General features: G+C 46.3%; 1 protein-coding gene across 1 annotated transcript; it reads right to left on the bottom strand.

Moving 5' to 3' along the window:
- Positions 1-29,766: 29,766 nt before the first annotated feature.
- Positions 29,767-128,673, bottom strand: MARCHF4 (membrane associated ring-CH-type finger 4; the record flags this gene model as incomplete). The annotated part of the gene is made up of 4 exons (XM_079709800.1): positions 128,123-128,673; positions 54,175-54,330; positions 48,578-48,770; positions 29,767-30,134 (listed from the first exon to the last, which is right to left on the bottom strand). The coding sequence occupies exons 1-4, from the start codon at positions 128,624-128,626 to the stop codon at positions 29,767-29,769; spliced, it is 1,221 nt and encodes a 406-aa protein (XP_079565926.1). The 5' UTR covers positions 128,627-128,673.
- Between the last annotated feature and the right edge of the window lie 686 nt (positions 128,674-129,359).

Here is a 129,359-nt window from a genome sequence, read left to right as displayed (position 1 = left end):
GTCCCATTTCCCTGAAATGAGATGTGCAGATCCGTAGAACTTCTATATGTTGTGCCTGCCGTGGCCCCAGAGAGCAGCATGCAAGATGTCATCATCAGTCAGCCGCAGGCTAGTCCCCGGAAGGCCACTAGTCCCACAGATGGTAGGCTTGTGTGGGAACTGGAAGTTGCTATCGGGCCTGGCACCTTTGGACCTCTGTGTCACCAACATTCACTGACTTGCAGAGGTGGTAGAGATAAAGGAGGGGACTTGCCCCCCCAGTCACCACCCAAATGTGCTGCCCCCCATTAAAAGCCACTGTCTCAAATGTTGGAGTTTGGTCCTTTGCCAATTAATATATGTATAAAATTTAGAATCTTGAAAAATTCCTTGGAAAGCCATGTTGGGGATAGGCAGTGTTTTACCTAGTCCAGCTTGGGTTTTGAAAGTAAATGAACACATATATCCTTCTATTTTGAATATGCACAGTGCTAATGACTGGGTTTGCAGCTCATTTTGATTCAGACAACACTATAATGCAGTCCACTGTCTCCCACTGGCCTCACTGTATTGTTCTCCCAGGTATTCTAGGTTCAGAACACAAGCTGGTAGCTCAGTCCAGAGTAGAGGCCGTGAGGGGACGTGGTGTGGGTGAGGAAAGGACACTAGGCTCACCCGCATCCTGGATTCGTGTTCTCCCTCTGCAGCTCACTCTGTGGCCTTTTCAAGATGCTGAACATATTACCTGCCTTCCAGGCTTATTAAGGAAGAGCATGCTCGTGAAAGCACTTTGTAAACTATAAAATACTTTACATGAATAAAATATTATGGTATTATGAAAACTCAAAGTAGAAGTCATGGGCCGAACTTTTTAATAGGCCTGCCTTCCGTCTTTATTTCCATCTTACTTCTTGCAGAACCTTGAGTGTTCCAGTCTCTGTGTGATCAAGGTAGGGTGTTAGGACCCAGGGTAGGTTTTTTGTTTTTGGTTTTGGTTTTGGGTTTTTTTTTTTTTTGCGGTACGCGGGCCTCTCACTGCCGTGGCCTCTCCCATTGCGGAGCACAGGCTCCAGACGCGCAGTCCCAGCAGCCATGGCTCACGGGCCCAGCCGCTCCGCGGCATGTGGGATCTTCCCGGACGGGGGCACGAACCCGTGTCCCCTGCATCGGCAGGCGGACTCTCAACCACTGCGCCACCAGGGAAGCCCAGGTTTTTAATAGTTTCAATAAGGTGACCACGCATCCCAGTTTACTTAGGAGTTGTTGTCCGGGCATAATTAACAGTGTCCGCTTTCACTCTCAGAAGTGTCCTCCTAATATGGATTATGGATTATATGGTCCCCCTGGGTTTTGATCATATTAAATTAGTACCAAAACCAGGGCCCAAGCAATGGGCATACTCTGCCCTGCGAACCACCCCTCTCCTGTTAGTGCCCTGCTGGAGCTAAATACACAGGGAGCAAACAGCAAGATGGAAATCAGGGGCAGCTGGGTTGTAGCTCATGGCTTAGGTTTGTAGCCTGCCTCCTGCATCCAGATCTTGCCACCAACTGGCTGCCAAGCCTGGGGCAGAGTAAGAGCATCCTGTTGGGCCTACTCAGAAAGAGTAGGGCCAGACTGGCAGCCTGGAGGAGAGAAGAAATGCGTATGAAGTTTAATGTACTTAGAATCTATCAGGGGTTTTAATGACCCCTAATAAATAAAGTCGAGTCACCAATCACATCGGTAAGTCTTCCTCCCAGCAGGCAGCAGGCAGGATGGCCTGGGAGAAGGCAAGACCTTCTCACTCAAAGGGGGTTCACAGCTGGCTTTGTAGGAGCTGCTTGAATAAGGGGAACCGGTACTGCCCGGGGTGTAGAGAAAACAGCCCCAGACACATGCCCCTCTCCCAGCCTCACGTGTACACTCCCCAGGCCCATGGCCTTTGCCCTGCAGCATGTGGGGTGGGTGAGGACACGGACGGGGGCGCTGACACACCTGGGAGGAGTCCTCGACTATCACGTCTTAGCTTGGGTGAGTCTCTGAAGTTCTCTAAGCCCCTCACAGAGTGATTGTTAGGATTAGTGAGCACATAGCGTGACGGCAGGATGGGGAGGGGTTGTAGGAGGAAGATGACATCACGGGGAAGCTTGAGGAACAACAAAAGTGGTGGTAGGGTGTTCTGGGTAATTAGCAGCCTCCCTTTGGATAAACGTGTTGTAAATGAGGGCGGAGTTTTAGAGATGGAGGAGGGTGAGGAGAAAAGAGTGGTCCGCCAGCTGGCAGGGAGGGGAAATTTGGAAGTAGGGAAGCACAGGCATCTGTGGGGCATGTTATTCTTAGTTTTTTCCTGTGTGGGGTGCGAGTCTTCACATCCCCACTAAATATTCGGTGAAATCTCTATTTCTCACTAGTGTGTTTACAGTTGGTTATTTTAGAGGATGCATATAACTGTGATGAACTCTGACCTGCATCAAGGAGGGCAAGGGTGAAACAGGCTGCCCACGGAGAGTCCAGTCATCTCTGAATTACGTGGGTACCTTACTGCTGAGACCTGAAATCAGTCAAATGTGAGCAACAGTGAACTCTACTGCTTAGGTCACAATATAGGCCCCCGTGCCTCCAAGCTGTGATTTCATGGCCAAAACCAAACATCTGTGTAACAATTCCCCTTCCAGAAGTAAGAAGGAAAATGAACTCTGTTCTTTTTTTTTTTTTTTTGAGGTACACGGGCCTCTCACCATTGCGGCCTCTCCCGTTGTGGAGCACAGGCTCCAGACGCGCAGGCTCAGCGGCCACGGCTCACGGGCCCAGCCACTCCGCGGCATGTGGGATCTTCCCGGACCAGGGCACGGACCCGTGTTCCCCGCATCGGCAGGCGGACTCTCAACCACTGCACCACCAGGGAAACCCAAGGCTGCTTTTTAATTTCTACCAAATATCATGAATAAGAGCCCAACCTAGGATCAGATGGCCTACATTTCCGATCCTGCCTCAATCATTGCCTAGCTGTGTGACCATGGCCCACTTAACCAGTCTTAGCCTGTTGATGCAGCTGTCAGACAAGGCTTACATCCACCATGCCTGGCTTCCAGGGTTGTCAGGATGAATGAGGACCAGCCACAAAATGCTTGGCACGCAGTAAGTGCACAGGAATACTTCCCATTACTATCGGCCCCTCCACTTCTGTATTTCTTCCTTCTCCCCACCAGCATCTGTCTGGCTTTAAAATGCCCTGCTCTGCCTGCTTCTAACGGACACCCGTAACCCTCTGTGGATTAGCTGACAGGAGCAACGCTCGGAGGGACAGCCCCATCTCCGCCCTTAACTTGCTCTGTGTCCCGGGTTGTGTCACTCCAACAGGCCATCTGTTTTCTCCTGCAAAATGGACACCTGCCTCTGAGGGATGCTGGAGCAGAAAATGAAGAATGGGAAGCTCTCTAAGAGAAAAGGACTTGAGGGCATTTTGAGCTCTGGCTGGGCGGAGACGTGTGTGCACGTGCATAGGCACGTTTCCGAGTCTTGGAACCTCAGCAGGTAGGTCAAATCGCAAGACGTCACTTCACCTGGCTCCTTTGTTTAAAGCCTTCCCTCCAAAAAATCTACAAACAATAAATGCTGGAGAGGGTGTGGAGAAAAGGGAACCCTCTTACACTGTTGGTGGGAATGTAAATTGATACAGCCACTATGGAGAACAGTATGGAAGTTTCCTAAAAAACTAAAAATAGAATTACCATATGATCCAGCAATCCCACTACTGGGCATATAGCCTGAGAAAACCATAATTCAAAAAGACACATGCACCCCAATGTTCATTGCAGCACTATTTACAATCGCCAGGACATGGAAGCAACCTAAATGTCCATCGACAGATGAATGGATAAAGAAGATATGGCACATATATACAATGGACTATTACTCAGCCATAAAGAGAAACGAAATTGAGCTATTTGTAGTGAGGTGGATGGACCTAGAATCTGCCATACAGAGTGAAGTAAGTCAGAAAGAGAAAAACAAATACCGTATGCTAACACATGTATATGGAATCTAAAAAAAATGGTTCTGATGAACCTAGGGGCAGGACAGGAATAAAGATGTAGACGTAGAGAATGGACTTGAGGACATAGGGTGCGGGGAAGGGTAAGCTGGGACGAAGTGAGAGAGTGGCATGGACATATATACACTCCCAAATGTAAAATAGATAGCTAGTGGCAAGCAGCGGCATAGCTCAGGGAGATCAGCTCAGTGCTTTGTGACCACCTAGAGGGGTGGGATAAGGAGGGTGGGAGGGAGACGCAAGAGGGAGGGGGTATGGGGATATGTGTATATGCATAGCTGACTCACTTTGTTATACAGCAGAAACTAACACAACATTGTAAAGCAATTATACTCCAATAAAGATATTAAAAAAAAAAAAGCTTTCCCTCCCCTTTTTCCAACTCCCTGAGCCCTGATCCTCCAACAGCGCCAGGGTTAGATGCCTTTTATGGGCTATGATGATCAGTAGAGATGAAACCTAATAGAGGTTTAATCACCACTCATAAACTGCCGTGCACCCACCGACAAAGGGACGCAGGGGAGTGCATGATAGCCGAGAGGACTCAGGAAGGTTCAGGGCTGAAGGCTATAGTGTGTGTGGTGTGTGTGTGTGTGTGTGTGTGTGTGTGTGTGCGTGTGTGTGTGTGTGTGTGTGTGATGGTAGAGAGGCAAAAATCATCCCTTGACTTTACATGCATAATATATGTGTGCACACAGATTCAAACCCTCTAGCACATACCTACACACGTATACTCACATGTTACACACGCAGGGCATAATCCTTTACCCAGTGTGCACCCAGACATGCACACATTCCCTTGCTGGGCCACCATATTCACTTCTGAGGACAGCGTCTCATAAAGAACCAGTTGTAATGGGTTAGGAGCCCACCTTACCCAGTAGGACCTCATCTGAAGTAATTACATCAGCAACAACCGTATTTCCAAAGGAGGTCACGTTCTGGGGGTGAAGACTTCAACATAGCTTTCATGGGGACACAATTCAACCAATAGCGGCCACTGAGATTATTATGTCTGCAGAGAGTAAACGTGTAGAGTTAGAAGAGATGTGGGACAGAGAGGAGGTGGGTTGAGTTGGACACACACACACACACACACACACGTGAGCAGGCCTCTGGGGAGTGTGCTTTTATATCTTCAGGTGCCTAGAGCAGCACCAGAAATATAGAAGGGATGCAATAATTTTAGTCCCCTTCTTTCTATAAATGTAAAAAAGAGAGTGTGTGTGTGTGTGTGTGTGTGTGTGTGTGTGTGTGTGGTGTCTTCACTCGAAGAGGTGATGAACATTTGTCCATCTTGTGTGAGTGTAAAGGGTCAGAGTGAACAGTGAAGAGAGAGTCTGTGTGTCTGTATTTATTGATAATATAAATGTGAAACAAACTGCAAAGTGTTCCCTAGGTGTTAGCTGTTGTTATTGATAAGTATGTGTCTTTGTGACCTTTTATTCCTGAAGTCTTCTTTGTTATGAGGACAGAGACCACGTGGTCAGTGTCTTATTTGGCCCAGGCATGTGACCCTACCACACGCTTGCCCTTATGGGCGTATGTGGGACACGGGGCTCTTATCCAACTCCAAGGCTGGTGGGAAGGGGTTCCTCTTTCCAGCTACCCCACAAGGAGGTCCCACTGCCCACCCATTCCCTGACATGTGCCCTGGGTTCCCTGTTTACAAAATTCAATTTAATAAGCATACATTGAGTGCCAGCTGTACCCAAAACACTGCTGGGCACTCCAGAAGATTAGAATGGGAGAACACATTGCTGGTCCTCCAGAAGTTCACAGATAGCCAGAATCCACAAGGTGAGAAAGGCTATTAAAGGGACCAAAAAAGGGCTTCAGATACTGAAGGAGAGATTGATTTCAGTCTTGGTAAGTGGGGACACTTTCTTGGTGGCATTTCAGATGGACCATGAATGGAACAGGAATCGAATGGGAGAGAGACAGGATGCTCAAATAGAGGACACAGCAGAGTTCAGGCCAGGCCCCGAAAAGTGTAAGTAGTTTGGCTTGGCTGGAGGGTGAGACGTATTATGGAAAATGGCGAGCAGTCAGACTGCAAAGATAGGTCAGGGCAGTTATTGTGAGAAGAACCGTATTTTTCAAAGGAAAAATACAATCAGATGGGCACTTCAAGGTTATTCTGGCAGAGAGAATGGAGAGGATTCAGGGACAGCCATTGGGAGGTTGGTGGAATAGCGCTTGAAAGAGAATGAGGATCGAAACCAGGGCATTCCCCAAGGGAGGGGAGAGGAGGGATGGCCCAGAGCCTAACCCCACTGACAGCCATTGAGTGGTGGGAATCTGTCTCCCCTCCCGCTGGGGTCCTGAGATTCCTGGAAAATCGGACCCCACTGTCAAGGGCATGTGTCTCTCTGCCCATTTCGGCCCACTTGTCAAGCTGAGTTAGCTCATGCCCCAGCCTCTTCCCTCTCCTCCTCTCAGAGCAAGCCACCAGCTGCTCACTGCCCCACCTTGACACACCTGTCCTTCTCCCTCCTGCCTCAGCCTTGTCCCTCTCTGACCTTTTCTCCCTTTTCAGAAAAGTGCTTCCAACTTGGCACCTCCTGTTTTCTGCAGCCTCTTGCAAAGCTCTTGTCTGTGTCACCTTGCCTGTGCCCCATGGAGCAGGAAACCCTGTGGAACAGAATAACTATAGGCTACAGGTATGCCAGCAGGTATGCAGGTATGCAGGCATGCCAGCAGGTATGCAGGTATGCAGGTATGCCCCTGCACCTCTGTCCTGTCTGGCTCCAGGCTCCTGTCCCCGGGGACCCCCCTTTGTGAGAAGTGAGGTAAGAATCACAGGCGCTGCTCATTGGGAAGCTTCAGGCAGGGCTACCCACCCCTGTCCCTGGTGCAGTGCTTCCGAACTTTGCTCTACCTTAGAATCACCAGAAGAGCTTTAAAAACTCCTGCCACCCAGGCCCCAGGCCCTGCCGATTGAATCACAATGCAGGCACCAGGCATCGCTAGTGTTTAAAGATCCCTCGCTGATTCCACATGTGGCCAAGTTTGGGCACCATCTCCTGGTGTCTCCCTCTTCCTCTTGGCAGTATTTCGCTCTAGAAATGGGCTAGGGACACTGGCAGAAAGGCTGTCTGGTCACTCCTTCCCGTGTGGCTTGGAGGCATTTGGTCTCCATGCATCTCAGTTCTACCAGGGACAAAGTAGGGATTCTTCTTTGTCTCTTTCCCTCCTCACCTCTCCCCTTTCTCTTTTCTGCCTTTCTCCTACCAGATCAAATCCTAGTCAGTGAGCAAGAGTATCCTCCCTACTGCACAGAATGAAACAATAATCCCCCAAAGAAGCACAGGGAAGAATGTTCACGTCTCGTCCCTGCCTCTTCTATTCTGACTTCTTTAGGGTCATACGATAAAAGGAAGCTGAATCTCCCCCAGAACCAGCCTCTGCCTCAGTTAATACTCCCTTCTTCCATTCCCCCAACAATGGTTTTTATTTGCTTATTTGTTTTTTAAACATTAGAACCCTTTCCTCAAATGAAAGCCTGTACAGAAGCTTAACATGTATGACAGACAAACGTAGGGCTGGTCTGGTTGAGAAGACTTGGGGGGTGGCCTGGCGGGGTAGCTCAGACCCATCCCCAGGTGGTCTGGTAGCCTCGGAGTGGCGGGGAGAGCACTGGGCTGGAAGGGGGGCCCCTGGGCTGGGGCTGGCTCCACATGTCCGTAGTTTCCTTATTTGTAAATTCAGAGTGTGGGCAGATGAGGGCTTCCCGGCTCTGTTCATACACACTTGAACCAGAGCAGCTCCTTCTCTGTTTTCTTTTTTTTTTTTTTTTAATTATTATTATTATTTTTTATTAGTTTCTGCTTTATAACAAAGTGAATCAGTCATACATATACATCTGTTCCCATATCCCTTCCCTCTTGTGTCTCCCTCCCTCCCACCCTCCCTATCCCACACCTCTAGGTGGTCACAAAGCACCGAGCTGATCTCCCTGTGCTCTGCGGCTGCTTCCCACTATCTATCTACCTTACGTTTGGTACTGTATATATGTCCATGCCACTCTTTCACTTTGTCACAGCTTACCCTTCCCCCTCCCCATATCCTCAAGTCCATTCTCAAGTAGGTCTGTGTCTTTATTCCTGTTTTACCCCTAAGTTCCTCATGACATTTTTTTTTCTTAAATTCCATATATATGTGTTAGCATACGGTATTTGTCTTTCTCTTTCTGACTTACTTCACTCTGTGTGACAGACTCTAGGTCTATCCACCTCATTACAGATAGTTCAGTTTCGTTTCTTTTTATGGCTGAGTAATATTCCATTGTATGTATGTGCCACATCTTCTTTATCCATTCATCCGATGATGGACACTTAGGTTGTTTCCATCTCCGGGTTATTGTGAATAGAGCTGCAATGAACATTTTGGTGCATGTCTCTTTTTGAATTATGGTTTTCTCAGGGTATATGCCTAGTAGTGGGATTGCTGGGTCATATGGTAGTTCTATTTGTAGTTTTTTAAGGAACCTCCATACTGTTCTCCATAGTGGCTGTGCCAATTCACATTCCCACCAGCAGTGCAAGAGTGTTCCCTTTTCTCCACTCTCTCTGTTTTCTTTATTGGGAGTCCCTGTAAGATACTGTTTCATCAGAGGGTTCCATGACTTTAAAAAGTTCAAAAACACTGGACTACGTGAAGGCTTGAAGGACACTTCTTAGTCTATTTTCACTCATATTTTCCACGAGCATTTATGGAGTACTTACCGTGTGCCAGGCACTGTTCTAGACACGTCAATAAACAGACATCCAAGACAGCCTGTCCACGTGCTCAGGGAGCAGGCACTGGGGCTTTGAGACAAGGTAATAGAAGCTCCCCTGTTGAAGCTCAAATCTTTTATCACAGGAAATTTTCCTGATTGTCATCACACTTCCATACAATAAGTCAAGAAAGAATCTCCAAATGGGCATGTAAAAGAAACAGATGCAGAGAGGTGGGGACTTTTCCTTACAGTCCCACGGTGAATGTGTGGGGAAAGCAGAAATTGAACTCTTAAGCCAACTGAGTCAGTGTCCCACAAGGTGACCCCAATTTCCTGCCCGTCCTCTCTCTTAGCCATACTTGTTAGGTACTCAGCCTGACACCCACCCCCAACTCGTCTCCCAGCCATCTCGACATCAGTACCAGAATCACAAACACCTACTAGAAGCAACCAAGTATACACATGGGTTAATTCAAGGTCATACCTGAATCCAGGACATCTGTGTCTTCATTCTTCATTCTTCTTTCCTGAGAGTATGCGAGTCTCACATGACAAGCTGTCCAGAGGAGGAAGAGCTCTGCTTGGGCCTGAGGCCTTTCCTAGCAGCCTCGCTTCATACACAGCTGGCAGGACAAAGATGAAACCGTCTCCACGTGGAGATGGAAGTGGAAGGAGTTCACTGTGCCTGAGCACAGGGGTCAAGAAAAGAGAGGGGGAAACTCTCTCAAAACCCAACACTCCCTGCTCCTGGGAGGAGTAGAAAAACCCTTCTGTAAGGAAATCTGACTTAGGGGATAACCCCACTTGGGGTATTTGAGGATCTGGTTCATCATTCTTCCTCTGCTTAATTAGAGTGGACTTCACAGGGAAGGAGACTCTGCAGGAAACACAGAGGAGAGGAAGGCAAAGGGACCACCCCACGAAGACCCTGCTCTCTGTCTCTGGCGTCGGTCTCTCTAGGATCCATCAGAAATGATGGGCTGGAAGGTGCTCCAATTAATTGCTTTCCGGCCCCGAGATGGCACCTCCATTGCCAGTCAAAGTTTTAATTAATCATGCCAGCAGATGGGCTGTCATGGACCCCAGCAGCCAGGGTAATGAACTCATTTATTATCAGGCTCCATCAGTGGGAGGCCATCCAGGCTTCTGGGAAAAGAATAGACACTCCTGACACCAAAGCCCAGGATACATTCAGTTTGGGGAAAGTCTCTGGAAATGCTTTGGTTTCAGACCATTCACTAGCCCTTAACAAGAGGGGGAAGGTGTAACATGGAAGGGACCTTGATAGCATGGTGCTTCAGATGATGCCGGAGGCTGGCCTGGTCCTCTGGTACCCCCTGCACCTGACTCGTGAAATGAGGGTGACACCATGGCAGGTATCCTTAAGCAGGGACACATCAGGATGCTTTGACACAGCAGTGTTCAGAGGTCCAGGCTCATTTTACGTCCTGGGCTGGCTCGTTCATTCTCCCCAGTACCCACACCATGACCAGTGTTTAATATGTTGTTGAGTTAAAGGAAAAATGGATAAATGAATACATAAATGTGGGGTGCCCAGCATGGAAGCTACCACTATTTTTTAAAAAAAGGTTTATTGAGCCCAGTGAGGTCTGAGGTTCTAAGCAGCACCTGACATAGGAGCCTGGATCTTATCATAGACACGGTTCTTGCTTTGGGGGGTCACAGTATACTGCCGTCAGGACTGGGACAGACAGAACACATAACAAGTGTGGCCAGAGAGTGGTCAGACAGTGTCACAGCCAGAAGGGACAGTAAGAATGCCTGGTCCGTCCCCTCCTTGGCTGAGGAGGCTGAGGACCAGCAGAGGGGACTCGACTAAGGTCACTCGCCTAGTTGGCGGCACAGCGGGGCCTGGAACCCAAGTCTCCTGAGTCCTACCCCTATTCTCTCAGTGTCTCCAGGCCACCTGAAATTCCTTCTACAACCTGCTCGCCGGGGTCACTCACAGCGGCCTGCCCTGTGTCCAGCTGACCCTGGCCCCCTGCTGTGCTTATCCTGCCCTTTGGGTTGGCATTTGTGTTTTCTTCTGCAGAATCCCTCCTTTCTCTCTCTGTAGTTTGTATGGGGGGTGGGGGACAACACTTTGCCCAGTACCCACACCTCCAGCTGTATCCCGAACTCAGAAGGAGTGATTAGGCTGGAGCCAGGCCACCCATCTTCATGTGTGTCCACACTTGGGAACAGGCCTGGGCCTCCCCACCTGCAAAAAGGGTCAGGGTGTCTGCTGTGCCCCGTGGTACATATCCCCCTCTTTGCTGAGCGGTGAACAGAGTAAACAGGGCTGTTCTATTGGGCCTGTATCCTTGGGGCATATCATCATGATTGTTTCCTGGTGTAGAAAAAAGATGAAGTGCACTTAGTCCCTGTTGTGAAATCAGAAACTCTAAAAGAAGTTAAGTCTCTCCCAGAGTTGGCACTCTGTGGCCATGGTCCTAAGAGAGGAAACAGTAACAGTTTTCCTCTGCCTACTATGCGCCAGTCAGATTTAATGGTGCAGTGGGTGACCTGCTGAGAACTTACCTGGTTTGTGTTTTGTCAGAATAACAGCAGTCACTTCCATGGCACTAGCTGTGCCAGGTGCTGAGACAAGCACCCTCCATATGTCAGTACATATTCCCATTTGGGAAGGTGAGGCCTAGGGAGACCAAGTAACATTTCCAAGTTCACAGAAGTAGTGCGTGGTGAAAGCCAGATTTAGATTGAGGTAGTCTGGCTCCCAGATCTGGGCTGTTAGTCACTTTACTACATGCTCTCCTGAGAAAGACAACCCAGTGAGCCGTAGTTGATGTTTCCCCAGCTCCTAGCAAAAGAGAGATGGACAGCTGAGGTTTTCAATTCAGCCTGCTCAGAAGCATGTTCACATGTTCAAACCCTACTGTTGGGAAAACAAAATGAATGCTTAGTGTTTCAAAGGCTTTTCAGAACTGGAAAGAAGCTTAGAGCTTGCAGGTTCTACAGGGCCGGATGCCTGACTCTGCCCCAGTGCAGTGCTTCCAGAGAAGAGAAGGGAACGGCTGTGTGTAGGGCTGAAGGAGGGACCCTGAGAGCTGGGCAGGTGTTGCAAGGTGCCAGGCGAGGAAGAGTTAAGCTTCTGCCCTTAGACAACATGCAGCCTGTCTGTGTGCGGTCTGTCTCGTAGAGACATGAGCACAGAGAGATCATTGTCTCCACAGTTAAAAACAACGGCAGGGGCTTCCCTGGTGGCGCAGTGGTTGAGAGTCCGCCTGCCAATGCAGGGGACACGGGTTCGTGCCCCAGTCTGGGAAGATCCCATGTGCCATGGAGCGACTGGGCCCGTGAGCCATGGCCGCTGAGCCTGCGCGTCGGGAGCCTGTGCTCCGCAACGGGAGAGGCCACAACAGTGAGAGACCCGTGTACCGCAAAAAAAACAATGGCAAACGTGTGATGATAAATGAAAATTTTAATCTTCTTTTGTGCCAGGGACAATAGGGAATGGTGAGGACCGTTGGCAACGGTAGCAAATGCCTCCTCTAAAGGAACCCACCCAGAAGTAACCATGTGGGTATATGGACTGAGGGTCATCATACTTGGGTTTTGTGGGGTTTTTTGAGAGAAGCTCTATATTTTTCTGTGAAATATCCTGATTTTTTAATGTGGGCTCCAAAGTCTGAGATTTTAGGTCCACTTGCTACCCCTGGGTTGTGGCTTGAGGAATGCACTGTGGAGGGTGGAGTCCTGTGGTGTTACCTCAGGTCAACTTCATCGTGAACCAACAGCTCTAGTTGGGAGAGGCCCAGCACTCTACATGGCCCTGCGTGGTGCATGGGACAGTGGCAGGTGGCTGCAGAGCCCCTTTGAGGACTCTGTAAGTCCCAGGGACAGGGAGGATCCCAAAAGCGTGACACTGAATTCCTACTGATTAGCTTAATGGGTGGCTTTTATCTAAACTGGAGGAATCTAAAGGATGTGACCTTTCTTGGTGTCCTGGGTGAGGCACAGCAAGCAGTTCATACAGGTCACAACAGCTTCATTGCATCCCTCACCACAGCCCTGAGAACTAAGAAGTAACCGCATGGTGTTAACAGATTCACACGGGCCAACTGCCCCAAAGGGACACAGTAAATGGGATTGTACATGCACGCCTAAGTACGCGGAGTCGGACAGACCGTGTTCCTTGGCTCACCACTCAGCAGCCGTGTGGTTTGGATCAACTTATAGTTTCTGGGCCTCCATTTCCTCATCTCTGTGAAGTAAGTGTAAAGCAATATCTATCAGTTGTGCCACGGGACAGACTTATTTAATGTACGAAAATGCTTAGCACGATGCCTCTCTCCTAAGGAGAACCCAATAAACGTTAGCTGTCACTGCTGTTCCCAAGCCCACGTCTCCAGGTGTCGCAGCCTCCGTAGCCAGTACGTGAGATGTACCAGAAGAGTAACACACACAGGGCTTCAAAGTCTCAGGATAAAAACAAAAACATACAATATCTCATTAGTGCTTTATATACTGATCTCATGTTGTAATGGTAATACCTTGGATATGTTGGGCTGACTAAAACGCATCAGAAAAATTAATTTCACTTATTTCCTCATTTTAATGTGGCTACTAGAAAGTTTAAAATCCCATGTATGGCTTATGTTAAATTTCTGTTGGACCGCATTGGAACCTAGAATAATGCCTGACCCAGAGCAGGCCTTCAAGAAATGTACGTTGGTGACAAAGTGAGAGAGTGGCATGGACATATATACACTACCAAACGTAACATAGATAGCTAGTGGGAAGCAGCCTCATAGCACAGGGAGATCGGCTCGGTGCTTTGTGACCACCTAGAGGGGTGGGATAGGGAAGGTGGGAGGGAGGGAGACGCAAGAGGGAAGAGATATGGGAACATACGTGTATGTATAACTGATTCACTTTGTTATACAGCAGAAACTAACACACCATTGTAAAGCAATTATACTCCAATAAAGATGTTAAAAAAAAAAAAGAAATGTATGTTGAATGAATGAATGGATGGAACAATGAATGAATGATTTCCATAGATTTCTCAGACCTTTGTCTTCTCGCCTGAGCCATATACCCTCTCTCTGGATCCCCTCCCCCTACACTGAATGCCCACCACATACTCTCAGCTAACAATCATCATTAGACAACCCTCCAGCCCCTGCACCCCACGTAACAGGGGATGACGACCCCAGGAGAGGAGGGCCTTGTGAAGGACAAACACCCAGTAAATGACAGAGCAAAGAGTGGAACCGAAATGTCTGTGCCTGTGTCTGTGCTTAAACACTACCTTGTTTTGCCAGTGAAACCCTAGATTTTTATAAACATATCTTCTTTTAAGACATGTTTAGGCAAGTGGAAATTCTCAGGGTAACGCAGAGTAAGTGGTCACATGGATAACTAGTGAAAAATGAGCTCTCAGGAGACCATGCCATCCCTCCCACTGAAACCTTAACCGCAAAATTAAGGTCAAGCTTAGCTCCAAGCACCCACCCCTCTAGTTAACATTGAGGTTGCAGCCCCTGAAGACAGTACTCAGCATTACTCTCATTTGGGGCATTGTGCCGTGTCTTTAAGTAAAAGGGCCTTGGGGTGTCCTTGTAATAGTGATAATAGTATTGAAAAAAGCCAAAAGAGTTGGCAATAGCTCTTTGGAAGTCTCTGAAATCATTAATATTATTGATCCAGAGAGGCTGCCAGTTGGCACTTGCTGAGTTGTTTCTCAGTTACACACACACACACACACACACCACTCCCACCACCACCAAAGTGCAGAGTCGGGGCCCAGGGAACCATGTGTTTGTCAGTAAAAGATTGTGGACAATACACTTAGAGTCAGTTAAATCCAAACGTGAGGTAGTTACGTAATGTCATCAATACCTGCAGGGAGGAAGGCCAAAGGCAAGTGGCGGAGCCAGATAAGAAGGACCAGCGTATACGAGAGTGATGAAAATATAAGACAAACGTAACACTGGATGTTTTTTCCAGTGTTGATCACTTCCTGATAATGGCTGTGAGTCTCTCTGTCCTATTTCTTCCTAGGACCTCAGAGTACTTTACAGGTTACACTCATTGTCCCCAGGCCCTGATAAGGCTTACAGGTGAGCCGAAGCCAGTCTTTCCACTGAGTGGAGGTGCTGGCCTAAGGACTCACCACACAGCTAGAGCAGAACTGGAAGCCGGGCCTTGCAAGTCACATACACTGACATTGCTCAACTGCACGATGACAACAAGCCATTGCCCAGATGCTTGGAGGCCCCAAAGGAGGAACAAGGCTTCATTCTCACTCTTGAGGACCTGAGAAGGTGAAGAAGATAGAAAAGAAACACCTAATGTTCAAGGGGACTCAGACCAAAGCAAGTCAACAGTTAGCCACAACTGGACAAGGCTGCAGGCATAAGGAACAGAGATTGCTGGAAACATGGCTTCTAGCAGAAAGTAAAACTGAATTTTAAAGGTGAAAGAGGATGTTGTCTGACTGGAAAGGAAGGATGGAGCCTTTTGATTTGGGGGTAGACCCTGAGGCCAGGAGGCGTGGCGTGAGCAGGTGGACGAGCTGACTGTCCTTGCTGGTTTCCCTGCAGAACACCTGGATGGGGACCATCTGGAAGTTGCTTTTTAGACTTAGTCCTTATGCAAGATGGTAACAGAGAGCTTGGGAAGACGGAAGTAGATTGGACCAGAAATCATCCTTTGGGTCATGGCTGTCGTTGATGGCCTTGCCTTCTTGCTTAACAAGATGTGGTTTTCAATAAAACGGAGTTTACTGTTCTCAGGGCTCCCACCGCGATGTTTTCGCAGAGCCGGAGTCGGGTGGGGGTAGGCGCTGGGCTGTAGGAACTGGGTTTGGCCGGAGCCCTGGAAACGTCCACCTGCTGAGAGCTCCAGGTGTCTCCCTGCCAGCATGATGAACATGACACAGGACGCAAAAGTGGGGCAAGTGGGAGAATGAATTGAAGTCAAGGAAAGGAAGCAACTTGTGAAAACCCAGCAAACAAGATGCCATCAGCAGTGAAAGTCAATGAGGCGAACACCATCTGGCCCCGAAGATGAATGGAGTGAAAAAGGACAGCCTGGCCTCCCAGGGATCCAGGCTCCAACTGGGCACAGAGTCGCATTCATGCCTGCCTGAGACGAGCCTGGGCTGGGGGGCAAGCGATAGTGCATTTCTGCAGAGCAGGACCTTGGAGAGAGACTTGTCCCTTGATAATGAATCAGGGCATATTTCCACCTAATGGAAATGCTTCAGCAGGAAAGAGTTACAATAGCTGCTTTATTTCTATCTGCACACAGAGCAGAATTCGGGGCTTTGGATACAATGAGCTGTCCTTGAGAGAGCACAGCTGGTTTGCATCTGACCACCTGCATTCACTCACTTGTTTCTGCGTTCATCCATCCTTCCATTCATTCATCTCTCTCTTCCTCTCCTTTTCTATCTCTGCTGCTTTAGTCCATCCTCAGTGTGTTGCTTCCCAGTGCTTGCTAGGGTCTCCTGTCTGGCCCACCTCCCTCTGAGCCCTCCTCTGTGTGACCACCAGAACCTCTTTCCAAGCCCAAATCTGCTCTAAAAGCCCTCCAATCTTCCACAGCTCCCTGCTGCTCACATGTAATACCCCCCAGGATGGGGCCACTGCAACCAGTCCGCCTCATCTCTTGCTGCATCATGCCTCCCCACACCCTAGCCTACACTCCATTCATGCCCAACTATTACAGGCCACCAATGAGCCCCGTTGTTTCATGCTTTGGTGTCTTTGCTTATGCACGTTCCTCATCCTGGAACATCTTCCCTTTTGTCTTCTCCCACATTCCCTCACCTACATGCCTGCTGATACTTACTTAAGCATAAAGACCAAGAAACTGTGCCCTCATATCTCCTGCTGCAGGCAGCATAATTGATGATGCCCCCAGCTGCTGTCCTGCTGGAGGCGCCACCACGTTCCTGCTGAGGCCATGATTCTTGTGGGCTGCTCCCAGACAGCAACTGGGCACAATGGGTCACTAAGGCAGCCCCATCCAACAAGATCTGAGATTCCTGCAATGGCAGCTTTGACTCAAGGACTCGCCATTGGTCTGGCAAAACGCTTCTTGTAACTGCCCTGCAGTCTGAGCCTCTTCCTACCCTTCCCTCCTTTCCCGCAGGTGTCAGGCCACACTGTGGTCTGAGGGCTCTTCTCCCTCCACCAACAAATCTCCTGCATGTCTAGTCTTCCCTTTACGTGGACCTGAACTAATATACCAAGTTAGCATCACCTCTTTCGTGAAGACTTTCCTAACCTCCCTCAGGTAGAATTGAACACTCTCTCCTTCATATCCTTCCCTCTGCCTTGGATGCACTTTTCATGATGGCACCAATGACTGCTCACTGTAATGATCTGTCTGTACGGCTACCTGTGCCCCCCAGACTGTAAACTCCATGAAGACAATGGGTTCACTGTCTTATTTGTTTTGTCAACATCTCTGCCTAGTACAGTACCTGTTATATTCAGATGCACCGTAATGTTTATGAAATGAATGAATGATTGATCTAGTTATTCATTTATTAGTTCCCATCATCCTAGATCACGCGTTAGGTCCTGAGGATAGAAAGGTTAACAAATCAGAATCCCCGCCTTTAAAGCACTCTCAGGCTGGTTGGTGGAATTAGCATGCATATAACTATTTTAGAGGGGAGAATGGAATAGCTGCTGTCAACATGGTGCAAGAAAAGGACATAAGAACCCAGAAGAAGGCATGATTGCTTCCCACTAGGGGTGGAGGAGGGGGCGTCAGGGAAGGCATCTGAGAGAACGTAGCATCTGGACTGGGCCCTGTAGGATCTGGACCGGGCCCTGTAGGATCTGGACTGGGCCCTGTAAGATCTGGACTGGGCCCTGTAAGATCTGGACCGGGCCCTGTAGGATCTGGACCGGGCCCTGTAGGATCTGGACCGGGCCCTGTAGGATCTGGACTGGGCCCTGTAAGATCTGGACCGGGCCCTGTAGGATCTGGACCGGGCCCTGTAAGATCTGGACTGGGCCCTGTAGCATCTGGACCGGGCCCTGTAAGATCTGGACCGGGCCCTGTAGCATCGGGACCGGGCCCTGTAGCATCTGGACCGGGCCCTGTAAGATCTGGACCGGGCCCTGTAGGATCTGGACCGGGCCCTGTAGGATCTGGACCGGGACCTGTAAGATCTGGACTGGGACCTGTAAGATCTGGACCGGGCCCTGTAGGATCTGGACCGGGCCCTGTAGCATCTGGACCGGGCCCTGTAAGATCTGGACCGGGCCCTGTAGGATCTGGACCGGGCCCTGTAAGATCTGGACCGGGCCCTGTAAGATCTGGACTGGGCCCTGTAGCATCTGGACCGGGCCCTGTAAGATCTGGACCGGGCCCTGTAGGATCTGGACCGGGCCCTGTAAGATCTGGACCGGGCCCTGTAAGATCTGGACTGGGCCCTGTAAGATCTGTACTGGGCCCTGTAGCATCTGGACTGGGCCCTGTAGGATCTGGACTGGGCCCTGTAGGATCTGTAAGATTTATGCGTGGAGCGTGACAGGAGGAAACTTCCAGGCCAGAGACACTGCATAAACAAGGGCACAGAAGGGTGATGTGATGAGGGCTATTTTGTTAATTTTATCATGAAAATATCCAAATACACACCAAGAAGAAAGTATCTCGCTCGTTTTACTTTCTCTTTTGTTGGTGTCATTGCCACTGAAGAAAGCTTTGTTTATCTGATGTTTGTTTGTTTACTCTGCCTGATTCCCCAGGGTCTCCATCTGCCTCAGAGCCCAGAAGGCAGCCCTCACCTTGTTTGTTTTCAGATTCTCCACGTTGTCAATCTCCTTGACTGACTTTCCCCAGTCACATCTGGCAGGCTCCAAGGCCAGGACTGGCGCTCGGGAGGCTTCAGGCATTTGGCTGGACAAACAGGAGCCTGCAGTGACTATCCCAGCTGATGCATCCCTGGACAGAGGACTGACTGGCTCCTCTTATCAGAGCTCAGTGGCTCCTGATGGCTGCAGCCCGAGTGGGCATGAGGAGGGGTGCGCTGGCATCATACATCCCGTCCACCATCGTCTGCTGTTGGAAGACATCATCTGGCTGCTGCTTGAAAACCCTCTCCTAGGGAGGACTTGGAAGGTGGGAAAAGAGGAGTATGGGAGAGAAGGGGAAAGAACCAGCTGCCTGCAACCTGGATGATGCTGGCTCTGTGCTGGCCAGCTTTGCCTGCAGCCTCTTCTGGCACATGCAGAGCTGGACCAGCAGGAGGCCCTCGGTGCCTCTCAGCCAGGCTTCTCTTGAGTGTGTGCTGGCAGCAAAAACTCATGATCTCTGGGAGATCATGAGTTTTCCCTAGAAAACCTCTGGTCTGAAGGCCCATGGCCAAAATGAACTTGGGGGAGGCCACTCCTAGAATCCAACTTGAGATCCTCCTTCCTGCCGTTGCCCTCCCTAGAACAGCAAGTGAACTCTCAACTGCAAAGTTCTTGGCTCTCAAACTGTCTTTATCATAGAAACACAGAACCTTGGAAGCCCCAGGAATCTTCCACTCCACACCCCTTCAGGGCAGCCCCTCCTTCAAAGCAAAGTTCTCAGGAAAGATGAGGTAGGGCTTCCTCCAACTGCAAGGTACCTATTTTCTAAAAAGATTTTAATCATTGTTTTCAATAGTCACTTAAATGTTCCACTCTATATAGGTACCGTATTTTTTAAACTACACAAATATAACATCAGTTTATTCTTCTTATTAAAATGAAAACAACATAAACAGAGAGAAATTTCCTCTTCACATTTCCCAACTTCACCCTCTCCCAGAGAGAAAGAGCTCTGATTAGTTTGGTGGTATCCATCCATATTCCTTTGGAGTATGGCGTTTTAAAATTGAAATGTGGGTGGGGTTCTTTTTTGGTTCTTCTACACATACACGATCATTGTGCATATTGCCCTATAGATGATGTGTTTTAGTTGACAACATGACTTTGAGATCCGTCCCTGTAGGTCCTTCCAGGTCTATGACATTCTCTCTGATGCCGGTGGTATCCCACGGTTTCTGTATCTCACATGTCATCACTCCCATGTTGACAGACATTTAGGGTTTTTTTTCCAATTTGCTTCATTATTACAGTGATGCCACTCTGATCCTCATTTCCCAAGCTCTTTAAGAAGGCAACATCTGCCACTGTCTCTCTAGAAGAGTTCCAGAGAAATAGAACCCCTGGGTTGAAAGATATGTGCACTTTACACTTAATAGAATACTACGAAATGGCCCTCCAAAATAGCACAGTAATTTATCTGCCTATACACAGGGTGGGGCAGGGGCCCCTTGCTGGCTTAACCGGCATCCCTTCTCATCTCCTTTTCCCTTGGTGCATTCCACAGGAGGCACTGAGAAGATAAATAATCACTTTCCCAGCCCCTCCAGCAGCTAAGGGTGGCTCTGTGACACATTTCTGGCAAAAAAAAAAAAGAAAAAAAAAACACATGGAAGCATCTAGGTATAGAAGTGTTCTGGGAAAGCTTTTGTTTTTCCCGAAATAAAGGAAGGATGTGACAGGGTCACCCCTTCTTTCTTTCCTGCTTTGAACTATTATAGTCCACGTGAGACTCTGAGGTCACAGCCACAGTTGACAAGTCAACAGACTAAGGATGCCTGAGCAGAAAGACAGAAAGAGCCTGGGTCACCGGTGGCATTATTGAGCAGCTGTATTGATGCCAACAGCCACTTATTCTGGATGTCTCATTGCAGAAGAAAAATAAAGCCTCAGTTGTTTCAGCTTCTCCTAGTTGGGTATCTGTTACTTGCAGCTGAATGAAAACCAGACAAGACAGAGTATTGGTGCCAGGTACCCAGTTTTGCTTTCACTTAACCTTGCTTTTTATATGCTATGGTAATGGTATAACTTTCTTATTACTCTGTTGAGCAATAAAATGATAATAGAAGTAATTTATTCACTGCCTACTTTATGTGCATTACTTCTGATATTACAAAGATCCTGAGAGGAAAACTGATTATCCAGAGACCAGAAAAGCAAGTGACTTGCCCCCAGAGGAGCTGTGGCTGCTTCCATAGGTCCCCATACATAAAGTCAGGAACCCAGGGTGGTTTATTTAATCCAATAAGAACAGTAACAGTAGCAGTAAGGTGGCACATGTGTATGGGGCCATGCCATTTACATGGTCAGTGCTAGGGAGAATGGGAAACCCTTTGGCTGTGGCTGGTGGGTCAAGGTCTTGTTCTCAGCTTTGCCTCTTACCTTCTGCTCTGAATCTTGGTATCCTGGCTTCTGTTCTGGGATCTCATAACTGGATCCTGCCCATTCCAATAACTTTAAATCAGAGTTCTGATTAAGGTCTGTCTACTTGTCATTTTAGGTCCTGTCACTGTCACCCCTGATGCAATCTTAAGAAAAAAATTGAGGGGCTTCCCTGGTGGCACAGTGGTTGAGAGTCCACCTGCTGATGCAGGGGACATGGGTTCATGCCCCGGTCCGGGAAGATCCCACATGCTGCAGAGTGGCTAGGCCTGTGAGCCATGGCCACTGAGCCCGCGCGTCCGGAGCCTGTGCTCCGCATCGGGAGAGGCCACAACAGTGAGAGGCCCACATACCGCACAAAAAAAAAAGGAAAGAATTGAAAAGATATTGTTTAAAAGGACACTCTTCTCCTGTAGGCTGTGCATATTACCTTCCTGTTTAATCATTGATAACCTTGAACAGATTCATGAAAATAGTTAGGGGAGAATAATAGGTGCAAATGCTTGCACTGTGCCAACTTGGGCCCCAAACCAACAGGAAACGGGGGCAACCCATCCCAGTGCTTTTGGTCCCAAACCAATGCACCATGGATTTCACCCAAAGTTCTGTCATGGGGTGTATAGAAATCTTTGTATTCATGATGGATATTTTTGGTTGCAAGAAACATATATCCAGCTTAGACTAATGCAAGCAAAAATAGAATGTATTGGCAAATGTCCTGGGATATCTAGCCGAGAAACTGGCTCAATCATGGATCTGGGAGAGAATCAGCACCATCTCTCTCCTGCTTTTTTGCTTTGCATGTCTCTACCTTATTCTGATAGATAGATGCTTTCTACATGGCAGAAAGTGAGGTCTTTCATTTTTGCTGACTCCCAGCTAGGAACCATGGTGGAAGGAAACAGCGTTTCCCACTAGCTCTGATAGGAAAATCCCAAGGAGGACTTGGATGGGTTTTGGTCACATGTCCATTTCTGAACCAATCCCTGTGGACAGAGACGTAAGATACTTTGGCCATCCAGCCTGGGTCACAGTACCACCCCTAGTGGGAGTGGTTTTAGGGATTCAACCCTACCAAAACCACATGGTATGTGTTCCCCATGGGAAAGAGTGTCTCTGTGTACTAGATAGACAAAAGCACCAAGTGTGCACCAAAATGATTTGAGGAGTTGTGGATGGCATGAGATGATGCTTCAGCCTTGATTGAGGCTTTTGCAAGGGGGACTAGGGCTTACAACAGTGTCACCATGATTCACTAGGCAGCTGTGGGCTTAGCATGCTCAGGGTGGTGGCAACTCCAGAATTTCTACATCCCTTCTTTGAAGAGACACAGTGGCCTGTGTTGGAGGGTGTGGAGGGTCCCCTTCTCAACAAGGCACCCCTTGGAATGGCCACTGGCTGGGGCAGAAAAGGTGATATCCCATATCCAACCTCTAGACAAAGAGGCTGCTCAAACCAAGTGACATGACAGAGCCCAGGGGGCCTGAGAGAGATGAACATTTTCCTGCCTCTCACCACCTGTTACCTGGGTGTCTTCATTCTCCTGAGGAAATCCAAAGAGCTGCTCAGTCAAGAGACCTGGACTCAGTGTCACTTTTTAGGAAATGCATGTGTCATTCACTCTATTTCTGTGTATGTGTCTGTGTGTCAAATGCACATACACAGTTGTGATCTTTTTGGCTAAAGGAACTCAAGACAGCCCTGTACCTGTTTGATGATGATTAAAATTCCTCCCCTTACAGGGTTACTCCTCTTGCTTAGAAATAGTCTCCTCTTAAAAATGCAAATTCCACAGGAGAGGGAAGAGTGTTAACTTACTTATTTACAGTTAGTAAGAGGAATCTTGTCAGGCTCTTTCATGAGAACAACTTTTGATAAGAAATGCTGAGCCTCTTACTAGAGTCTAGTAACCAGAGACTGAGATCCTTGAAGATGGTTATATCTGGTTTATATTTGAGATACCTACTTGGAGAGAACCTTCCACATAGCAGTTTCTCATTGCAGGTTTTTATATGAATAATCTTCAAATTACTTCAAAATTTCTGGTAAAAGTATATTATACACAACTGTAAGTGGTAATACTTTGGGTTAGAGGGAGACTTAGGTGGAGGAATTTCATCCAACATTTGGGCTTAACCTATAGTCAAAATAAAGAGATGGGGTGGGAGGGAGGGAGAGGCAAGAGGGAAGGGATATGGGAACAGATGTATATGTATAACTGATTCACTTTGTTATAAAGCAGAAACTAACACACCATTGTTAAGCAATTATACTCCAATAAAAAATAAATAAATAAATAAAATAAAATAAAAAATAAAGAGATGGTGGTAAAGATAGAGAACGGAAACCCTGTGTTCAGGAGATTCTGGAAATTCAAGTAGGAAGTGAATGAAAAAAATTTTAGTGTCTGAATTATTAAAAACCCTGATGAGGGCATCAACATTTCCATAGCATGAGGGATGGAGAGGTTCCAGCAGACTTCAGCTAACTTTGAGGGGCAGGTGACACAGATGGTGTCTGGGTTACATCCAACTGGTGTAGGGCCCATTCACTTTTCTCCAACATCTCTTGAATCAGGATAAACCTTTTAAATGCATTTTCACTTTTCTGAGAGGCAGTAGAATGTAGTGGTCAACAGCCCAACATACGGCACCAGACTGCGGAGATATAAATTCTAGTGCTGCCGTGTGCGGCTACATGACCTTGGGCAGCGTGTTTAACCTCTCCGTGCCTCAGTGTCCTCACTAGAAAAATGAGAATAATAGTAGTTCCCAACTTTATGGGGTTGTTTTGGGGCATTAAACAAGTTAATATACATAAAAAGCTTGAGATGAGTCTTGGCATATAGAGAGTACTATATGTTTGGCTAATTTTATTATTTCCCCAATGTGACTGGGGAAAAGGGCAGTGTTACCAGATGGAGAGCTTGAGCATCCACGTTCTTATGTAACAGATGCAGAAGCAGATTGTCCCCTCCCCATCTGAGAGGGCCCCTCAGGATCATGGATACCCTGGAGGTGCTCTGTGCCATGCTGCCACCTGGCCCAGGTACCACGCCTTTCCTTGCTGGCAGGGCCTTAGGTGGACAGCAAAGCACCAGACTTCAACCAGCACCAGGGGCACTGAGGATGCTCTGTTTTCAGGACTTTTCTCTCTCAAAAATTAAGAAGACACGGGCACAGGGTGAGCCTGCTTTTCTTTTCTTCCCTAACCCTCCTCAACCACAACTTCTTCTCTTCCCTAAACATCTACTGAGCCCTTGGGTCAAAACTGAGTGTGCTGGGGAGGTGTTTGGTACACGGTTATGGGTCACTCATTTAAAGATGAGGCACTCGCCTCAGTGGCCAGTGGTCGGGGCTCAGGAGGGCACTGAGGACTGTAGTTCTCATCAGACTGGGGCTTGGGCAGGAAGAAAGCCTTCGCCCAGTGGATTCTTATTCCCACGAGAGGCTGGGTGAGGAGAGGATAGGATGCTGGAGGGGGAGAGGCAGCAAGAAGAAGGACCCTATGGTGGGACAAGGGTGCTTAGGCACCAACCCAGTGCAGCCCAGACCCTGGACTCAGATCTGGGGTGAAGCCAGTCCCAGATCCTCACCACTTAGAGTCATCTTGGAGTGTTACTTAATCATCTATGGCACCCCAAGCACTTCCCAGTTCCCACATGCCCTTCTGCGGACAAGGGTGGGTGGAGATGTAGGGGTCGGGGGAGGTTTTAGGATCACTGCAATAAACTCAGACCCTTACAGGTGAAAATCGTCCTTGTTTGCTTGTTACTTAACAGGATAATTTGAGAAAAGGTGATAAGGAATAATGCAAAATGTGTTTCCCATCTTGCCCCCAGCTCTCTCACATCCACACTATAATGCATTCTGCTTACAAAGCACATCATTTCTCTTAGAAATTGGTTGTTGTTGTATCCAAACCATGCTTCTACTCTCTGTTATCTTTGAATCTCATGGGGCAAAACAAAAAACAGCAGTATATTATCTCATAGGTACTTAAAAATTCTATGATTTTCGTGGTTCTGTGCTCTAAGATGGTTACAGATTTGATTCTCCTGGTATACAGGGACAAGGCCTCTTGTGGGGTAATAATTGTGGGGTCCTCCTAAATTTTATGGGCTATTTTTAGACCTCCCCCCCAACCCACTATTCTACACCACTCACTTGGAACCAGGGGCAAAGTCTAGTCCCCAAATAGGATAATTTTTACTTTTTTTTTTCTAGAAAAGGCTTCTGTGATTCCTTATGGAAACTGACCCTTTGTCCATAAAAATATGGTTGAGAACTTCCCTGGTGGTACAGTGGTTAAGAATCCGTCTGCCATTACAGGGGACGCAAGTTCAAGCCCTGGTCTGGGAAGATCCCACATGCCACGGAGCAACTAAGCCCGTGAGCCACAACTACTGAGCCTGTGCTCTGGAGCCCGAGAGCCACAACTACTGAGACTGCATGCCACAACTACTGAAGCCTGGACGCCTAGAGCCCGTGCTCCACAACGAAGAGAAGCCACCACAATGAGAAGCCCACGCACCGCAAAGAAGAGTAGCTCCCACTCGCTGCAACTAGAGAAAGCCCACGTTCAGCTACAAAGACCCAACACAGCCCAAAATAAAATAAATAAATAAATAAATAAATAATTTTAACCCAACTATTAAAAAAAAAAAATATATATATATATATATATATGGCTGAATTGTGTCTTTTGTCCTTTGAGAATTCCCCACTGTCCAGATAAAGCCAACTTTCTACTATAGCAGCTTCCATTCAACCAGTGTATTAACTGAACAATATCAAAAATTGTTAGGTACCCTCAATTTTGTTGGTAGGGGACAGAAACAGTTTATAATTATTAAGTCCCAATTTCTCCAACCTCCAAAAATTTTCAACAGATCTCTACCATATGAGCCCCCTGCATTGTCCTGTCCCAGATTTCCCTTTATTTGGTGCCAGTTGTCCTGCAGGAGTGGACACCTGTCCTGCCAGGTTGCCTGGGATGGAATTCTGGCTGGTGATTATGAACTAGTGACTTAACCTCTTTGCCTCAGTGCCCACATCTGTAAAATGAAGATAATAATGGTATCTACTTCATCAGTTGTTGGAATACTAGGTATGTCGATGCATATAAATATTTAATTGGGTGCCTGGACATAGCAAGAGCTTTAGGTGTTAGCTGGTATCTTGTCCCATGCAAGGGGCCATACTTGGGAATGATGTGCAGGTGAATTCTCTGGACTATTTCTCATCGTTCTGCATTGGATAAATCTACAGGAAATCTAGGCCTTTACTTGCGGTATGAAGAATGCATTGCACATTTGGAAAAGGACAGTGGTCTCAGGTTGTCAGGGTGCACTTCTACCTCGAACCCCAGAGATGCATATAAAATATAAAAACCCAGCTCGCTCATTTTTGTACCCAAAAGCACCATTCCCCAAGGCACAGGGAATTTACCATCCTGTTGGGTAGAGAGGTCAAATGTTGACCTTCTCTATTCTATGATTGACCTTGAGAACTGGAGTGTAAGTTGATAGAAGTGGAGGCATGTCTCCTGCACGCTGGAAGGTCCTTCCGTTCTCTTCCAGGAGTGTCTTATTCACTCAAAAATATTTATTGAGGGCTTCCCTGGTGGCGCAGTGGTTGGGAGTCCGCCTGCTGGTGCGGGGGACAAGGGTTCGTGCCCCTGTCCGGGATGATCCCACATGCCGTGGAGTGGCTGGGCCCGTGAGCCATGGCCGCTGAGCCTGTGCGTCTGGAGCCTGTGCTCCGCAGCGGGAGAGGCCACAACAGTGAGAGGCCCGCGTACAGCAAAAAAAAAAAAATATATATATATATATATATATATATTATTGAGCACCTACTGTATGCCAGGCACTACTGTAGGTCTGTAGGTCCTGGATATATAGTGGTAAACAAGACAGATGTGGTCTTGATCTCTTGGTGCTTACATCATGAAGATCCAACAAACTCCAGAATCCTATTAGAACTTTTCATTAACTACCTCTTCTTTTTATTTATTTATTTATTTATTTATTTATTTATTTTTTGCAGTACGCGGGCCTCTCACTGTTGAGGCCTCTCCCGTTGCGGAGCACAGGCTCCGGACACGCAGGCTCAGCGGCCATGGCTCACGGGCCCAGCCGTTCCACAGCATGTGGGATCTTCCTGGACCGGGGCACGAATCCGTGTCCCCTGCATCGGCAGGCGGACTCTCAACCACTGCGCCACCAGGGAAGCCCAACCACCTCTTCTTCAATACAGTATATTCTGAATGATGACCCTGCATGACCACAATGTTCTGAAGCTCCCTGCGAGTCACCAAAGAAAGACGACATTATGGCCATTATATTTTGTTGCATTCTGATACTTTTTTGAAAATCGATAATGCATGTCTGGACACATCTATATTTTTCATAAATGTATGTATATATTTTGGCCGTGCCATGTGGCTTGTGGGATCTTTGTTCCCCGACCATGGATTGAACCCGGGCCCTCGGCAGTGAAAGTGCCGAGTCCTAACCACTGGACCGCCAGGGAATTCCCACATAAATATTTAATTAACCTGAATGGCCCATTCCTAGACTACAAGAAAAAAGAGATACCTTCACACTACATGAATTACTTGTATGGTTTTGTTGGTTTTCACTTGTATGTTTTCTTTGTATGTGTCATTTGGTCTCTCCTTAATCATATGTCTTTTCTGACCCTCTGGATCGTGAGCTTCATCAAGGGAGGAACCTTCCTAAGCCTGTGCACATCCCACTGAAGATGTTGCCTGACCAACTGCCGGCCCCAGGAAGGAGGGCCAGGTCAGGCTGGAGGGAGGGAAAGCCTTGCCTGCTGCCTAGTGATATGTCTGAGCCCCCTCTCAGGGCCTGCTCTGGGGGCTGTTTTCTGATGTTCAAAGGAAAACTGTCAGGGGAATGAGGTCCTAACATGCCCCTCACCTGTGGTTCTCTTAGCTTCTCTGAAATGACCAAATGGGGAGAAAACTCTCCAAATTTCCTCCTAGCACTAGTGGTCTCTGCTTCCAGGAGTCCTGGGCCGAAACCTGGGAAAAGTTGGGGAGCTGGTCCTCTTTTTGACTTGAAGGAATTCACCTGCTAGGAAGACAAGAAGAGGCCAGGAGTCCCAGGGCTTCACTGTAGGTTCTCACACACACACACACACACACACACACACACAGGCCCTGCCCCACCTGTACCCTCAAAGGAGAAACCATTTCTTGTGAGGGAGAAGACTCTAGGGGTGGAGCAGACACAGGAGAAAGGGAAAGCAAATTATACCATAGAGGGAAAACAGGACAGAGAAAGGAAAAACTCACATATGGGAAAGGACACTAGTGGTAGGGAAAGAAATTTTATTTTCAAGCTTTTAAGAGAATAATACAAACAACAGAGAGTTTTAAAAAACCCTAAAAACTAGTTTAAAAAAGTACTTGACAGTGTCCCTTTCATACCCACGGATGATGCAGCCATTGTGCAATGACAACAAGAAACTCTGCAGGTGACCACCCCGTGGCCTTCCCTGGCAGGGTCCCAGAACCATCAGGCAGGCTCAAGGGACAGTGCTCCCTGCCAGGGTCCCTGGGCCCGCCTCGCTGCATGGGAGGGACCAGGGAGCAGGGAGCACTGAGGGATTAGCCAAACTGCCCTCGGGGGAGGGTCCCGAACAGCAAGGAATACTTAGATTGGTCTCCACTCCACTCCTTGGGGCACATCCGGCCAACTTCCTCCCATTCGCTGCAGCAGCTCTCCTGGGAGACCCTGGGCAGGAGGTGCCCTGCCATGGTGGGCCCTGGGTCTCAGCAGGTGCCAAACCAGGAGGGGCCGTGGCACTGAGCATGTCGTGGCCATGGGTGGTATTGGGTGGTTGAGAAAATCACTCCTGGATTGACAGCTTTGAAGGCTGAAGCCACAGCATCAGGACTGTGCTCAAGATACCCATGGGAAATCTGTACTGTTGTTGTGTGTGTGTGTGTGTGTGTGTTTCCTGTAAACATCTTTGAGCCAAATCACCATAAAATAAAGTAACAAGGGCACAGAAAGACACCCTACTCCAAACCTACGCCCCTTTTGAGCCCATCTGAAATTGGGAGTTCCCAGTCTGGAAGGTTTGGAAGGGGAAGAAACGCCCCTCCCTCTGGCCACTCAGGTCAGCATCTCCCTCCCTGCACCACTGCCCCTGAGGCCTGAGTCAGGAATCCTGCCCACCCAGGTGAGCCCAGGGGCGCAAATGCTGGGAACCTCATCCCTGCCAGCTCCCACCCATCCCTCTCCCTCCCCCCAACTGTCCCTGGAACACAGCCCAGGGAGAAACCAAAGCAAACTCAAGGGTAAAACAAGGCCGGCTACAAGTGCTTTTGCTTCCCACACGTGCACATCTGGGCACCACCGCCACCAGACACGCAGGTTCGCCCTCCCCAGCCGCCACTTCTCCCAGGTGTTTTGCACAGGGGGGCACATCTGGGTGCCTCTGTTGTTGTGTTTTGTTAGGCTCAGTATGTATTGCACTTCGTTGCTGGGTTTGTATTGGTTTTCCTCGTGCTTGTTGGAGAATGGTATTGACCGGCTGGAAATCAGGAACACGCTCACAGCGCCAGCCTCCCTCCAGCTCCAGTCCCGCCCCCAGGCCCCTCAAGGCACCCGCCCCCCAGCACCGCCTGCCCTCTGGCCCCTGGGGTGCCTCCATGCCTCCCCACACCTGCTCCCCAGATGGCATCCGGTCAGGGGAGGCCCTCCCCAGCCCCCCCTCTCCTCGCTCTCGTGCGTGCGTGTGTGGTCACAGCTCCCTCCCAGGTCTCTCCTCTCACACTGTCGTGACCCTCATGACCAGCTCTCGGCTGCCGCCCTGGGGGGTCCGCTGTTCATGAGGCCTTAAGTGACTCAAGATGTGCAGGATGGTGTAAGCACAGTGGTGATCGGACAGAGGGCCTGAGGGGTGGCCAGCCGCCCGGGCAGGGCCTTCCTCAGGGGCAGGGGTGCCCGCAGCCTCCTCTCCGGAGGGGGGCGCATTGGCCTGGGTGGACGAGGATGTCCGGGCGTTGGTCCTGCCTCCTGCCTTTTGATCCTCCAGGTCTTTTGTCTTGTCATAGTTCAGCACTTTCCACTGCTGGTTGACAGCCTGCCACCGTTTAAAGATGCGGTACACGGAGGGTCCCTCATGGATGATGAGGCCTGGGCAGCAGGGAGAAGAGAAAAACAAAGGCAAGTAAGAGATAGCAGCTCACTGCTGGGAGAAACCAGTCTCCCTCTGTTTATAAGTGAGTATAGGCATTGGGTAAGCCAGATTTATATTGGTTTGATTTGTTCTTTTCAAACCTACCTTTCAGCTCTGGGCCACATGGCAACCATCCTTACATTTCTAGGCTCAACGAGTCTTTGGAAGTATGTGGAAGGCCACCACACCGAGGGCGCGAAATAGTCGGGCACCTACATGCAGTGCTTTTGCCTCTGCCTCTGCTCTATCCCTCTTACTCCTTGGCCTGACAAAATCCAAATTCATTGTCCATTAAGGCGTAATACAAATATCTTTTTCTCCCTCTGCCATGTGTCTGTGGCACCTGGCACTTAGCAGATGTTGACTGAATCCTGTGCCTTCAAAGGTACCATAAAAGAAACCCTATGGTCATTCCATACCTGCTGAATGTCCGAAATTCCACTGATTACCTCTTGGCTATTTAACAAAAAGCCCAGTGCTACCAATATACACACATTGCTGGCAGAGCGAACTCTGGCATGGTTCTATTGGCCAGGGGCAGTGTAGAGTCAGAAACGAGTTATGTCAGACAACCAGGAAACTAAATATTAATTGTGTGCCTACTATGTGCTAAGCACTAGGGATAGCACAGTGAGCAGGACAGGCAGAGTCCTGCCCTCAGAGAGCTGGCATTCTAGTGGAGAGGCACACAACAGACAAGGAAACAAGCCAATAAGACTATTTCAGGCACGGACACACGCTATGAGGAAGATAAAACAGGGGGAAATAGCCACTGCCTGCAGACACTGAGAGTCCTGTTTGATGGAGACGGTAGTAAGGGCTTGTGAGGGAGGTGATATCTGAGTTGAGACTTAATTTCTTTTTTTTGTTGTTTTCTCTCTTTTTCTTTTTTTTTCCAGCCGGGCCACACAGCTTGTGGGATCTTAGTTCCCCGACCAGGGATTGAACCTGGGCCACAGCCATGAAAGCGCCTAGTCCTAACCACCGGACCACCAGGGAATTCCCTTGAGTTGAGACTTAAATGATGAGAAGGAGGGATCCATACAAAGTCTGGAGAGAGAGCATGTTAGTGGTAAGAACTGTAGGCACAAAGGCCAGGAAGTGGAAGTGGAAGGAACCTGGCTCAGAAAGGAGGTCAGTGTGGCCAGGGTGCAAGGGAATGAGTGAATGAGTGGGCAGTGCAGGGAGATGGGGGTCAGAGGCCAGTCTATGGCAAGGCCTTATAGGCCATGGCAAGGGATTTATATTCTATCTTGAGTATAAGGGGAAGCCACTGAAGGGCTGTAATAGGAGGACGATGTGGTCTGATATACCCTTCAGAAAGGCCATCCTGGCTCCTGTGAAACAATAGACTGCAGAGGGACAAGAGTAGATGCCGAAGACCGAGGAAGTGATGTAGTGATGCAACTTGGCAGTGATGGCCGCTTAGACTAAGGTGTAGCGGCGGAGGAAGTGAGAGGCCACTGGAGTCAGAATGTATGTTGGGGGCAGAGCTGACAGACTTGCTGGCAGGTCAGGTGAGTCAGGAGAAAATTCTGGACAACTCTGAAGCTTCTGGCCTCAGCAGTTAGATGAGTATTGGTGTCATAGACTGAGGTGTGGTAGGCATGAGGGTCAGGGGTGTGGATCTGTGTGGTGGAGGCAGCCACTGTATTAGTTTCCAATTGTTGCTGTAACAGATCACCACACATTCAGTGGCTTGAAACCACACAGATGTATTCTCCTGCAGTTCTGAAGATCAGAAGTCTAAAAATCAGTGTCACTGGGCTAAAGTGAAAGTGTCAGCAGGGCTGTTTTTTTTCTGGTGGCTTTGAGGGGAGAATCTATTTCCTTGCCTTTTTCCAGCTTTTAGAAGTTGCCTATGTTCCTTGCCACTTCCTTGCATCACTCTGCCCTTTTCTTCTGATGTCACATCTCCTACTCCTCTCCTGTCATTGAGTCTCCCTCTGCCTTTCTCTTATGAGAACACTTTGATTACATTGGGTCCACCCGAATAATCCACGAAACTCTACTTCTTACAAGATTCTTAGATTAGTCACATCTGCAAAGTCCCCTTTGCCATATAAGGTAACATTAACAGGGATTAGGACCTGGGTGTCTTGGGGGACCATTATTCAGACTACTACATTCATTAATAGTTATATTTTGGTTATGGTAAATTTAAGATACCTGATAGGAATCTCAATAGAAGGGTTAGGTAGGCAGTTGGACATATGAGTCTGAAGCTTAGGGAGAGGTCTTGCCTGGTGATGGAGGTCATCAGTGTAGAGGTGGAATCTGAAGCCTTAGGAATGGCCCAGATCTCCTGGGAGAAGAGGTAGACAGACAAAAGAAGAGGGCCCATGACAGAGCCCTGAAGCTCCTGGTAATATGGAGGTTTGGTGGAGGCAGAGCCAGGAAGGGAGTTTCTGAAGGAGCAATAAATGGTGTAGAAACAAGACTAGCAAGTGTGGAAACCCCCAAGTCTAGAGAAGGACATGTTTCTTGAAAGAGGGTGTGATAACTCCTTGAAATGCTGTTGAGAGGTCAGCTCAAGTGAAATGAGGATGAGGATGAAATTAGCTTGGTGGGCACAGAGGAGGTAGGAGGAAAGATGCAATAGTGGGAAAATCAGGTAGTTCTCATCCAAGTGCATCTTTTTCTTCCATGAAGTCATCAGCTAAGGTGGGAAGGGATAAGGGAGGAAGTGTTGAAGATTTGTGGGGAGAAGAGAAGGTGGAAACTAATTATCTTGCAGAGTGAGAGAATGAATTTACAAGGGAGAGGTGGTAGAATTATCTGACAGTGTTGAGCACCTATTTGAGATTTGTGGGCACAATTTAAAGTGGGTCTAGTCATTGGTTGTGTGGTTTTAATTAGCATAGACTGTCTTTCCAGGTAAGTATGGCAGGAGAGAGAGTGGGACATGAGAATTATGGATGTTTGCAAAGGGAGTGGTTATCACGTTGGCCCATGGAGTCTAGACCGGGAAGGAGGGAAGTAAGAACACAAAGGGATAAGGAATAATGAAAATGGAAAAGTGGAAAGTGATAGGGTCAATGCCAAGAGGTTTCTATGAATTTGGAGAATTGCTAGAGTCAGTGAACTACAAGGATGGGGGGTGATGATCAGAGAGTGGGGTGTTTAAATCCAGATTTTGAAGGAATGTGGTTCTTGGTGATGATGAGCACTAGGGAGTGACCACTTGAATGGGGCTGAGGTGGGCTGGAGGGAAAGTTCTTCAGAATAATGAGGAAGGCAGGGAGTTGGATAGATTATCTGCATCAGCCATCCTCAGTTCTATCAGACCAAATGCTCCCCCCCGCCTTTTTTTTTTTTGCAGTACGCAGGCCTCTCCCGTTGTGGAGCACAGGCTCCGGACGCACAGGCTCAGCGGCCATGGCTCACGGGCCCAGCTGCTCTGCGGCATGTGGGTTCTTCCCAGACCAGGGCACGAACCTGTGTCCCCTGCATCGGCAGGCGGACTCTCAACCACTGCACCACCAGGGAAGCCCCAAATGCCCCTTTTCTATAACAAATTATAACAAATATATTTTAATATCCCCTTTTCTGTTCTGAAATGAAACTTACAAAATAATCCAAGCTACTATGGTTTCTTTTTTTAATTAATATAATGCCCTAACAGATTATGTACAGAAAAACAAAGGGGAAGTCATTTTATAACACGATAATATACATTTCAATATAAATGCTGGGGCACAGCCACTTTAGAAAACAAACCAAAACCCTCATACATTTGCAAAATGCCCCCTAGGGGATGGTAACACCTCTTCCAAGGACCACTGATCTACAGAGATGCTGAGACAGGTATGGTGGGAGGGAGTGTGTGAGCCAGGTGCACAGGGGATGTGAGGAGTGAGTAGGCAGTCAGAGCCAGCAGCATCAAGAAGGGAAAAGGGCTGGTGATGTATGATGACATTCACTTCAAAGGAGCTGGGGCTTCTGAAAGATAAAGGAAGAGAGGCAGTTTGGAGATGGTAATGGGGAGCAAGGAGGACTCATCCCACCTCCAGGCCCCCAAGATACAGTGTACTGGAGACAAAGCAGCCACCACTTAAGACAGCCATGCAAGAAACAATGTCCTCAGGAGACAGCTTTATTTCAATTAAAGGATGAAGAAAGGAACACTCGGAGGAGAGCTTGCCAATGGTGGACCATGAGGTCCAGAGGGTATGTGGAAGGGCTGGGAAGAAGGAGCCAGTAAAAGGATGAGAAAAATAGGAAAGGGATGATTGTCCATACGGTGAAGATGGTTTGGGAGGCTGGCCTCATGGTGAGTGAGATGACTGGGGATGAGGTACAGTGGGATTCTCTTGCAGCACTGTAAATCTGGGGGAGGCTGGTCTGTCCCCTGCGAGGAAGAGCTGATTCATAGGAGCAAACAGCAATGAGTCACTCCAGCCAACTCCACGTCAAGCAAAGAGACTGGATGGAAACATCTCAAAGCCTCTGCAACCTCCAACACGCTGTGATTCTAGGATACAAGACAGCCACCCACTGCTACTCTTCCCTCCAGGACTCCAACAGCTCCTAAAATTGTACTTTGTACAACAGGTCTTCGAGGGTTCACTGAAGGAGAGACAGTCTCCCTGTAGCCCAGTTGTTCCTGATCCTTTGGATCATGTGCCCCTTTGAGGATCTGAAGAAAGCTAAGGACCATATTCCTGGAAGAAAACCCAGACACATGAACCGTCTTTATGATTTTAGTGGGTTCATAAATCTCCTTTGGACCACCTGTGGACCCCTTGATCTCCTGCCTGGTTCTGGACAAGGAGACTTCCTCTCTGCCCACTTTCTCACCCTCTCCCAATGTGACAACTCTCATCGCTTCCTTCAACCTTTTGAATACATGCCTATGCTCCCTTGGCACTGCAGTGCTCACTTGTTCATTTATTTCACAAGCCTTGTTTGAACACTGTTATGCTCTTTCCCCTAGATTGTAAGCCCCTCGAGGACAGGGATCAGATATGGTTGAGGCTTGGGCAGCTAATACGGTATTGGGAGCTTAATGAAGCCTTGGTGATGATGGAGGACATAGGGGCCTTTGGGTGGGGGGCGGGGAATCAGGATTTTTTGAAGCCCCAAACACACTCTTTCCAATAAGAGTCACTACACTTGATTCTTAATTAGCTTCTTAATCAGACAATTTTACCCTGATTGAAGAGGGTGGCTTAAATTTCTGGTCTGAATGCTACCTCCTAATTATCTGTCTAGTGTTCAGGAAATAATTAAACCATTTTAATGGATAGATGGCTGAAGGGAAGGAAGGTGCACCTGTTTTTGTAGATAATGCTTGTTTGGCAAAAGTTGGAAAAGCACAAACTACCTCATTCGCATCCACTCCCTACCCCTCTCTCTGCTTCCTGCTCTACAGATTACTTATCGATTCCTTGAGCAGCAGAATCTTTTTTTTTTTTTTTTTTTTTTTGCGGTACACGGGCCTCTCACTGCTGTGGCCTCTCCCGTTGCGGAGCACAGGCTCCGGATACACAGGCTCAGAGGCCATGGCTCACGGGCCCAGCTGCTCCGCGGCATGTGGGATCTTCCCGGACCGGGGCACGAACCCACGTCCCCTGCATCGGCAGGTGGACTCGCAACCACTGTGCCACCAGGGAAGCCCAGCAGAATTTTTTAATGAGGGAAGATGGGTGGGACTCATTTGATAGGGACAGGTCAAGTGGGCAAAGTTGAAGAGATGGGAGAGAAAGAAGGTGAATGGTAAAATGGATAGAGAGAGAGACTAAAGTTAGAATAGGAGGAAAGAAGGCTATTGGTGAATGGAGGTGGAGAAGTAGTAGAAAACAAAATAGAAAATTAGAATGCATGGCAATATCAGAAATTCAACACATTTGGATTGAGCCCCTTTCTGGGGTTTTCTATTTAATTTATCTGGTACCCATCTAACAAGGTACCCAACCCTGGGCTGTATTCACTGATACAGTTCTAGAAGAACTGCTGCCTTCCTCTTTCTCACGTCTCTCCATCTTTCAGGGGCCCTCTTCCTGTAGGCTCCAAAGGATGTTGGAACCCTTCATTTGTCATCGTATCTCTCCCAGAGCCTCCAGCTGAAATGACCCTTTGCTCAGCCCATGAGGATGGGAGGGAAGGTGGCCATTGTGAGTAGGTTGTCCTGCCTGCACAGCCCCCCTGCCCCTAACTCACCACAGTGCTGTCAGGGGGTTCTCCCTGACGTGGCATCCCAATCCTCCGCTGCTGAATTTTGGCCTTTAGTTCTTGCTGTGTCCATAGAGGTGAAATACAATTTAATTCTGTTTAGTTAGCACTTCCTGAACCTACTGTGTGTTTCTACGAGCACATGTGATGGAACAAAAACAGATTCCCATGATGTACGGAGTTAATAGGCCAAGGCTGACTGAGAAGTATGCAGAGAAGAGCTCTGGTCCCCTCAGTGACACCAAGTCCTGCTTCCCACCCTCACCTCTTCTCCTACTAGTATCCTAGTTTAAGTGGTATAAAGGTTGCAGACAACTAACTCTACAACAGTGCTTCTCAAACCGGAGAGTTTATGAAAACACGGATTCCTGGGCACCATCCCCAGACAATCTGACTCAGTAGGTCTGGGATGAGGACTAAGAATTTGCATTTCTAAGAAGCTCTCAGGTGATGCTGATGCATGGACCACACTTGAGCAGCACTGCTTAGAACATGGTCCTTATCCAGACCTACTGCCTCATGGAAGGCTCCGAATTTTGATCAAAAAGCTATACATAATTTAAAAAAACACTCTGTTTCCAAATGTGACAGACATGAAAAGCTCAGGCAGCTGAAGAAATGGATACTTCCTCTCCTAGACCCAAAGACTTTTGGGTCCCACAATTTAGGGTCAACTCACTGATGAACATGTATCGAACATTCAGAGTACCTACCACTTACTAGCCTTGTGGCATGAGGTAAGTTAATTCCTCTTTCTGAGCCTCAGTTTCCTCATCAGAAAGTGGGGGCTGCTATTCTCTTGCTTATAGGGTAGTTATGAGATTAAATGAGGTAAGGAATCCTGCATGCTGATGCTTGCACTGTGCTGGGCACACATTTACACTCAATGCCATATGATATTGATTGTTTGGGGGAAATTACAGGACAGAAAAAGCCCACTCATATCTCCTCCTCCTCCTCCTTTATTGCCAATCCTGTTCCCAGCGACAAGCACCTGTTCTTCTGTCTCCTAAGTGTCCTTCCCAATCCTCAGTCATTGTTTATAGATTAATAACATGCTAGACCTGAAAGGAGCTCTGGAAACCAGCTGATTCTACACACGTCCCAAATATCCTCGCATTGTGTAACTGAGAGCTCCATTCCTGGAAGTGTGTTTCTGAAGCTCTGCCCTAAGACACTGTAGATTTTTTTTCCTGTGGGTTTTTTGTGAGGCTTAGAGTTCTCACTATCTGGACAGATACTAACAGAACTGCATTTCTCAGCCATGCTGGGTGATGATGGTGAAGGTCATGGTGATGGTGACAATGATGGTGATGATGGTGTTGGTGATGAGAGTCAATATTTACTGAATGCTTACTATGTCCTATCACTAAAAGGGCTTTGCAAATATGGTCAACTTATCTCACAAACCCAATAAAGGAGGTGATATTATCTCCACCTTACAGAACAGGAAACTGAGCTCAGAGAGCTCTCTGCACTCAGGTGGAGCTAGGTGATTGGCACTGAATGTGAGTATGAGTCAAGCCAAGATTTAAGAAATGGGGAGGCTTTCCTGGTGGTGCAGTGGTTGAGAGTCCACCTGCCAATGCAGGGGACACGGGTTCGTGCCCCGGTTCGGGAGGATCCCACATGCCACGGAGCAGCTGGGCCCGTGAGACATGGCCTCTGAGCCTGCGCATCCGGAGCCTGTGCTCCGCAACGGGAGAGGCCACAACAGTGAGAGGCCAGCGTACCGCAAAAAAAAAAAAAAAAGAAATGGGTACTGAGGGGAAAAGTGTATGTGTGCGTGTGTGTGGTGTGTGTTCGCGCACGTGCACGCACCTTATCCATGTTCTCTTGTATTTTCTATTAGATGGAGATAAAAGATTCAAAAGCCTAAGGAACTGTGGAGCCACAAGATGCAAGGGTCTTCGGTCCCTGAATCACTGTATGGAGGAGAACCTCCCACCGACAAAAACTTCTGCTGGGTTAAAACACTGAATTTGGGGGCTTACTTTTTTAATATCTACTGGAGTTACCCTAACTAAAATGCCTTCAGTGCTAGATTAGGGGCCACAGAGAAAAGCAGTTGTGGCTCAATGGCACAGTTCACGTGGTCCCCAAAATATATTAGCTGGCTTGAGCATCCACTTTATTTACCAGATTGTAGCTATTTCTAGCCACAAACCCACCATCAATGGACAGACTTGCCACTTCTGAATCTATCCCAAAATGCGCTGCAGGCACTAAAGGCAGTTCCTAAGAGCTGTTCCTAAAATATTTGAGCCTTGTCAGCATAACTGGAATAACTGAACTGCCTCCCAAGGGGTCTCCTTGGAGGGGGACAGTGAGTGCTTGGCGTGTCTACTTCTAAATCGGTCATCTTCATCCTCCAAGCATCCAGCAGCTCAGGTGTGGAGAAGGGTGACCATGCACAGGAAGCGGGGGTAGGGGGATGGAGGGGAGGTGCTTAAGGAAGGGGGTGGGGGGATACGTGTTAACAGTTAATCCAGAAAGTTGGATAAGCCACATGCAGGTAACAGAACATGGACTGAGCATCGTCTGGCTCATTTTTGTGGCTGATGCTTATGGGTTGTTTGGCCTGGCTCAGCAGTATTGGTCATCCCCGCAGTCACAGTTGTCAACCTCCGACAGTCATGACCTCTCACAATGGAAGTAATTCAAAAATTCTGGAATGTCAGACCTGAAAGGACCTTGTAGGTTATCAGGTTCAACCCTCTCAGTTTATAGGTAAGTCAGCTGAGTTGTAGAGAGAGGCAGTAACTTGCCCCAGGTCACAGAGGCAGCTGGTAGCTTATCTGCTCATCAGATCTAGGTCTTCTGCTTCCTAGTCTCTGCTGCTGCACCAGGCTGCCTCCTCCATATTTTCAGTTTCCTAATCAGGGAATTAAGAGGTTTGACAGGTGAGGTCATTTCTACCCAGAAGGAGGGAGGGAGGGAAGGAATCCTTGCGGCATTTATGTGTTTTTCGTTAATGTGGATTAAAATTAAGTTTGAAAAACAGTGTTTTCAAAGCGCTGCTGCCCGCACCCCCTGCCCACTTGCTGTAAACTGGGATTTGAATGCCTTTATCTCAGAGGGCAGGTACCAGGTACCTCTAAATCATAGGAAAGTTACTCAGTATACTGCACATAGAGGAAGTTTTAACAAAAAGTCTTCTATAATGTCATCAATTACCCTAGCCCACTGTTTTAAAGATTTGGAGCAGTTTCAGAATCTTGCTCACTTTCCTTACCCTGACCCCATTTCACTCACAAGTGAAAAACAAACATGATGAGGATGAGGTCCTCATTTTTGCAGAGTTGACTTCTTGGTGGCCAATCTCTTGGTCTGTGGAGTGAAAAAAAAATGTTTTTGGTGCCAGAGACCTTAATTAATTTGCTCTTGTTAAATCCTAATAACTTGACCCACTGGAGCAGAGAATGTCCCATTTGTTTCCTGGGTGGCTCTGTCAACTTCTCTGCCGGGGAAGACAGCGTCATTAGAGATGACGGAAGAGTAGGCAGGTGGAATGGGGACGTTTGATGTAATCAGATCTTCTCCTTTAGGGGACACGGGTGAGGGAGCCAAAAGCTTCCAGAAGAGGCACTGCTCCAAATGACAGCAGATTCTCAATTATGGGAGGACTCCGGGTCAGGCTCTCCAAGCTGTGGCTGGATTCAGGTTTTAACTGTTTTGGCATACCTTTATTGAGTGTCTACCTCGAGGGACATCTACCCTGACCAAGTACCTCCTACCCTGGTCACTGATACGTATAAGTGCCTGCTCCTTTACATGTGCCATCTTATTCAATCCTCTCAACAAACCTCTGAAGACAGTATTATTAGCCCATTTCACAGATGGGAAAACAAAAGCAGAGAGAGGTTATGCAAATCACTTAAGGTCAAAAGGTTAGCAAGAAACTGAGCCATATGCAGTCCCAGACCATTATGCAGCACCACTCCTGCCACTTCGGAGACCCAGCACTCTGGGTTTTGTGGCTCAGTCCCTCCTGCTGTTTTCTCATCTTCTGTCTCCTTCCATCCCTTAGGTGTTTAATGTTGCCCAGGGCTCTGTCCTTAGTCATCTACTCTCTGAACATCCCTCCTAAGTTATCTATTCAAACTCCACAGCTTCACACACCTCTAATTGTTGCCTTCCAAGTCTGCCTTCAACTGCCTACTGTCCTTACCTGCCCCCCTCCCGTCAGTTGCCAGCCCTAGTCAGAAATGGTTCAATGTCTTCTACAGCTTCCTCTATGTCACAGGAGGGGACCACCTGTGCACTAAAAGAAAGCCTTTCCCTCTTTCTACCCCAGCAAAGAGACACCTTCCTGGCCTTGCATCCTCCTCTTTGCAGATAATGTCCTCCATGTGTCTTGCATCTCTTCTACGGCAAACTCTTGACTTAGCAACTGCCTCTTGCCTCTCTGCCTGGATTTTAGGTTTAGGATGGTCCTTTTTTTTTTTTGGCTGCCTTTGCTGAAGACATATACTTTGGTTCCCATTTGTTTCATCCATTGCCCACCCCATTCTCATGCTCAGCAATGGCGCCTAGTCCCCACTCAAGCCAGAGCCCCGGGGCTCCCACTTGCCTGAAGGAGTTCAGACAGTCCTATCAAATCCACATCCTATGTGCTTCTCAAGGTCATCCCATACACTTCTTCCCCATTGCCACTGTTTTGCATCTCTTTCCTTCTTGCTCAGACTATTACAAGCATGTTTCCAGCTGGCCTCTCCCGATGTCTAGGCTGTCCATCTCTGATCCATCCTCCCCACAGCTACCAGAGCTGTCTCTTTAAAACACACATCTGATCATAATTCTTCTCTGTATAAAATCTTATCAATCCCTCCCCATCACCAGCAGGGTAGTCTGAGCTGCTTAGCACATGACTTGTGATCTGTGAGATCTGGTTCTTGCCAACCTCCCCATCCCCATGACCCACCTCTCCACCCTGGCTCTTTGCACCGAGCCATATAAATCTGCCCAAAGTTTCCTAAGCACACCTTGTTCTCGCATGTCTCTGGGTCTCTACACATGTTCTGCCTGGAAAGTTCTTCTCCACTCTTCTGGATAAATTTTGACATTTCTTTTAAAACAAGCTCAAGGATAGGGTTCCTTCCTTTAGAAACCCTTCTTGGACACCTCCAAGAGAGAGTTAATTGCTCTCTGCTCTGTTCTACCTTCCTCTATAGCTTGTAAAACTCCTGCTATGCTGTGATTTATTTGTAGACTGTGAGCTCCTTGAGGGCAGGGACTGTGTCTCATTCATCTCTCTGTTAATATTCCCTAGTTTCAGGAACAAAACAAGACATCCAACAAATGATACTGAATGAATGGGTCTGACCATCCCAAGCCCACTCTGACTCAGTCATTTCCTGTGCTCACTCATCTCTATGTCCCAGCTCTTATTATTGCCATCAATAATTACCTTGTCTGCCTCCCCAGTGAAGTGTAAGATCCTTGAGAGCAGGTGCCTTTTCAATAAATATTTCTGAGTGAAGGAATGGATTCCCTATTTTCATGCTAACCAGTACATTTAGCTACCCACATCCCAAGTACCTTTCACCAGAGTGTCACAGGGAGACAAACCACCCAAATTTCATCTCAACTTCTCAAGCCTCCCTCTCAGTTGGTGTCAGAACAGTACTGATTAAAAGGGAGGTACAACAACGGCTAACCTCCAAAACCCTGAGTACGGGACAGGAGCAGCTGGGGCTCACTGAATTTCTCATTGTTACCAGCCATTACTCCATGGGTCAAGGTATTACTGGACCAATTTCCCCTCAACCTGCTTCCTCATCCAAGCCCTGCATCTGCAATTTCACAGAGCAATCAGAGATGAAATAGGCAGTAAAAAGTGCCCAGGAATTGGAGCCAGAAGTTTGTGGTCCAGTCCTCAGCTCTGCCATCTGCTTAGTTATGTGACCTGGAGCCCAACTGCTTTAAACCTATTCTCACCTGTTAAATATGGATAATACTTACCCTGCTTATCTTTTAGGGTTGTTGGTCCCTTTCTCAGTTCCTCTCTGTTGCAGGGGTTTGGTGGTTTGTTCTGTCTACAGCAACTTACATCTGGCTTTCACAGTGGCATACATTGGTCTAGGGAGTTAGGACTGTAAGCCAAGAGATGCTTAATCTGTAGAGGCAGCCCGTATCCCAGAATATACAACCCTCTGATATGACCAAGTCCAGAGACATTGTCCACAACCCTGGACCCATGCTGCATCAAGCAGAGAATCCAGACCTTTCTGGCAACCATTTCAGGCAAAATCCTTTGGTGAGAACCAAAGGCCATTGTCTGAAAGTCATTGCTTTCACTGATTGACCTGGAGGCCAGCCAGGTGGACACAGCCACAGATGGGGCTGACGTAGCTTCACAAGCAGCAAGTTGACCATGTCCCAGACTCTGCGTCCTCTTAGCTTCATGGCAGAGAATATCTGCTGAGTTGGTGTTGGTGCTCAGTGGAGTTTCTCCTCATGTGACTCTCCCACTCTCACTAACTTTCCCTTAGCACACCACTCTGATAGAAAAGCTAAATACATTTTTAAGGATTAATTAAACCTCTATATTATGTTTACTTAGATTTATACTATCTGAGGCCATTTAACAGTTTAGGGGATAGACCAAGGTGTCTGAAGAGTAGAGAAAGTTCAAAGAATTTTTTTGTGTGTGTGGTACACGGGCCTCTCACTGCTGTGGCCTCTCCCGTTGTGGAGCACAGGCTCCGGACGCGCAGGCTCAGCGGCCATGGCTCACGGGCCCAGCTGCTCCGCGGCATGTGGGATCTTCCCGGACCGGGGCACGAACCCGTGTCCCCTGCATCAGCAGGTGGACTCTCAACCACTGCACTACCAGGGAAGCCCTCAAAGAATTATTTTAACAAACGGTCTTATTCCTTTCTTACTCCACCTCTTGAGTTAACATGGGGCTAGACTCATTTTCCTTTCTCCCAAGGATAAAATTTCTATCCAGGTACTAAATTGCTCCATCTATCCAAGCAGCTAGGGTCTATGGATATGGATTCTTTCAGTCAACATCTCTTGAAAACACCCACCTCCCTCATTTCCACTTCCACCCAGTCTCTGGTGAGGATCCCGCTCTTCCTCTGCCCACCTTTTCATATCATCTTCTTCCACTCTCCCAGGACTTCTGGAAGGAAAGTTTCTTCTTTTCCAGTGGAAGTGCGCTAAATGATTGAGTTTTAAAACTGGTGACTGCCTCAAAAGTCTGTAGGTGGCCCCCTGTGGCTCTCTGTGTTTTCCATCTTTGTGCAGTAAGAGGACCACATCGTGCCTCCTCCTGGCTGGCCCAGCCTGGTCTCTGTCCCTGTTCTAGCTTCTCTGCCTCCCATCGGTTCAGTGAATCAGGCCAGAAGTCCAGATTCATGAATGGAGGCAGGAGGTGTAGGAGAGCAATTATGGCACACTCTCCTTCTAGAGGAACAGACTGGACCCTGGGTTGGCATTCTGGTTTGTTTCCCCTGAAAATCTGATGAAGGTGGAGCGTCAGCTGGGTTATAACATTGCCTAAGTTGGAGGTGACCCCTGACGGGTGGGTGCTTTACCGTGAATACTGCTGGGAGGCTGTAGCATTGGGCTTTCTGAGGCCAGTGACTCTGGTGAATAAGTGTGACTTTTGCGGGGACCCTGGAAACTAGGCCAAGATGGACCCACTGTTGTGGATTTCATCTCCTCGTTTCTGAACTATCATTTAGGGGCTGAGAGACTAGCCCTAGACTAGGATAGGGAGTGTGGTGAGGACTCGCCTGCAGAGGTAAGCTGGACCTGCCTTATGGAGGCTGTGGGTCCTGTCCTGCATTCCTCTAAGGGAATCTGGTGCCAAACATGCTCTCTTGTAGTTCCGTGCATCTGAATGTCTAGTTAAGCCTAAAAATAAAGAGGCTCCACCTGATTTTCCCTTCCAGAGAGCCCTTAAAAGCTGATATTTTTACACCCACTTCTTTTTTTTTTTTGCCGTACGCAGGCCTTACACCCACTTTTGCAGTGCTGTGTGTCCCCTCCCCCACTGCAACTGACCAGAACATGGCAGAGGAGAAGTGTCTGGTACTTGAACTTCACCCTTACAACCACCATCATCACTCTTGATCATCATCATCATCATCATCAAAACCATCATCATCATCGCAACCACCACAAGAATGTGTGCATTCCAGCTCCTGCCCGTCACCTCCAACTCTCTTAACTTGATCACATATTACTCCCTTTTTAACTTTGTCTCCCAGCATTTTCTCCTATGGACAGCATCTCCTAAAACAAACAAACAAACAAAAAAACCCCTGAACTGAGAGCCCTACCGTGCTGCCTGAATTAACCTAAGACAAATTCTTCAGTCTCAGAGTTTCACCATCTGAAAAATGGGAGGAATAATCATTGCCCCTGGGGACACGCTTCTGAAACAGAATTAGCTCCAGTTAGAATCAATAAAATAATAGAGCAGTCTGAACTTTTTAAAGGTGAGATAGTCTAAATATAAATATATCTGACCACTTTTGGATGGCACCGAAAGCGATTAGGGTCCCTATGCATTCCCCTTCCATCCGATGGCTGTCTCCAAGCAGTCACTGGCTGCCAGAGCAGAATGGATAGTTCATGGTGTGGCTGTACACCTGGGAAATGATGTTCTCCTGAAAGCTTGGAAGGAAGGACAACAATGTGAAAACTCTCAGTATATGGCTCACTCTGCTTCTCCCGTAAATGGAGTGATTGAGTGCCACGTGTACACAAGAAGAGAGAGAAAAGTGGGCCGGGGGGAGGCAGGTAGATAGAGGGGCCAGGAAGAGACAGAGGAGATGGAGCTGAGGACCCCTCCTCAGGGGAGACCCCATGAGCACTAGGCAGGCCCGAGTAGGGGTGCTGGGTGGCTCAGAGCCCCAGGGAGCAGGCCTGTGGTGAAGGCCCCTCCTGTAAGTGGGCCCAGGTGCCCTCAAAGTCATAGGTGGCATCTGTAGGTACTCCATAAGTGACTCTGCAGGATTCCTGGTATCTGATGCGAGGATAATGGAAAGAGCCTTAGACCGCCAGCTAGCAGACCTTGCTTCTAATCCCAGCTGAGCAATCTTGAGAAGATTATTTCTCTTCTCTGGGCCCCTGTTCTCTCAACTTCCAAACAAGGGAGTTGCACTGGTCTATCACATGACCGATTCTCTTCTATGTCCCGTTCTCTCCGTTTTCAAATCTATGGACCCCTGACTGGGAGATGGTATTTATGCTTCTCTCTCTCACGCACGCTCCCTCCAGGAGAGGAGCTTACTGGTGACTTCACTGTCCCAGGGGCTGTGGGCAGAATGGACAGGGTGCCATTACTGAGCAGAAGCTTTGAGAAGCACTGCAAGTTTCCACCCATACTCCTGTGCTCCTGCGCTTCGCTAGAAGAATACATCCCAGTAGTCCCTGCTCCATTAGCCTGGGCCCCAACATGAGGAGAAGGCCTGAACCCAATACACAGTCAGAAGCTAAGTCCAGCCAAGCCCAGCAGAACCAAGCCATCTTGCAGACCCATGAATGGGACATAAATGCTTGTTGTGAGGGAGTGCAATTTTGGAGTTGTTTGTTACTGCAGCCAAAGCTGATCCATACACCACGTGACAGGAAAGCATGTCTCACAGATGCGCACACCAGGGACTGATCAAAAGCCTGCCTGAAGGAGAATGAAGGCCCCCTACAGGAAGGCTTCCACTGCTTCCGCCTCCATGCCAGCGCCACACACCTCCATATGGAAACACACCTGGGTTTTGGCATCAACAGCCTGTGCCTCAGCAGGACTAGGAAAGGAGTCTGGTAGGAGAGGGAACTAAATTAGAATGCCTCAAAGTCAAATTCCTCCCCATCCACAGTCCTCTCTCTTCCATAGGCCTCCAAGCCTGGGCGGTCTGTTTCTTTCACTGCCTATGGGCCGTGATTAAGGGGGAAGGGTAAGTTGTGACAAAGCGAGAGAGAGGCATGGACATATATACACTACGAAATGTAAGGTAGATAGCTAGTGGGAAGCAGCCACATAGCACAGGGAGATCAGATCGGTGCTTTGTGACCGCCTGGAGGGGTGGGATAGGGAGGGTGGGAGGGAGGGAGATGCAAGAGGGAAGAGATATGGGAACATATGTATATGTATAACTGATTCACTTTGTTATGGGGCAGAAACTAACACACCATTGTGAAGCAATTATACTCCAATAAAGTTGTTAAAAAAAAAAAAAGGCTCTTGAACTTAGGGTGGAGGTACCGGTTTAGCCAGCAGGGAGGGCAGCAAGATGCTTAGACAAGTTTACAAGTTCCATCATCACTGGTCTCTAGCTGCTGTAATCAGTATGCAATTCTCCAGGCCTCTCTGATTCCCAGTATTAAAGGACCCCAAAGAAAATGAACACCCTCTCAGCCCAATTCTAGCTAATAGATGTTTTCTTGCCTACAGAGTAGTGTAGCATATTTGACATAATACACAAGCTGGTGTGAGGCGAGGACAGCTGTGGAACTCTGGTACTCTCAGCGCTGCAGCCTAGGGGGTAACCTGAGAGGGCCAGGTTGGGGTGTATGACCAGGGCTTGAGCATGCTTCATTCACTCAGAGAAAACTGGGGTCATTCCCCACCTCCTCAGTCACTTGGATGAAGACTTCACAGTTGACAGCCACAGTCATCTGTTGGGAAAAACAGAGAGCCCTCCACCAACCAAGGTAACATAATGGAAGAGGAGGGAACGTACATTTGGGAATGGTGTAAGGGAACAAGCAATAACGGCAGTGGTGGGTTTCCAACCTTTTGCTAAAACACTGAAGGTTTTAAAACAAAACCTTACCTGGAACAGACACATATATAAACAGAGGAAAGTGCAGAAGCTCAGGGTGAAGCAGGGGTAAAATTTCAGAGCCTGTCTGTATAGCATTTCATTCTCCACTCCTAAAAGTGGCTCCTGAAGTTGTGTATGGAACCCCAGAACTATATACACTTTGCAAACCACAGGCTAGAGAAAGCTTGGGCATTAATAGGCTTAAAGAAAACTGGGCAATCCCATTACTGGGCATATACCCTGAGAAAACCATAATTCAAAAAGAGTCATGTACCAAAATGTTCATTGCAGCTCTATTTACAATAGCCCGGAGATGGAAACAACCTAAGTGTCCCTCATCAGATGAATGGATAAAGAAGATGTGGCACATATATATACAATGGAATATTACTCAGCCATAAAAAGAAACGAAATTGAGCTATTTGTAATGAGGTGGATAGACCTAGAGTCTGTCATACAGAGTGAAGTAAGTCAGAAAGAGAAAGACAAATACCGTATGCTAACATATATATATGGAATTTAAGAAAAAAAATGTCATGAAGAACCTAGGGGTAAGACAGGAATAAAGACACAGACCTACTAGAGAATGGACTTGAGGATATGGGGAGGGGGAAGGGTAAGCTGTGATAAAGTGAGAGAGAGGCATGGACATATATATTCACTACCAAACGTAAAATAGATAGCTAGTGGGAAACAGCTGCATAGCACAGGGAGATGAGCTCGGTGCTTTGTGACCACCTAGAGGGGTGGGATAGGGAGGGTAGGAGGGAGATGCAAGAGGGACGAGATATGGGAACGTATGTATGTGTATAACTGATTCACTTTGTTATAAAGCAGAAACTAACACACCATTGTAAAGCAATTATACTCCAATAAAGATGTAAAAAAAAAAAAGATTAAATGGGGACACTGTCTCTAAACACCCATCAGTACGCCTGTCACATAGTAAGTACTCAATAAATGTTATATATCAGGTTATAAAAAGAAAAAGAAAGCTGGGAAAAAAGGGAGCAGGTATCATCATGGCAGTTTCTGGGCATTTTGGTGTGAAGAGAACGGAATTAAATGTATAGGCATCCTTTGTCATGACTTGGCAACGGTGGTGCACACAACAGATAAGAGGCCTTCCACAACTTGCTTGAGGCAGGTAGACTGACCAACCTACTTTTCTCAGATATTTTTAGGACAAGGTTCCTTATTCTTATCTTCAACTGGGAAGGGCAGATTTGCTTGGGAAAGACCCAGATCTTCCTCCTTTGCTCTGCTTCCTCCTACTCTCTAGTCACCCCTCAAATCTAAGCCACTGGCCCCTCCTGAGCTCATAGGTCTCAAGCCTGGTGCCATCTCTGCTTTGACCTTCAAGAGGGAAGGACCCTGAGGGATATGTCTAATTCATCAGTATGCAGCTCCCCATTTCCGGTAGAGACCAGCCCCAGACCCACCTATGCACACCACATCCATGAATCCATACATCCCGTAGCAGATCTGGAAGAGGAGGTCTTGGCGCTGCCATTTTGCTGAGGGGCTGAAGGTCGACCAGATGAGCCAAGAGATACTGGCGATGAGGAAGAGGGAACCCAGGATGGCAGCTGCAATCTGAACCTTCTCAATGACTGTCAGAGAGATGGCCTGCCACTGCAGAGAAGAGAACGGGGGGTTAGCGGTTGCTTGGATGCCCTTACCCCATGTCCATCCCATTCCCATCCGTCCTCCTTCTGCTGCCCCAAGCTCTCGCCTCTGGATTTAAACCTGGGCTTTCCAACTTATAATGCGATAGCTATTTTGGCAAGTTTCTGAGGCTGACACTGTGCTTTTGATGTGGAGGAAACCTGTATCACACTAAATGATCAGAAGTCATTACAGGGAGGGGGGTCTGGGCGGGCATGGCTGGGAAGGAAGGCCTTTGTGGTTGATGAGGATACAGACAGAAAAATGGGAAATAAAAGTGGAAATGCAGAGTGTAGGTGGTGTTACGGGCCCCCAGAATATTCTTTTCTGAGCAACACATTATTTTCTCACTAACAGGTGCTGAGAGGGCACAGGCCTTTTTTTTTCTTCTTTTTTTCACTTGTTTTCTACAACACTGGGCATGTCATTTAATATACATGCTAGAGATGACCAATTCAACAGACAAAGAGAGGACACAGGATGTGGGGGAGAGGTAAGAAAAACAGTATAATTTACTGACCGTATATGAACACTGAGATTTCAGGGTTTTTTTAAACAGAAAAAAAGCACTATGCTAATAGCAGTATTGATGGATGGGTTGAAGGCTAGGGTGTGGGTGGGTTTCCACTCCAAAATTCTATGAGTCTATGGCTGGTCCAGGTAGCATAGGCCTAGATGAGCCGTGAGTTGGATTTTAGTTTGGAATTTGTTCATGCTCTTGCTCAGCAAATATGTACTGGGTATTCTCTGTGTGCCAGGCATCCTGCTAGGTGCTGAAGACAAACCAGTAAGCAAAAATATACAAGACTTCTGCCTTCACAGGGCTTTTCATCTAGGGAACACAGACAACCAAATAATTATTTACTACAGCAATCCATCTGGAGTAAGAAAGGGAGGTACGTGGCATGTGAGAGCCTACGATAGGGGGTTTCACTTCCCAGAGGAAGCAATGAGTTTACTGGGAATTTACTGGGCAAAGAGAGGAGGGAAGCATGCTCTAGCAGAGGGAAGAGCATGTGCAAAGACCCTGTGACAGAAGAAAGCATGGTGAACATGAAAACCTGGAAGAAGACAAGAGAGGGCAGAGCAGAGAGCAGGGAGCATGGGGTGAGACGACTGGGAAAGTAAGAAGGGAAGACCACGTGGGAGCTTGAAGAACATGCACAGATTTTTGACTTTATCATAAGAGTAAACATGATGCTCTTGAACAGTTTTAAGAAGGGGAGTGATAGGATCTGGTTTGGGAAGGTGGAGGGAAGGACTATCTTCTGATTGTAGCAGTTTGCATAATGCCCTGCAGAGAGCATCCCCAGAAGGCATTTCAGGAGGCATTTCAGAACTCTCAAGGAAAGGCGGACAACCTTCCTTCTGCCAACAGTGAGCCCTCCCTGCACATTAAATGGCCTGGATGGAAGCACTGATTCTGGCTCCAGCCAGGACTGACCAGAGGCCCCTAAGGAACTGTAACTACTGGAAAACATTTTGCTTGCTAGTCTAGATGTAGGACATTAGCCTTTGCACTTAATTATACAGATCACATCCCATCACAGGTAATTGGGCCCTTACATTTTCCACTCTCCAGCCTAGGGTTACACATAACAAAGGCATTTTCCAGAAGATGGCCTGATCCAACAGGCTCCTCTCTTAGATGACAAATGCTTCGTCCAGAGCCTGCCTCCTGACTGAGCTTTTTGTTTCCACCACTGTGACATCAATACCCTCCCTTTCTGCTCCAGATTTCACAAACCCCAAATGGAGAGTCACAGGAAGCTCCCCTTAATCCCTAAAGCCCCTTCCTACCAGCCCCTAAGCCACCCGAGGAAACTAAACAGCACTCCCGACTACAATTTGAAGCAGGAAGAAGAAAGAACAGGAGGAGGTGATATGCACAAGGCTCTCCTCCTGTCTGTCCGACGGGAGGCTCCACAGAGCTGCAAGGAGAAAGCAGAGGATAGGAGAGCTCTGCAGCCTCCCAGGGAGGCTGGGAAGGGGAGAAGGGCTCCAGAGGCACCAGGCTGTGCCACCGCCAGACCCCCAGAGCTTCGTCCCCAGCGAGATCCTGATCGCAGTGTCCTGAGACTTCTCCGTGCCCTGCTGTGCAGCAAATGGAGAGACAAAGAGGAAAGCACATGAAGACAGGATGATTCCTTCCTTATAACAGGAAGGGAAAATGAGCAAGGGCCAAGAGACCCAATCCTAGCCCAGCTCTTCTCCAACTTGTGGACTGTGACCTAGGAGAAGTCAATAAATCATCAAGGGACTTCCCTGGTGGTGCAGTGGTTGGGAATCCGCCTGCCAATACAGGGAACATGGGTTCGAGCCCTGGTCCAGGAAGATCCTACATGCCGTAGAGCAACTAAGCCCATGCACCACAACTACTGAGCCTGTGCTCTGGAGCCCACGAGCCACAGCTGCTGAGCCCGTGTGCTGCAATGGCTGAAGCCCGTGCACCTAGGGCCTGTGCTCCGCAATAAGAGAAGCCACCGCAATGAGAAGCCCGCGCACCACAATGAGGAGGGGCCCCGGCTCGCCACAACTAGAGAAAGCCCACGCAGCAATAAAGACCCAATGCAGCCTAAAGTAAATAAATAAATAAATAAATTTACAAAAAAATTTATTAAAAAAAAAATCATCAAGACTTCCAAAAAGTGGAGATAGTTGGTCCCTCCTGCTTTCTAGAGTATTGCAATGGTTAAGTGAAATTAATCAGTGCTCTGAAGGGTACATGCTGCCATCATTTTTGTTCTTCATTATGTTTCAGCAAAAGTACAGCTATGCATGTCAAGGTGGGCCTACTTATAACTGTACTTAGCAAACTCCGTGCTGGGCACTGCAGGGTAGAGGTTAAGGGCCAGACTCAGAAGTCAGACCCCTTGGATGTAACCCTGCTCCACCAGGGTGACCTTGGACAAACTGCTGACCCCTCTGTGCCTCTACTGTCTCATCTGTAAACTGGGAATAATAATAATAAATTGGGTTGTTTTCAGTATTAAATGTGATGATGTATGGGAATACCTAGAACAGTGACTGGTCCCCAGTTAGCACTAACTAAATGTTCATTATTATGATTGCAGTTCAGGTGTAGCAAAGAGGATGAGAAGCAGCCACAGAACCTTGAGACCACAAGGCCACCCTGACATGCCTCCTTTCTCAAGGGGCTCTTTCTAGAAACAGAGCTTGCCGAGGGTCACTGAAATAACGTGCTGTCTTGTCCGCTGTTTCTCACAGCATTGTATGGGGCATGAACCAAGAGGTGAGAGACCTGAGACCTGGAAGAGACTTTCCTACTCTGACGGCAGAGGTAGCTCCGGCACCCCATCCATTGCTCCGCTCGCTCGTGGTAGGGCCTGCCTGCTCCATCCTGTACCACAGATGGTCAGGCCCGCCTGGGAGAGCAGAAGTTGCCCCACCATGGCTGAGCAAGCAGCCGTCTCACACTTGGCTGAGCCCAAGCCCAGGACATGCAATTGGGACAATCTGGGCCACAATCACACAACACTGCTGCCAGTCCAGACTATATCCTTCTTCTGGTACTATCTGGAAAAGTGAAATGGCATTTACTGAGCACACACCATTGAATGCAATGGTCCACTCACTATCCAGAAGTAACAGAATCAGAGAGTCTCTAGTGACTAAAAACTCACAGTTAAAGACACGGTAGTAACTTAAGAATAAAGCCATAGATCAAATTTGTCAATACTGCCATCTGCTTACTGCACTTATGAGATTAGAATGACCTTTTCTTTTCTTTATCCCCAGAAAAAAAGTTATCCCTAAATGGTTCTTCATTTTTTGTGTCGAGGGCTGATTCCTGTTTATGAGCCAAGGGCGGAGCCAAGGGGGCACTTGGCGGTGGGCTTGTGGGTTTGGACGTTGACCCTTTTCCAAGGTTTGAATCAGCTGAGAAGGAAGGGAAGAGTTAACGCACTCCAGGGCGTGGAGTCAGCTGCCTCACGGCACTGCTATTTTAAGAACACTTCAAGATTTCGGAATGAACGGCTAAAGATGGAACCAGCGCAGGGAGAAGCGCTTCTTATTCTGACCCCTTGGTCCACTATTGGGATGGCTGAGGTGCCTGGGGGCTCTAATGCCTCCTTCCAGAAATAAGCCTCCCCGCTGGCCTGCACGTGCGGACACTGCAACTCCAGGTATTTCCAGCTGCTGTTCATGCAAAGATCCCATAGCCACCCTCACCCCCAGAGCACTCGCCCTCCTGGGGCTGCAGGATGGACTCTCTCCCACCCCCTCGGAGAGGAGAGAGACAACGGTGCCCAGCTGCTGAGTTCCCACCCTCACTAGCGCGCTGGTTAATTGATTACGTGGCAGCTTAACTGGCTGACGGTGCGTTTGTGGAGGTATTTTCAGAAGCAAAGCGCTCTCTCTCTCTGTGTGCCTCGCAGGGGGAGCTGTGTGATTTGGAAGATTTACGACATAGTGCAGGACCTGCCAGCTCCTTGGAGGTGATGGATGTATCGGGGCAGGGCGGGAGGGGTCGGGGAGGACGGTAGGGGAACCCTTAGTTCTGACAGGTCCAGCCCTGTGTGAATCTGTTTCGCAGAGCCCACCTGAGCCCTGGCCCTCCTGTCCTTGCCCTGCACAGACACTCTTCAAAGTCTCTCCCATGTCTTTCTTCCTTCTTGCCCCCTCTTCTCTTTTCCTCTGCTTCCCTCTCCTGTCTCGTCTCCATTTTTCTCTAGTCCCTCGTCACAGGAAGGATGGTCTGTGGACCAGCAACATCAGCATCATTCGATAGCTTGTTAGAAACACAGGATCTCAGGCCCCACCCCACATGCCTGAATCACAGTCTGTGTTTTGACGAGATTCCAGGTGAATGACACATTCAAGTTTGGGAAGTACCACTGAGCCTCCTCTCTCTTTGTTTCTTCTCTTCCGCCCTTAGCTTTATCACTGTCTTTCTCCTCACCCTCCCACCCTATCTTTTTCCCCTCCCGCACTCGTCTGTCCTCTGGTCTTTCTTGTTTTTTCCTCTCTCCTTCCCTTCCTCCCCTCTTTTCTTCCTATTTCTTTTCCTTATCTTTCTGATTTCATCCATTCATTCAGTCATCCATTAGCTCACTTATTCTCTCTCTCCCATCTGATTCTCCACATTTCTTTACTTCTATATCTATTTCTCTCTCTTGGCCCCAATCCCTTTCTCCTCTTCTGGCGGAGGCTTAAGAGAAAACACAAAAATTCTTTCACCCCCTCCTGCCCGGTTGCCATCCGCGGTCTCTCCCACCTGGCCCATCTTGTTCTTTTTCTCCAAACCACCCAGACTCTAAGGTGAAGTCGTCCTCCCGCTGAAAAGCAGGGCGTGTGGGAAACCCCGGGCCGGAGCCCCAGCATCCCAGCGGGCAGCCCCCGGTTGTACCTGCAGAGGGTTCTTTGTGCTGATGGCGATGACGTGGTACTTGTAGTAGCACAGCTCGCAGCTCCAGCAGCCCCGCTCGCTGATCCACTTGATGAGGCAAGGCTGGTGCGTGCACTTGACCGAGCCGTCGCAGCGGCACGGGCTCAGCAGCTCCCCCTGCAGGGAGAGAGGCGGAGGGTGGTGAGGCCCGAGGCCCGCCGTCTGGGGGTGGCGTTGGGGGTCTGGCCGCCTGAGTGCTGGTTTGCCCCCCCAGCCCTCCCCGTCTCGGGGCAGACCAGACCACAGGCTTAGTTGGGAGGCCCCAGACACTAGAGGGGAGGCCTGGGCTCCAGATCCCCAGCTTCCGTGAAGTCAATTAACAATTCTGAGCCCCCCGGCTCCTACTCGGTACTGCCCAAGTCCTAGGGTTTCTGTAGAAATGAGTCGGGGGATTTCTGTGGAAGCCCTCTGCCATCCAAAGGGGGCGTCAGCCTAGACAGACTTCTCTTTAAAGGCTCAGCCAGGGGTCTCAAACTCAAATGCTCTCAGGGCCAGACAGGTGACACAAGTGACAGAAGCCAGCTGGTGGGGATTAGGACAGATCGGAGGGCCCAGACCCCAGTTAAAGGGACAGCCATTATCAGCTGTACATGTGGGAATCTAGGTGGCACTTTTTAATGTAAAATATCCCCATAGTCAAATGTCAACAGCGAATCCAAGTTTTGAATACAACATATTGTAAGGATCCTTTTGTCTGAGTCCGGAGCTCTGGTCCTGAGCTTTTGCATTCTTCTGAAGGACAGCCCATAGAGACCCAGTTCCCCTCTGTGAAGCCTCTTGCCCCTGGTCCCAGAGTGACAAAAACATAGCAGGCAGGCCTGAATCCCGGGGACCTAGGAGGCTGGGCAGGTGCCCTCTCTGAAGGCCTGGGGCCCTCTGGGCACGTCCCTCGGGCCTGGTTGGGAGTGACTGGGAAGCCCAGCCTGGCGCAGGCCTCAAAGCAGGGAGGCAAAGACGGTGGCTGGATTTGAAGCTCCTTGTGAGTGGACCGCAGAGCTGGACTCAGTCTCCGGAGCACCCTGCGACCATATGTCACATGACCACGACTGAAGCCTGCGTCTGCTTCCTGCTGGGCCTGATGCTGCGGCCCCAGAGTGCCTCCTTGAGCCTCCCTCCCCGCCTCCTCTTCTCTCCTCTCCCCTCCCTTTCCCCTCTCTCCGCCTGTGTGTTCTTTTTCTCCCTCCTCACTCAGGGTCTATCATTTCTTCTTGCTGACTCGGGTCCACCCAACGCCTTCATATACCTTCTCAGGGACTTCAGCAGTGGGGTCCACCCAACTCCCCAACCTGTGCTTCCTTCTGACCTATCCCATGCCCCCCCCTTCCTTACTTCCTATGCCCTCCCTCCCCCAACTCATCTATTTTGGGAAAATGTCTTCTGTCTCACTCCTATCAAAGGACCCAGGAACTGCCATGCACAGCCCCATTCCCTACTCCCCACGCTGATGTATTTGAGATATGGCCACTTAAGCCATGTCTCTGTTAGTTTGGGGATTTCACTATTCAGGAAACCACATCTTGTTCCCAACTTTGAATAAGCAGGCACAGGAGCTCCTGACCTATAAGTTACAGAGCTTCCTTTGTATATTTAATCATGCTCTTGGCTGTAGACTGTAGAACCAGCCGTTTCCTCCCAAGATGCTTGGAATCAACTTTCCCTTTCACTTCAACTTCTATCATTCAAAGACTGCCCCTTGGCCTGGATGTGTTCTAGAGTGTCCTTTGGCACCTGGTATACCTGTCAAACTGCTTCTCTGTCTTCATGATGGTTCCAAAGCCACCTCCTACAGGGAGTCATCCATGATTTCTCTAGGTTGAGTGCAATGCCTTGATCACTGAGGGCCTTATCAGCACAACCTTATGAGGCTCTCTGCCTATGCCTGTCTACCTCCCAGAGGAGCCCTGGAAGTCAGGTATGGGGGGGTCATTCATCTTTGCACCCCATTCCCCCAGCACCTAGCCTACTCTCAGCAGGTCCTCAGCAACCTTTGTGTTTGAGTGAGTGAAAACATAAGTCAGGTGTCTGCTCAGGTTTCCTGCCTGGCCCTGAGGAACGGGGATGAGACTGCCCACTCCATAAGAACGGGAACCATGTCCATCTTGTTGACCTTGGGACCCCAAAACCTCACTCAGTGCCCAGCACTCCCTGTATATATGTACAATGAAGGAACATGGTGGCAGAAATGCTCAGGGTGCCTCATCCCCATAAAGTCCTCCCTGGTTCCCCACTCTGATCCTCCAGTGTTGACAGGCCCCCTCACTGTGGCTGAAGACCTGGAGCCTTCCTATACCCGCTGTGAGAGCACTTCCCCATGTGTCTCTGGGTCACTACACTGTGACCCCTCACAGAAGCAATATGTATCTTATATCCATCTTTGCACCCTTAGCACCTAGTACAGCGCCTGAAACAATTAGACAATCCATCCCACTTTTTTTTGTGTGTGTGGCCGTGCCCCACGGCATGTAGGGTCTGAATTCCCCGATCAGAGATCGAACCTGCACCCCCTGCAGTGGAAGCACAGAGTCTTAACCACTGGACTGCCAGGGAATTCCCACACTCCATCCAACTTTAACAGTGCAGTGCACACACAGCTGTTTGATGAATAAGAGGTTTTGCTCCTCTAGGACATGGCCAGCCTCTGGCTCCAGGTGGGCAGCGGTGGCTCCAGGGAGAGACGTAGAACAGGCAGGAGATGCCCACATTGCCGGGCACTCAACACAGCCATTGAGGCCCTTGGTATGGAGAAGCTTCTGTGTGGTTCTGAGAAAAAAAATAGGAGGGGGAGGTTGGGGAGAGGTGCTGAGGGAGAGGCAAAAGCCCTCATTATTCATGGCAGTATTTCTTAGGCTCGTTAATTCTAAAGGATGAGCTGGGTTTGATTAATCGGGTTGTTAAGCAGCCATGTCAAATTGCCAATCAAGTAAGAGACATTACTCCCGGTCCCTGCAACGGTGCCAAGCAACAGCAAAGGCTGTTCTCCTTGCTTTCCAAACGGCAGCCATGAGACAAGGGAGGAAGAGCTGCTGGCCAGGCGTAACTGATAACAAGACCTGGGCTCTCCATTGTGGCTCTGGATGTGGGACCATCACTGGAACCCCCCCGCTCCCCCCAGTTATCTAGAGGAGGAGGCAGCATGACCTGGCCTGGTCCCAGTGCCTGGCCACAGGCCGAGAGGCCAAAGGTATGCAGTTTCCCCTGGAGCTTCCAGTCCCCCATGCTTTCCCTTGGCACCAGTCAACCCAAAAGGCAGGATAGGGACTTGCTTTCGATGCCACAAATATTAGAAAGCAAGGACACCAAAGATGTTAGAAAAGTTTAACTTCGATGAAGGAAGCAATCCAGGATTTTAGAAAGAAGAACCTGCAAAGAAGCTGTTTTAACCTTGGCATTCACGTAAGTTTTTTATTTTATGATTTAGCATATTTTTATGTACATTGGGGAGGAGGGCCATAATCTTTTTTGTGTTTAGGGCTCCTAAGAGGCCTGAACCTGGACACTGTACCAGCTTTGACTGGTCAACCTGTGCTTCTTCAAGAAAGGAAAAATGGAAATGAGCCAATAGCCAGACAGGTTCAGGTAAGACTGAAGGAAGGTGTTCTTTGCAGTAAACTCTATTAAAAGTTAAAATGGTAGAACGTGGAAATTGAGGTGATAAACATCTCTCAATATAACAGAGACCCCTATTGAAGAGAAAGGTTAAATGACCAGCTCAAGGTTACTCAGCCAGGGACTTCCCTGGTGGCACAGTGGTTAAGAATCTGCCTGCTGATGCAGGGGACACTGGTTTGAGTCCTGGTCCGGGAAGATCCCACATGCCGCGGAGCAGCTAAACCCGTGCGCCACAACTACTGAAGCCCGCTCGCCTAGAGCCCGTGCTCCGCAACAAAAGAAGCCAACCGCAATGAGAAGCCTGCACACCGCAAAGAAGAGTAGCCCCCGCCTGCTGCAACTAGAGAAAGCCTGCGCACAGCAGAAAAGAGCCAACACAGCCAAAAATAAGTAAATAAAATAAATAAATTTATTAAAAAGAAAAAAGTGGTCACTCAGCCAACCAGTGGCATGGCCAAGAATGTAAAGCCGGGTCTTTCTGACATCAGACTCTGAACTTCTCACCACACTCTGCTCATGCCCCCCTTGCACGTGGGTTCCTCCTGTCCCTCCCACACCTGTGCCCATGGGTCTCTTCTGTGGTCCAGCTCCAGCCCTTCCGCCAAGTCTCCCATGACTGCCAGCTACAGACCCATCTTCTCTCCCTGCGTCATCACCCACAGTTTGGCCCTTAATCAGCCTTCAGTTGTTTCCTCTGGGATTTGGAGTGCTCCTGCATAACCCACAGGACTGGGCACATCATAGTTGCACAATAAAAGTGCATTTACTGTCTGGACAGGCACCAGGGTAAGGCAGAGGACAGGCCCCTCTGGCCCAGCTCCTGAGGGTCCAGCCTTTGGGCTGGAGAATTATTACAGACTTGTCTGCAGTGTTCAGCAAACTCCACAGCACAGAACAGCTCATTAAATGCAAAGGGCACCAGACACTTCCTCAATGAACAGCTTGGAGTTTTGGGGCCCAGAGACCACCCTGGGAATGACTAAGGCAAGAAAAACGGATCTTCTCTAATCCCCGGGCCCCCATGGGACACAGTGTAAGGGATGGGTGAAGAGCATGGTTTTGGGAGATCAAGTCCTTAGGTTTAAACGCCTCTTCAGCTCTTATTGGCTGTGCAAACTTGGGCAAGTCTCTTAACCTCTGTGAGGCTCTGTTTCTTCACCTTTCCGTTGCAGGCAACTCTTACCTCCTCAAAGCCTGTCTGTAAGAATGGAGTGAGATCATGCATGCAAAGTGCTGGACACAGAGCCTGGCCCAAGTAAGTCCTCTTGTGAAAATATTCCAATTCTAACTCGCCTTTCCATAAGGACTTTAGTTTCATAGTTTTTTTCTACTACAACTCTAATCTATGCTCTGACGATCAAATAGGTAAGACGGGAGCCATGCCTTAAGTAAAGGGTCAACTAAGCCTAGAGGGAGGTTGAGATAAAAGAAATGCCTAAGAGAGTCCACCCTGATGAGGTGGGGGAGGGGTAGGAACACAGGTCCCCCTTCTGGCCCAGGACTGTCCTCTGTGTCACCAGGGATCACTGAGAGTGTTTGGGGGCCCTCTTTCCCTGGGGAGGCTGAACAGGAGGCCACTTAGATGGGTGAAGTGGGGTCATGCTAGAGGCAGGACAAGGTTATCCATAGCCCTTGGCGGTGGCTGAGCTGGTGTGTGGGGAAGAGAACAGGATGGATTTTCCTTGCTGCCAAATAACACAGCAAGCTGCAGGCGCGAGACTCCAGTCGTGTCTCCATTCACAGATGTCTTTCTGTTTATTTCTGCCTTGCTTCCATTTTTCTCCCCTCTCAATCTCAAAGGACTTGCTTCTGGAGTCCTTAGGTTACCTAGTTGCCATGGCAGTGGCAGGTAAGCCAAAGACTTCCCCTTCCACCCACATGGGCACCAGGCATCCTTGCCACTGAGCAGAAAGAAAAAAATAGTCTAGTGAAGCAAAGACAGCCCCAGTCCTGCTGTAGTTTGCATCTCTGGGAGATCAGAACAAAGGAAACAATAGCCTTGGTGTGCAGTTTAGGGACATTTCCCTTTATTGAGACTAACATGGTGGTTAAGAGCTTGGACCATAATCCCACACAGATTCGGGTATAGCCAGGCTCTTATAATCTGTGTGATTCTGGGCAAGTTGCTTAACCTCTCTGGGCCTCATTCAATCATTCGTTTATTCATCAAATATACATCTCGTATGTTCCAAGTTCTTTTCTAGGTGACAGGGATACAGCAGTGAATGCTACTAATCAAAATTCTCTAGTCAAGAGGGACAGATGTTTTAAAACGATAAACAAGTAAACTATAAGTACCTGAGATGTTGTTATGTGCTATGGAGAAAAATAAGCAGGGAAGGGCTTCCCTGGTGGCGCAGTGGTTGAGAATCTGCCTGCTAGTGCAGGGGACACGGGTTCGAGCCCTGGTCTGGGAGGATCCCACATGCCGCGGAGCAACTAGGCCCGTGAGCCACAACTACTGAGCCTGCGCGTCTGGAGCCTGTGCTCCGCAACAGGAAAGGCCGTGATAGTGAGAGGCCCACGCACCGTGATGAAGAGTGGCCCCCGCTTGCCACAACTAGAGAGAGCCCTTGCACAGAAACGAAGACCCAACACAGCCAAAAATAAATAAATAAATTAAAAAAAAAAAAAAAAGAAAGAAAAGCAGGGAAAAGGAAAATGGAATACCAGGGAGGGGACAAGTTGAAATTCTAAAAATGGGGACATTTGAGTGAAGACCTGAGGATGATGAGGAGCAAGCCATGCAGGTATATGGGGCTGAGCAGAGAGAACATCAAGTGCAAAGGCCCTGAGGCAGAAGCATACCTAGCATGTTCTAGGGACACAAAAGTGGCTGGTCTGTCTGGGCTAGAGTGAATGGAAGGACAGCGATTAGGACATGAGGTCAGAGATATAATGGGGATCAAGAATGGGGGACAAGGGCTTCCCTGGTGGCACAGTGGTTGAGAGTCCGCCTGCCGATGCAGGGGACACGGGTTCATGCCCCGGTCTGGGAAGATCCCACATGCCGCGGAGCGGCTGGGCCCATGAGCCACGGCCGCTGAGCCTGCGTGTCCAGAGCCTGTGCTCCGCAACAGGAGAGGCCACAACAGTGAGAGGCCTGCGTACCGAAAAAAAAAAAAAAAAAAAAAAGAATGGGGGACAAGTCAGACAAGGCTCGTGGGCCATTTTAAGGACTTGGCATTTTTTGTGAAGGAAATGGGAAATCAAGAGCTTGTTTTGAGCAGTGGAGAGTGACATGATCTGACCACGTGTGACAGGATGCTTCTGGCTGCTGTATTGAAAATAGACCAGGAGGAAGTACGGGCCAAGTAGGGAGCCAGGAGGCTGTAATCCAGGCGAGCGGTGATGGTGTTTTGGACCAGTAGGGTAGCAATGGAAGTTCTGAGAAACTTCTGGATATATTTTTGAAGATAGCAATGGAAGTTCCGAGGAAGTTTCTGGGTATATTTTTGAAGATACAGATATTAAGATTTGCTGATGGATTGGGTGTGGTGGATGAGAGGAGAAAAGTCAAGGATGATGAAGGTCTGAGCAGTGAGAAGGCTGGAGTGTTGCCTTCAGTTGAGATGGGAAAGACTGGGGGGGCAGGTTTTGGAGGGTAGACTGGGAGCTCATTTGGAGATGTGTCAATTTTGAGATGCCTATTAAATATCCAAGTGAAGACATGAAATTGGGATGGCAAGATATATTTGTCTGGACTTTAGGGGAGAGGTCCAGGCTCAAGATATACATTTGAGAGTCACTGGCATACAAATGGTGTTTAAAGCCACGAGCCCAGGAGCAAGTGCAGGTGGGAAAAGGGAGGGATACGAGGGCTGCTTCCTGGAGGATGCCAAGATGTCGGAGCTTAGGAGATGGGAAAGAACCAGAAGAACCTGAGAGGGAAGGTCAGTGGGCTGAGAAGAGAATGTGATGTTCCAAAAGCCGAAGAAGAAGACAAAGTCTTTCAGGAAACAGGGAGCCCTGTCAAAAGCTGCTGTTGGGTCCAGTTGGATAAGAACTGAGAATTAACCATGGATTTGGCAAGTTTCCTTTCTATTTCTTCCATTTTCTAGATTAAGCAAAGCCATGGACTGAGAGTGAAGGTGTTGGAGGTGTTGGAAGTCTGAGAACTGGCATAAAATAGTCATCTGGGAGAGTTTTAAGAGTGATTAGACTAGAGAAATAAGTAGAATTCCTGGCAGCACTGAGGGTCCTTTCTATTAAAATAAAATGGCTCATCTGTGAAACTGGGGGAGGAGGGTAGTAAGAGAATATATTTAGCACCCTGCCTGGCACACAATAAGGTCTCAGTGAGTGCTAGGCGAATATGGAAAAGGTTCCAATAGAGGTTATGGCTGATCTCCTTGTCTCTAAGGCCACCTTCTCACCTACTTCAAACACTGATCAGTTTCTTTCCTTCCTTTCTCCCTCCTTTGAATAAGATTCCCTTCTTATTAATAATCCTCATGTTATAAACATCTCACAGTTCTAACAAAGTGCTTTTATAGACATTATATCATCTACTACCTCAGTAACTGAATGAGGCTAATAATTATTTCTCCTGCTGTACTCTATGAGGGTACCCACTCAGAGAGGTTGTTACTTGCTCGAGAGAAAGGCAGGGTAAGGCTCTGAAACCAATTCTGTCCATCGGGCTGCCCACACCCACAGCACCTCTGCCCACTCCCGTGACCCCTGCCTCCCATCCCTTCTCCCACCCCCAGCAGCCTTGTTCATCAGATCCTTACCTTTCCAGCCCTGACAAAGAGAGATGGCCTTGCTGAATCCCTGTTCATGTGTGAACGCAACGGCAGAAACGCTTTTCCCCTTTGCCTCTCTCCTCCGAACCCAATTCCAGGCAGTGTTCACCGGGTATTAACTGATGTGGTGGTTAGAGTGGGGACAGAGTGCTTCTAACTCCCCCTCTCACTCCCACCCTTGGCCGGGGGGAGACACTTGTTAAGTCAAAATTAAGAGTCAGTGATTTGGGGGAGTTCCCTGGCGGTCCGGTGGTTAGGAATCGGTGCTTTCACTGCTAAGGGCTCGGGTTCAATCCCTGGTTAGGGAACTAAGATCCCGCCAGCAGCGTGGCGTAGCCAAATTAAAAAAAAAACAAAAAAAAGGAGACAGATTTTTTTTTTTTTTTTTTTTTTGCGGTACACGGGCCTCTCACTGCTGTGGCCTCTCCCGTTGTGGAGCACAGGCTCTGGATGTGCAGGCTCAGCAGCCATGGCTCACGGGCCCAGCTGCTCCACGGCATGTGGGATCTTCCCGGACCGGGGCACGAACCCGTGTCCCCTGCATCGGCAGGCGAACTCTCAACCACTGCGCCACCAGGGAAGCCCCTAGAATTTCTCCTCTGGAGTGGAGTGGAGTGGAGTGGAGTGGAGTGGAGTGGAGTGGAGTGGAGTGGAGTGGAACGGAACGGAACGGAACCTGTGCGTATTGGAATGGGAGCAATGGGCACAGGAATAGCAAAGTTCACTGAGATTGTGGAGGAGCACTGGGAGGAACGCCAAGGAGAGTCGAGACTCCACAGTGCCCATCCTAGGTAGTCTCTATGAGGAATGACAGTTGACAGGGAAAGCAGAGGACTGCCTGGTACCACTCCTGGGATTCCACGTGTTCCGGGGGACCAGCTAACAGGAAGGTTTCTCAATAACATATCCTCCCAACTTTATGGGCACCACCAAACTGGTCCATGATATCGACCAACTATTTGTGTAGCTGTGATCTGGGTTGGGCAAACAAAGCTGGGAGGGAGGAGACAAACGGGGAACACAGATGGGGCCAGTGAACAGAAGGAAAACCTAGAAGCTTTCAGTGTCTTCTTCCTGCAGGACCCCAGGCAGTGATTTCTTGATTCCACAGACGGGACAATGTACCCTGGAATCGGGATCAAGAAAGATGACCTATCGGGCTTCCCTGGTGGTGCAGCGGTTGAGAGTCCGCCTGCTGATGAAGGGGACACGGGTTCGTGTCCCAGTCCGGGAAGATCCCGCATGCCGCGAGGTGGCTGGGCCCGTGAGCCATGGCCACTGAGCCTGCGTGTCCGGAGCCTGTGCTCTGCAATGGGAGAGGCTACAACGGTGAGATGCCCGCGTACTGCAAAAAAAAAAGAAAGATGACCATGAGGACGTTCTTACCAGCAAAGGTTGTGGTAGATAAACAGGAGGGGGTGTGGCTCCTGCTGTCCAGGAGGGCCATAAAGCAAGTTTCCCCCTTCTCTCTGGGAGGCAGGCTGATTGACATGATGACCTTCAAAGATCCCCATGGCCCTAGAATCCATTATTATATACAGACAAGCCATTCTGAATTCTCTACATGTTGTGTCAGGCAGTGTACAGGCAGCAATTTGTTTTCTGGATGGAGCCATTTCTGGCCACTCACCCATAGCACTTTACATGCTCCGTTTCCAGCCAGGCCAGGCCCAAGCTTCTCACTACCCCTCTAATGGCACCAAGGCCAAACCCTGGCTTTAGGAGACCCACAGTGTGTTAATACTGGTAGAGTAAATACAGAATTGTTGCAAGATAATTTGATTTAAAAAAGAAAGACTCTATTACTAAGTAGAAAAGAAAAGATTTAAGGTCTTAATGAACTCTAGTTATCTACACTGAATTCAATTAACTGCATAATTATTTCTAGTTCTCTCTTACCAGCAGCTTACTTTCACAAACACACCACACACACACACACACACACACACACACATAATCTGCCTCCCTCTTCATAGAAAAATTTCCAGCTTTCCTGTTCATCAGTTCAAAAAAAAGGGATACAAAAAGAGACATGGAAAACAAACACACAAACCCCAACCAAACCCTCCAAACCACGTTTTTCTATTTGCATGATAATTATTTTATTCCTGCAGTGTTTTTCTCCCTTATGTCTGGTATAAGACAAATGTACCTATTCCCTCTAACTGCCTCTAAATTTACTCAACTGGTACTAGGAAGAAGAACTTAACCTTACAATAATTGAATTTAAATAACATCCAATTCCGTAAAGTCAAACATGATCAGCATAATAAACAAACCAAGCGCCACAAGGGCTGGCAGAAAGAAGGTCATATTTTATGTGGCTATTCATAATCATATCCGTATTGCTAATGACCTAAATGTGCCATATACTGTCCATGTATCTTTCTGTACAACTTACCATTACCACCGCCATTGTTACCAAAGAACTAAAATTAAAGGCTGATTTGCCCTCAGTCCTTTGCCTGACTCAATCGGAAAACATAACTTTGATAAACCTTGCTGGCCAGAATTGGACTATTTGCGTACAGCAGTGGGCTGGGCCTGTGTCCAAGGTTCCAGGCCACCAGGCTGAAATTTCAGAGATTCCAGGTCACCGTGTTCTCTTTCTTTCCCACAAGTCAGGCCAAGCCAAGGGCACAAGTCAATGGCAAGGTGAAGGCAATTACTCAATCACCTCCTGCTAGCTGCCTTCTTAGTACAGGGAGAGGGAAGGATAAAACAGATACCCCAGCTCTCCATCCACCCAGATGTCTCAGTGTTTCGTAAGACCCCTCCCTCCCCAAATCTTCTTCCCTCACGTGCATGTGTTTCTACCCCCTGATATGGGGTAAAGAAAAGGTCTTAAGCTATGAGCGTTTACAGCTACCACTCCTCTTTCAGGTAAGGCTGTGAATGTGTGCGTTCATAACCCAACTGAGAACTTTGCGATGCTCTTGGTAGTGCAGGGAAGGAGCCAGAGTGGCTAATATGATCTGTGTAATAGACAGCTTAGCAAGGAAAGGGAAGGATGAGGGGGAAAAGGAGATTTTTGCCCTATAATTTCCTCTGCCTGCTTTTTTTTTTTTTTTTTTTTTTGATGTTCGGGGTAGGAGTTTATTAATTAATTAATTTATTTTTCCTGGGTTGGGTCTTCGTTTCTGTGCGAGGGCTTTCTCTAGTTGTGGCAAGCGGGGGCCACTCTTCATCGCAGTGCGCAGGCCTCTCACTATCGTGGTCTCTCTTGTTACGGAGCACAGGCTCCAGATGCTCAGGCTCAGTAGTTGTGGCTCACGGGCCTAGTTGCTCCGCGGCATGTGGGATCCTCCCAGACCAGGGCTCGAACCTGTGTCCCCTGCATTAGCAGGCAGATTCTCAACCACTGCGCCACCAGGGAAGCCCCTCCTCTGCCTGCTTTTTAAAGAGGCTGCAGTAAACATTGAAAGGCTTTTCAATTCTTTCTCTGTATAAGACTTGTATTTCTACTTCACGACGAACTTTGTTCAGATTATATTCCATTTAGACTGAAAAATCTGAAGCCCAGAGAGGGCAGTGGCCTTTTCCAGGGTGGTGCAGTGGGGCAACACTGCAATAGGAAAAAAGGACAGACATCTCCCTCTCTGGGTTCAGAGCTTCAGAGTCGGTCCCACATCCCTCGATATTGATGCCTCTCCCCAGGCGATACCCATTCCAGAGTCTGCTGGAAGTTCAGCCCAGTTCTTTTCACACCTCTCAAGGAAGTGTACTATTCCTGAAGTCTTGGCCCCAGTTCCCCGTCAGGAATAAGCCTGCTAAGGAGAATTGGAATTACTACGGCGGCGTGTGAATAGATGCCAGTCTGTTGACTCCAAGCTTCTGCTAAGCTGCTCCAAGTGGTTGTAGCTTCTGTCATCTTGGCAATTTTACTTTTTCTTTGAAAGAATTCTGTGTCTCTTACTTCTGGAGCTGGGAAGGGGCGTGGCCTTCAAAGACCTTTCTCTCCATCCTCCGGCGTCTGATCAGACTGCCTGTCCAGCACCGTCCTTGACAGATGGGGTGCTCCTGTTTGACATAATGCTGGGGAGGGGGACCCCAGAGTGTCCCATGCTTAACAGTGCTTCCAGTCTTCCCTCTCAGATCCATATTATGAAAACCAATGCAGGACAAGGCCAAAGCTTACAGAACAGCCTAAGCCTCTACACTTAAAGATTGGGGGGATATTTATGGACCAGCAGTGCTTCCCTCCAAAAGATGCTGACTGTAGCCCACCGGCTCCTTTTAGGAGCTGTTCAGCGTCCTTGGTCGAGTTTTGGCTCTCCGGCACCTGCCCAGGAGACGCATACGCTAGGAAACGCTTCCTCAAACCTACCCAGATTCTCAGCCTTCACCATGGTGTTTAGGCCTGATTTCGTTTAATTAGTGGTGGTATGTAAAACATTACTTCCTTTTACTTGCCTTTAACCTCTTTCAGGTGACAAGGTGGTTAAGCAAGAAATCAAGACTTGTTTCAAAACAATTTTTTTTCTGGGATTTGGCAACCCAGTCCATGTTCTCTCTCTCCTTATACTTCATGATTGTTTAAAATTTTATTCATCTTCCCCTCAGCAGTGGTCCCTTCAACTGAAAAATTCTAGTTTTAAATCCTATTCTCATGTCAAGAATCATTTTAGCCACTTTTTTTCTAGACCTTCACCAGTCTCGTAGGTTTTTAAGGTAAGTTTCCCTGCTACGTCCAAGACAGCCAAGGATCCACATGTCTGGAGGCTGAGAGAGAAAAGGCTATATCTTAAAAATATATAGAGATTTATAATAAATCAAAAATTTCCTCATAACTATAGCCCCCCCATGCACACATAATTTCCCCCAAATCAGGATCATAGTTTACAGCCAGCATTTAACTTGTATTTTTTCTTTCTTCTTTTTTTTATACTTAAAAAAAATATTTATTCGTTCATTTATTTGGCTGCACTGGGTCTCAGCTGTGTCACACAGGATCCTTGTCGCCACATGCAGGATGCTCGCCGCAGCATGTGGGATCTTTAGTTGCAGCATGTGGGATCTTTAGTTGCAGCATGGGGGATCTTTAGTTGCGGCATGCGGGATCTAGTTCCCTGACCAGTGATCGAACCCGGGCCCCCTCCATTGGGAGTGCAGAGTCTTAACCACTGGACCACTAGGGAAATCCCTAACTTGTATTTTTCTTTTCACACTATGTCATGAAAAATTTCTCATGGTGAGCCATGATTCTGTGCATCATATCCATGATTATTTCCTTAGAAGACAGGAATGAATGGAATTACTAATTCAAAGGGCATGGACATTGTTAAGGCTCTTAATACATTCTGAAGCCCAAACTGGTCTTCCGAAAGACAAGCCAGTTTCCATCCATATTCTTCCAATGTGTCTGTACCCGTTGCTATTGACCCATATTTAAGGTCTTGTCCTTTTTACACATTCTCATGAACAACTGTCAGTAGTGCCATGACTATGACCCTGAGAAGGAAGGCACAGAAATGCAGGCAGTCTCTTCCTCTCTACCTTTCTTTCCACTGTAGGGAAAGCACAGGAGGTGGCTTCAAGACTGGGGCTGAGTCAGGAATTTGCAGCATTGCAACCGAGGCAATCTTGGGGGAGAGTCTCAGCCATGAAAGAGAACCAGGGGGCACCCAGCCAGCTGGAGGCTGCAGAATCTTAGCCTGGGTGCTGTGGGGTATTCCTTCTCCAGGGAACTGGTAGATGGTAGGGATGACTCAGAGTATTCTTGTCAAGAGTCTCAGCATGGCCCAGTCTCTGAGATGGCAAACTACGAGGCTAAGGCACTTGGGTCTGAAGGGCCCCACTCTTAAGACCCTGCACCTGGATAATTGCCCACCACTCTTCTTTGAGATTCCTACATATGAGAATGCCACACCCTTGTATGACTGGGCAACTTTGTTGTTAAAAACGTATCATAATCTAACCTGTATTTTCCCTGCTACAATTTCAGCCTTTTCCTATTTTTCAGCCTTTTCCTATTTTTTCATGACAAGTTTCATGACAAGGATGATGCACACGCTTTAAGATCAAACAACTTCTGACTCTGCCATTTATTAGCTGTATCAGTTAGTTCAAGCTGCTGTTGCATATGAATCCTAAAATTAATGGCTGACAATATAATCATTTATTATTTTTGTTGTTGTTTTTTTTTTTCGGTATGCGGGCCTCTCACTGTTGTGGCCTCTCCCGCTGCGGAGCACAGGCTCCGGATGCACAGGCTCAGTGGCCATGGCTCACGGGCTCAGCCGCTCTGCGGCATGTGGGATCTTCCCGGACCAGGGCACGAACCCGTGTCCCCTGCATCGGCAGGCGGACTCTCAACCACTGTGCCACCAGGGAAGCCCAGCCATTTATTATTTTTCACAAGGCTATAAGTTGGCTGAGGGGTTCTGCTGATCTGGTTTGGCTGGTCTTGGCTGGGCTTGCCCATGCATCTTGGAGTTGGCTAGAGTCTGGCTGATCTAGGAGGGGTGGTCCACCTCTGCTCATATGTTTCTTAGCATCCAGTAGGATTGCTCAGCCTTGTTCACATGATGGGGGAAGAGTTCCCACCAACAAGAGAGGGCAAGCCCTGATGCACAAGAACTTTTAAAACTTCTGCTTACATCAAATTTACTAATGTTCCATTGGCCGAAGCAAGTCATCTGACTATTTCAGAGTCAGTGTAAGTAGGCATTACAAAAGGAAGTGTTTACGGGGAAACATAAAGATCTAGGGCTATTTGTACAATCAATTTATCACGTTAGCTCTGTGACCTTGGATAATTTTCTTAACTTCTCTGAGCCTTGGTTCCATCATCTGTAAAAATGCAGTTTTTGTAAGATCCATGCTGTAATAAATGTAAAATATCTGGCACATAGCAAACTTCCCATATGTATTAATTTCCTTCTCCTTTTCCACCATTTTGACTTTCTCTTTTTTCTTAAATGCATTATTCTTATGCATTACCATCCACGTTCAAAGCTTCAACATAGAAACACTAAACGTTATACCTGTGGCTTCTGTTGAATCCCCAACTCCTAGCCTGTGCCTAAGAGAGTAGGCTTTCAATTCATTCCAATGATTTGGAATTTGTATAAAGGAATCAAGGAGTCTCCCCTTCCCTTTACTGCTGGGACTGTGCAGTTGAGAGATGATCTCTGGCTCTCTGATCCAGCTCCACTCCCAAGAGTGAACTAGAAAGGGTTAACACGTTTGCATTAACTGATGACTCTGAGTAGAGGCCACAAGATGGGGAATCTCCATTTCCTAATTTAAAGGTGGCCTTGGGGGTAGGATAAGTATCCTAGCCTCCCCTCAGCTAATCAGGCTCCAGAAGAGACATTAATTGCAGCCAGTCCATCCTGCTGGGGAGACCCAAAGCTGCCAGCTCCCTTGCTGGGAATGGAATAGAACTTTAATTGGCTGTGAAAGCATCATGGCAGGAGGTGCACAAAAGAGTTGGTCCTCTCCCCCAAAACAGGTGAGAGAAGCTTCAAGGGAAAGGCCCTGAGGAGGTGCATGGCAGCAAAGACCCACCACATTCAGGGGTCATCCTGGCTGCAACACCACTGTTCCATTTCCAGGGTTGGACTCCAGCCAGGGTCAAGGACTCTCTCACACAGTGCACTTGGGGTGGTCAGCACACGAGCACCAAGCCTACAAACCTCATCACTGTGCTTCCCCTGACTTTCATGAGAGAAGCACTACATAGTTACTGTCACTTGTATAACCAAAAAAACCAGTATCACCCACCTCAGAGAGCCCTCCGTATATAAGCTTATCCTCCCAGTATGAGTGTGTGCGTGTGTCCAATTGTCCATTCGTGTGGTCTGAAGCAATGGCACGACATTCCTGTACTGTAGTTTCAGAGCAATGTTAATATTTTTTAACCTAAATAAATTAATGTGATAATGTTGGGGAAGACATGTTCTGGTGGCAATGCGTGTGCTCTTTCTGCCATGGCAATTCCTAGAACACACATATGGGGTGACGTGTGTAGGTCAGTGGACGTGACTATGAAAAACAAAACGGTGTGAGTTTGTTAGTATAAATACACAAAGATACATGGTGTGGTTTTGGGGGACTACTGGGCAAGTTATTTAATCTCTCTGTACCTTACTTTCTTCATCACTAAAAGGAGGGCAATAGTAGTACTTACCTAATAGGACTGTTGGAAAGAATAATCAGATTTAAATGCTTAGAATAATGTAGAGACTCAATAAATGTGTTTTCATGATTACTTTTAGTGAAGGGGGAGTGGAGCTGGTCATGGACCCACCCGTGCTCTGTCAACCTAGTGGTATAGTGAACTACTTGGCAAAAAGCAAAGCAGAAAAACAAAAAATACACAAGCAAAGTCAATGCTTTCAGAAAACTATTTTGTGAGATAAAAGCTTGTTAGATATTCAGAATTTTCAAGGAAACTGTGCTACATTAGTACTTTAAAATGTAAAGCAATAAAAAATCATTTATAGCTACTAGAAAGTTTTATTGTATATTTGGTTTTTATTATCAAATTTTTTTTGAAAGTTTATCACAATTTCAGTTACGGGAGGAGAGATGCATTGAAGAAGACTGTTGAAAATGCAATTTTATAATTTATAAAGATATGAGGACAAGCCTCTAATTTTTAAGCAACACGCACATACACACACACACACACACACACCTCAGCTTCTACTCTCACTACCCTCCCCCCTATTCATACCTCCTATATCTTCATTGGGAAATAAAACATCTTTCTGGTTTAAGCTTAGGACATAGGAATGAAAATGGAATAAAGGAAGTGACAAATACACAGCATCCTCTCTAAAATGGTGAGAACTTCATCTCCTTAAAAAGCAGATGAAAATCCTTGATCTTTGGGAAAAAGAGCCAGAAGAAGATGGAATTTTTGCATGATTTTAGAAGACAGAACAGGCTATTGGAAACAGCCCTTTCTGCCACCAAACCTGGTCCCCAGATCACAACTGGGTGTCCAGGCTCCTGTGCCTAATCTCTCCCAACTTGGACCATTTATATTTGGGAAATTAGCAGGACAGCCATTTAAAGAAGTAATTGGTTGCACAAATCAGCTCACCCCTTCAAGGGATGATTTTTCTCACTTTTCTTGAGTCTGCAATAGATTGGCAGCGTCCGTGTAGAGAGAGCCTGTTTTTCCTCTGCTGTCCCAGGTACTGAAAAGCATGGCAGGGCCACTTGGCTGGGGGTAAGTTTACAGATGGCAGGCAGCACTAGTGCCCCAGAGAGTGCCAGTGCCCAAAGTGGGTGCATTCCTAATGGTGTAAGAGATGAATAAGAAGCACTGGGATGAAAGCCTGGCTTTGAGCCCTGGCCCCTCCACTTGCCACTGGGCAAGTCTCTTTCTCTTTCTGGGCCTCTGTTTTCTCATTGTTTAAATGGAGGACATAGGATTAAATAATCTCTACCAGGCTCTGACAGTGTCTGACATTTTAAGATTCTATAAAGGCTCTGTACATGCAAAACAACTCAATGCGAGTCTAGGAATTGCTTGAAAGTGAACCAGGCCAAAGGCATAGGGACAGGAGCTCTTTGTAACTGAAGTGAGCACACTCCATGGACAGATGAAGAGAGCTACTGGAAGTGGCACGATAGCCACTGGAAACTCCATGCCCATCTCAGAGCTCTGAAGCAGAGGATCCAGAGAGAGCAATTTATGGTTGTGCATCTGTCACGCAGCAGAGGGAGAGACGTGTAGCCATGGGAATCCTCAGGGCCCTGGAAAGATTTGCTCCTCAGAGTGGAGAAGGGTAGATTTCTATTGCTTGACCCAAATTATTTGTAAAGAGTATCTGATTCACTTCTTCATGCCCCCATGTCACTAAGCAAGCTTCTTATCTTTTGTTTAGCTTCTCAGCTACATAAGATCCTACAACAAGCTCCCCTTGACGTGGGGACATAAGCACTCTAGGTATGGAAAAGGAGTGTCTTACACTGTAAATATAAATCAACTTTCTGATCTCTATCTTGACTTTTTACAAGTTTTCTTGGCCTGAATTTTGTCTTTTCAGAACATGATCGCCCAGAGCAAAAGGTCATTAAATCAAGGTTCAAGACTTCCCTCAGCCCAACCTTGCAGGAGGGGAGCGGGGAGAGCAAAATTATTCTTATGGTTGGTTGCCCTTTCCTTCCTCTTTCTTCCTGAACCCTCATCTGACAAAAGGGAGGAATTACTCCTGATATGTACATTATGTAAGGTAAATGTCATTTATTTTTGTTTGTATTCTGTTGTTTTTGTCTTTGCTTTTTAAATCCTCATCAGCCAAGTCTGTCTTAGACTGTAGGATTGTGTGGAAAACATTCACAGACTCCATGGAAACCATTCAACTCAGCAAGTAAGAATGCTATATGTGCCACTTCTAATCATTCACCAGCCTCTCGGTGACAAGGAGTTTACTATCACATCCATGATGTCTACCCATTGCTTTTTTTTTTTTTTTTTTTTTTTTTTTTGCGGTACGTGGGCCTCTCACTGTTGTGGTCTCTCCCGTTGCGGAGCACAGGCTCCGGACACGCAGGCTTAGCGGCCATGGCTCACGGGCCCAGCCGCTCCGCAGCATGTGGGATCTTCCCAGACCGGGGCACAAACCCATGTCCCCTGCATCGGCAGGCGGACTCTCAACCACTGCGCCACCAGGGAAGCCCCCCCATTGCATTTTTAATAGCTCCAATCAGTGAATGCTTGTTGGAGGAGTGATAAATATTAAGTTGCAAGCTGAAGGAGGCCAGGGCTGTGTGCAAGCCATGATGAAGAGGCATTACAAAAGATTGGAGGATGATCAGGATGTATGGCAATGTACATCTGTGCTGGTAAGAGCGGTATGTGTGTGGAGCCAGGAAAGGGGATAGGCAGATGTAAGTTCAAGGTTGTACACTATGAGTTTGTCTGAATGTTCATGTGGTCATGGTGCCTGTTCCATCACCTCTGCAACAATTTCTCCCATGACCTGTCCCACCTCCCTCTTCTGGAGTAAAACCCTATCCCTATTCACCATGAGCATCACCTTTCTTGCCTTGACTCTAACTCTCAGACAAAAATGCCAGAGGTGAGAAAAATGGAGAGGCAGAGAAAAAGAGGGGGAAATAGATTGAAATAACCAAACTGGGGAGCTTAGGAGCTGCTAAAAGGCTCGCCAAGGGGGACTTCCCTGGTGGCGCAGTGGTTGAGGATCTGCCTGCCAATGCAGGGGACACAGGTTTGAGCCCTTGTCTGGGAAGATCCCACATGCCGCGGAGCAACTGGGCCCGTGAGCCACACTACTGAGCCTGCGCGTCTGGAGCCTGTGCTCCACAACAAGAGAGGCCGCGATAGTGAGAGATCCGTGTACCACTATGAAGAGCGGCCCCCGCTCACCGCAACTGGAGAAAGCCCTCGCACAGAAACGAAGACCCAACACAGCCAAAAATAAAAATTAATTAATTAATTAAAAAAAAAAAAAGAATCTGTCTGCCAATGCAGGGGGACACGGGTTCCATCCCAGTCCTGGAAGATCCCACATGCCGTGGAGCACAAAGCCTGTGCGCCACAACTACTGAGGCTGTGCTCTATAGCCCATAAGCCACAACTACTGAGCCTGTGTGCCACAACTACTGAAGCCCACGTGCTTAGAGCCCATGCTCCACAACAAGAGAAGCCACCGCAATGAGAAGCACGCGCACTGCAACAAAGAGTAGCCCCCACTGGCCGCAACTAAAGAAAATCTGCATGCAGCAATGAAGACCCAACACAGCCAAAAATAAATAAATTAAAAAAAAAAAAAGGCTCACTAAGGAATGGATGGGCAGGCTCATTTTGGCCCCAGCCAAGACAGCAAATATCCACATACAGACTCAAACTCTGTGGGAAAGAGCTCCATTCCATGAATCTTTGGCCTATTACCTCTCAACCCAGAGTTATCACAGACCCATATGGAAATTGAGCAACTTGTGCTGGGGGCTGTCATAGGTGGTCCAATGGCCTTGCCATCGCCAACCATCTCCCTACGCTCATCCCTTTTCCTTTTGTCTAAGTCCCTCAGAGGAATGACACAGTATAAACCCTAAGGAACAAAGAGGCAGAGGGACCACATACCTCTTATGCTGGCGTCCCCTGTATCTAAACACTCCCTTCTTATCAGGACATCCCAACACATCTATCCAACCGAATCCCACTCTTCTTTCACCTAAATATTTTTCATGATAGTCATCATCATCATCATTATGACCATGGTAAAGATGGTTTTTATTTCACCATTTGCACCCCAAGGACATTCTGATTCTGTATTTATAAATGCAAAGTTTTAATGGGAGATATGTATGCACTGATAAACTCTTTGAAAATGTATTTTCCAAAGAGAACTCCATTAAACCAATTTAATTTTTGATCAATCTTTTTTTAATATAGAGCAGTTAAACGGTTTCCACTTTTTTCTATTTCTCATTTAATGTTATTGAAACTTTTCACTGGGATAAATCATTTTATAAGTAAAATATGTGTTAACTCATTGATTAGTTGATCTGGTTTGGGTCCATATTAAAATTAGCTAATTATAGCTTCTGTTGTTGAAAATTTTATTCTGTGGCCTTTATAATCCTTCCAAATTTATTTTTTTTTCTGGATCAAAGTTTGCAGATCTGAATTTTGTTAAGAAGCTGTGAGTGTTCTGCCAGGTTTTAATAAATTATAAATTTTACTGAAGGCAGTTTTTTTAGCCACTCTCGTTTTTCTTATATTGACTGTTTCTAAATATCATCAGAGTGAAGATGTCCTGCCACATAAGAGCAAGAGTACTTGATTAACTGCCTAGTGCACATGGGCATCAAATAAACACGATCTCCTTTAAGCCTACAACAGTGCTGAGAGGTGAGTATTATTATCCCCTTTCCAGATGAGTGAACAGAGGCTAGGAGTAATGAGGTCATTTGTCCAATGTCATGCAGAGGCTATGTGATGTACCTGAGAATTGAACACTAAGCTTTTAAATGTTAAAAGCTTTTATTTATTTTTTTCTTCTGTGCCACAGTGTCTCACTCTTCACTCATAATTGCACAGTGTCCACTGGCTGCACACATACCCCATGACACCTGGGCCCTTGCCTATTTCTCTCTCTGTCTCTGTCTCTCTCTCTCATACACCCACCCTGCTAACAAAGCACATCAGACCGCCATCTGACTTCAGGCCTCACGCCCCCTCCCAGGCAGTGTGACTCTCTTTCTCTCCCCTCTTGAGTAGGTGAGTCCCACAGCCGTCCCAGGGGACCCCTCGGGAGGAGCTCCTATTGGTAGCACCTTAAAGTATCCTCAGAGGTTCACTTCAATGTGTGCCCGCGAGTTCCACCTGGAAACCTGAATGAGGTGGCCACGTGCCGGGGGGTGCGTGCTCCCCAGGGCAGAGGAGCAGGCTGCTGCACACAGTGACTCACGGGGGCTTGGCCACCAGGCTGGAGGGATACATCAGCGTGTTGTTTCATTTAGTCAGGAAGAGCGTGTCTTTTCAGTGGGGCACATCCAGACGGTTTCCTTTTTTACAACAAATTATGGGGGGATGGGAAGGAAAGGAAATGGAGGAAGGGGGGAGGGAGAGGGGCTTCTATTTTTAAACCTTTGCCAGGCATTAGTTCTGTGGAAGTTTCTGTGAGGAAGGAAGAAGGGAAGAGAAGAGGGGAGGGAGCAGGGGATAGCTGACAGGAAGGGCAAGGTCTAGAAGAGTGGTTTTTTTTTTTTTTTTTTGCGGTACGCGGGCCTCTCACTGTTGTGGCCTCTCCCCGTTGCGGAGCACAGGCTCCGGACGCGCAGGCTCAGCGGCCATGGCTCACGGGCCCAGCCGCTCCGCGGCATGTGGGATCTTCCCGGACCGGGGCACGAACCCGTGTCCCTTGCATTGGCAGGCAGACCCCCAACCACTGCGCCACCAGGGAAGCCCTGGGGTCTCTTTTATAAGGGCACTAATCCCATTCATGAAGCCTCCACCCTAACGACCTAATCACTTCCCAACGGGCCCCACCTCCTATTACCATCACATTGGGGTTAGTATTTCAGCATGAACTTTGGGGGAACACAAACATTCAGACTATAGCACTAGCTGTAATGCGATTATTTTGTCCAAGCGACTGAGCCTTTCAGTTCCTCAGTGTTTGTAGCTGCATAGTGAATAGTACCTGCCTCATTGGGTCATGGTAAGGATTACATGAGTTAATATACAGAAAGCACTTGGAACAGCACTTGGCACATAGCAGGTCACAAATAAGCATTAGCTAATATTATTAATACTTTGGTTCACACGATGTTGGAAGGATGAAAGGAGATGATGGTGGCAGTGAGCCATAGATACTAACACAGTGTTTCTAGAAGTCCTAAGAAAATAGGTTGGTCTATAACCCTTAGGATACGAGTGCATAGTCTTTGAAGTCTAAAGGGTCTTGATTTGAATCCCACTCTTCCATGGCTGGGTGACCTTGAACAAGTTACCTCAGTGAGGGTTTTGTCGTCTGCCTAGTAGGATTAAAGGTGAAGATTAAAAGAGGAGTAGGTGACCTGGCTGGCACAAAGTAGGAACCGGGCTCATGTCCGTTTTCTGTCCTACCATGTGGCCCTGCTCTGGTGTAAGCAATGCCTGAGCCTGCTGTCAGAGTTCTTTAGCATGAGTTTGTTGGTTTGCAGACAAGGTGGGGTTACAGGAATACTTAGCCTCCAGCCCAGGGTGTGAAGCACTCAGGTGCAGGTGACACTTAGGCTGGGAGGCTCCTGGCAGTAGCTGCTCTGTCAGAGACATCACGGGTGCCTCATTATGTGATCTGTCAGTGTCTGTCTCTGAGTGCAAGGCATTTAGCGCTCTTTCCAGGGAAGGATGTTTATAAGCAATTAGTAACGATTAATAATGAACTGAGTAAATCATCATTGGGGTCTGTAGATACTACAACTCTTCAGTGGAAATGGGTCAGGAATAAGAAGGAGAAGTTGAATGATGCCATATCTCTGTGAGCAGATACCACTGGGGAAATTGAGGCAACCCTGAGAAGTCTATAACCATCACAGCATCTGGGGCCTCTCTGCAGTGTCCCAGCCTGGCTCCTCAGAGCCTGGGGTCTCTGCAGGTGTGAACCAAGGCCCCTGGGTACTCCATCTCCACCCAGACTTCATTCAGAGTAGCTCTATTTTAATCTGCTTTACATATTACTTTCCACAAATTTCATTTGAAAATTAAGTTCTGCTGATAAAAAATAAAAAGTTAAATACAGGAATTAGGTTTTTGTTAGATTAATTTCATTTTATCTCTCACTTTGGGTTTTTCTATTACATAAGAGAGTAATTTAAAAGTATGCAAACACAAAAAACAGTAATGATGCTTCCTTGTATTTTCATATCATGTACCAGTTTGCTCTGTGCCTTTGATCATGTTTCTTATTTGATTCTCACAATAGATCAGCAAGCTATTCAGAGAAAGACTTATTTCTCATTTGCAGATGAAGAGACTGGAGTTAGGGGCTCTGGAATTTTCTCGGAGAAATGAAAACCTGTTTGTGAACAGGGTCTATCAGACTCAGGCTGGTGATGTCGGTGACGGTGCTAATCAGAGAGCCAGCAATTTTTAGGTGCTGACTTTTGTCAGTTCCTGTGCTAAGAACTTTAGATATTCTCTCTCTTGGTTCTCACAATGACCATATGAGGCATGTAATATTATCAGTAAGTTAAGGTTCTGCGTCACTGAGTAACTTGCTAAAGGTGATGCTGCTAAGAGTTTATGCATTGAACTTGAATCTGATCATGAGAAAGTGATTAAACCTATCCAAATTAAGGGATAGTCTACAAGTAAACAACTGGCCTGGACTCTTTACTCTTCAAAAATGTCAATATCCTGAATGATAGACAAAGGTTGGGGAGCTGGATAGAAAAAAATCAGCTTAAAGAACATTATGGGGACAATCGAGGTATTAGCTTTTAGCACTGTTATCAATTATAATTTCTTGGGTGTGGTAATTGTGTTGTGCTTACATAGGAAAATATGCTTGTACTTAGGAGGTTCATAAAGAAATATTTAGGCATAAAGTATCATGAAGTCTGCAACTTACTCTCAAATAGTTTATTTTTTGTTTGCTTTGGTTTTTTAAATATTTATTATTTATTTCTTTATTTTGGCTGAGCTGGGTCTTAGTTGCGGCATGAGGGATCTTTAGTTCCAGCATGCAGACTTCTTAGTTGTAGTGTGCGAACTCTTAGTTGTGGCATGAATGCAGGATCTAGTTCCCCGACCAAGGATCAAACCCGGGACCCCTGCCTTGGGAGCACAGAATCTTACCCACTGGACCACCAGGGAAGTCCCACTCGCAAATGGTTTAGAGAAAATTTTTTGTTAGCTAGCTTGCTGGCAATAGATAGCTAGATAGCTAGCTAGATAGATAGATGTAGAGGTAGATATATCTAGACAGATATATTGTGTGTATATATAGATGTGTGTCTATCTACCTATCTGCCATATCTACATCTATTCATCCATCTATCTAGCTAGCTAGCTAACTATCTATTTATCTATCTATCCACCTATCTATCTATCTAATCTATCTAAAGAGAGAGAGAGAGAATACACAATGTGACAAAACGGTGAATCTGGGTGAAGAGTATATGGGTGTTCATTGTACTATTCTTTCAACTTTTGTATATGTTTGAATGTTTTTAAACATAAAGTTGGGAAAAAAATTTTAAAAGAAAAAACGTCAGGCCCATGGAGCTCCTGTCCTGGACTCTAGGTCTTGCTCCCTGGAACAGCCATGGAAACTGGTTTCCTGAAGTCTGATGATGGGCCCACATAAGCTAGGTAAGCAGACAGGACAGGAGAGCTCTCCAGTGTACCCGGTCCTGCCTAAGGTGTGGCTTATGAGCCAGGCCTATGCTGAACCTGCATTCCACCTTCCCACTAATCACTGTGCTTCTCAGCATTTGTCCCTGACAGTCCCCAGAAAGGGATCTTGCAGGTTGACAGAAGAGCCCAGACTATGACGTTTGCATACTGCTCAGACAGTTATACATCATTCATAGTTCATTAACCTGAGCTAAAAAAAGAAAGCACTCAGCATTGTCAGCTGCTAATCCTCAGGGCACTGGTTCTGATTTGGTTCAGGTTATACAACCTGTGTTGCCACTCCCAGTCTCCTGTTCCCAACTTCTCCTACTCCCTTCTCAGAGAAGGGTGTGGACACGCAAACCTATCATGGTTGTTCTTTATGCTTGCTCCTTGTGAATGGCAGAGGCAAAAGTATTTGGAGAGGGAAGAGAATAATAATCATGGTCAAAATAAAAGTCTCAAGACTATTTGCAGACTTCCCTTTCCTGTCTTTTGATCCATCCTCCTCCCATCTCCATAAGCATAAAAAACGAAAGGTTGGGCTTCCCTGGTGGCGCAGAGGTTAAGAATCCACCTGCCAATGCAGGGGACATGGGTCTGAGCTCTGGTCTGGGAAGATCCCTCATGCTGTGGAGCAACTAAGCCGATGTGCCACAACTACTGAGCCTGTGCTCTAGAGCCGCGAGCCACAGCTACTGAGCCCGCATGCCACAACTACTGAAGCCCGCGCACCTAGAGCCCAAGCTCTGCAACAAGAGAAGCCACCGCAATGAGAAGCCTGTGCACCGCAACGAAGAGTAGCCCCCGCTCGCCGCAACTAGAAGAAAGCGCGCGCAGCAACAAAGACCCAACGCAGCCAAAAATAAATAAATAAAATAAAATAAATAAATAAAACATTAAAAAAAAAAGAAGGGTTAATTCTAATGGCAACATATCTTTACAAAGCATCTGGTTTTGAAGATCCCATGGCACTTTACAGATGGTTTCTGGAAAACCTAATTAATCCTCACAGCGTGTCTGTGAAAGAAGAGGTTTTGATCTAAATCTACCCTGAAGATGGCACAGAACAAGAAGGGTGGAAATTATAGCGGAAGGAATTCATGCTAGAAGAGAGGTAGAATTACCAGATGGTATGGACATAAAATAGATTTCTATGGCAGCTGATACATCTCTTTTTCCAAAATATTTTTAAAATAGGAGAGAGCTCCTTATACTGGACATAGGACACTTTACATATCCTGCTCAACCCAGAACGTCCATGTAAGGCTTACTTGCCTCCACCACACCTAAATTCAGGTATGTACATGTAACCCAGCCTAACGAATCAGTGGACTACCTTGGACACAGTGATTGGTTTAGGAATAGGTCACATGACCCAAATCATCTAAGATGGTCTTCCTCAGGATTTTACTTAAGTTTGGGAGGAAGACACGGTCTCAGTCTGAATTCATGAACTGTAAGTACAACATAAACTCAGAGCTGTTGGACACCATCTTGCTTCCACATGAAGAGGCCTTTGTTATGATATCGCCAGACTCTGCTACATGGATCAAGGATGGAATTTGAAATTGGATTATACCTGCCATTTAAATGATTTGAATCAGCCCATGAATACCATGGAAATTGGAAAATTTTTACTGGTATTTAATTTTAAAGATTAATTGAAATTGAAATTGCTATAGTTAAGTATCCTTGGTTCCAACCACACTGCACCCAGTTCCATTCACTTTGGTTTCCCTGTTTTGGGGGCTAATATACCTTTTATTTTGCTTGATACAGTTTTAGTTGGCTTTTTGTCACTTACAACCAAGAGTGCTATATAGCTCCATTTCCCTCATTTCCAAGCCCCATCCCATTCCATCCCATCCACAGACACAAACCACTTGTCTCAAAAGGCTTTGGTGACTTTCTGCTTGGAATTGAGGAAATAGCAGAGAGAGGGGAGAACTACTAAGTGATATCTCCAGGACTCTCCTTCCCATTTTGTGATGGGAAAAGCATAGCATCATTGGCCTAGATGAGACCATAGAAAGCATTTAACCAGCATGACCACTCAAGTAATGCCAGACCCCTCTCAACTTTGCCACCAGGTGGTCACTTAGCCATGACCCCAGCAGTGAATATCCCTCCTCGCTGAGACTGCCCTTTTCACTTTGGCTCAGTTCCAATCATTAGACAGTTCTCTTTTATGGTGAACCCAAATCTATTTGTCTGTTATTTCCAGCCATTGGTCTTGCTTTCTGGGGTGACACAGAGTAATTTTCTCCCTCTGCTTCATGATAACTTTCAGGTACTTATGGGCAGGCAATCTAGCTTCCTAACCCTGCCTATGTATCCTAGACATTTTTCATGTCCCATGATTTTAAGTGCCTTCTTCATGTCACCCTTTTATTAACCCCCTTCTGGAAGTATATGCTCTTAAAAGCTTCATCTTGCACCTAATAGCTATTAAGCTGACAAGAGAGGTATATAGGAGGGCTCTTACTTCCCCTTTTTGGATTTCACACTTCAGTGAATGTAGCCCAAGACCAAGTTAGCATCACCAAGGAACAGGAAGGGAGAAGAGTGGGGAAGGCTTTTTAAAAATAAAAAAATAAGGGCTTCCCTGGTGGAGCAGTGGTTGAGAGAGTCCGCCTGCCGATGCAGGGGACACGGGTTCATGCCCCGGTCCAGGAAGATCCCACATGCTGCGGAGTGGCTGGGCCCATGAGCCGTGGCCGCTGAGCCTGCGTGTCCGGAGCCTGTGCTCTGCAACGGGAGAGGCCACAACAGTGAGAGGCCCGCGTACCGCAAAAAAATAAAAAATAATAAAATAAATAAATAATAATATAGTCGATTATGAGGAATTTGGAAAATATTAAGAAGGAAACAGAATATTTCCTTTACCCCTATCACCTGGAGATAAACACTGCTAACACTTTATTATCTCTCTTCTAATCCTTTTCCTATAAAAATATAAATATACTTTAAAAATAAAATTTGAAATCAAACTCTGGATACTTATTAGATTCAGGAATATATCCCATGTCATTAATTTATCCACAGAAATATTATTGGTAATGATTTCATAATAATCCATGCTGTGGCTGAGCTTCCAATTTTTTCATGTCTTTATTGTCAAACATATTTTTCTCACATTTTTATTTTAATAAACAACTATATGATGAACATTTTAATTAATTAATTTATTAATTTATTTATTTTTAAATAAATTTATTTATTTTATTTATTTATTTTTGGCTGCGTTGCATCTTTCTTGCTGCACACGGGCTTTCTCTAGTTGCGGTGAGCAGGGGCTGCTCTTCGTTGCAGTGAGTGTGCTTCTCATTATGGTGGGCTCTCTTGTTGCAGAGCGCGGGCCCTAGCCTCGCGGGCTTCAGTAGTTGTGGCACGTGGGCTCAGTAGTTGTGGTGCACAGGCTTAGTTGCTCTGCAGCATGTGGGATCTTCCCCGACCAGGGCTCAAACCCATGTTCCCTGCATTGGTAGGCAGATTCTTAACCACTGGGTCACTAGGGAAGCCCATGATGAGCGTTTTTAGTAGAGTTTCCTAGAAGTAAGATTAGGGGACAGTAGAGTATGGACATTTGTAAGATTCTTGCTTCTTCCTGAGAAATTCCATTCCAGATATATCCTCTCCATTTATTTTTCCATCCATAGTGTATGAAGCACTTGCCTTACCACATTCTGCTCAACGTTACTTATTATAACTCCTTACATTGCAATGAATTTATTAGGAGTAAATAGTATCTAACTGTGGTTTTAAGTTGCATCCTTTGATTATTCATACAGTTGACTTTTTTAGGTTTAATAAAATAATTTTTAAATGGAGTAAAATTGGTTCCTCTTTTGTGGCTTTTCCATTGTTTTTAGAGGTAAATGGTATCTAATTGCTTTTTAAAGTTGCATTCCCTTGATTATTAGTAAAGTTGAACATTTTTAGATGCATTAAAATGGTTTTTAAATGGAGTAAAATCAATTCCTTTGTGACTTCTTCCATTATTTTACGCCTAGTGTATTACTTTTATAAATTGGAAAAAATTTACTGATATCCAATTTTAAACACTAAAAGTTACAGCCTCTGCAGGCTTGATTTTAAGCTGCCGTAGCTACTCCACAGGTAGTTGTGAAGGAGCAATGGCAGGTGACACGAGGTGGCACTTGAGGACTTTAAGAGCACATGTAAGTGGGTGTTGCCATCTTCCTCTTTCTGTCTCTAACTCTCCATTTCTCTCATCTTCGTTCACAGCTGTTATACGTGATCCCTAGATATAGAAAGGATGTGGAAAAATACAGTTTTTCAGAGCCGTGGAGGGAGCATAGATTTTTCAGGGCTTCTGAAGGCTGATGTGAATATTGTATGAAACACACCAAAGATATCTGATTCCCCTGCCATTTAAATGATTTGAATCAGCCAGTAAATACCATTAATTAAGGATCCTCTCTAGGCTGAGCCTTGAAATAAGCATTATGGTAAGCACTTAAGGCTAAGGCAATAGTGGAGAAAGGGAAGTTATCGTAGAGAGAGGAGACAGTGGGGCTGGAAAACCGCAATTAGGAGAGTCACTGATTCTACTCCCTCCCATATCCCAGGCTTCATTTATCAGTTGCAAGTGAAACAGGGATTAAAAGAGAACTAGTCTGCATAGGGAGATATATTCAACATTCTGTGATAAACCATAAAGGAAAAGAATATGAAAAAGAATGTATATATGCATATATATATGTATATATTTATAACTTAGTCACTTTGCTGTACAGCAGTAATTAACACAACATTGTAATTCAACTTTACTTCAATAAAAAATAAATTTAAAAAGAGAACTAGTCTGTATCACAGTTGTGTGTTGTAACCACAAGATACTATTTGGAAACACATAAATTAGATCTCTAGTTCACACCTTATACCAAAATAAATTCTAGATGAATTTAACATTTAATGAGTTTTCACAAATATCTTTTGTATATCCACTATATGCCAGACCCTAGGGGAGGTGCTGGGAATACAAAACAGGTCTATGATTTCCGTCCTTCATAGCGTTTACGGTCTAGTTGCAAATATTGCATAAGTAGACAAAATATGTAACTGCAATTCTGGATAAAACTTATGAAGGAAAACCATAGGGTGCTAAGAGAAAGAAGAACTGGGGTTGGGAGAACCTTCTTTGGGTTACATAACCAGGAGAGGCTCCCTGAGATAATATTTAATCTGAGACTTGAGGAGTGAGAAGACACCACCCAGCTGCAGTGCAGAGAAAGATCATTCCTTCCAGGCTGGGGGGACAGCAGTCAAAAGACCATGGGAGCTAGAGTACACAAGAAGAAAATACAAATCCATATTTTTATAACCATGGGACAGAGAAGGCCTTTCTAAATGTGGTTCCAAAAAAGCTGGGACCACAGAAGTTAGATAACATCAAAATTTTTAACCACTTCGTGGCAGAAACCACATAAAGTTAAAGACACGTGGTAAACAAGGCAAAATAGTTATAACGTGTACAACAATAAGTTATTATCTTTACTGTATAGAAAGTACTTAAAACAAATATAAGAAAGGTTGACCCCCCCAAAGCGGGGGGGGAGAAGGTCAAGGATATTCACAAAACAAGAAACACAATTGGCCAATAAACATAGGAAGAAATGTTAAACTCCTCTTATAAATAGACAAATGCACATAAAAATGATGGTAAGGTACCATTTTTCACTCATGAAATTGGCAAAGATTGAAAAGATGTTAATCCCCAGAACTGAGGAAGGTAAAGAGAAACAGGTACTCTATTTCCTGCTGGTGGGAATGTACATTGGTATCACTTTCTTAGAGGACAGAGAACAAGTCTTAAAAATATGCCACGCTAACACATATATATGGAATCAAAAAAAAATGGTTCTGACAAACCTAGGGGCAAGAAGGGAATAAAGACGCAGATGTAGAGAATGGACTTGAGGACACGGGGAGAGAGAATGGTAAGCTGGGACGAAATGAGGGAGTAGCATGGACATATATACACTCCCAAATGTAAAATAGACAGCTAGTGGGAAGCAGCCGTATAACACAGGGAGATCAGCTCGGTGCTTTGTGACCACCTAGAGGGGTGGGATAGGGAAGATGGGAGGGAGACGCAAGAGGGAAGAGATATGGGGACATATGTTTATGTATAGCTGATTCACTTTGTTATACAACAGAAACTAACACAACATTGTAAAGCAATTATACTCCAATAAAGATGTTAAAAAAAAATGACTACTCTTCACACTCAGCAATTCCACTTCTAGGAATTTATCATTAGGAAACACTCAGTTCTGCAGAAAGGTTAAACTATGAGACTGTTCATTATAATATATTCTATCATGATTAAAAATCAGAGGCAACCTCAAGAGGGTCATTCATACAATGGAATACTGAAGTCATTAAGAATGAGTCTAAGGCTTCCCTGGTGGCGCAGTGGTTGAGAGTCCACCTGCCGATGCAGGGGACACGGGTTCGTGCCCCGGTCCGGGAAGATCCCACATGCCACGGAGCGGCTGGGCCCGTGAGCCATGGCCGCTGAGCCTGCGCATCCGGAGCCTGTGTTCCACAACAGGAGAGGCCACAACAGTGAGAGGCCCGTGTACCGCAAAAAAAAAAAAAAAAAAAAAAGAATGAGTCTATTAAATGTATATTTATTGACATGGAAATATGTTCAAGATGTTAAGTGAAAAATGCAGATTAAAAACTGTACCTATGATAGGATTGCATTTTGTTTTAAAATATCATATCTATGCATAGAAGTGTCCTTAAAATGTTAATAATGGTTATCTCTGAATGATGAGACATGTAAGTTTTACTTTCTTCTTTATACCTTTATATGTTGTATGACCTTTTTAGAATGAACATGCATTACTTTTTACAATAAGAAAAAATAAAGCTGTTTTCCTATTGGGGTGGATAAAAAGTGAGTCATTATGGTTCCCCTGGGCCAGAAGGGACTGGAAGATGATCCTATCTGTTTTGCTTCCTCAAGCAGGCCTGTTTGACCAGCATCACCTGAGCCCTCAGGAACAGGGCTAATCCCTGGGGAGGAAATATCCACCTCCAATCCCTTTCTATCCTTGGTTTAGACACAGTCACCCCATCCACATAAGCCCCCTGCTCAATGTTTTCTCTTTTCCTGGGAAACAAAGCCCTTCGCGTGCTCTGATTCATCCTCCAGTTGGAGGCCAAGTCACCGGAACCTCAGACGCAGGTGTCTGGGGTGACACAGCATGACACAACACCTCCAGGATAAGGGCAGCCCTTCCACCTTCGAGGCTGTGAATTGTCAGGCGTGATTAGAAAGGTCACTTGTCCTGACAGCTCTCTGTGCTTCCTGCTGGGAACGTTCTTAATTGTGCTTCCTGTTGTGGGTCCCTGCCTGCTCACTCACTCCCTCCCTTACAGTAACGGAGACTCTAGCCTCCCCCCGGTTCTCAAATGTGAAGAAAAATGCCAGTGATGGCAAAACCTTGCAAAAACAGAGCAGCTCTCCGATTCAAGAAAAGAGAAAAGTGAATTTCTAGGAAAAGGGTTGCATGGTGGAAGAAGGATACTGCATTTTTGGAGAAAAGAAATATGCAGCCTTGGGGAGCGTGTGGAAGCTAGGGAGGAGAAGGGTCAGAGGGACAGAGGAGAAAAGAACACCCACCAAAGTCAAACTATTATAATTAAAATAAGTTCAGCAAAATTTCTTGATTTTAAGGCTTATAAAAAATCCATATATATATTAGTGGCAAACAGAAAGTTTAAAAAATTTTAATGCAGTGCATGACGCTACAAAGCACAAACTCTGAAGACTGAGGCAGAAGCTCTCGAATAGCTCTGTGCTCTTGGCCCCAACCCCAGAAATGCTGATTCTGCCAGTCAGGGGTGCTGCCCAGGAATCTGCATTATAAAAGCACCCAGGGCATTCGGAGCAGGCTGTCTGCGCCCCCTGCTTTGATAATCCCAGTCTAAAGGATAATGGTGGACACGTTTGAGGGACTAGTAGCTGGACACATCAGAGGAATCCAAGGGGTAGAAAGTGAAGGATGTGATGGGGTGGAGAGAGGAAGAATTGTCTGTAAGGAAAGGAAAGGGATGTAGTTATATAACCCTCTGGTTTCTTGAGCCCAAGCTTGGCCAGAAGTGGCTTCTGACCCCATCAGGTACATGGCTGATGTGAGTGCCCCCCAAAGCTATAATCTCTAGTTGGTGTCTTTATAGAGGACCTGCATGCCAGTGAAACATTGGCTGGACAATTGCCCTAGAGCAGAGCTTAAATGTGCACACTAATTGATGGAGGATCCTGTTCAAATGCAGATTCTGATTCTGTACTTCTGGGGTGGGGCCTGAGACTCTGATTTCCAGTAAGCTACCAGGTCACTTCTGGTCCACCCTGGGTAGCAAGTCCTTCCAAGGCAGCGGCTCACAATCCGGGCTGCCCAGTGCAGTCACCTGAAGGGTTTTGGGAAACAGCTATGTCCAAGCCCCACCTCCAGAGATTAGGATGGAATTGGTGTGAGGCATCTGGATGTTTAAAGCTTCCCACCAAGGCTGACATCCACTACTCAGGGCATCCAAGGAGGGCTGTGGAGCCAGGCAGGGGTCTGGAGGGGGCAGCCAGGTAGTATTCCCTCTTCTTCAGTAATCGCTAATTAGACAGATACATATGGAAACTCGGGATGTACATTAGGAAGTTCAGACATAGACTCAGACCCATGGGCTTAAATATGGCTTCAACTATATTTTACACTTGAGAAGAATAATTATAATTATTATAATAATGTTGTAAATAGCATTTTAAAGTTTACAAAGTTCTTTCCCATACATTATAGCACTTGATCCTCATAACATCTCTGTGAGGTGAGACAGATATAACACACATTTTAAAGAAGGGAAAACTGAGGATTAGCTTTAATACTGAGAGTTGGGTATCAAGCTCCATCTCAGACCTGCCTGAGTCAGAATCTGCATTTTAACAGGATCTTCAGGCGATTGATGTGCACATTAATGTCTGAGTAACACTGCACACCACCTGCCTCCAATCCCCAGCTGACACCTGGAGGGTTAAAGCAAAGGTTCTTGGGTCACCTGAGGGTCTTTTAAAAAAATGCAGTCTTAGCTCTTGTGAATACTATCTAATTATTCTTAGAGAGTCTTGGGATGAGGTCTGAACTAAAAAATATGTTTGAGAGCATTTAGTTCAGTCTTTGGCAAAATGTGGATGTGGAAAACCACTTCCAGGGATTTCCCTGGTGGTACAGTGGTTAGAATCCTCCTGCCAGTGCAGGGGACGCGGGTTCGAGCCCTGGTCCGGGAAGATTCCACATGCCGCGGAGCAGCTAAGCCCGTGCACCACAACTACTGAGCCTGCACTCTAGAGCCCGTGAGCCACAACTACTGAAGCCCGCACCTAGAGCCTGTGCTCTGCAACAAGAGAAGCCACCACAATGAGAATCCCATGCAGAGAGAGTCCATGCACAGTGAAGACACAATGCACCCAAAAATAAAAATAAGTAAATAAATAATTTTTTTAAAACTACACAATACACAAAACTTAATTAAAAACAAAAAAAGAAAGAAATACATTCTGTAGTTTTCCAGATTCTCTGTAGCCTTTGGAAGATTTTTACAGTACAAAAAAAAAAAGAAAAAGAAAAGCACTTCTATGAAAATCACTGGCTGTGTTGTGAAACAGGCAGATTCCTGGGCCCCACTTCAAACCTCCTGAATCAGGAATCTGCAACTGGCTCCCCGTGTGGTTCTTACATTTAAGCCAAGAACCACTACCTTGTATCTGTGGGGGAGAAGTAACATCAATATTAAACTGTTATTTTAGGGAGTAGACAACATTTTTATTTCTGCTTGATTAGATCTAAATTATCCATGTTAATATGATGCCTTGATTTATGGAGGATGTTTTTCCTTAATTGCCACTGGAGTGTGGGCAGGGCAGAGGGGACCATGCTGCACCTCGTCCACGGCTTTTGTGAAATATATGGGGGTTTGGGCAAGTGGAAAATGTGACACCACCAGCTAAAATGAGGTTTTAGGGATTGTCTGTGGGTTTTAGTATCTCTATTTTTGCCCCCTTGGTTGGCAGTGTTATTTTCTCATCTTTGTAGGCGTTTCTAAGGTAATGGGAATATTATGTGTGCATTTAGCTCTCATCAGGTCTTGTCAAGGAAGTGCAGCAGGGAGGTTGGGCTCTAAAGCATTAAATCCAATTCCTGTGTTCACTAAACCCCTTCTCCTCCCATGAGGAACTGTTGGGGCTCTGACGTACATCAGCTTCCTGTTTCTTTTAAAGCAAACTGTTTTTACACTTCTCCATGGGCAGGTAAGGAGAGAAAGAATATGACCAAGTCATGTGGGGATGGTGTGAAGGATATGAATGGAAGAGTGAACAATGGACACGTTGCCTCTCCAGAGAATGTTGAAATTCCACGGTAGCTTGTGGTGCTGGAAGACAAGGGGAAAATATCAACCATTGCTCCAGCTGTCTGACACTGAGTAGGTAAAGAAAGCACAAGTTAAAATTACCAGAAATAAAACTATAAATCATTGATGAGAGAAATTAAAGAAGGCACAAATAAATGAAAAGACAGTCTATGTTCATAGAGTGGAATGCTTAATATTGTTAAAATGTCCATACTATCCAAAGAAATCTACAGTTATGATGCAGTCTATCAAAACCCCAATGGCATTTTTTTGGCAGAAATAGGAGAGACAATCTCACAATTCATATGGAACCACAAAAGACCCTAAATATTTAAACCAATCTTGAGAAAGAAGAACAAAGCTAGAGGCATCATATCACGATTGCAAAGTATATTGAAGAACTAAAGTTAAACAGTGTGGTACTGGCATAAAAACAGATATATAGACTGATGGAACTGATCAGAGAGCCCAGAAATAAACTCATACATATATGGCCAACTGATGGTTGACAAGGGTGCCAAGAATACACATGGGGAAAGGATAGCCTCTACAACAAAGAGTGTTGTAAAAACTGGATATCTACATGCAAAAAAAAAATTGAAATTGGACTCACATTATACACAAAAATCAACGCAAAATGGACATTATACACAAAAATCAACTCAAAATGGATTAAAGATTTAAACATCAGGCTTGAAACTATAAAACTTCTAGAAGAAAACATAAGGGAAAAGTTTTATGACATTGGGCATGGCAATGATTTCTTGGATATGAAACCAACAGCACAGTCAACAAAAGCAAAATTAGGCAAATGGGACTACATCAAACTAAAAAGCTTCTGCACAGCAAAGGGAATAATCAACAGAGTGAAAATGCAACCTACAAAATGGGAAAAAATATTTGCAAACCAAAGTGCTGGAGAAGAGGTTAATATCCAAAATATATAAGGAACTCCTACAACTCAGTAGCAAAAAAAACCCTTGATTTTAAAAATGGGCAAAGGACTTGGATAGACATTTTTCCAAAGAGGACACACAAATGGCTGACAGGTATATAAAAAGATGCTCATTATCATTAATCGTCAGGAAAATGCAAATAAAAACCACAACGAGATATCACCTACACCTGTTAGGGTGACTATTATAAAAACAAAAGATAACTAGTGTTATCGAGGATGTGGAAAATTTGGAATCTTTGTGCACTGTTGGTGGGAATGTAAAATGGTGCAACCCCTATAGAAAACAGTATGGAAGTTCCTCAAAAAATTCAAAGTAGAACTACCATATGATCCAGGAATCCCACTTCTGATATATACCCAAAAGAATTGAAATCTGGCTCTTAAAGTGATATCTGCACTCACATATTCATTGCAGCATTATTCACAAAAGCCAAGATATGGAAGCAACCTAAATGTCCAATGATGGATAAATGGATAAAGAAGATGTGGCATATACATAAAATGGATGCATGTCAGACACTCATAAATGCTCGTGGACTCAATGAACTGAACCTCTGGAGATGAGTTACACATTCTGTTTGGAGCAGGAGAATAAGAAACTCTCCAGGCCCTACCTGAATCAGGTCAATGTAATCCTGGCTTCTGCACTTCATCCAGAGTTTTGCTATTTTCAAATTAGCCATGCCTGTGGGGAGTTTAATGTCTAGAGAAGTACAATAATTTTGAGCAAAGAGATTACAGACCTTCTACTGGCCTTTTGGGAAACACAACAAGCTTGCTGCATGGCTGCCCCCTGACATACTCATCCAATCTGGAATCTCATATGAGTGTATAAGCTGTATCACCAATCAATGCCTTGGTTGATTTCTTCTTCATCTCTCCAGTGTGCTGGGTGGTGTCAGTGGAATGTTGAAAAATCTGCTTAGAATTTAGGACCATTATGTGACACAAAGGTAGATTCAGGGAACACAAGAACTGAACGTAAACAAATCTGTAAATTATACAAGCTGTTAAGGTTTTCCTCTTTCCATATTTTCTGGGAAATAAATAAGAAAGGCAGATGTCACATAGTAGCTGTTTTTGGCGCAACTCTTTTGGGTTCTTAATTCTCCAACTCTTTTATGAGCATTCAGTTTAGTTAATAATAAAAGCATCTACTGATTGAACACCTACTATGGGTCAGGTTCTCTGATTAACATTTCACATAACTTAACTCATTTAATCCTATGAGGAAGATATTATCACACCCATTTTACAGATTGAAGTAACTGAGGTGAGGAGACATTAAACCATTTGCTCAGAACCACAGAGCCAGCAAGTGGGCAACCCAGGTTTAAAATCTAGGTCTCCCTAAGTCCAAAACCCATGATTTTTATCACCACAGATAAGGATGTATAGTGTAGCCTCTTTTCCTTTAAGTAAGATTTTGAAAAATTTCTCTGAAGTTAGGTAAGAGTAGAGAGGAATGGCTACATTGGAAAGCCAGAGCTGTAATACACAGTTCAAAAATAGAAGATAGGGGAGAGACAAGAGGGTTCATTTAGCCTAGGAAATAGGCTTCCTACCTTTTGTAGGAGGGTCTTACCTCCTCAGTCAAAACTCTGAGGCTTCCCACAATCTGTACTAACTACTTCCCACTCATCCATCCATTCATTCACTCATTCATTCAAGCAAATATATAATTGAACACCTTCCATGTGCCAGGCAACCGGGATAAATACAGTGTTCCCCATTTGTATTTGCACTTGAAACCTATCTATCTATCTATCTATCTATCTATCTATCTATCTATTTTCATCTCTATAGCATTATCCAAAATAAATATTAAATTGCAATGCTGGTAAGTCCAAGGCAAGAGAGCTGTGTGGTGCTATAAGAGACATGTAAAAGGGGATTGGTCTGTCCTTGAAGAAGCAATGTTTGAGCCAAGATATGAATGATGGCTAGGAATTAAGTAGGCAGAGAGAGGAGAGAAAATGCTAATAAAATTATCCAGCCATTCCTGCCCTCTTTCCCTCTCATCTTGCCATAGCAGAAACCTGAATCCTGTGAAATGGAGATGGGGCAGTACAGGAAATGGATCCTTCAGATCTCATTCCTCCAAGCAAATGTAGCCCTGAGAACACTGAACGTTGTATTCACTGAGGAGAAAGAAGAGACAAGGTAACTGGTGATACAAAACCAGAATAGAGACACTGTTATTTTATCCTCTGATATATCAGTCTTCTGGACTCCCTGGTGACACTGCTAATCAGAGACAGGACTGCAACTATCCCATACACTGCATTTGTTTGATCTAGAAACAGATGCCTGTTCCTCTAGAAAAACCCAACGTTAGGCCAGGGCACCTGGCTTGAAGACTAAAGAATGGGCTAGATTTCTACCCCTACTGACCAGCACCCCCCTCCAACCCAAACCGGTACTCTGTCCAGTGAAAAATCATCACATCCATACATGGTGGACCTGTGGACAAACCCCTGTTATACAAGTCTCTGTAACTGAGATAGCTGTGAAACGAGGGCTAGACTGATCAAAACTGTTGTGCAGGGGCTTCCTTGCTTTCTTGTATGGAATTGGACTACCCTACCCATAAAAACCGAATGATACCTCTTTGGGAGGCTTGGCTTTTCTGAATCAGTGGACCTAAAACTGAATAAGCAAAGTGTGTTTATCATTAGGTGTTTAAGTTGGTACTCCTCCAGATTATCATCATTAATTTTCTTCTTCTTTGCAATCATTCAAATGATTAGAACATGGAATAGAATGGATGAGAATCTGGGCACTGGAGTTCTTCAACCTGGAGTTTAAGACTTGGCTCTTCCACTTAACTCCTGGAGAAATCGGTAGGTTATTTCATCACCTTGAACTTCAGTTTCAACATCTGGCAAAATGGGGATAATAATTGTACCCACCTTAGAAGGTATTGTGAGAATAAAATAATTAAATTAATCCATGTAAGGTACTTAGTATAGTGTAAGTGCCTGATACAGGTTAGAATTATAATTTGCCCCATGCCTCCCAAACAAAAATATTTGTTTTCACTTTGTGTTTTTAAAAATTGAGATATAATTTACATACAGTGAAATCCACAGGTTTTTAAGTGGTCAGTTCAATAAGTTTTGAAAAAGCCATGAATCTTTTTGATAAACAAAAGCCTCATGCTCCTTCTGTTGTCTATATTGTAAAAACTTTTTGTTTCCCAAATGTTGAGTTATACTACAATATATAGTTTATCTATGAAAAATCTCCACCTTCGCCTCCTCCAAATACAGAGTCTGAACTAGCTCCTGCCCACCCCCAGCCCAATTTAAAACCTAGGAGGAACTTGGTACAGTCATTTTGCTTTTCCCCTGCATCCAGGAGAGGCTGTGCATGTTTTATTTTTAGGTCTCCAGGGAAAGTGTTTCTACAACCTCCCTCAGCTACCTGTTTCAGCACTTAGCAACACTAAACACTAAAAATCTCTGTCCCTCTGTGTGTCTGACTTCTAAATGAGTAATAACAATTAATAATGACATAATGCCTTAGCAAGAGCCACAGATCAAGAAGAGGCGGGTAGGGCTTCCCTGGTGGCGCAGTCGTTGAGAGTCCGCCTGCCGATGCCCGGGAGCGGGTTCGTGCCCCGGTCTGGGAGGATCCCACGTGCCGCGGAGCAGCTGGGCCCTTGAGCCATAGCCGCTGAGCCTGTGCGTCCGGAGCCTGTGCTCCACAACGGGAGAGGCCACAACAGTGAGAGGCCCGCGTACCGCAGAAAAAAAAAAAGAAGAGGCGGGTAGAGATGTGTAAGCCTGGCAGTGTAAGTGCATGTGTGCATGTGTTAAGCAGGGGAGGGTGTGACACAACTGAGATTGTGTTGTGAGTGTGAGCTGAGAGTGAGCCTGCTCAGCCGCAGCCCATTGGCCATGTGTCTGATGCCAGGCCTACAGCTGCCAGATTTTTCTTCCCAGAGGGAAAGGCAGAAATCTGTATCTTTATGTGAAATATGACTTTTTAATGTTGTCTTGGTTAAAAAAAAAAAAAAAAGCCTGCTGCCTGAGTGCAGCCCATGTATTAGTTCACAATCTCTGCTTTAGAATTTATGCAGTGTTTTCACACTTACTCATTTAACCTTGAATATACCTGTACAACAGGTAAGGCAAGCAGATATACAACCCAGTTTTTTGGAGACGAAGAAACTGAGGCTCACAAGTATTAAATGAGTTGTTTAAGCTTCCCAGCTGGCAGATCCCAGGACTTATGGTTCTGCTTCACCGTGTCTCCTGTTAAATCCCAGCTTTGCCCTCCAGGGCAAAGAGCTGTTGTTAGCATCTCAGCGGATGAGGCTGTCTCCCACAGTTTGTCAGCTGTTTATGGAAAATGCAGGAAGGAATGATAATACGGTCGATCTATCAGGAATTTATAACAATTCTTAATTTATGTATCACTTGCATAAAAATCAAAATATAGAGAGCAAAAATGGACGGAACTAAAAGGAGAAGCAAACAAAGCTGCAATCACGGAGGAAAACTTAACACATCTCCCTTAATAACTGATAGAATCATCAGACAAGAAAACAAAAAAGTAAGGATACGGAAGGTCTGAAAAACAAAATTGAATGACCGAGTTGACCTACAGATATAGACAAAACACTGCTAATACTGATGACAAAATGTACATTCTTTCTAAGTGCACATGAAACATTTCCCAAATTTGAATATATATTATGCAAGTTCTAAGAAAATTCAAGAACTGAAATCACTCAGATTATTCTCTGAGTGTGTCAAATTAAACTAGGAATCAATAAGAAAAAATGACTAGAATATCACCAAATGTTTGGAAGTTAAGTAATAAGCTTCTAAATAATCCATGGGTCAAAGAAGAAATCACAAAGGAAATTACCATTCTTAGTAATAAAAATATGATATATCAAAATGGGTGATGCAACTAAAGATTTACTGAGAGCCTTATACATTTGTATTAGAAAAGAGAAAGGCTAAAAAATCAGTAATTTAGGCATTCATCTGAATAATTTAGAAACAGAATAGCAAATTAAACCCAAAGTAAGTAAAAGGAAGGGAATCATAAAAATAAGATCAGAAATTAATGAAGTAGAAAACAATTCACAACAGAGAAACCCAAGAAAGCCAAAAACTGAGTCTTTGAAAAGAATAATAAAATGGATAGATCTCTAACAGGACTCATAAGACAGAAAGAGGAAAAGCACAAATTACCTATATCAGGAATTAGGTTCATCACAGACCTTTAAGACATTAAAAAGCTAATAATAGAATATTATAACTCCCTGTGCCAAAAGTTTTGGAAAATGTAGGTGAAATGGACACTTTCTAGAAAAGTACAGCATATGAACCAACATAAAAGAAATAGAAAATCTAACATCACTATATCTCCTAAATAAATTAAATTCGTAACTAAAAATCTTCACACAAAGAATGCTCTAGGCCCAAATGGCTTCACTGATGAATTATTCCAAATATTTAAAAAATAAATAATATTAATGTTATACAAACTAAAAAAAAAAGGAGAGAGAGAAATTACAATCTATGAAGCCAGTATAACTTTGATACTAAAATCTGTCATTAAAAGAAAGAAAATTACTGGCCAATCTCTTCCATGAACATGACACAAAAATCTTAACATATCAGCAACTTGAATCCAGTGATACACAAAAAGACAGCACACCAGGATCCAGTGGGTTTATACAGAAATGCAAGGATTGTTTAACAAATGAAAACCAATCAATGTAGTTCACCTTAGAAACATAATAAATATGTTTATTTATTTATTTATTTATAAGGGAGAAAAATCATCTGACCATATCAATAGATGAAGAAAAAAAGATTTACTAAAACTTAACACCCATTCATGATAAAAGTTCTTAGTGGGCTTCCCTGGTGGCGCAGTGGTTGAGAGTCTGCCTGCCGATGAAGGGGACATGGGTTCATGCCCCGGTCTGGGAAGATCCTACATGCCGCGGAGCGGCTGAGCCCGTGAGCCCGTGAGCCATGGCCGCTGAGCCTGCGCGTCTGGAGCCTGTGCTCCGCAACGGGAGAGGCCACAACAGTGAGAGGCCCGCGTACCGAAAGTTCTTAGTGAACTAGGACTAGAGGAGAATTTCTAAATCTTTTATAAAACACCTACAAAACTTCTAAAGCAAAAATAATACTTAATGGAGAAATATTGAAAGATTTCCCCTGAAATAAAAAATGAGACAAAGAAACTCACTATCACCATTTGTAGTCAAACTATCCTGGAAGTCTTAGTCTCTTCATCTATGAAGAAAAAAATATAGCTCTTTATAAGAATTAGAAATAAAGAAATAAAACTACATTATTTGTAGTCAATATTATTAGGTACCTTGGAAAAATTAATCTACAAATTATTATAATTAAAATAAGTTCAGCAAAATTTCTTGATTTTAGGGCTTAAAAAATCCATATATAAATTAGTGGCAAACAGAAAGTTAAAAAAATTTTAATAATATCATTTACAATAGCACCAAGAATTTCAAATACTGAAAAATAAATCTTATGAAGGATGTGCAAGAACTTAATATCAAAAAGTACAAAACTTTGCTGAGAGAAATTTAAGAAATTTCTTTAATAAATATTATTAAGTAGATTTATTAAATTTATTTAATAAATAAGGGTGTTCCTCTCCCTAAGTACATCTATGGATTCAATACAATACCAATCAAAATCCCATCTTTCTATGGAAATTGATACATTAATTCTAAAATTGATGTGGAAATGCAAAGGGCCAAGAAGAACCAACACAATCTTGGAGAAGAACAAAGCTGTTTGCACTACCAGATAGCAAGACTAATAATAGAACCACAGAAATTAGTTCAGTGTGGTATTGAACAAATTTAAAATACTAGTGGAACAGAGCAGAATGTCCGGAAACAGGCCCACATATATATATCCATGGTTACTTGATTTATGACAAATGTGAAATCACAGGGCAGTGGGGGAAAGGCTAGACTTCTCATAAATGGTGCTCTGTCAATTGCAAAAGGACTGGCAGCTGTTGCTGGCTTTGAAGATGGCAAAAGGGGCCCATGAGCCTCTGGAAGCTGAGAAGGCCCTCAGTTTACAACCAGCAACAAAACAGGGACATCGGTCCTATAAGCACAAGGAATTGACTACTGCCAACAGTCTGAATGAGATTAAACGAGATCTCCCTCAAGGCCTCCAGAAAGGAGCACGGTGTGCCAACATCTTGACTTTAGCCCAGTGAGACCCATATTGGGCTTCACACCTACAGAACTGTAAGAAAATTAATCTGTGCTACTTATAGCTACTAAGATTGTAGCAATTCCAGCAACAATAAAAAACTAATATAGTGGCAAGGATGCGAGGAGATAGCACTTCCACAAGGAAGCAGACTGTCTTATCAGAAAAGAATTTGATAAAACATGGATTTTCCCAAATAGCCGGTTAGTCCAATAAGTGGGCAAATTGACCAAATTCATCCTGAAAATAACCCATGGAATCTGGAGTACTGTGAGGATTGGTATGGAGGTGGAACCTTCAGAACTATTCCCACTGTTCAAATGGCTAGTGATGATGTATGATTTGTATGTCAGAAAAAAATAAACAGTAAGATCAATTTGGTAGGAATCTGTAGAAACTTTATATAGTTTACAATTCAGGACAAAACTGGCCAAAGTGAAGATATCAATGCAGAACAGAATCACAAAATTTGTTATACATTCACCACAAAGATAAACCGACAAAGGAGCCAAACGTTAATTGGCCCCTAATCTTATAAACACCAAAAGATGAGCTAAGCAAGAAAAAGGCAGAAACTATCACATCAATTAATTCCAGAAATTCTAAATTAAAGCTGATATGCCATTTGAGGGACTGATAAAAGAATGCTCCCAATGACTAAAGACTGATAAACAGAAAATGACATGCAAAAATGCCCAAAACAGTCCTATCACACAGAAGAAATGCTGAAATTTAACTGCTAGAAGTACATGATATGCAATTTGGGGAATTGGCAAATGAATGCTAAAAATACACATAATTGAAAAAAATTAAAGAAATTCACCAGCACACTAAAGAAATCGGAGGAAACAGTTCCATCGGATATGAAATCTTGGCATTTTGGTTTCTAACAAGGAGTAATTGGAATACGATGACTTGTCAGAAGTTTGCAGAAGACTTGACATGGAAGAGTAATAAGCAGCAGAAAAAAGAGCACAAGAATCCAGAAGAGATTACTATAATGAACAGTATGATGAGTGTCTCAAATATGACGGACACTAACCATCAATATTAAATCATTGAGGAAGGATAAAAAGCAAACTGCTTACTAATCCTAAAAATGCTAGAGAATTTTCAGCTAAGAGGGGAACTAAGAAGTAACAGTAGTAGGCATATCATGTATCATATTTTATTTACTAATTGCTAGAAGTAAATCAAGGGACTATTGAGAAATTAGTGGAAGTCTCATAAAAGTGTTAAAAGTGTGGCAACAGAAAATGATGTTAAAAAGAATTCAGGGACTTCCCTGGTGGCGGAGTGGTTAAGAATCTGCCTGCCAATGCAGGGCACACGGGTTCGATCCCTAGTCCGGGAAGATCCCACATGTGGCGGAGCAACTAAGCCCGTGCACCACAACTACTGGGCCTGTGTTCTAGAGCCCACGTGCTGCAACTACCGAAGCCCGGAGTGCCTAGAGCCCGTGCTCTGCAACAAGAGAAGCCACTGCAATAAGAAGCCCGCGCACCATAACCAAGAGTAGCCCCTGTTTGCCACAACTACAGAAAGCCCACGCACAGCAGTGAAGACCCAACGCAGCCCCTGCACCAAAAAAAAAAAAAAAAATTCAAAAGAAAAAAAAAGAATTCAAAAGAAATCAGTAAATTTGGAAAGATTCCCATTTAAAATGCCAACATTCTGGTTTCTAATGAGGAAATATAACTTTTTGATTATTAAAGATATTCACACACAAAACCCCACAGTTTCAACAAAGGGAGCAATCCTTAAACTGCTACTATACAGACAAAATGAAATCTAGTCCACTCACTCTAAATGGTGATCTCCAAAGCCACACGAAAATTTTCCCATGCAATAGAAATTGCTTTACAACACTGTTAATCAGTACATGTGTTAAATTATTTCTTCTGTTAATTGGTCATTTAATGAATTGGCTTTGCCTTGTTCTATCTATCTATCTATCTCTCTATCTATCCCCTTCTTTCCCAACTGGCCATTTTGCAAATTGATGAATTGATTTTTGGCAAAACAGCAGTAGATCAATTCAGTGTTTGTAAGTTTACCCAGAACCATTTCCTCTATAGCAAATGGGGAATGCAAATATTTTTTTAAAAAAACTCTTTCTTGAAAGCAATTTGGCAATCCTTGTTAAAAGCTGTAAAAATGAGCATGTTCTTTGATCAGTAATTCTACTTCTAGGAAATTATCCTAAGGAAATAATGACAATGTGCAAAAAGATTGGGCTACACAGATTTCATTATAGAATTTTCTAGTACAGTAAAATATTACAGACAAGCTAAAAATTTCAGTAAGAGGGGGTTGGTTAAATAAAAGTGAATGTGTACAGTGAACTAGTGTAAAGCTTTGTAATTTGTGCTGTAAAAGAGTATTTAATGTCTTGGAAAGTTGCTCAAGCATTATTGTTAAGTTTAAAAAAAAATAAGTTGCAGAACAGACTGAAACTATTCTAGCAAGGAAAAAAATGCCATGTGTGTATGACTGAGTGGATAAACTCCAAAATATTTACTGTGGTTATTTTGGGTAATTGGCATTATGGATAATTTTTATTTTCTTCTTTTGTTTACATGAATTTTCTAAATTTTCCACTCTGAATATGTGTTTATTTTGGGGGTGGGTGGGTATAGTTGTTTTACAATATTGTGTTAGTTTCTACTGTACAGCGAAGTAGAGTTCCCTGTGCTATACAGCAGGTTTTCATTAGTTATCTATTTTATACATATTAGTGTATATATGTCAACCACAATGAATATCTGTTTTCTTAATAAAGAGAAAAAAAATATTCTAATCACCCACTAGCTTAGAAGCCAGGAGATCTGACAATCCTCACTATGTGTGTGACTGTGAACAAGCCCCTACATCTTTCTCCAAACCTTCATACTTTTCATCTTCCTTGACCTTTATGTTTCTCGCCTTGTTTGTCCTTTCCCTTCACTAAACTTCTAGGACTCCATAGCCCATGAACTCTGGAGACGGTTTTGAAGAGTTACATGTTGTATGTTGGCCTACTGGGCTTTCGTCCAATAACTACTGAGTGACAGGCCCTCCAAGAGCAAGGAATGCCAAAGGAGGAAGCCACCCCCAGGAGCTCATCCTCCAGTGGAAAAGACAGACATTTGATCCCAAACAGCACTGCACTGTGATCAACACTCTACTGAAAATATGAGCAAGGTGGTGTCAGATCACAGAGGTCAGCAGTGACTTCCAGAAGAGGTGACATATGAATTGGACCCTGAAAGGAGGACCGGCATGAACCACAGTTATTGAATACTTACTACAACCAGGCACTGTGCTGTGGGCTTTGTTCACCTTATCTCGTGTAAGCCTCACAACAGTCACACCAGGTCAGTCATCATTCTCTCCTTTTCCCCACTTTTTCTTGAGCAGTTTAGAACATTAAAGCTTCAGAGGGTAGGTAGTGTGCCCCAGGTTCCTATGCAGCTCCCTCCTTGCCCTGCCCTGTTCTGCTCTCTGTTGGAGGGCATAGACCCCTGGAGACTACACTTCCTAGGCTTCCTTGCCAACTGGTCCAGCCAAGTGGGAGGTTGGAAGGTGGGAGTTGGGGAGAAGCTCATTTCCTCCCAGCTTCGGGTAACAACTTCAGCAGTAGCTATGTAGCCTCCGCAGTTCTAACCCCCACCCCATCCCCGATAGCCCTTCCTCAGTGTTCCCAGGTCCCACCAGGAAGCCTGGGTTCCCAGGTTCCAGTAACCTCGCAGGCTCCTCCCTCTGTCCCTCCACCTTAGGGATGGTACCACCTTACTCCATGGCTTCTCCGACTTGCCTCAACTTCTACCTGGACTTATAGCTCCACCAACACCTCCGTAATTAGTTCCCTCCTTCAAGTACCTAGTGGGGGCTCTGTTTTCCTGAACAGACCCTGATCCATATCGTCTCACAGCTACTCACTGGCTGAGCCAGGACACTCATGGCTCCGAGACTCTGAAGTCTTAAAATGATCATCCACATCCATTGAGCGCCTACTACACGGCAAGATCTTTAAGCCTCACAACAACCCTCTGAAGTGGGTGCTATTATTATCTCCAATTTACAAGAGAAGAAGCTGAGGCCCAGAAACTAAAGCAGCTTTCCCAAAGACACAGCGAGCAAGTGCATGACGGAAGAGTTGGACTAAGGCAGTCTGAGTCCAGGGCCTATGTCCCCAGCACGCTGCAGTCCCCACATTGGACAGGAGGGAGTGGGAGGTAGGAAAGAGTCCCCAGAGAGGGGAGAGCGAAGCACGGAGAAAGAACACAAGGGTGACCTTGGGGACCAGTCTTTGACCTTCAGTATTGTAATTCCTGAGCTATAGTTTGAGAAGATAGACCTTGGTCACCAAGATCCCATCCCCAGATCCACCCGCCCCCCCCAGCAGCAGCCATATCATGAGAGAAGAAAGTGCTTGGCCTCTGACAGAAGATGCCAAGAAATCCCAGGTGCCGTGTTAATGACCCTGCCTTCCTCAGCACCTCCCTCAGTTCCTCCATCCTCAACTGATAAAAGGCCATGATTCCCTTTGGAAAATCCACCCCTCCTTCCAGCTCCGGCTCCCTTGGCATTTGCACATCGCAGGGAATTCAGGTTGCTCTGACTCAAATTAGCAGGTGCTAAGCAGTTTCCACGTTTCTTAGTAAATATGTCAAAACACAAAATCCATTCATTCCTTCATGCCCCCTCCTTCCTTGAGACACACTCTTCTCTCTTAAGCTGGTCAACTGAGAAGTGTTTTTCTTCAACAAGAGCGATAAAGAGGCATTAACTCGAGGAGCCTGGCAGCTGTACAGTCCTTTGCAAACCCTCCCCTGCCCTCCTGCTCATTCATCCATCTGCTCATTCATTCATTCATTTGCCCACCGTGGGGCAGGCACCGACTTGGGGCTCTGGGTTTTACTGGGGTCCCTCGAATATAAAGCAGGCATCATGAGGGATCCCACGGAGACCCTCCAGGAGACCCCATTATCACCTGGGACTCTGCCCGGGTGATAGGGGACCAGGGAGCCTCGGGGGAGTCGTGCACTTAATTTCCACCATCTCTCTAGGCCTCCTGCTGGCGTGATTGGAAACCAACTCCTTACTTCAAGCAGCCGCCGGCTCTCCGCCCGCTGGGCTCCGCCCCCAGCCCGGCCCCCTTTCCCTCGGAGCCCGCCTGGACGCGGAAGCCAATTTCCAGTCAGAGCTGCCTTCCTCCTTCCCACACCTCGGCAGCAGCCCTCGCCCCAGACAAAGGAAACAGGAAGTCGAGGGGGTGGGCCCGGCTCTGCAGACCTATCACCGCTCCCTGGAGCATCTCCGCAAAGCCTGCTGCCTGCTTGGTGTTGCAGCCTGGGCTCTGGGAGCCATGCTTAGTGTTAATGGCCAAAATGAGGGACCTCTGGGTGGGCTGGGGGGAAGCTTTCCCATCTGCGTTGTTGCTGTTTGTTTAAATCTAGGGTGACACATGAATATAAACCCCCCATGATTTTGCTGGGCTGGCCGTCAGTTTCAAGCCGGGAACTGACACACATTGTCCTCCACAGCCTTCCACCAGACAGTATCCTTGGGGGAGGGGGAGGGGGAGGGGGAAGTGGGGGCTTCCAGGCCCCAGCCTCAGTGTGAACTAATGAACCCCACCCGAATCCGGTCAAAGCCAGTGATTTGAACTAATCCTCCACCACATCTTCCACCGTAAGTAGCCCGCCTGGCTGCTGCCTGCATTGGGCTTGGCCATCCCTCTGTCCATCATTCTGTCATTCCAGCACAGACGCAGAACCTCCCAGGCTCCTAGGACCTCGTGACCAAAAAAAGAAAGGAAATAATTCCTGGCCTTGAGGAGGAGCTTCAGGCTGAAAGAGAGAGAAAGATACAAACCAAATAATTTCAACAGAGGAAATGGAGTTGGGGGCATTCATGAAGAGTATTTGAATATCAGGGCTGGTAGGGTCTTGGAAGCTCCACTGGCCCAGTCTACTCAGTGATGTGAACACTGGGGCCCAGAGAGGTGAGGCAGCTTGCCCAAGGTTACCCAGCCAGGAGCAGCACAGGACTCCCATTGAAGCTACCTGGCTTCTCAAATTGGATGTCCACGCGTTCCTGTCCAGGCTGTGGACAGCTCCACAGTTACGCATCAACTCCCTCTCCCTCCCCCTCATTCTCCTCTGAGTCATTCAGCTTCTTGCAGAACTAGTGACACTCCCTTCCGCTTTCAAATTCCCAAGTTTTTGCTCTCCCCGAGTGCCAGACCCCCAAGTGCCGGGCGCCCAGGGCAGCAGTTGCTAGAACCGTTCCAAGGAGGCAGGCAAGCAGTGAGAAGTGCCAGCAGAATCATTTTCATTAATTTATGCCATTTTGCAGCTCCTCCAATCTGCCTGCTCCCTGCTGGTCCTTCTCTGTCCTGAGATCGCTGTTCTGTTTGTTTCTATTGTCTGAGAAATAAAATGGTTTTGATTACACTCACGGTTTCCCATGCATGACTACATTTGGCTGCCCACAAGGCAGAAGGCACCATCTGTATTCCTCTGCATCTGGCTTCTGGAGAAGGCCTGCTTGCTGCTGCAGGGCTTCCGCTGGGGTCACCACCAGACCCAACCCAACCCCACCCACAGCAGCCAGTGTGGATTGAGGGGGATTGAGGGAGGGCTGAGTAAACAGACAGGATCCAGGGTGGACTGGTTTCCTTCCTGTTAGCATCAAAGGAAGAGGAGGATGAGGCAAAGGAGAGGGAGCTAACATTTTTGAAAGTATAAGGCAGAGTCAGTTAGTCAGTCAACAAACAGCACCTACTGTGTGCCAGGACCTGTTCTCAAGGCTGGGGACTCGGAGGTGAACACAGTGGGGCAAGCTCCCATGTGTCTGGGCTGTGATGTTGTTCAAAATACTGGGCAACAGGACCTGCACAGACATCAACCGCTCAACTGCCAGGTAGCAGGAGGATCCCAAAGGCCCCCTGCTGTACTTGACATTAACCCTTTAATTGCTGGATCTTAGGGAGACCAGGGAAGCAGAGTCCCAAGGGAGGAACTGGGATAGCCAGAATGGTAGAGCCCCAGACAGCAGCTGCTCACCAACCGGCATGGAAGTTTTGGGATATTACAGCAATATTGAATTTCAGCCATGTACACGGAGCATCAGATCAGGGGGTTGAGGAGGGACTGTAGCAAACAGCCTACAGCTAGGGACAACCACTACTTAGCAACAGCCCACAGTGTCTCGAGGGAAGAAAGGGCCCAATGATTCTGGATATTCCAGTTTTTCAAGAGTCAGTTCTGGAGTGTGTGTGTGTGTGTGTGTGTGTGTGTGTGTGTGTGTGTACTCTATTTTTTTTTTAACATCTTTATTGGAGTATAATTGCTTTACAATGGTGTGTTAGTTTCTGCTGTATAACAAAGTGAATCAGCTATACATAAACATATGTCCCCATATCTCTTCCCTCTTGCGTCTCCCTCCCTCCCACCCTCCCTATCCCACCCCTCTAGGTGGTCACAAAGCACCGAGCTGATCTCCCTGAGCTATGTGACTGCTTCCCACTAGTTATCTATTTTACATTTGGTAGTGTATATATGTCCATGCCTCTCTCTCACTTTGTCCCAGCTTACCCTTCCCCCTCCCGTGTCCTCTCTAGTAGGTCTGTGTCTTTATTCCTGTCCTGCCACATGTTCTTCATAACCTTTTTTTTTTTTTAGATTCCATATATATGTGTGAGCATATGGTATTTGCAGTGAGGTGGATGGACCTAGAGTGTGTCATACAGAGTGAAGTAAGTCAGAAAGAGAAAAACAAATACCGTATGCTAACACATATATGTGTGGACTGTTTTGATTAAAAATAACTATATGCCCAGCCCAGATCAAAGAAAATGCATCTTTGCCCACACCCCCTCCCCCAAGAGCACCCACTTTGAACCCTGTTGGCTTAGGATACCAGAAACTGTGCTGCACTTTACAGGTTAAACTGAAGTTAATTCTCACAACCACCTGTCAGGTTCATACTGTTCCCTCCAGCTGACAGATGAGAAGAACCGAAGGTGTTTTCTATGGGGCGGCAGGAGTCCACAAGGTCACAGGTGCAAGAGAGGGCGGCTATGTGAATCCAGGATTTCCTGTCTCCAAAAGAAGAAAGGACCCCTTTGGGTGCAAAAATGTTCTGGTGCTCCAGTAGTCACCTGTCCTTTTGATAGATGGGCTGGTGCTGAGGGCAGACCTGCAGAGGGCCCAGCAAGGGAGCTGGGGTGGCTGCGGCTGGCAGGATGGCTATGGGAGAGGTCAGGACGTAGGGGTGGGTGGGTACCATCTATATGTAGAAGTGGGAATGGAGTAGGTATGTTAGAAAGATTCTGGACTTTATTCCAGCCAGAGGAATGAGCAAATCTGGGTCATGTTGGGAGAGGTCGGGACCCTGCAAAGAGAGTCAGGGGTGAGGTTTGATTTTCCACAAGGCTGCAGAAAGGTCCACATGCCACCTTCTTCTTTGCACTGGGTCCCAGGGAACTGGTTACCATATGCAGCAGTACACCCTGCCCTTGAAGATGCCTGCTGTCCCTGGGCTGGAACCCAATCTGCTTCCACAGGTCTCCAGTGGAGCCACCAGCTGGTGTGTGTGTGTGAGGGGCTCCTGTGTACCCTTCTGCAAGACTGTACTGTGATAACGAGGTCGGAGAGAGGTGGCATGGCACTGAGGGCAAGGACCAGTTAGGCAGAAGGCACTGCCCAGGAAAAGAGCACAGAGACGAGAATGTGCATGTCCGTGGGAGGAATGGTGAGTCGTCCCACTGTCCAGAAGGACAGGGACCAGCAGAAAGAGAAGGCTTAGATGGAAGGCTGTGGCTAAATTGAAGGACCCTTAGGAGACTAAGACCAAGATATTGAGATTTTTTTTTTCAGTAGGCAATAGGGAGCCATAGAAGGTTCAGCAGCAGAATGTCTGATGAATTAGGAGGCTGGAGAGTAATATCTGAGTTCCTAACGTGTGCCAGCCTCTTGACATATCCTTTATCCAGGTTTATACATATTCCTTATGTATCTTTCAACTAATCCTAAGAACAGCCCTAAGAGAAAAGTATTAAATATTTCCACTTTGCAGGTAAGGTTAGCTTGTAAATGACAGTTCAGGATTGTAACGGACCGGGGGGCTTTGCGAGACTGGAGGCTGGGAGAGTAGTTTGAAGGCTATTGTCATAGTTGGGGTATGAATAGCAATATCTGTAACTGCCGCTGAAGCCAGGAGAGACGTGTGGGGGAGGATGAATGCTCAACTCCTCAGAGCAGGGCTTAGTGACAGTCGGTGTGGATGGAACAAGAGGAAAAAGTCACAGGATGGGGGGATATTACCCTGGAGAAACCATCAGCAGAAGAGGGAGTTTGGGAGAAGGGCTCCGTTTTCAGAAGACAGTCTTACTGTGATTTTAGGAATGTTGCAGAGGTGTGGGAAATGTTGTTTTTATTTCCCAGCTTGGCAGTACAGAAAGACAAACTAGAATAGAAGCTTCTCAACAATACTCACCCTCCCACATGTAATGCATGCAAATGTTTTCCTATCCTATTCTTGTCTATTTCACGGTAGGACAGTGCGTGGAGAAAGGAAATGCTGGTTGCAACTCAATCATGCAACTGACTTCAGGACCCACAAATGAGGAGCGGCCTGAAATCTGGACAGGACTTCACAAGCAGCAAGGGGATGGGGGCTGAGCGGCAAGTCCTCATAGGACGTTAGCAAAGACGAAAGCGGAAACATATAGGCGAGGAGTGGGGACTCCAGAGTGCCTAATGTGCAGAGGAATCTCAGGAGGAAAGCTTTCTGAAAGACCACATGTTTTTCGAATTAGATCATCAAGGACCTTCCAAGGAACATTTTCAGTAGGTGGTGGAGGTGGAAACCGGGATGCACAACTGGAGTGGGCGTGAGGAGATGGAAGAGGAAGTGCTGCCCCTTTAAGGGATATCAAAGACCTGAACACGCCTGTATCCGGAGGAGAGGGAGCCAGCGGAGAGCACATGAGGCAAAGAGCCTGGCGGTGGTGTGTGTGGGCGCAGGGGGAGGGTGGTGGCAATGGATGAAGTGAAGTCCCAGCGGAGGTGGAGGATGCTGGGGCAAAGAGCACTGGTGTGGTCACTTTGGGAAGGAGGCAGATAGGAGGGAAGGGGAGAGCCTAGGTCAAGACAGACATTTGCAGAAGTGAAGAGGGAGCGACGGCCGGCGGGAGGGGAGAGATGATGGCACATGAATGGCTGACCCCAATTTTCTCAGTAAAGTAGGAGGCAAGGTCATCTGCTGGAAGGAGGTTGGCAGCTTGATGAGAATGGGAAACGTTGGAAACAGATGCTAGAAAGCATCCACAAGCAAGGAAATGAAAGAAATTCTGAAGAGTTGGAGGACCCGTTTAGATGACTCAGTCTGTGAAACCTGGGATTTGCTGGTTTCGCGACCTCGGTTCTCTCCTATCAGATACTTTCAGAGCAGGGCCTCCTGCTTCTCCCCAAGGGTGCACACTGGGCTCCATCACCCTGAGGGCAAGAGAAACATTGTTGATGCCCTGCTAAAAGGCCAAAGAACACAAACCATTATGCCCCCAATTTTTTAAAACAATTTTGCCTCTAGACTTTCCAAAATAAGCTCCTTCTTTTAGATTTCTGATTCCACTTCCAATAAATCTCTTGACATCACAGCCTAGCCCATCTGGACCAATCAATCAGCCCTTATCATCAGGCAGAACTTTTCTCTCCTTCCCCTCCCTGGGATTTGCAGCCCTGTGTGCACACTGGAATCACCTGGGGAGAGTTAAAAATACTGATGTCTGGGGCTTCCCTGGTGGCCCCGTGGTTGAGAGTCCGCCTGCCGATGCAGGGGACACGGGTTCGTGCCCCGGTCCGGGAAGATCCCACATGCCGCGGAGCGGCTGGGCCCGTGAGCCATGGCCGCTGAGCCTGCATGTCCGGAGCCTGTGCTCCGCAATGGGAGAGGCCACAACAGTGAGAGGCCCGCGTACCGCAAAAAAAAAAAAGAAAAAGGAGGGTCTCAGAGACCATGACTCCTTGACTCTAAGCAGCCTGGCAAACAGCTAATGGCTGCTTTTTCCTAGACTGTGAAAACAATCACCCATCAGCCAATCAATCAACAAGTGCTACCCAACTTATGGCAGGTAGGCACTGAGTACCAGAGTTATTGTCCTGGGGTGTATTAGTGTACAGTGTAGTTAGCTGGAACATTCTTATAGGGTGATCGACTGTCCAGGTTGGTTTGGGACCATCCAAGTTTTAGCACTGTAAGTTCCACATCTTGGGAAACTTGTCAATCCCCAGGGAAACTGGAATGATTGCCCACCCTATGTTAAGTAACATTGAGTAACATTTAGAACCCCTGAAAACTATTGTCTAATTGTTTGCTGGATGTCCCTCAATTCTGGCCTGTCTGATGTCTACAGGTTTCTGCCTCTGATATCGAGAAGGTAAGTCCTGGAGGGCAGAGACATTGTCTGACTCTCACTGACAAATTCCCAGGGCTGGGAAAAGGATGGACTCACTGTAGGTGCTCGATGTTTTGAAGGAGTAACTGGGAGGGTGACCTGCCAGCTACTGAGATGGCTAAAAATGATAAGTTTCATAAGTCTCCCCTCCCCCACTGTATTAGTCTACTCAGGCTGCTATAACAAAATATCATAGGCTTAAACAGCAGACATTTACTGCTCACAGTTCTGAGAGCTAGAAGTCCAAGATCAGGATGGTTAGGTTTTGATCAGAGCTCACTTCCTAGCTTGCAGATGCCACTTTCTCATTGTATTGTTACATGGCAGAGAGAGAGCCAGCAAGTTCTCTGATATCTCTTCCTACAAGGACACTAATCCCACCGTGAGCCACCCCCCCACACACCTCTTGACCTCAGCTAAATTTAACTACTTCACAAAAGCCCCATCCCCAAATACCATCACGATGGGGGATAGGGCTTCAACATAAGAATTTGGGGGAAAACCATTGTTCATATCACCCACTTTAGCAGAAAGGGAGAAATGTTGGTCAGAAAAGAAAGAGATTCTTTTCTTGAGTGAATCCGTGAAAGTATTCAAATACCTAGTTGGCCTGGGTTGCATTAATTACATTACCTTTTTGAGCCCCTACAACTGCCAGGCATGGTAGATGATACAAAGGTGAACGGGACACATGGGACAAGCTCCTTTGAGCTTGCCTTTGACTGGAGAGAAGGAAATGCAGGAAATGGCGGGAGGGGAAGGCAGGCAGTCCGTGGTGAGTAAATGCTATGGGGGCACAGCCAGAAAGAGATGAGGTATAGGATGCAGGAGGTGACGTATGAGGTAGGGCTTGGAGGAGGTTAGGGTTTGGGCTGATAAAGGAAGAGGGAAAGGATGTCCCAGGTGAAAGAAAGCCTTTGAATGGAAGTCAAAAGTCAGAGAGCCATGGGGTGTATTTGGGGAATGGCAGGCAGTGGGGATTGGCTGGAGCATCTGATGGGAAGTAGAGGCCATGAGGCTGGAGGCTGGATGGAAAGTCAAGTCCAAATCCGAGGAGTCCTTGGTTGTTACTGTACTGAGGGCATTTAACTTTTCCTTTTTTTCTCATGACAATAAGAAGCAGGAGAGTGAACTGCTCAGAATTCCTTATTAGGTAGAGTCAGGGGGTAGCCTGGATGTTTCCCCAGATTCCTGACTGATAGGAGTAGATATAGGGAGGCAGCAAGCTGGACATGCTCAGGGGCCTCTGGTCCTCAGCCTCCTGTCTCCTGACACTCCTCACAAGTCCTCCTTTCACGTGTCAGACCACCGCACTATGCCACACCCCCTCACCTTGGCAGGTGCCTGGTGCCCCTTTGCCACAGGTCTCTGGTGAACTCCTGCCCGTCCTCTTAGCAACAGCTGGAGGTTCTTGTCTATGAAGCTGCCCACCTCTGACTCCCTCAGAGTTGGCCCTTCCCTCTTTTCTGCACATGTTGTAACTAGACCATCTCTCCATTGTGATTTTCACAACAATTTGCTCATATACTTACTTCTCTCCTGTTTGACTGAAAGGCCACTGAGAGAAGGAACCACATTTATTTATCTGTATTTGTAGGGCTGGCACCATGCTTGGCACATCATAGGTGCTTGAAAAATAGCTGCTGAATTGAATTATGCTTAATTAAAGAGTAGAAAGTGCCCTGGACTTGGAGTCAGGAGCCCACAGTCCAAACCCAGCCCTACAAACCAACAAAGGTACCTGCCTTTTCTGAGTCTGTCTCCTCAACCATAAGGGGTGTAAGGAATGATACTTTCTATTTCGTAATCTTATCCTGAAAGACTCTATTATATTCCTGGAGCGTGATAGCTGTACTACTGGCCATCATACTTACCTCACCCATAGCTACTTGTTCAGAGTCTGGTGAGATCATAGAGGGGCAATATGAAAAGATCGGATGTTGCTACTGCTGCTGGGGGTCCCGCTGCCTGCCCGACATCACCAAGTGCGAGGGAAAGGATGTCCTGGGCATGTATGAAGCAGAAATGCAGTGGAGAAGGGACTAGAAAGTTGATCAATAAATTGTTAACATTATCCAGGAGGGGGTGGATGCTTGTCAGTGGAGGGGAGGCAAGAGGTACAAACAGGATAGTGCCAGGAAGTCAGAGCAGCTGCCCAGGTGGCCAAGGAGCACCAGGACCACCATCATGACTTGCGGGCCATGATTCCGCTAGACTTCCTCTCTAGACTGTGAGCTCCATGAGAGTTGAGGCCTTGTCTGTTTTGTTCATAGCTATGTTACCCACACCTTGCCCAGTGTCTGTGCATCTGACAGTAACACTGACGCATCACTTACTCTCTTTGGGCTTCGATATCTTTATCTCGTAAAAGAAGGAAGGTCCCTTTCTCAGCATACTATTCTATGCTGTTAACATTTTCTAGCCTGAGGGTAGGTAGTAATAATGCTGATGGCAACTTTGGAATGATCCTTTCCAAAGGCATCAAAAGGCAAACATAGTACGTTGGTGCTGTGTCTACCAGATCTCCACAGGGATGAGCAAGCACAGAGGACTGGGAGAACTGGGAATGCTGAAGGTCTGGGAAGATTATGGGAGCTGTGCCGTGTTGATAACATTTTCTTTCAGCTCTGGCCAGACAGTGACCTCCAGGTGAGGGACCTGAAATGAAAGTGTGCCTGGGTCTTAAATGAGATGTTGCTTGCCACACACGTTGGAGAGACCCTGCCAGGTTTAGAGCTCCTGCGCCTCTGCACTCTCCTTTGTCACCCTCTTGCACCCCTACCCCCGGCAACCTGAGGTGGTTGTGACCAAGGTGATCACCCACGACGGAGGGACCCCTGTGCCCTCGCTCCTTAACTGGGCTCAGCAAGGCAGCCTCTTGGCGGAAGCAGGACTGGGTTAGGCCGGGACCTGCACAGGTGAAGCCGCAAGTTGAGTGAGGCTCACAGCTGCTGTAGCTGATGCCCTAGGGTGGCAGACACGACTCTACAGACCAGAGTCCAGAGAAAGGAAGATGAGGGAATGCTTGTGTATTGAAGCAAACTGGGCTTTTGGAAAAGCTTCTTCTGCCTGGAATGCCCTTCCACTCTCTCATCTGGGTCAACTTCAGGGCCCCCATAGCTATCTCCTCTTGTGAGAAGCCCTCCCTGATCCTCAAGTCTGTGCACCCAGAGCACTTTGCACAATTCTTAGTCCTTTGCATCCTGCATTATAATGGCCCTATCTTCAGTTACAAGACAGCAAAGCTCCTAGGAGACAGGAGCTGTGGTCTAGCTCAACTCTGCTGAGGATTCTGTGGATAGCCAGAATCCTCAGCACAGTTCTGGCAGAAAGCAGCTGCTCAATAAATATGTGTTGAATGAATGAACTGGAAATTTTACACCACTCTTGTGGGAGAAAGATAGAACAAGTTGATATCACAGTTTCAATAAAATCCACCTACTGATTTTTACAAGATATCCTGTGGTCTGTGAAGCTAAAAAGACATTCCTTTGCCTTCTTTTTTTTTTTAATTTATTTTTTGGCTACGTTGTGGCACATGGGATCTTTTGTTGCAGCCCACGGGCTCCTCGTTGCGGTGTGCAGGTTTCTCTCTAGCTGCGGCACCTGGGCTTCTCTCTAGTTGTGGCACGTGGGCTCAGTTGCCCCACAGTATGTGGGATCTTAGTTCCCTGACCAGGGATCGAACCAGCGTTCCCTGAATTGCAAGGCGGATTCTTAATCACTGGACCACCAGGGAAGTCCCTCCTTTGCCTTCTGTAACAGAACCTAACTTTAAGCAACAATACTTCAACATAAAGGGAATTTGGGGTGGTGTTCAAATACACTGCAAAGTGGACTTATGTTTTATAAAGATTGTCAGCAAGAAAAGTTGAAATATAAATTATAGGGTTATCCCCAAATTCACTGGAAAATTAAATTAACCACAAATGTGTCCCATTCCTCCCCATTTTCCATCCCTAATCTCTTTCATTCTCCAAACATCCTGATAAATTACCACTTCACTACAATATGTTCATCTGTTAGGAAGTGAATGAATGAATATTTCTGTAGCTGGTAAAAGGGTGGAGAAGGAAATGTCTTCCTTCTGTGAGAGGCAAATGTCTTCCTCCTGGTATTTCCCATCTTAGCATTTTGCCTTCCATCCACTTCTGTGGAACCTGGTTTCTTACCTCTAAAAATTAGGAAAATAAAGTTTGCTCCTTCCTCCCTACCAAAGGAATATGATCCAGTGCCTCTGCATGCATTGGAGGGTAAGGAAGCTTCTGGACCCACAAGTGAAGCTTTCAGATACAAACTCAATTCAATCAACCAAGAGAGTTTTTGTGGAGTTACTATTACCAGGTAGGTGGCCCCCAAGAACAGTCAGACCACTAGGCTGCAATTACAGAAAGTCCATTAGGACCAAACCCAGAAAGGCTGGCATTGAGCAGAATAGCTTCTAGAGAGGAGCTAATGCACCCCTCCCCCGTCTGCACGGAGCCCACAGTTTAATCCACCCAGCTCTCTGAGGAGAGCGATTCTGGGTCTTACAGCAGAGAAGGGTGATTTGAAAAGCAGTGAAAGGCAGAGAGGATTAGGCTGAGTGGAAAATGTTCCTGATGGGGAGAGTGAGGGTAGATCTCGGATAGCCTTACCTTACACGCACTTCCACCTGGAGAATTCCCCCTACTCATCCCTATGTGGCCACTCAAGGATTAGCTTGTCTGGCGATCCTTCTCTAGCTTTCCCAGACATTACTAGTCACTCCTCCTGTGAGGTCCTTCAGCACAATGAATGCAACCCTGGTCCAAGGCACTCATCATAATGTCATCTTATGGTTGCTTCTTAGCATGCTGGGTTCTTGCACTGACTCTGAGCTCCCCATCTTATCTCCACATTCCCAGGGCCTGGCACTGGGTGTGTTCACTCGATGTCTGTTGAGTGAATGGTCACACTGATCCTTTTGCTGCCACCAAACCAGGTGGACCAGAAAAGAAATGGACGACAGGACAATTTCATCTTTAACTCATGACCTTTGGGGACGGAACATCCCTTAAGAGGTCATCAAATTCATTCCCCTCATTGAGCAAGACTGATGAAGGGCCCACTGGGATGCACTCTGATCCTGTCTTTGGCTCTGGTTCTCAGCCTCATTGTGCCCCAAGCTATTTTGTCCCCCCTCAGCTAGCTCCACCTCCCCTTTTGTAAAACCTGTTGAATAACTGTCTTTTCATAAAATTTAATTAGCCAGACAATAGGCCATACCTTTCTATTACAAAAAATTTCAAACAGACATAAAAATAGAGAGAAGAGTAGAAGAAAGCATGTACCCAATCACCCAACTTCAGCATCTATCAACTCATGACAAGTCTTGTTTCACCTCTAGTCACTGGATTATTATGAAGCAAATTCCAGCCATCATGTCAAATAAACACTTTTTTTAAACTTGAATTGCATTCATAGAAATGATGAAAATTTATTTAAATCATGAGGAACCTCTCTCTATGTGTTTTGGGAGGGAGGAGGCATAGAACTTTTGAAATCATATCACATACATCTCCAAAAACCTCAAACTGATTTTTTCTTTCAGACAAACACTTAGTGGATGTCAGAAGTAAGAAATAAGCGATTATTGTATAGAATGTCAGTACTGACTTTGCGAGGACCAGACCCCGTGTGCTCTCTCTGCAACAAAGACGACCAAAAGGCAGAAGCAGCCTAATGGACCAACCCCCTCAAGCACCTTTTTCTTCTGTGTTAAATAGTTGTAGTCCACGTGCAGACACATACCCACTGGCTCCCTCTCACCCACAGACACACACACACAACAGGAGTGGACATCTCTTCACTCCCACTCACACCTGCCCTCATTCACCTGCAGCTGTCTGGTTTGGGCAGTTGCTTTCTGAACACATTGGAGAACTCAGAGCCTCAGCACTAGAAAGCTTTCTTTCTAAAGTAGCACACTGCTTCACGGAGGCTTAAGTCTGTGGCTCCTTGAGGGATCGCCACAGGATGAATCAAATATACAGCCCACACTCACTCAGTATGCCAAAATGCTCCTTTTGGGATGTCAGGTTAAGCAGTGTTAAAGAACACTGCATAATGGCCAATGCTATTTATGCTGATGATTATGAACTCTGTTTATATGCTTAAGATCCCGTACTGGGAAAACATTCCTGCCCACTCAATACTTTTCACTGCTCAGGTGTCATCCTGTCAATCTCAGAGCACTTAGCACACAGTACTTATACCTGGGGAAATGTGTGAGGAATATTTATCATCCTTTTCAGACAGAGGGGTAAAGAGAGACCAGAAAGAGAATGAATGTTTATCTGGAGTCCCCTTCATGTACTATGGTAGGTGTTGTCTCCTCAAATTCTCACAATAATTCTATGATGCATTTCCTTTATTGGCTCCATGTTGCAGAAAGAAGACATTGAAGCTCAGGGGATTGAATTGATTTGCCCAAAGTTGCTTTTAGCTGCTAAGTGCTAGAGCCTGGATTCTAACCCAATTTTTCTAACCACCAAACCCATGCTCTTTTTTCTATACTTTTTTCTTTTTTCTGTACTCTTGTTTTTCCAACTTTTCCAAGTATGAGAAACTACCCCCCATTTAAATTATTTTTAGTTTTTAACTTTTCATTTTGAAATAATTTAAGATTCATTAAAAAAAACTTATAAACAGGGCTTCCCTGGTGGCGCAGCGGTTGAGAGTCCGCCTGCCGATGCAGGGGACACGGGTTCGTGCCCCCGGTCCAGGAAGATCCCATATGCCGCGGAGCGGCTGGGCCCGTGAGCCATGGCCACTGAGCCTGCGCGTCCGGAGCCTGTGCTCCACAACGGGAGAGGCCACAACAGTGAGAGGCCGGCGTACCGCAAAAAAAAACCAACAAAACATAAACATAGCTTCCCATAAACCCTTCACCTTACTTTTCCAAAGGTTAACATCTTATAGAACCATAATACAATGACCAAAATGAGGAACTTAGCATTGATACAATACTATTAAGTAATCTATGCACCTTATTTGAATGTCACCAACTGTCTCACTAATGCCCTTTCTCTGGTCCAGAAGCCAATCCAAATCACGCATTGTATTTAGTTATCATATCTCTTTGGACTCCTCCAATCTAGGACAGTTCCCCCTTCATTCTTCATCTTTCATGACCTTGACATTTTGGCTGGTTGTTTTGTAGAACGTCCCTTAATTTGGATCCCTTTTAATGCTAAGAGTTTCACAAACTCTCAAATGACTATAGTTGTACTTTGAGTATCTGCTCATTGAAAATATATTTATTGACAAGAAGCTGCCCTAAAGTGAAGGATGCTTTTGATTTTGCTCATCACGTTGCCTTCCACATACATTTGAAAAATTGTATGTATATCTGTGAGATAATTTTTATTTACTATACTGGCAATGCTTAGGCATATTTAGTTTCATCTACCCCTGTGATATTTGGAAGCTCCTCCTGAGGTCAGCAGCCCACAATCATACACACATCAAGGCAGAGGTTCTCAAAGAAAGTTTGGAGAAGACCATTGAGAGTTGGTAGATCAGATAACATCAAGAGCTAACGTTCACTGCATCTTTGAGAATTTATTGTGTTTGTACTCTATTCTTTGCCAAGAGTTTTGCATGCATTATATCACTTGAGCCTCACAATAGTACCTCTAAGACAAGTACTATAATTTTTTTTTTTTTTTTTTTTTTTTTTTTTTTGCGGTACGCGGGCCTCTCACTGTTGTGGCCTCTCCCGTTGTGGAGCACAGGCTCCAGACGCACAGGCTCAGCGGCCATGGCTCACGGGCCCAGCCGCTCCGCGGCATGTGGGATCTTCCCGGACCGGGGCACGAACCCGTGTCCCCTGCATCAGCAGGCGGACTCTCAACCACTGCTCCACCAGGGAAGCCCCGACAAGTACTATTATTAGCATTCCCATTCTACAGTGGAAGATTTCGAGTCTGTAAGTGACTTGCCCAAGGTCACACATCTACTGCACAGCAACACTGGTATTTGAACACAGTTCTGCTTGGCTCTGAAAGCCCCATATTCTTATCCACCATGCTAATTTTCTCCAAAAACATCTCTGATTTTTTGCTTCCATTGTTCCTATGTCTGGAAAAGCCTTCATTTCCTATTTTCCAAATTCTTTCCCTGGTTCAGTCTTTAAGGCCTAGTGCTAAGGGCGTTCTTCTAGGGAGATTTCTTCTGGTGGAAAGAGAAACTGGATTTATACAAACCCCAGGTACTGCTCCTCCACCTGACAAGGCATAAAAGAGGACAACAGAATTAGAAGGGGCTTGGATATGCCTGAGTACAACCTCTTCCTTATATCATAACAATAACTACGACTATTTATGGCATGCTTACTGTGGGTCAGCAGTGTTCTAAATGTTTGGCATGTGTTATCTCATTGAAATCCCACAGCAGCCCTAAGAGGGAGGTACTAATACTGTGGAGGGGGAGACTTCTAGAGCTCACCCACATCTGGATTTCCTCTCTTTCCAGGTACCTAGGAGGATGACACTCCCCACCCCTGCTGCCGTTAGGCAGAGCCATGTTTCTAGATCCAGCCAAGTTGTAGGCAAGTGTGATGCGCCATTCCAGAGCTGAAGCACTTCATTGTTGGTATTCAGTGAGCTGTGAGGAAGCGAGCTGTGCACCATCTGTTGCCTTACTCTGGGACTCTGGGGCTTCCCCAGAGAGGCCCCTGATTGGACTTTGCTCAAGAATACCCTCTAGACATAATTCAGGAGTGGGAATTGATGGTTGTATTCATCAGGGAAATTAACATTAGCCGGTCAGTGTCTTAACACAATCAAAGTCTGCATCTCTCCGTCATGTCACACTCCCATGGTGGTTAGACTTTTCCATCTTGTGGCTGCCCCATGTGAAACTTGTAGCTCTCAGATCACAGAGGCAGGGATGCAGAGGGATGCAAGAGGCATCCCTTCCTGCCTCTGCCCTGAGTGACACATGTCCCTTCCTTCTTAGTCACATGGTCCTGTGCCCACCCAACTACCGCCCTCTTCTCTACCAGTGCCCACACCTCTGTTTCTTATATGTCTGGGAACCTCAGGTCTGGTGGAAGCATTTCTCCTTCCTATTTGGCTTCCTCCTCAAACTGCTGCCTAATAAACAATATTACTGTGAAGTAGTCACCTACTTCGGAATTGTCAAAGCTAATGGTTAGAAATGAAGATTCCAGGGCACCAGCTCTGCATTTTCCCCCTCCTGATGCACTTCTTGGTGCCCACAGATGTCTCAGAACTATTGTAATGCGTGCAGCCCAGGTCAGTGTTATCCAAACTTCAGGCACTTACACTGCTCGACATATTCATACTATTGTTTTCTTCATACATAACATTTTTCTGTAAATGTCTCATATTTTTACTTCAGTAAATTTATTTCTAAAGGAGACTTTTTGTCACTACCGTAAGTGAAAAACCAGTATCATTAACCATAAAAAGAAGAGACAAGTTGTGATAATACAATAGAACATTATTCAGCACTAAAAAGGAATGTGCTATCAAGCCATGAAAAGACGTAACCGTAAATGCATACCACTAAATGAAAGAAGCCAATCTAGAAAGGCTACATACTGCATGATTTCAATGATGTGACATTCTGGAAAAGGCCAGACTATGTTGCAGGAGTTCAGGGGTGGGGGCAGAGGGATGAATGGGTGGAGCACAGGGGATTTTTCAGGCAGTGAAACTATTCTGTATGATACTCTAATGGTAGATACATGTCATCATGCTTTTGTCAAAGCCCTTAGAATGTACAACACCAAGAGTGAACGGCAATGTAAATTATGGACTTTAGGTAATAACAGTGTGTCAGCGTTGGTTTATCAATTGGAAAAAAAGCACCACTCTGATGCAGGATGTTGATGGTGGGGGAAGTAGGGAGGAGGGGTGAGAGTGAGTATATGGGAACTCACTCAGTGTTTCTGTGAACATTAAATTGCTTTAAAAAATAAAGTCTGTTAATAAAAAAGAATAGACACAAACAAATGCAAGCAAAACAAGATTAACAGATTCTAGCTAGATATTGCTGTATGTCCAAAGGCTCTGAGCCTGATGCCTTCTCTCTTTGTTTGCAGAGGAGATTGACAAGCATTAGAAGGGTGTTAAAGACATATTGTCTCTTCAATGAGATTTTCTCCTGGACATAATCATAAGGCATGAGAGCAAAATGAGAAGAGAACAACATTCTCACTTGAGGATCTATGTTATTTAACATCATGTCTGTCTGGGGTATCCATCCTATCCCAGCTTTCAGAAACACTAGTCTAGGCATGACCCTGAATGCAAACACCTCCCTGTCACATGTTGAGCAGGTTTTTCCGCTGCCACTTCCTCAACATGCTCCTCCGTGTGCATGGTCTGCTCCTGGCCTCTAGGGACTCAGAGTCCAGAAAAGTGTCTTTCTGCACAGTTCCTGCCAAGCAGAGAGTGTTGCTTAACAAAGATCTGTCAGGGACATGGTGGTGATGGAGATGGTAAAGGCAGATATGTTAGGAGTGAGGGACCCAGGCAGGAGAGAACAGAGGTCCAGCAGAGTCAGGCAATGAAAGACAGAAAGTCAGCCAAACAGAGACACTGGATCTAAACGTGCACCCCTGATGGTCAGGCACAAGACAGCGGGCGTTTACTGTAGTCAAAGCACAGCCTTAATCAGAGTATCTGATTTTTTAAGGTTGTAGTGAGAGAGTGTGGTAGAAAAGGCAGCAGTGTAATCTGGGGGCCCCACTCCAGATCTCTGAGCTACACGAACAGAATGGGGTAAATATTGTTCCCATTTAATGAACAGCTGCTGGGTGCCTAGAACTTTAATCCTGCCCACTCCTTATGACAAGTGTTCAAGTTCAGTGTTTTATTCCTGTTTTATAAACAATGAAATCTAGGTGCAGGGAGTGAAAAAGTCACTTCACTTAAATAAGTCACACAAGATCACCCAGTTGGGAGGGGCCCAAATTGTGATTTACATCCGTGTCTTTCTGACTTGAAATCCCATGTTCTCCCCATCCTTCTGAAATTGTACAAGAAAAGATTTGCTCCTGGTCAAGTGGTCGCAAGTCAGGTTAATGATCACTATGATTACTAGAACAAGAATCATTGCTATTTGTCATTATAGAATCAGAAAAGGAGGTTGGATGGGGTGAAAGGTATCTTAAGGGATTGCCCATATCCCCCTTACTTGGCATTTTAACTTATATAGACGCATACATACACATATGTGCCCATGTACACACAAGCACATATGCCTTCTACTACGTGTACACTAGGAACCAAAGATAACTCTATCAGTCTGGAATGAGCATGTACCAGGATGGAGGGGAAAGGATCAACAAATACTGAATCCCTACTGTATGCAGAGCCCTATGCTAGCCACCAGGGTGGTTTCAAGAGGCTTCTTCTGGAGAAATTGATGTTGATTCTCTTCAACCACATCCAGAGTAACCTTTCCATAAAGAAGGAAACTAATTTGACCTGTTTTCCTCAACACCTCTGAGCACAGTCCCTGGAGATATTCTCATCAGAGCAATGAGAACTGCTCTGGGTGCAAGACTGGGGCTTGTGTGTCCCCTTTGTGGGCGGGGATCACAGAGTTGGACAGAGCTTCTATTCGCAGATCCCCTTCTTTGCGGACAGTTTGCATCCACCTAGAACTCAAATTATAACTTATTCAATTTCACCTATTTTGTCATGCGTCGGTCATTCCCATGTGCGTCCCATTTTTACTTTTAACATACACAGAGGGAGGTATCAAATGTGTACTATATGTAATACTCACAGAGTCTAAGTGACTCTATCTTACATATGATACTTCTTGAGAGGGGGATGGTATACAGTTCAGCCCGCACAGTATTCACTTGCCAGCTCCTTCACATCCGGGCTCACTTCCAACTTGGCTCCCTTCTCATCAAACAAGAAGCAGCTAGCTCATTCTCACACTCCTTTGAGTATCCCCTCCCCGTCAAACCTATTCCCCTCTCCCAACTCACAAACCACAACTGGGCTTCTCCAACGTACCAGCTGGAAAAAAGAGCAGAGAGAGAGAGAGAGAGAGAGAGAGAGAGAGAGAGATTGATTGCCAGTATCTCTCCTTTCTTCTTCCAGGCTCTTTTGAAATGCATATTTCACTCCTGCTCTACTGGCTTTATTAAGTAATTCTCTGTATGGGGGCCTCAGCTAGAAGCCACACCCAGTAAATTAGCCAACCACCACAAACAGATGCAGTCTGGCAAGTGAAGAAGGATTACTCCAAAGTGAACACCGTGCAGAGGATCTACAGACAGTTGAGGTGAGAATCACTCCACCACGGCCAAGACACCAGGTGTCTCCCCTCCTCCAGTCCCTAATTCTGTGAATGACAGACAGCTTCACTCAACACTTTATTCACATGTATGCACGTGCACGTGTGTGCATATAAAGAATAGATAGCTAAATATGGAAAATAGCCAGGGACCTACTGGTGAGGTTTGAACATCCTTACATCATCTCCCAATAAAGTATTAGAGCACTGGTGAGAACCCTAAGGAAGTGGTCCTTGGACCTTCCAGTTTAAATAGGACCAGGACTGGCAGATGTAGCAACTGAAAAACTACAGTTTTGGGAAAAAAAAAATCTCAGATGGGAAAATGAAAATAGCTCACTCATGACTTTGGGGAAGGTGTGGCAAGTGTGCTTCCCCTTTCCTGGGATGGTTTTGCATCCTAGGTCCATGATGGGATCTGTTCCCTGCCATTCATGAAATGCTTGCTCTCCTATTGTACGTGCATAGTGTAAATTCAGGATTGCAGCAATCATGTGCTTGCCAACAACTTAGGATTTCTATAAACACAGGACAGAGAATATTCTTTGTGATCTTTGCTGAAGATGCATTTTTCCATGCCATATATTACATACACGGGAAATAGATATTCTGGGACTAGATGACCCCTTGAATTGGAAGGGATGCAGACCCATCTCTTTGTGCTTAGATTAAAAATCTCTCTGGACCCCAAGAAATCTCATAACGAACCCCAAGTCTCAAGCTCAAAAGGGGTCTTGAGGGTCACTAGTTCCAGTTGCCCACTTGAGCCCTCTTTCTAAGGCAGCCTATACTACCTTGGGACAGCTTTGATAGAAGGTTCTTTCTGATATCAAAACCCAAGTTGGCTTCCCTGGAGATTCCATCACTGGCCAAGGCACTGCCCTTTGTGATTCCACAGAACAGGTCTGCCCTCATGCGCACAACACACAGTCAGCATTTGATGCTAGTGAATATTCTCCTCCCTTGCAGTCTCTTCTCCCCAGTTTCCCTACCTGTGGGGCTGCCCACTGGATGAGCTCTAAAGGCTCATTCATTCAACAAATAACTATAGAGCGTGAAACAAGTGCCAGGAACTGGATTGATGAGCAAACACAACCAAGTCATTGCTTCCAGGGATCTTACAGTCCCTTCGCAGTACCTCCCTTAGACCCAGGCAAGAGGGCCCCTTGCTATAGAAGGCTCCACTCTGGCCCTTCTTCAGCTGCATGCTTCCCATAGGGTGAGGCACCTACAGGGTCAAGGACCCACATCCTCCTTCTAGAACATGCTTCAGTTACCTGGAACCCTGGAATGCCTGCCTATTCAGCCATGAGCCTGCTCCCAAAACCTTCATGGTTCTCTTTCTTCAGAATCAAAGGGAGAGAAGCAAGGGGACGCTCTTTGGAGTTGGTATAGACAGAGCCTGGACAAGCCAGTGGGTGTGCCCACACATGTATGTCCAAGGCTTATTATGGTGCAGGATGGAGCCAGCAGTGGAAAGAGAATCAAATCAGAGTGGCCTGTTGACCAAGGGCCAGATATCCCCATTTGGCTAGTACAGAATTCAGAGGACTCTAACAGTTTTAAATTCAAATCTGTCTTCCAGGTTGTTTTGAAGGTATATTTGTCAGGATAGAAGCATAAAATGCACTTTGTTTAACAGTTTGTTAGCTGGATTTATTACTTTTAAATATCTTGGTCTATGATATGTGAGCCTCCATCCACACTCTTGCCCTGGGGTCCATAAATGTTAGGGATGGGTCTATTCTTTGTGGATACAGAAATTAGTTAATTAATCACAGAAAGAAATGTAAAATTGAACCATATTTCTAAGAAAAATAATATACCATTTGAGTCTCTCCTAAAATGCTCTGCTTGATCTCCATTCCCAGGGTTCTCCTTGCATCTTGGGGTCTCCAGGTTCCCTTGAGCCCTGCAAAGCCCTTCTCTTATTTTCTGAGATCCCAAAACACTGACTAAAATATTCCACACTACTCTTGCACCTTCTGAACTCAGAGCTTCAGGGAAATGAACCCTAGGAAGAATAAGGGAGGTAGACCAAGATTGTTCATCTCTTCCAGACTCATTTCCTGCTTTTCATTCGGTCCAGAACAGATGCCCCATCACCACACTGCCATGGTAGATTCCATCTTTGTACCCACTCCAGGGGCTCCACAGCTGACCCAGCCTGGGAGGTGGTTTCACCTCTTTGTTAAGGTATCCGTGTGTCTCACATCTCTTCCGCTTCCAGCTGTCTAAACTCAGCCTAAATCTATTTCTTCTCACTTGGTCTGCAGCAGCAGGAGAGAAACCTTCTCTGACTAATTGGGGAAAAGGTAGCAAATTCATCCACTTGCCTCTCTGAATAGGCACCCCCCACACTAGCCGCTTTTAAGCATGCATCGCTTTCTCGTCCCCGATATTACTGTAATTCACCTGCGACTCACTGTCTGTGTGTCCTTGATCTCTCTAAGCCTCTGTGATGTCTGGGTTAGATTGTGAAACTCCCTGAGGGGGCAGGGCCACATCTGCCCTGTGTCTCCAGACCCTGCTCAGCAGAGCAGCCCACATAGGTAGGCACTTAATATAGACCTTTGATGATGGAAACAGAAGAACAGCACTCTGTCTAGAGCATTGTGAGGGGCCAAGAAGCAATCTACTACCACAGACAGACCACGTCACAGCAGCCCTCTTGCCAGACTGGGAGCTGGGGCACACTTTTTCCTTTTAAACAAGGTGTGTGGGAGGGGCACAGTCTCTTGCCTCTGAAATAACAACAACAACAAACACTGTGACCGCAGGGCTCTAATTGTGTTGACTGATCTGATGCTCAGAATAACCTTATGAATTTGGGGACTATCATTATTATCCCAGTTTTCAAATGAGAAACCTGAGGCACAGAGAAGTTGTGTAAATTGTTCAGGCCTCAAACTGGGGCCATCTGGCTTCAGAGACCTCAGCTTGCCCACCACGGCACATGGTCCCTTGACGTGAACTAGCGGAGCTTCAAGCAGAAATGGAGAGTGAAGAGTTGCCGACCAGGCTCTTGTCCCACACTCTCGCAGATCCTTGATCGACTGACCCCTGTCCCATCTGAGTGACTGGCTTAGGGGAGGAGAGTGGCTACTCAGTCAGCTGTCCAGCATGGAGCCACATTGGCCCTCAAAGCATTTGTTCACACCCCATCCCTCTCCCTCCTCCTATCTTTTCTATTTCTCAAACATGCTAAGCCTGTTCACACTTGGGTCTCCTCCACCTGGAAAACTCTTCCTCTAGACCTATGTATGCATCGTTGGGTTGTTCTCAACACTTAGGTGTCAGCTCAGATGGTACATTCTTAGGGAGGCTGTTCCTGATCACTCTGTGGAATGTGGCTCCCAAGCCCTCCCTTTCATTCTTGTCTAACTCATTTTCCTGCTTTGCCTTCATCACAGCACTCAACGCCATCTGAAATCACTTTATTTATCTACTAGTTTACTTGTTTATTTCTGCATCTTCACTAGAACTTTAGGTTCAGGAGAGCAGAGACCTCATCTGTTTTGTTCACTCCTGGATACTCAGGGTCTGAAACAACATCTGGCACGCTGTAGGTACCCAACAAACATTTGCTAAATAAATGCATGTGTGAATGAATAAGGAGTAAGTCCCTTATAGATATGTGCACATATGGAACTAGCTGGATCCTTCAGTTTCTGCCCCTTACCACATACATTGCAAGCCATTGGCAGGAAGAGACCAAATTTTCAGTTTTGGCAGCCTTTTAGCCCCTGGAGCAGTGGCAAAAGACTGGGGAGCTGTTCAGTTCCTTTGTCTGGGCAGAGAAAAGACCAAGACATTCAGCTACTGAGACTGCAGACTGTCTACACTCTATTCAGGGCCACGTGTGGACAATTGCTGGACAGCTCCCTCCTTGAACAGAAAACAAAATACTGAAATCTCAGCTTTTCACTTTCTGTGTCTGACTGTCTCTCTCCCTCTCTTCCTTCTCTAGAGAGTTTTCCCCACCTCCTCCTCTTTGTCTCCCTTCCTCATTGAGATCCTGTGAAGAAACACAAGCAAAAAGTGGGAAAACGTGTTCACATCTAACACATGTTACTCTTATTACTAATAACACAATCCCATTAAAATTTCCTGGCTGCTGCGCAAAGAAAGCAAACCCCCAAAGTATAATAATCATATGCAGGGAGTGTCTGATTTGATCCAGTCTTAGTATCAACATGACCCCCTATCCCTCCCACATAATAACAGAGCCCATTCCTTTATTGGTGTTAGCTTTTTTTTTATTCCATGCTTTATTTATGACACATTGTAAAAATAACAAACAAGAAAGAAAAGCTCCTAACCTCCAGCCAGACCCTGTATCACGTGAGGGTTTTTCACAATATTCCTAATAATCCTTTTTTTTCCTTTTATTTAGCAAAATACTGCTTTTCCATGAGCAAAATACATGCCATTATATATTAAACACTTTCAAGTCATTTTCAGGCTCATTATCTTCCGGATCCTCACACATTTTTAAGCAAATGAGGGGAATAGAAAAAGGTTCCTCTAAATCACAGAAGTTGGAAAAGGGGCTCAAGGGTATAAAGAAATCTGAAGATGTTCACACAACAGGTAAATATCATCCAGAACAGGCTCCAAGTCCTGCTGTATTCTAGAGACAAGGGTGTTCTTGCCAGAAGCCACACTCCCAGTGGCCCCTGTGACATGCAGACCTGAACCAGGGCACATGGAAGAAGAAAGAAATAGCTTAAGAAGTTAGGAAGCTAAATAAATCCTTTTTTTTTTTCTTTTTTTTTTTTTTTTTTGGAGAAGATGGGGCTTCTGATTTGGGTAGATGCTGACCGGGAGCATCCTAAAGTGAAGCACAATTCTTGTTCTCAGCCCCGCCCCTCCTCCTTGTGTCGGTGCTGGAGGGCCAGCACTGGAACAGGGGCACAGAGCAGGCACCCTGGGCCTTCTTGCCTAACAAGAGTCCTTGGCTCTGGGCTGCAGTCCAACTGGGACTTCAGGCAATCCTAGTCACAAGAAGGAGGAACCCAGCCCTCAGCCTCTCAGAGACATTTATTCACACTGAGATCAATACCACCTCCTCTCATAATGCCCAGGCCATGGCCCCAGTCATCATCTGTCCCTGAAGTGCCCTGCCCATTCTGGGCAAAGACAAAATGAATGAAAATGTCAGTGAAGTCTGACTCTCACAGAGAAAGCCTTCAACAAGAACCAGAGCCACTCAGGAGCACCAGCATGGCATCCTGCTACACCATCACTTGTATCCAAGGAGCACCGAGAAGTCTTACCCCACTTCCCGGGAAACTAGTGAAGAAGTGGCTGATGTGACCACATAACCCTGCCCAGGATGCAACTGAGTGTTCTTTCACCAGCATCACTAACTAGATCAGATTTCCAGGTAAACCGTTCTGATCTGGGATTCTGTGGAAAGTGTTGCCACAATTCATGATTCTAGAAGAATGTGCACATACTATCCAGCACTGCAGAAACTAGATTGGAAGTGGAGCTAGAGGGGGTGGGGTGAGTATGTCTGTGAAATCTGAATGAATGTGGTTGGGAGAACCCTTGGCCTTGGGAAGACTCTGGTCCATAAGGTACTAAGCATCTCCTATCCTGGATGGGGAGAGTTTAAGGGACTTTCTAAGTTTGTGTGCTTCAGGGCTGAGAAGGCAAATAGTTATGACAAGACTCCCTACTTCCTTCTCCATATTCCTAAGACTCACTCTCACCCCACTTACCTACCTGCTTTCAACCTAGAAGAACTTGAGTCTGCCAAGAAGTGTCATAACAAACTGTATAGTCTTCACGAACTTACAATCCCTGTCCATTTCCTCCTCGGGGACTGCTGAGGATGTCAATATAATATGGGAAGGGTTAGTATCAAAGTGAAGGAACAGGCATAGGCTTGCTGAGGACAAGATCTCCACACACTATCAGAGAGGGAAGAAGTCTGAATCTGGAACTGAAGACAGGCTGGGGAAATGTCACTAACAACAAATCAGATACAAGGATATCTCGGCAACAAGCATGAATGTACCACCAAGTTTCTTCATTTCACCCCTTCCAACTTCTGAATCTTCTACTCTGAGGATGCTTATGGAATTTTTGGATGGAATTGAACATACTCCAATTGAGCATTGGAAGGAAAATGCAAAAATGGGGTACAACTGAGCCACCAAACAGGCTCCGCCAGGCACCAGACACCTCTTGGGCAAACTTAACCACATGAGACATCATTGAGGATCCCTTAAAACTTACAGTCCTCACACTAGAAACAGCACAGTGGTTCCCCAGGGCAAGTAGGCGAGTAGCAACCTGCAAGACCTGGAGATCCCAGAAGGAAGCAGGAAAAGGGAAAAAGGGTCTCACCTGTTCTGGCCCCTGGAAGCAGATGCGGCAGAGCGGGGTTCTCATGCCACTGTCCAGGCTGCTGCCCAGTGAGTAGCGATCCTCAGCCTTCCCCTTACAGAAGTCATCTGAAGAGGCACTGCTGAGCAGCAAGGCAGGTGGCTCTGCGGCTGGGCCACCCCAGTCATCTTCCACTGAAGGTGGCAGAGGTGGCAGGGGAGGGGTCTCCCTGCCCACGCCTTCTCGAGGCCCCCTCCAGCCTGCCCGCCCCCCGGCACCCAGAGCCGGAAGGGTGTTGTTGGCTGCCACGCCGGGGGGCTGGGGTTCGCCGTGCATGGGCAGGGGCGCTGGAGGGGGGCGCCGCAGGAGGAGAACCTTCAGGTCATTGAAGAGCATGCGGCAGCGGCACTTGAGGAGACCCTGGTGGCGCAGCATCTGGGGGGCTGGGGAGCACAATCCACAGCGGTACCAGGCACAGCAGTACCACCACCACCACCAGGGCAGCCCGCTCTGGGGCATCAGCATGTGCCCGGTGGAAGCAGAGAGACCGGTAGGGGCAGGCGGAGTCTTTGCAGAGGATGGGATCGTTTGAGGGGGTCCACAGTGTATCTGTGTGATGGGGGGAGGCTTCGTTCGCACTGGCTCCTGTTACCTCCCTTCCAAGTAGCAAATAAATTGCCCGCAGGACTGACGACTGCGAGCCACTGCTTCTGAACTCTACCTCGAGAGCCCAACAACAGCAAAAGTTTTCTGGCCCCTCCACCTCTACCCCAACCTTAAGCTTTGCTCAGTGTCTCCTTTTTGCTTTTGACCTGGTGGCACTGGTAGGGGCAGGGGGGTAGAAAAAAAAAATGTTGAGGATGGGCTGTCAGGGCCTTGAGAGCAAGGTCTAATTGTTAGAAAGTTCCCCAGGAGAGGCTTATTGGGTTTTTCTCAAATGCCTAGGCAGTGGGAAATCTTTTCTTTCATACAAAAAGGTGGGGAAGGTTATCAATAAAATTTGGAGTGGACTGAGCTGGGCTTAGGGCAAGCTAGCTCAGTGAAGAATTGAAGACTGAATGTGCTAGAGAGAAAAGATAGTTTTCCTCAGGTAACGGGAGGTTGGTGGTGAGGGGGTGAGGGAGGTAAGGTGGGAAAGAGAGGAGGTTGGGAGAACTTTTAATTCTCCTGGGCAGAAAACTGGGGCAATTAACCCCCAGGAGCACCAGAGTTACTTTTAAGAGAGCAGCGAGTGGGGGTAGGGAAGGGATTCAGGTGC

Source organism: Hyperoodon ampullatus, assembly GCF_949752795.1.
Source record: "Hyperoodon ampullatus genome assembly, chromosome: 8".
NCBI lineage: Eukaryota > Metazoa > Chordata > Mammalia > Artiodactyla > Ziphiidae > Hyperoodon > Hyperoodon ampullatus.
The sequence above is the reverse complement of the archived record's forward strand: the minus strand, read 5'-3'. Positions and strand labels throughout refer to the sequence as shown.